The following is a 137049-nucleotide window of genomic DNA, read 5'->3' as shown; positions in this document are numbered from 1 at the left end:
CTGTGACCAATAGAATTACCCGGGATAAATACTCAACGAATACAAAACGTATCAGTGATTGAAGGCAATTTCCATTAGAAATTTAATGAAGCAGCTACAGTGTACTTAAACACAATGTACATCAATGATACAAGCATGACCATGGTTGGGTAGCCCTGACTTTATTATATCACATGCATGAAATCAGCTGTTTAATATGAAAGCCAGTAGTAGTGGATTTAAAAAAAAAAACCCGAAATTGTCAGATAAAGGTATGGATAGGTGTAAAATATAATATCGTAGTTGTAACGCTCACACGATTAGAAAAAAAATGTAAATGCAACACATGATTTCTAATTGCACTTTATCTAATTGCAGTAATCGTCATATCAAAGTTATGTTACACTGATGTGCATTCAATCAACTGACATGACTGAAGATAATATAAAATGAAATAAAAATATTGAATCCGCACACATCACTGTAAAAATGTTTACCTATATACTTTTTCTATAATGTATGAAGAGAATTCCTCAGTATCTCACGTAGGTAATACAAAGTAGCTTGCATAATTTCCCGTTTCCAATGACTACATAGAGATCCTGACATGGGTTAGTAAACAAATAATGCACCGGTGAGGGCGTTAATTGAGATTCAGTGCACTCGAGGGTACTCACAATGGTGTAAAATGCATGAGGTGCAGCCGAGTGTATGTTGTGTGACATTGTGAATACCCGAGAGGGACCTGCATCTCCACTAACGTCCCGAACTTATATACATAAAGGTACCTACATAAAAGTAAATATAGCAATATATTTTAAATTATAGTTGCACGATCGGACCACCAAAAGATATGATTCTTGAAAGTTTGGTGGCCTGACACCAATCTTAGCGGCTTCGGGCCACCGGGCCACCGGACCACCGCCAATGTCGAGCCCTGTATACACAATTCCGCGTGCTCCTGTGTTCGTATTAGATATGACTAAAAAATCCTGAAATCAAATATAAAACCTAAAATCGTATGTACTTTGAGCAATGCACGACATCAATTTAACAAACAACCAGCATAAGAATTACATATAATACATTGTGTAACGACTATTTCAGCAGATATCCACCAAGAGAATGATTCTACTATAGGTCCCTTATGCAATCTTTAGTTAGAAGTCAACCTTGCTCTAATTACAGTTTTCTCAAAAGATAGATTTCCCCCTTGGATGATAGTTATCCATGTTAAAACAACTTCATCCAATTAATAGGGGAACGTGCTTTTAGCCCACAGCTGCATTTTCCCTTTTTCATAGTTTATGGGTTTTCCAGTTTTCATAACAACGTCTTCATGACTCTACAAATCTGTACATTTTCATAGCAAACATTTGTTTGGGCTAATTTATACCGATAGAACTTGGAATCAGGAACAGATATCTGAGCCAGTCTAGTTCTCAACTGTAGCTACATATCATAACGTAAAAACCTTGATGTAAGATATCTGACCTTGGAGCTACTGGTACAATGTAGTATCTCCATGATCTTACCGTAATATATAATTTAGAGAAAACACAAAGTAACGTGCTAACATGAAGTAACACTCATCTTGATAACAATATTTATATTATATTGGATGGCTATGAATGGGATACCAGGGGATATTGCATGAGTTAGGGTCAATATTGCACGAATCGAAGATGAGTGCAATATTGACCCTAACGAGTGCAATATTCCCTGGTTTTCCATGAATCAAGGCCATCCAATATAATTATTATCATCTATACAATCAAGCAGAGCAAGCATAAACTGCACAAAATTACCCGGCTTCTACTCGTCTTTGAAATTGACTCGGCAGTCCCATCCCAGCGCTGAAAAGGGGAAGCCCCTAAAACTGCGTATGAAACAAACAACTAGCAAGATGTTTGCGCGCTTGTGAAAAATGTAACAAAATGACGCGCACTAGTAGCAAGCGTTTGCGCATTCAGCAAGCGCTCACGCAATAAACGAGACAGAATTGAATATCGTGTGATCTTGAACGGCAAGTTACAACGGTAGCCTATGGGGAATTAATACGTTGGTCTATGCGATTCGTTCAATAAGCTCTGATATTGAACGGTAAATTTGAGCGGACTACAATACGCGTTTTTAATGCACCGCTAAAACGTCCTATATAGATGATAATAAATTATTCATATATTGCATCCCTGTCGAATCGCCAACAAATGATTGTATGATTTTCATACAATCGTTAACCCATTTCCAACAAGAACCTCTGGAAACCCTATAAAAAGAATATGGACATCTCACAATTTCGTAAGGAATGGGTTAAGATACCCTGCATTAAATTTTGTCCCTGACCTTATGATATGAGGGAGCGGTACCCTAAAGAGAGACTATAGACTATAGCATACACGTATGTGCGAGGTGCACGTGTTCATATACTGTAACCATCTTGATACCCTGTACATTATTTTGTCGTTAACCTTGAGATGTAAGGATGCTTCAGTTACTTTGTATTTTTGCAAGATTTGACAAGTTTTGTTTGATTTTTTTGCTTTGTGTATAGTTTTTGCTTATCACATTAAGGATAACATACGTATTCGTTTTAAGAGCAAGGAGACGACGAGATACTACTACTACTACTACTACTACTACTAATCATAATAATAATGATGATGATGATAATGATGATAATAATAATTAGTATACTAATACTACTACTACTATATGTACTGCTACTAATGATAATAATAATAATTGTAATGATAATAATAACAATATCAATAATAATAATAATAATAATAATAATGATAATGACAATAACGATATCACAAAAGTCTTCTTTATATAGGGTAGCCTCTTCAGCGTTGCCAATGCTTTATACCACAGGGCCCTGCCATTATTTTTACTCTAGCTTTGCCAGGTGCCCGTTCATACACTTGGATCGAGAGGGACATGGTGGGTAAAAGTATCTCATCCAAGGACGTAGGCACTCGACGGGATTCGAACTCGGGGCCTTGGATGGAAAGTCCAGAGTCTTATCCGGCCGTTACGTCACAGCGCCCTCACACGGTGATGGTCTCTGTAGCAATCCTCTTCATTAACCAGCTAGAAGATAAGGTTCACATCGTCTTCAGCACGTCGCTCAGTCGAGCAGAATTTCTTCTTTACGCCGGTGGCAACAACCATAACGACCCAAACGAAGCACCCGGCCCATGAAAACACCTGCTCGGGAAAAGAATGCAAGAGTTTCACCTTGTGGGGGAAACAACCTCCCTAAAATGGTATTTCTCCTTCTTTTATGATTATCCATTATTGAAATCAATATTAACATACAAACGTGAGTAAAGAAAGCATGGTTTGAATGTAGTATTAATGAGCAATTACTTGATTTCAAAGAGATAAAGTACCAACCTTATCTAAAGTAAAATATTTGTAGCTCCAGATGTATTCAATCAAACTACGTATACTTCTCATAGTACAATTAAAAAAAAAGGAAACCAGTGATGTAACCATAATTGGTGGATAACAATTGACGGTACACAGGAGAGTAGTTAGAGTAAACTCTTTGTATCAACTACTGTGCGAGGAATATTGCGCGCAAGGGAAAGGTAACAAACCGTTTCGTCTTGACGTTGTTTGTATATTTGCATTTTGTTATTTTCGTTCTTTATTTTTCATTTATGTCTCTGATTTTTTTTTTTATTGTTTCGTGTTGATGACAGGTTGTTCATTAGTTTGCCTTCTTGCCTTTAAATATTTCGTCCACTTTCGACATGTGCGAGATAATACACAGTAGAAATACTTTCCTTCTTTTTCTATAACAATAATAATCGACAGTGCTTATTTAGCGCATAACACAAAGTGATAATGTCCCTATGCTCTATTCCATAGATTGCAGTAAGTCATTAAAAGGAGGGGAGAGGTTGGCAAGAGAAAGCGGGGTTTTTTTTTTCGTCTTTTTTATCGATAGTTTCGAGGCGACAAACCTACATTATCCAAATCAAGCTTGGTTTATGATGGCCGTCTTTTGTATATTGATAACAATAATAATACTGGCAATAAAGGAAATGGTAGGCGTGGATGTTTTCATCCTATTTCATTTAGTGTTGCAACAAGTTGCTTTGGATCTTTTTTTTTTCTTAGCAATAGCTCAAAGAATATAAATATGTTTATTCTAATGCTGAAATGATATTTCTAATAGATGATATACCTCTATATGTTTTCATAATTTGGGTTAAACCGAAAACTGCACTCAATGTTAAAAGTTACATTGATAGTAAAAGAACATTATGACCAGTAATAGATTCATTGAAAGTACACGTATTCGAAATAAGAACGTTCTGAGGTTGGAAGTTTACCAGTTTTCTTTTTCAATATAACAATAACAATGATGATGATAAGAATATTAATACTAATCGCAGTCATTCATGTGAATATTAGTCTAGCCAATAACACAGTCACTGAACAACTTTTCTACTCTTCCTTAAAATGTTCTCTGTATAAAATGGTATGAAATTATTCTTGTCAATATTTCCTTTAACCCCCCCCCCCATAATAATCAAGTAACTGTCGCTAAATCTTTTATTACTGCAAAACAATTTCATGGGGGATAAAATTTGTTTCCTTCTAAAACTATTTGAAGTTTTTAAAAATGGAAATAGACGGCAGATATCATACAGTGCATGCAGACGAGTGGCTGGGTTGATTATAGATCATGATCTCATTGTTATTATCTCACCTAATTTGCATATCATGTGACTGTAACCGATATCATTATTCTGGGAAAATGTATACAACACGAAGATTCCACAACTTTCTTTCCTTTTCGTACAAATTCTCGCTGCGAATGATATCCAGATATCGCAGATAACAAACATGAAATGGACATTCACCGATATAATCTTGTACTCTCTCTCCCTCTCTGTCAGTCTGTATCTTATAAACCTATAATCAGATAATCTTACCTCAGCGAGCAACAAATAATTGTAGAAACGCGACCCATCCAGATGTTGTTGTTTCCATCTGTAGTCGTTTTGCCAGGCTTTGCAACTGTCGATACAAAGAGATATCTGACTCTTTAGTTGTATTAATACATGACCGTGTACAAAACGTAGAAAAGACGTCTACTTACATATTTTACTTTGTCTATTTCATTTCTTTTATTTTCTATCTCAATCAAAATTTATCACAATCACAAACGCAACGCGATTGTATAAACAAAAAGTATATCAAATATTTACATCTGCATCAATTCGTGGATTGTTTATGATCAAGTAACAACCTGTGAATAAAATCATAACATTTAATAAGATTACGTTGTATTACATAATGGGTAGTTTATTAGGCTGTTGGAAAGGGAGGGGACTTCTAAAAAGTTTAGTTGCAGATCTGTCCTCTCCAAAAGTATTACCGTAGAGTGGCGTTGCTTGCCGGCAAAGGTTCACTGTACGCATTCAAAGATGAAGGGTTTAAGTGTGTGAAAGTGTACTGCAAACCTGGACATGCGCATTCGAGTTAACGTTTTGTTTGTTTTTAATCAAGGCCTCAAAAAACACAAACATAAAACATAACTGTAATACAAACAGGAGCCGGAGGTGCCAACGGGGTTAATTCAGCATTATTCAATTCAATTCAATTCAATTCATTTATTTCCATACTTCTCATTTATGGACATTATAACAGAAATCAAACAAGTTCTTTCACTTTGTAAACAATGTGCAAAACACAACAACATACATGGTGATAACAACAATATACAACAATATACAGCAATATACAACAATATACATGGTGATAACAATATACATGGTGATAACATTACTGATATGCCTTACTACAGTTATCGAACGTCCTAGAAAACTGATAATTCAGATGATTCCAAAACATACTAATAGTGTATGATATCACGTGGTATACAGGAACTTGCAGGACGGTGGCTTACTTGTCATGGGTTCTGAAGTCACCCATTAGTAGATCGTTGCAAAGATCTTTGAAGCCGGCAGTGAGAAGTGCTGCAGCGCCCCCAATCATCATTCCGAAGAGAGCGTAAACAATCATTTGGACGAAAGGCACAGCCCAACTGTCAAAGTAAGTGTAGGAGAACAATGATTATGAAATAGAGATTCAATGTAGAAAAAGTACTTTGTAACGAAACACAAATTGTCTTTCCAGGTTGTATTTACAAAGAAGCAAAAGCTGGTAGTAAACACGAGTAAAGACATCTAAATTACCATTTGATAGAAGTGGAGAGGAAGAATTTATAATCCAGAATTGGACTTTATCCCATCAGTAACTGAACCGCCCGAAACCGTCCGTTCGCTTTTTTTTTTGTTATAGTTTTATGCTCGACCATTTTTATTGTTTTCATATAGAATGTATGAAGAGCTTGCTTTGAAAAGGCGCTAAATCCATCAGTTTTCAATGGATTTAGCCCCTTTTGGAAGCAAGCTCTTCATATAATGAAGTAATTTGAAAGAAGTCAAAGGTGAACAAAAGTACGTCAAAATTACCTCTATGACACACCATTCTCTTGGCAAAGTATTAAGAGGCTTTCAAATAAACCTAACTTCTAATAGACAAAAATAAACATGCAATGAGGTATTTTGCATAATTTAGAAAGTTTTTGAAATGAGAGTAATATTGCTATATCTTCCAGGGAACAATAGGCTATGTACGGAATCTTCAATTGCTAAAGGGTTATAGTCTGCCGTGTTAAATAATCAACTGAATAATATCTGCCCCTCTTTGTGGTTTACAAAGGTCTAAATAATATCGACAGGTACTTGGTCCCTACTTGCAGCATGGGTACTTTTCAGAAGGCCCTTATCAACTTCAACTTTGTTTAATATCTCAAAGCGTTGCTCATAGTGTCACCAGAAACTCTGTTCCTGCTACATTCTCTATTGACAAAGTTGGCTAGTCTATAGTCTAAATTAATTTCCTTGTTTGAAAAGAGAACGAATCCCAACTATAATTTCAATAACACCAATTTAAGCGCAACCCTTTAGTAACCATTACTGACATGCCTGACTAGTCGCTTTGGCTACGATACCCCAGTCAATGCCAGTAGCATTCTAGTATACTTACAAAATATGCTTCCCTCGAATGCATTCTATCAAAACATAGATCCCGGCTATGGCGGCAACGATTGCTCCCACGCCCTGGTAAAAGATAAACAAGGAAGCTTGCATTTTAGAGAAATTAAAGACTGGTATAATTCAAATAGCTTTGTTTAATGATAATTACGGTGCTTGGATACACATTTTATGAACATTATGCCGAATACAACTTTAAAAGACCGGAGACAGGTAATGAATATGAAAATATGCATATGGATGAAAACTGCCAAGCGTATACCAAGATCGAAATATTTTCCTCGATTTTCTTTCGTTTCGTATCCGGGTTTTTTCTAATTCATTTCCTTACTCTCTTGAGCTTTCTGCCCACTATTTCAAAATGTAATCGATGTAGTTAGTTTCCCTAGATCGTAGTTTCCATTTCGTCTTTTGTCAGCCCTATAGTTTGAAATGCTTTTATGTTATCAACTTCTTCATAAGAAGTTGTATGATGTCCAATTTTACAGTTATATGGTAAGTATAGTACTCTCATTCACAAGAGATTTCATTCATGTGGTAATTCATCGGTTTCATACAGCTATTTCATACACGTGTGAATGTATTCATGACGAAAAAACAAACAAAACGAATTCAACCAAAATAAAAAATCCAACTTTCCCAGTGGAACGCTGTTGCTTCCACAATCCTAAATGTTGATGACTCTTGCAATGACACGCTACTTACACTAATGCCGATGATGTAGTTGCAGTTGGAGACATCGTTGAAAAATATGGCGAAGAAGTTCCAGTCTGGGACGGTCGGGAACAGAGGGCAATTCCCTCTGAAATCAGACTGGTCAAGAAATATTCAAAGAAGGAGAGAAAATTTACAGTTAGTATCAGTGCTGCACAGATGTGAAAGCACCATTTCAGTGAACATTTATCTTAGAGCAGGAATCTTAATGCCAGTAGGTATCTTACAAATTTGGTGCTACTGTCATCGAACAACACATTGTAATCCTTCCTCGTGGGAACAAGACTGCATGTTTCAACTTTTCCTATAGAATATGAATATAGTTGAGCTATTACGCAGAATACAAATAAGATTGAAGGGAAATCCACTCTATGTTCAAATTAATTTTAGCACATTGAGTAATATCAAATAATGTTCTTGTTGTTGTAGATTCTTCGAAGCCAGACAAATGATATAAACAAAGTTATGGAATTCTAAAATTTTACGTAGATTATTTCACAAAGTAGTGATTGATACGTTGCAACAGTATGCATGGGAGAGGAGACAACTTGTTACAGTAAAAATGATTTCATCACGACATCTAAGTCTCTGATTGGTTGATTAAGAACAGATGTCGGATGTCGTTGGTCTGTTTCTCCTAGAAACGTACTTTGCTAACAAATGTCTTAAAGACCGCACAAAACGTCATGCTAATCATCCATCAATGGCATAGTCAATACAATAGGATATATTTGTCTCATGTAATTCACCAATGTGTTTGCTACATCATTGCCAGTATGCTTCTTGGATGAAAACATGTGAAATAGTGGAATTCCGTAGTTTTCTTACTTTATACGGTTTTAATGAACACAAATATAAACCATCATGTTTGTTCTTCCTGACTTTAGCTTTTCAAATTATTAGCCCTAAAATTTCACAGATATACATAACAGATATAACTATTCAATAAACGCCCCTCTTATGGTTCGTTTTTCCTCCTCCACGCCCCCCCCCCCCCCTTCCTCTGCATGCAATCACGCAGAGCCCTTCTGTTAAGTGCCATTTTATCTTTTACGATTGCTTTAAACAAAATAAGTATCAATGGGGGCTTAAATAATGAACTCATGACGTCACAATGATTCCGCCTCTCCTTCTGTTTCCATTTCTGCCTATTTCATGTTAGGTCAAAGGTCTAAAGCATGCTACATTTAACCATCTCAATGGCTGAGGTGCCGAGATATAGAGCATGTTTCTCTGTTGCCGTTTCGTTGCTTATAAAAAGCAGTCACTTTGCTAGTCCAGAACGATTACAGGGTAACGTTTCTATAGTTACCCTGGCTGTACAGTGAGTTTTATGAGAGATCAAAGGTTATTTATGCCGACTATCGGATCGAGAACCACTACGGATGGATTCTCTGTGTCTACACCTTTCTATCCTTCCTGATGCCTGGCTTGAGGACTCTTTTGAAACTTAGAATGCAGGCCATGTCACTCGAGCTTCGCGAATCACACTCATGCATATCATAGTAGCGTCACCCCCACCCTCACCATGGTACAATGTTCAGAAGAACCTGTATTTGTACCGGTACTATTTTTTTTTTCCGGGGGGGGGGGGGGGGGGGGGGGGAGGCTGCATTGTTTATACGCATAGGCGCCAGTTATCAACGTACGACAAGAGTTGCTGTTGTAGGCTACGTCAAGCAGTAAACACTAAATTAGACTGCAGATAGGGTCAGAGTACACTTCTGGTCGCCTTGGTCTTCTTTATACGTGACTACGTCAATATCAATCATATCCCATATCCAGCGTGAAGCGAACTTCCGGTTGCTCTGATTTTCGTGGTTTCACGTCACACTTAAAGTATTGTAAGTTGATACACCTGCCCCGGCGACGGGGCTGGCAAGGTCAACGATATTAAAGGGAAACACTATTCTGTTTACAGTTGATAGTCATAAAAATGAGTAAAATCCACTGCAGACAGTTTCCGAAACAGCGTGCATACGGATGAGACACACATCATTAAATCGTAAAACATTTAGAACTTTGATATTTCTTAACTCTCTAAATCTTAATTGAATTTTCACCGTCTGCATGTTGATGTTCTTCTATTTATCAATGACTACATAATGAACACGGAGCGGAATATTGCATTTAAACTCACCTCCCATCCCCAACAAAAAAAAAAAACAAAACAAAACAAAACAAAAAACAAATATCGGCTGCCACCGTACACTTTCATTTCGTTCATCATCCCTACACAGTCTGTTTTGATAAAGCGTGTGTTTGACACGTTCGACGTACTCGTTTGTTACACACACTTACACACACAAGCAAACAACGAAACCAAAACCAAATGCGTACTGGGCTCATCCCTGAAGAATGGAAGAAAGCCTGTGTCACCCCCATACACAAAGGGGGCAACGCAGACGATACAAATAACTACAGACCCATATCAGTTATTTCTGTTGTAATGAAGGTCTTTGAAAGAGCTGTACACCTCCAGTTGACCGAGTATCTTGCGGCACATGAAATGCTGGCACCCGAACAATCAGGTTTTCGAAAAAATCATAGTGCAGACACTGTTCTAGCTTTTCTTACTGATCTATTGTATAAGAACATGGATGAACGTTTACTTACTGGAGGGGTGTTTTTAGACTTCCGAAAAGCATTTGATTCGGTAAACCATGAAATACTCCTACAGAAAATGACATCCTATGGAATAAAAGGTGTTGAACTCATATGGTTTACAAATTATATCTCAAACCGCCAGCAAAAAACAACAGTTGAGGATACTGCGTCAACTTGGGGTACAATACTGTCAGGGGTACCGCAGGGCTCAATCCTCGGACCCCTACTGTTCACCATAATGGTAAACGACTTACCCAGTGTCACTTTCAAGAGCAAGGTCATAATGTATGCTGACGATACTGTTTTAATATACAGTGCTAAGCATGTCGATGAACTTGAATTTCATCTAAATAAGGATTTAGATCTTGTTAACAACTGGGTACAAGAAAATGGCCTCACACTTAACCCTAGTAAGACACAATTTATGATTTTCGGAACGCCTCAAAAACTAGCTGCTATTCCAAATCCTGTCAACATAAAGCTGGAGAGCCACACACTCTCCCAAGTAAAGTCTTACAAATATCTTGGGGTACACTTAGACCCGGCTCTTAACTGGAAGGAACACGTATATCATACAAGTAAGAAAATAAGTTCCAGATTAAGTCTGATGAGTCGTCTGAAAAAATCCCTACCTCTGAATTCACTAAAACTTCTTGCAAACTCTTTAGTTCTCCCATTGTTTGACTACTGCAGCATCGCCTGGTCAAAATGTCCCTCTACTACGAAAGATATTATTGTGAGACAACACAAACGAATGGCCAGAATAGTCTTAGGGGTAGACACACGTACATCTACTGACTACGTACTAAGTCAACTAAACTGGACCACGATAGAGGATAGGTGGAAGCTTCAAAGGTGCAAACTGGTTTATAGGGCACTAAATGGGGACGCTCCAGAGTACCTGTCACTCTTGTTTCAGAAAGTTTGTAATACACACAACTACCAGACTAGATCAGCAGTCTCTGACGGGCTAATAGTAACTAGAGCTCGAACGAATGCTGGGAAACAGTCTTTTTCATACACCGGCGCACTCGAATGGAACACAGGAGCTTAACATCGTGTTACAGCAAGCGTTAGCACGTGTATAAGTTGCGGGACCTGAATTAATGCATAGATTGAAATAGCGAGACCCCGAGTATATGGTATATTTCCCTTTGCTTAACAAAAACGTTACGGGTAAACCCATCGAACCGATCGTATTCAAGCGGACTATCCCCAACCTGACAAACGTAAGGATGAACGCAAAGAAGATCCCACTCCCACTTCACTTTAACTACACCTTTTACATCGCTGATTAGCTGCACATCTTGGTAATAAAGAAGAACTTACCTTCACACCAATCACGAGTAGTGCTGTGGTCACAGAGAGTGTAATGCTCACAGCTAGCAGCACAAATTCTATCAAACGGCAGAGGTAGCCCCCGAGAACACCGATCGCCATGTTTTGTGATTGGTGGGAATTTCACCACTGATTGCAATTTTTCACCCGCGGTTCACCAGATTTCCAATTCTTGCTCAGTGAGTTGTCGCAGGCAGCCAATCGCACAAACGGCATGTCGACGCATGTCCCTGTGTGCCTGTGTAATTTGTGTCCGTTGTATTTTGATACATGTGGATGCATGAGTGTTATGCAGATTATAATATCAATAATCGTGGCAATATTCCAAAAGTCATGCAGTGCATATAATAGGGTGGGCGCATAACATTAATTTCAAGTCGTTTCCGCAACCTCAATGTTTGTGAGATTATCCAAGCAGAACGCTGCCTTGTTTGTTGCAAAGAAGGCTTTGCATGATTGAACATATTTTTTTAAGATACATAATAATGATCCAAAGTCTTTCGAGCTTATACAATGTATACCGGGTCCCTTCGACGTATTGATCAGTTTTTATAAACCGATGGGATGAGGTTCAGCTTTAAGTATAGAGAGTCTTCTTATGTTCGCTGAGGCAACATTACTCTTTTCCCCACAAACCATTTAAGTAGATCTTCATTAGATTTACTTTCAGTTCATTAATTGATCTCTACAATTTCTTTATGAAAACAAAAGAAAAATGCAAATATGTGGAACTATAAAGGTACAACTTGACTTGGGAAGGAAGTAAAGGTTTTTATTAATCAATGTCATATTTTCCCGGTACACGTGGTTCAGTGAGCAGTGTCCGGGCACTAGCATTGGTATTCTATATTTTTTTCCCAACCGGTGTATCTCAAAATAATTACATGTATATTGTTATAGAATAGTGTATCATTTACTCATTATTTATCTAGCGATCCACGTCCGACACGCTTTGCTTTTTAGTGGATCACTATTTTCCATAATCGAATTTATTTTCCGCTCACCCACGAAGTATTTATACAGTGTTTTTCCTAAATATTGTACATGTTATATGTTGTTCTATAATTTGTCTCGAACCTTTTGCAAACGTTTGAACAATATTATTTCATCACATGTATACTTTGTACTATGTTTTTTTGATTTTCGATGATTGGAAATAAACTATGATTGAATTGAATTGAATTGAATTGAATTGAAAAAAAAGTCGACTTATTTTCTATTGCGAAATATTCGATCAGGTTTGAAAACGTATAACAATGAATACGAATGAATGTGTACGAAATCAATATGCAGTTCAATTCTTTTCACTTTCAATCAAGTCATAGTTTATTTCCATCCGACCAAAAGGTTAAAGGGATGGTACAGTATTGGTGGAGGCGAAGATTAGGTTTTTAATTTCTTGTGAGATACCAAGAAACCACTTATGAAATAGAACAGAGCATACCATTCTAAGACGAATTCAAAGTTTATTTGATGAAAATCAGTTTTGGAATGGCTGAGACATCCAAAAATAAAGTTAAATAAAGTGATCATAATAAAAGGTGGGTCCCGCCTTTTACTACGATTGCTCTATTTTGGGTATCAAGGGCATTTCGAAACCAATTTCCATGTAATAAACGTTGAATTCCTCTTGAAATTACATGCTCTTTCACATTTCATAAGCGGTTTCTCATTATCTCACCCAGAAATGCTAGAAACCTGATGTTAGGTTTCAACCAAAGCTGTATGATCCCGTTAAACATAATAGAAAGCATAGTCTATTTCTATCATTTCCCAGTTCACCTGCTGACACGTTGATATGTTATTGTCATAACTTTTGGCAGTCATGGTGTAATGTTTGGAGTCCCTATATACACTGTAGTTAAGAAAGAGTTAAAGACAAGCAACGAGTCACAAGTAAGTTTTGCGTGTGATTTGGGTTTGATGTACGAGCGTTTCATTCACTGAGACCGAAACACAACCTCATGGTTCAATTTCAATTCAATTCAATTCAATTCAATTCAGTAGTTAATAGTGCGTTGTGCGTGGTCGTTGTTTCGATGACTTTTGTGCTGTGCTCCATGGTTTTATCAGTCTATTCTGTCTAGACTAGTTTCCTTTTCTTTCTCTCCTGCCGTACCTATGATACAATACCAACATTTCGCTCTACCCTCAAACAAACAAATAAACAAACAAACAAACAAACAGAAAAAGCATGAAGTTTATTCGACTGAATTCAAAGATACTCTCAAGTATTGTTTTATGGTTATTGGTTTTTCTTTAAATCTCCGGCATATGCTACTGACAAACGTCGTGAATATAGATCTACCTTCCAAACCATGTCCATTAACACCCCTCTTTTTTTCTTGCAAGTGTCTTGCATGAAATATCCAATTGTTGTTGCATATTATGTTGAAAACCTGCACATGAAATGGGGAATTGAATGTGAAATCACCATTGGGATACAGACCTCTATATTGATAAATTATGACGTATTTCGAAAGGCCTGAAATTACAGCTTTCACTGATGATTTACTGAGGGAGTCCTTTCTTCCAAAGAAACCAGACCTAAGGTTATTTTGCTAAAATACGATCATTAGAATTTCGCTATTGAACTGCTAAGGAAAGCTATCTTTGGGTTTCGGAGGAACAGAAATCGTCAGGGTTGTTATAGTACCTACAGTATATGAACTATACCGTATTATTCATAATCTCGCCATGCATGGGTAAGCAATCACAACTTGACGCGAATGAACAGCTGACCCGTTTCCTCTTTACACTCCTCTGCACCACATCAGTTTTGGTCAAATCAAACTGCAATTTTATACCTTAAACAAATAAAAGCTTGATCTCATTTGACGTTCATTGATATAGGAGCAATGGGCAATTATGGTGAAAACGGAACAACAAGGGCTCGGGCCACTTGAATAGGAGCCTCTGGGTTCTCATTCTGTCATTTTTGGGCAAGATGTTTCAAAATAAGGCACCACTTTAACAAGTACACACAGATGGAGACATGGCAATTTTTGGATAAAAATGAAAGCAAATTCACTCTCAAAGATCTTGTACTATGACGAAGTCAGCTTGGATAAGAATTAATTGAAACATTATTGTTATTATGAATATGCTTGTCCAAATTAGACATTGTTGTCATCAGTACCGATAGACGTAATGATCTCCTGACGAGTACAAAAGACATCCACAAAGTGTGTTTTGTTTGTTTCCACTGAGAAGACGGCTGGAAAGCCCATATTCAGCTGCAATAGCAGATCTTCCATGGGGTCCAGTTGGATGTAAGGCGGGACCACTTCACCTGGTTAAACACCCTGCTCTTTGCGGGATGAAGCGGGATCTTTCACGTGTATGAGTTGTGATTCTCTCACACACGGGACCTCCACATTTCCATGTCCTATCCCAGGGACAGAGTGTTTTCCCTCTTACTAGAGGAGACGACGGTATGATAACACACAACATCGATTGCTCAGTGGGACCCGGGAATCGAACCGGGGCCCTTAGGATCGTGAGGCAGACGCGCTACCGACTGAGCTAACTCACCGCCTAACTGAGCTAACTTATACCAAGAAAGTGACTCTTGCTCTAACGAATAATAGGCATAAATTATGCCATCGAGAGTTTCGTTGTATCATGTGCTGTATCTCCTGTCTTGCTTATTCACACTGTTCTATGACAGCTTCGTATTGATGACCTTGTCAAGGGCAGAAAAGGCATTTAGGAAATTGTGCATTTCCTCTGCTTTCTACACACGAAATAGACTGTTTTGTGTGTTTGTGTGTGATCGATTGTTTGTTTGTTAATTAGCTAGTTTTGATTTTTCCGAGGTATGTTCAGCTGATAAGATTTTAAGCGTTTTGTTTTGCAATTAACATTTTTGTGCTTCTGTTTGAAATGACATGACGTAAATTAAGCAATACAGGAATTTCTAGATTATTGTAACAGCTTGTTAAGATAATTGCACTCACATACTTCTACTACATGAGCAACATTCCTTATGTATATGTACACTACTTTGGGATCAACTTAGCTTCTTTTTCAGTTTTTTTTTTCCCTTTGCTCCTCGTTTATGCTCACTAGTCTGGTGTCCTTTTAAAAAGAAATTGTTCTAATTTAATACCACTAGGGGTTTTCTCTCTATTTTCGCGAGGAGACACAGCATTGTGAAATCGTATGACGTACGTAATATGAACGTGGAAATTGTAACCAATAATGTAATTGTTCTCGATTTACCGTCGAGATATTTATCATGACCTAGGATACTGCGGATAATTTCGTCCATCCGTCAATCTGTACACAGTACACATAATTCAGCTCACACTTCGAGTATAACCGCCTCCCTGCTGTAAATCTTCTTGACAAATTTGAATACGATTCTCGTGTATCTCGTGACTATAATATTGTACAGCAGCACACTCTTAATTCAGTGTGCGGGTTATAAGATCAAGGCTTTGAGGTTTTACGCTACCTGTAACTGCTCAATCTCGAGCTGCAGTGAAGGATGTGCGACAAGATCTAGTTACCCTGGTGGCTTTACGTCATCGATATACGCATGCGCTGTCGAATCCTTTCAACCTACAGAAATACACACATATATGGCTCACACCCATAAATATTTCCCCATAGGGATGTGTGTTAAAAATCAAATTTCAAAAAAAATTCTGTAAAATAGCTGGGAGAAATTAGGAATTTTAACTTCACTAACCTGGATAAGTGAGATATACCCTTTCATCCATCAAATTTTCGTGGTGGATTCTTCAGTCCAAATTCTGTCCAGGGGTCCGCAAAGCCAGACTACGAGTTCTTGTCACTCAAAAAATCACATATTTTCCTTACACGTACCCAATGAAACATAGTCCCCTCAAATTCCATCAGAAAAGCTTTCATCTTCCAACCAAAATGCAGTTTGTAGAGGAATTCATGCTTAATATCTACAGCTATTCAGATTTTTGCCAAACTACATCATTGATTTTTAATCAATATTTTCCTTCATTTATTTTGGTATCTTTGGTACGAATTTGTGAAGGAGTCTGGGACATTCCATTGTATTTACGGGTGTGAGCCCTAAAAGGCTCGAATTGGGTCTCAAAGTATAGCCAGCGCTCGCTCGTGATCTCCGCCATCTTGGCGAGTCCTCTGCTTGCTTTTTTGTTTGGTTTTTACTTGTGGATCAAACTATTCTCTCGGTCAAACGTCAGTTTTGAAGCATGGCCTTTCAGAGTTATCAAAATATCGGAATAGAAATTTACAGAGGCATGTGTGTAATTATGGTCAAGTCTCTTTGAGCAGGACTCACCAAGATGGCGGCGTGTGCACGCAAGTGGCTATAACGCTACGCTTGTGTTGTGAATGGGCTTGGGCATTCTATCTGTATAGTTCCGTGTTTCAACCACAGAACCATTTTTGAGTACCGTGGTTTCACCTGTTGGGCAGAGCACACAATCCACCATGACGGCGGGATATAGCGTGTCTCACACCCTATCTCAAGGGCCACACCAGTCTCTAAGGATCTCTAACTTTTAAAGTTTAAAATCACGATCATGGCGAGCCAATGACGACTTCAAAAACTTTACATAATTTGTTAACATTCATAATTATATTTTATGTATAGGCCTCCATAATATAAGAATAGTCAATTATATCCTAATTTGTAAGTCGAACAAAAAATACAAATAAATAAACTGACATGCGTACTACTATGAAAACTCTTTTCGTTTATTTGTATATGCCAGACCCGTCATCTACATTACATGTAGTTCAAATACATACGTTAATTGTATTCTGCTTTTGTTTTGCTTCACAATTCTTTGCCTCACTTATTTGAATTGAATTCGAAACAGTCAAATATATCAATAAAATTTATTTTAAAAAAGTAGAGGAATGATAATTGACCTTCTGCTAATACAGCACTCCCTTGCAATGGACATAAATTATGATATCACAATATGTAAACGATATCAGCGATATGTATGAAAGAAAATGGTGCAGAAACAAAGTTCAGAATGCAAAAAGTAGGTACATGTAGATTAATGAGCGCATATAAAGATAAAATAAGCATAAGAATGAAAAAAAGGAAACGAAAATTAAATTTGTTTGCTATAATACATTCTTCAAGTTTACAAGGATGACAAGAGATGCACAACAGATAGTTATCTCCGGTTATCTATAAAGGAATTATAATGTATCATACGCAGAGTGTGATCGCAATCCTCTTGTTAATTTTAGATATTTTAGAAACCAGCTAAAGTTAAAGGGACTGTACAGTACTGGTTGAGGTAGCAATTCAGGTTTTGAACATTCCTAAGTGAGATAATGAAAAGCCTCTTATGAAATATGAAAGAGCATGTAATTTTAAGAAGGATTCAACGTTTATTTGATGAAAATTGGTTTTCAAATGGCTGAGACATCCCAAAAAGTGCTAATAATTAAAGGTGACATGCCACAACTTTATTATGATCTCTTTGTTTCACCTTGTTTTTTGATATCTTCGCCATTTCAAAACCGATTTTCATCGAATAAACTTTTGATACCCCTTAGAACTGAATGCTCTTTGACATCTTCTAGAGTGGTTTCTGAATATCTCGCAAAAGCTAAATCTTCACCTCAACCAGAACTGTACACACCCTTTAATACAAAAAGTAAAAATAAAATATGATTATCAATCATAACATGAAGAGCATTCCTTTTTCATCGAACAAGTAACTTATAATTGGAAAGGGTTTGCTTCGCTCTATTTGATGATGTGTTAACTCTGTAATGCTTAAAAATGGCGCTTTAATCCATTTTGCTACTGAACTCCTGACAGTGGGTTACATGTTTACCGTAAGTTATGCGCACACTATTATATCTCTCTGAGTATAGCTCGCAGAACAATATCTTTTACATCTCTTGTGAGCTAGATCATTTCTTGAATGTTTGAATCGAACTTCGGGATCGTGTTAGATCATCAGATATTCTGTATTTACATGTCTATTTTATATTATATATTAGAATTTGACCTTATCAAAAGACAAAATCTATAGAAACAGTAAGTTATAAAGAATGGTAGAAATGATACATATCAGCTAATTAATATTCTTATCTATCAATCACTGTTCATTTCGAGTTCTTTCCCTGCTTTTTTTTATTCTTTCGTCAAAATGTCTACATTTGTTTTACCAAATGGTTGATAGGTTGATTGTGTCTTGAATTCATTGTACCCTTCAAGGAAACAGGTTAGCCCCATCAGTATTTAAGTGCTCTATTTCCCGAGGCTTTGCATATATACTTAGGGCATATACAATGATATAGATAATTAACGTCTCTATTACAAAGCATAATTCTAAAGTACTGTACTTCAAATGAACAAGTTAGTCATGTGCATCCCTAACTTACCAAAATTTCAGATGGCAGGCTTTAAGGCACACAGCTCCGCTTTGTCATTTAAATATGGGTTATATAGAGATAATATGCAGAGAGACTGGGATAAACGTTTCGTAATTAGCTCTGTGTACTTTTCTGAAAATGACCATCCTTTTTTTTCTCAGTTGCTTTTAGGCACTTCACTTGTTTCAAATAGATATAATGCATGATGTTTCCCGACAGTCACAACTTATTAAATTCATGTTCAAACAAAGAATGAATTTGCATAGACCACGTGATCAGAGAAGACTCTTAATCAGCAAGCGGAGAAGCATCAATTTCATATGCGTTGTATCCCGTAACAAAATATTCCTCTTATCACCTGGTTTTTATCAAACACTCTGTTATGTCTGTTGCCATGTTGCCAAGTGCAAGCACTGAGTACATAAGTATTCATCAATCACAGATGCTTATCTCAGCGAATCTAAATCAATATACCTGTTGTATATGAGAAATTGCCTTTTTTCTGCTCATGTTCAAAGTCGAACTATACGAAGTGGCTTATTGCTACATCTATTTCAAAGGCGCATGTGTCCGGATTTTGTTCGTTTAATCCTGATGAAAATGTAAAATGTAGCACTTTTTTTTTTTTTTTTTTTTGGGGGGGGGGGGGGGGGGCGGTGTGAAAGGCTCTACCAACGGAGGGGGTATTCTACTGTCATACTTCCCCCCCCCCCCCCTCCCCGTCGGTAAAATGAGCATGATGCTCGCGATTATATACATGTGTGTGTGTGTGTGTGTGTGTGCACTTGAGAAAGAGGAAGAGAAGGTGTGTGTATGTATGGGTGTGGGTGTATGTGTATAAGTGTGTTTGCACAAAACAGAAATCGCAAACTGAAAGAAGCAGGTGTAGTTACATCAGGGAGGTGGAACCACCTGGTTACATGTACAATCTAGAGTTGATGCCTTGCCCACTTCGCTTAATACTGTCCTCAGTATTTTAGTAAACAATGCGCTGAGTGTCATCGCCATCTTGTTCCACCTGAGGGAGACATCTCCATACAATCGCCGTTACCACTGCCAGAATGATCCACAGTACGGCGTTCAGCCACACGGTGATCTGAGTGAACAAAATCAGGACAAAAGAGGGCGAGCTTTTAACACTCGTTCTATTCAAGATTGGAAGATAACGTGAATGATGTCATAAATTTGAGTATTCATTCCGGTTATCATAATGATAACATGTACATAAATTTTATCAGTGTAATTATTCTTTCATGTCCTCATTATATTTTTCCCTTTACTCAACTGTATAAGTTCCTTTATAACGAATGGCTTCTCTTCCATGAGTTCTAACTTTAGGCCCTATGCAGTCGAAATCGGTATTTTTGTTGTTGTTGTTTTTATGAGAACTGATTGTAAAAAATTCTTACGACAGTCTCAGTTACTTCTAATGCCAGAAAGGGCCAACTTATTTTTAAGAGACAATTCGTTTATCAAAAGCTAGATGATAATATTCTTTTTCCAAAGGTATCATTATCAGAAGCTTCACTTACCTCTTGGTCAATGTAGGCCTACATAGCACCCCATGATAAAGACAAAAGATATGCAAGCCAATCTGTTTGTTATCTCTCAACAAAATTTTATCTTTATTTGGTTAATACTGCCAACAATATTCAGCTCTTACAACATTTTGTCATATTTTTTTCTTTATCTTCTTCTTTCAGACTGAACACGTATTATTTGAATATACGGAGTTTTTTTTTTTTAAACTAAACAATATCAAAGGCGCTCATACCTGTGCGATGAACAAGTAGTCATAGAAGTGAGAACCATTGTAGTTGAATAAATCCCATCCACATATTCTTGCCAATCAGAGCAGCTACACATAATGGAATATCAGATAGGGAAAAAAAAACCGAAACACTTCACACCCTGAACGTTTAGGGCTTAATGTCAGCTACTTCCATTCTTATAAAAGGCACAGGGACCCACATTCGGGAAGGTGGGTGGGGGGGGGGGGGGGGGTTGGAGGATTAATAAAGGTACCGGAAAAAATCGAATAAACGCAAGAAAAGCAACAGCAAAACATCTTACTATTCCTCCCCCGAGATTCGCCCCCACCAAATGGGGGGGGGGGGGGGGGAGAGGGGGAGGGGGAGGGGAGGGGGAGGGAAATTGCCCCTTCACCCAACCAACTAGCATCATACCCCCTCCTGCCACACACTGACACACACCACTACACCTAAAAAGGTTTGATGGTCACTGAGGCAAACGCAGTTGTAGGGATTATGTAAGTCCAACAAACGAACGAATGCGAGAACGTCTTTGACAATTGCAGCAACGGAACAGAAAAGGGAATAGACAAATACATAATCATAATTATATGAAAATGATATCTTCAAAAGACGGGATAATTTCCAGGTTAGACTTTAATATTCCAGATAGAAGCCTATCTGTTTATTCCAAGAATTTACATAATGGATATTCAAATGATAGTATTACGTAAATTGTATAAAATTAGCCTATAGTCTTGATAGTTTCTCAAACAGAAGTCAAATGCATTGTAGGCCTACTTACCGATATTCATTCGAGGCTTCATTGAGCCACTGAATTCCATACGTATACATTATTTTCTCAAGGGTTACTCTTACCTCAGAAAGAAAGTAGTCCGCTGTTCTCCAATCCGTCACAAAGCTGTTTGAAACCCATCGAGACGATAATGGCCGAGGCAGCGACGAGGAGCCCGGTGATAGCAAAGATCGATAGGGCCAAGAGCGGCAAGAAGGGATTTTCTCCTATTGACAAACACACACTTACATAGTAACCATGTATAGAAATTGATGTCGGGCTATGAATTCAGAAATATTAAATCTAGGGGCGCGATCTGGCCGCCAAGAAACTGTGAGTGCGTAGAACATCTTGGTGTATGTATAAGTCCACTAATGGTGATCTTAATCTCAATACGTGGTATTTGAAACACTTTATCATAACACAAACATTCACGTCCTTGGCGGTCCACAAAAAAAATATTGAAATCTGATGATTTTCGTAGCTCGAACGGGCAAAAAATCCCACAAAACAAAACAAAGCAAAACATGGTATGTGTTGCTAGTGAGCGTGTTTTTTTTTTTCTTTGTGTGTGTATTTTATTTGATCGGTATCTTCCTGGACTTCTCCAAGGCCTTCGACACTATAAATTATAATACATTGCTTTATAATTTGTCCCACTATGGTATACATGGGAAGGCCTTGGAGTGGTTCAGGAGTTATCTAACTGATCGCAAACAATATGTTTCTATAAACAATTATAACTCTGATATGAGAGAATTAAAGTGGCGCGCCACAAGGTAGTTTATTGGGTCACCTGTTGTTTATTGTTTATATTAATGATTTTTGTGCTTCCTCCCAAGTGTTATCATTCATACGCCGATGACTCAAATGTGTTTTTTCACATGAAGATCCAAATATTCTTAGGCACACGGTAAATTCTGAGATACAAAATTTACGTGATTGGATACGAGCTAATAAGCTGTCCCTGAATATCAATAAAACCAAGTATATGTTTTTCAGTAACACTCTTGGTAATTCAAATATGGATATTTATTTATTTTGATGATACTGTTTTGGAAAGTGTTACATACACAAAATTTCTTGGAATTACAGTAGATAATAAACTTTCTTGGAAATTTCACATAATGTTTGTAAAATTATTTCACCTAATATATAGGTGTTATTAATGGGCTTAAATTGTTTTTTTTTTCTTCCCAACACTCATTATTCATACTGTATTTGTCTTTGATACTACCTTATTTAAATTAAGGAATTTTAGCATGGGGAAACGCGCATCAAACATTATCAGATAGAGTTTTACTGTTACAAAAGAAGGCACTTCGAATCATTTGTAATGCCGCTAAGCTCCTTGCTCTCATACACCTTTTTTGTTTTTTAAAAATAAGATTTTGAAAAAAAAAAAGATTTTGAAAAAAAAAACAGATTTGATTTTATTTCATTTAGGACAATTTATGTATAGTTATAATAATAACTGTCTCCCGTTTATATTTGATTCCATGTTTTCTCGTAACCTGACATACCATAGTTACCCAATAAGACAGTCAAATGAATTTCATTTGTCCTTGCTTAGAACTGTGTTAGCTCAGCAGACATTTATTTATACAGGTCCAAGATTCTGGAACTCCCTTAGTCCAGACATAGAAAATGTTCCTTCATTGTATTCGTTTAAAAAAAGATTGAAATTATTCCTCCTTAAGTCTTATGATTTAACAGAAAGAAACTAAGTTTGTTTGTTTATCTTTTTTAAGCATGTAGGTTTTATTTTGTAAGCATTATGCTATTGATTCTTCTTTAGGCATGTTAGGTCGCATCTTTCGCGGCATTCCACATCACATCCCATGCTTATTCTATTGCGAATTTGTATACTTTTATACGTGCCTTCACAGAACAGATAACACATTCCGCTGTCAGTAATTCCATATATGTTACTTTCTCGGTCGCTTTCAACGCTCTACACTTCTAATATGGCTAATAGTCTCTGTTGGCATGATCTTTAATGTATCGATTGATCTAGGCTTTTTTGTTTTTAGTTGTCTCGTCTCTTTACTGCTATTTCTGTTTCCCCCCCCCCCTCTCTCTCTCTCTCCCTTTTCCACTTCTTTTCTCATTTCCCGCACACTTGTAGTTAAGTTATTCACCTATTTTTTCCCTGTGAGGTGCCCACATGGTTCAAGCACAGTCTTTTGAGTGGGTACCTCCACTTTTTTCGCAGAATGTATAAATATGTTTGTACCAAAAATGCCTCACTTTGTATGACTACTGACAAATGTTATTCTTTGCTATCTAATATAATGTATCATTCTTTCAAACGGATGTCGAATTTATACTTTTTGTACATTCTGTTGAAAGAAGTGAAAATAAAACCTTTGAATTTGAATGTGAAAAAGTGACACACCAAATAACATACTGTAGCTGAGGAGAAGGATTACTGAACTGTTACATTTTCATATGAAAATTAATACGTGTGCTTGCAAAATTGGCGAATATCCTCCTTTAACTCTTTCGTTCTAAGTATTCTTTTGATTAAAAAAAGGTAATGATTTAATATTTAGCTGATTTATTTTTTTTACAGTGACAACCAATACTTACAGCACAACTTTCTTTCGTATGAACCTGATAGTCAACACGACCATGGCCAGGACTGCATTTCCAGCTGTAACATACTGCAAAGAGTTTCACAAGAGTAATATTCATTGCAAAATGTTAAATTTCCGGGTGGTCGAAAGTCACAAAGGTAATAATCTTGTCCATGAATTAGCCAATTCTTGATCGCGTATGAAAGCATGTTTGTTTTTTTTTTAATCTTTGTGAACGGGATTTTCCTTACTTTATAATGATAGTGAATTAAACTTTCTCTGATAGTGGATACTCTCTCCAAATACAAAGTACATGAAATAAGACATTTTTTCCTCTCTCTCTCTCTTCCTCCCTTACTCATTATAATGTTACATTCCAAAATTTTGTTTGCTCATATTCAAAAAAGGAAAAGAAAATGGAATAGTGTCAAAACTTAATGAAATTTAGATTAGGTCATGCATTTTCTTCTTTCTGACAAATCGTTTTCTATGATGTCATAATAGTCAATATTGAATTTGAAGAATTAGAACGCATTGCATTTTCCAATGTCCTCTTTTATTCCGTGAAAGAAGGGCTTTAGAGGAAATCCCAACAGAAATTAGGAGAAAACTCCTTTGAAACATTTCAGCTAATATCACTTGGTATAATAAACACTATATGAGTCGTTTGTACATGGAGTATGCCATTTTAATTCACATCTCGATCTTCATTGCTGCAATTATTCTCAATTTAATTCGAAGGCAAATCGGGAATAATAATTTTCAATTATCTATTCACACTTCATTTCTTTCCAATATCAGGTGAAGTATATTGAACATGGATTTTTTTAGTCTGTGTCATGCATTGGTTCAGTGTCGAGTTGTTTATTGAATAAAATGCTCTTATTAGATAAATGTACATACAAAAATTCCTTCATTCATTCAAACGTCGGGAATGAAGACTAGCTGGCATATTGATCGTACTCACGTTCAATGCCAAGACGAACTTGCAGTTGATGACGTCATTTGCCTTGAAATTGAGGACGATGGCATTTGAAGTGATGGTCGGGAAAAGTGGGCAATCTCCATTAAAGTCGTGCTGTCGAGGAGCAAAACATAAGGGTTATTTGAAGTGCATTTCTGATTTAATTAAGTGATATTCGGCTTTCATAAAATTTCATCATGTAGGCCCTGTAATGCAATACCATTTCAATACAAAGTCATGCACTTGGTGTGATTATTATCTTCGTTTAATACTTTAATGCAGTCTCTCATGTTGCAATTCTATTAATAGACGCACAGACAAAGAACACTTGTGCATGTCTACACACGAGGTTTACTGTTAATGTCCAATAAATTTAAATATGCCACATCGACCTAGATGTTGTTGAACGTTATTACAATGATTGTGATTCATTAATTAGTGTGTTTAAATTGACCGGACTAACTAAAAGAGAGTGACATGTTCTTAACCTTGTGGCATCACTTTCATTGAAGGGGTGCATGTCACGAGTCTGACATCCACGAGTCATACAGCGTACGAGGTCGACACTATAGGTATAAAGAAGCCTAACACGAGTCCAACATACAGTACGCAAACAGGGCCCACGAGTCCGACACTCATTACATCACGGAGCTTAATGTAGGCCCTACGCAGTGTCGGTCTCGTTTGATCACGTATGAAAGCTATATGATATGTCATGTCTCGTGCCTATACTCACCACGAGAAGGCTAACGGTGATACCGGTAACCAGGGAGGCCCCAAGGGCTGCGAGAAGTAACAGGTTCTCTACCAGCAGAGTCACGCAGTTGCACAATGCCATGTTGAGGAAAATTTACTGTCCACAGAGAAACTCCAAATTAGGAACGATGACTGTTTAGGAAGGCTGCTTTATCATCGAGAAGTTCGATATACCATGCACGGAGAGCTCGGTTGTTGTTCATACAGAACGCTATAAATATGAAACTATATACGGCGAAACGAAGGCCATAGACATGTACGTTGATATGCATATTTTGCCAGTTTAGATAGTGCTTTGGACCTTGGTTTAAGTCTATATTAAATGGCATTCCGTCCTCTGATTTTATGACCTGCTTGCACCGGTATCCGACATTTATTGTCAATCTCACTGTCAATAACTTTTGTGCTTCTTCAATGTTTGTTAGACTGTCAAATACAAACCTTACTCCAACCCACCCATTAAGAACCCCTACATATTTTAGGGAAAGTTTGGTAGTTGAAAAGTTATATGATTGTCAGGATGATTGTCTAGAATCACCGTAATCCCACATCAAGTATATGCAACGGGTACAGCAGCCAATCAAGCTTGCTTTCATGCAAGCCCCGATATTTTCCTGGTTTTTATACGTAAACATTACCAAGATAATCTCCACTCGAAGTTTTGTTCAGTGATTTTTTTTTTCACTGCACTATGTATTTGTTACTTCACCAGACGGTCCGAATAATATCATTTTCCTTTGTTGTGGTCCACGTTAGCACAATTCGTTTGTATTACGACGGTCTGAAATGTGGAATGCGTTAAGTAATAATATCAAAAATGTCCCATTATTAGTTAATTAAAGGAAAATTGAAGTGGATATTTTTGCAATTGTATAGATAAAAATTTGAATGTAGGCGAGTAATTCTGGATTGTTATAATTAGTATTCATGAAGTTTTGTTCTTAAATCATGAAGCCATTGCCTGTTCCAGGCATCTGAACGACTCTGCCACATATTTTTCCTCTCTCTTTTCTTCTCCCTTTCTCCATTCTCAACATCTGTCCCGATTTTTGATGCATTGTTACGTTTTTAGTATTCTTGTGCGTACTTCTTATGGCTTCTTAGCTCATGTACTTGTGTTGTATATATCGTATTTGCTGAATGATTAATTTTTGTTAGCGTAGTCTCTGCTGGATTTGTACACTTTATTCAGTTGCGTCAGCCCCCTGAAAACAATACACATATAATTATGTAAACATAAATGTTTGATTTGGGAAAATTGTTTAAGTAGTATGATCTGGTCTTGGTGACCACAAATTCCTTTGTTTATTGTTGTTGTTGTTGTTTTGGGATATACAACATGTACATTGTTAATTATAACTGGTGGAACCCACAATCTACAAGCTTCTTCTTTTTTTTAAGTGAGTCCCCCATCTCCATCCGCCGATTAATTTATCACTAAAACGCCCACTTGTGCAATACCCATCAATAGTATAATGCACCCCCCTTTTTAATGATTACTTACTGTAAAACGTTTTCACGAATTGGAGGCGACGGCCTTTTTCGTGGCATGAAATTTTCGCGATTTGCCACCGGCGTTTAATGCATATAGTGTAGTCAAGAAATTTCGCGTGCGTTTTAATTTCGCGAATCTTGGCGCTCGCGAAATTCGCGAACTTAAAATGCATGCGAACATTCCTCGTTTTACAGTATGTTGACATTTCTTCACTTTCATGTACAATGTGTGCATAATGTTTTTGATTACGTTGAGACGGGGAAAAATTTGTATAAAGAAAGAATTTGAACTTGAGTTAGAGAGGGTATGTAATTAAAAAATAATATGTTTTGTGTATTTGTAAGACGAACAAAGTGCAGGTTTGTTTGTTTTATTTTCCTTCCAACATTTTCATACATAAATTTATACATAAATCAAGATTCTTTTCAGTAACATCACATGCAAATGAATCAGTATGCAGACTACAATATAAATCACTCGAAGAAGGAAAATATATGTGTAAACAATTCCATCAACAATATATACATAGTATTATCAAATTTCCAAATAATTACCTGAGAAATTATGCAGAAGGACTGCCACTACAAGCAGATTCTTGAGATTCTTGAACGCGTGGCAGCCCACAAAACCTAACTACATAATATACATACATTTGTATTTCATTTACCACAATGAGGAAATACTACTGAACAAGTAGTCTAACAAAAGCATTATCATGGAAACTTTTTTCGTTTATTTGTATCAATACCAGGCATTTCATCACGTATTACTTCAGACACATAATTGTGTAGGTTTTTTCCCTTGTTTTGTTTCAGAATCCTTTATCTCAGTTATTTGAATTCGAAACAGTTAAATATCAATATAATCCATTAAGAATTATAGGATTGTAGTTAGCCTATACCTGTAACATTCCCCTGTAAAGCACAAATCACAATAAATGATATTATGTATAAAAGAAAATAAAGCGGAAACAAAGCTCAGAATGCAGGAAATTGATTTTTTTTTTCTGGGAAAGCATGCTCTAAATGAAATGTATATATATATATATATATATATATACATATACATATACATACATACATATGTATATATATATATATATATATATATGTATATTATATATATAGTGCATGAGGCTGAATGCATTATTATATAAATAGTGCATGCTCTATGATGCACTATACTGGATTAGAGAACGACAAATACTAAATTATCCCTCGTGCAGTTCTATTCACCTCGGCCTGCGGCCTCGGTGAAACAAAACAGCACTCGGGATACTTTAGTATTTGGAGTTCTATAGTCCAGTACTGGTGCATCAATAGAACATGCACTAATTGTTATAGTAAAGAGGTCCCTCGATCTACATGTATTTCCGTAGGTCTAACACAATAGGCCCTAATTTAGATCTAACAAGACTCACCGTACCGCCGGCACTGCACTTGTTACACGCAGAGTTAACAACCGCAACCTACCGTACGTATTTGTTTACGTGCAAACTGTACACAGCGTGCGACGCTAGCTAGTACAGCCGTGTAAGCGTATTGCACTCACAGAGCAGACTCGGTTATAAACTCCTACATTCTGCGTCCAGGCGGCTGTACGCGCGCATGACGTTGAAATGCTTGGCCTTGTCTTACTACGTACGTCCATCGACCGCCTAGCTCCCTAGGCCTTGCGCGAATCTCTTCGTACATAAAGCGTAGGCACGCACTGTAAGCGTTCGGTATAGTGGCACTATACCGGAATTTTTGCACAATCACGTGATACTATCCAACCAATCACAACGCAAATTTCACTCTACCTATTTACTATTATACAAATGATGCACAGGATAGAGTGCGTTAGTGTAGGCGTAGTGCACTCGAGGGTATTTACAATTGTGAAACATGCACGAGGCGAAGCCGAGTGCATGTTGCACTACATTGTAAATACCCTCGAGTGCACTACGCCTACACTAACGCCACGAAATAATCCTGTGCATCATTTGTTTTATAAAATGGGTCGAAAATTCGAAAACTAACATCATTTTTCAGCGTTTTTCACGTACCTTTGTGGGTCAAGACGTCCTAAGATGTTCGTCCCAAACTTTTACGCACGTCGCACTCGCGGAAGTCCCGCACATACAGTACAGTGTGTATAAGTATAATGGGGGGTTGGGTTTCCGGACACCCGCATGAAAACTTACTTATTTTACATAGAATATGCACCCTTTACCTTAAAGACTTGATATAGACTCCTCATATAGGCCTACTAGACAACATACTCTGAAAACGGCGTGAGAATTAACCTGCTAAATCGTTGGATTTGCTCTTCAAAGTGACTCCATGTACGCGTCCGGTCCCATAACGCTTGGTCTACTGTACTGTACAAAGTGTATGTATGGTACAGTATACGTACGTACGCCACATATGTTATGCACAAGGGAAGACAGGCCGGCCGGCCGGCCGGCAGCCCGAACTAGAAGTTGTTTACAGGATTGACAGCGCGTACGCGTATGCATGCAATTCATCAAAGGAGCCGCCGCGCGCACAGACGATCGGCAATCTACCATAGGATTACAGGCAGTGCAGTTGTACTGAAGTAAAGGAAGGAGGTGTGTCTCATTTCAGCGCTTCCTATTGGCTACATTCTTGAACCCATTTTATAAAACAATATAAGCACCGACAAATTCTGAATTTGCCCCGAAGGCCAGTTATATTCAATGAGGCCGCAGGCCGAATTGAATATAATTGCCTGAGGGCAAATTCAGAATTTGGAGGTGCTTGGTACTTGTTATAGTGCAATAAGATGTCATGCACTATGTGATATATAAAATAGCATACATACCCAGGCAAGATAAGCCTAGATCATTTCTAACAGTTACACGTGTCTACACAAGCAATAATACCAGTTTCTTTGAACCTGTGTAGACAAAATCCTGAAGATCCAAATTCAACTATAGAGTCTAGGGTCTACGTGGTTATATCTAACGTTTTCTAGGCCCTACAATAGGTTAGGTCTAGGGCCCTAGGGGCCCTGGCCTAACGTTTTTATACTAGATCTACGTATTTGTACACTGTACTGTACGTCACTTTATATACGAGCGACAGAGCTAGTTAACACTTGACCCTACAATTATAGGTCTACCGTGGATCTAATAGTAACACTAACAGTAACACGTTAGACGCCCTACTTACTGCACTGTGGGTCCAGGACCAGACTAGATGATGTTTTGTAGGATTAGGGATCTACTGGATTTAAACACAAGGCTCGTGCCAGGCCCCATTGCTGCACATGCGGATTCCGAGAGTGTGTTGTGAATGTCGTAGTAAAGTTCATATCGTAGCGTGATCAAAGAGCGCTTAGCGTATACTGTACACACCACACGCTGCCCATTTCCACGGCGCACTTCCGCGTAGAATGTACGGAGAAAGCGGCACAAATCTTGGGTTGACTTGCTCAGTAATATCCGTCGGATTGATTCCTTTTTCAGAACAGTAGGAGTCCAAAATTCGTAGGGCGTATTTGATGGCATCCTTTGTGTCCTTATTGTCTAAGATACTGTTTATATAGATCAGTCTCTCTAAAAGTAGCGAACCTGTTCATTTCAGCTTCCATGTTTAAATCTACCGCTGAAAGTCTAGTCCCACACCGATAAGTTGCTGGCATAGCCAGCCTGCGAGAATTGAGAATAACGATAATATCGAGCAAAGCATATCGCGGTTGTGGCGCAATCGCGTTGATAAGGTGCGGGATTCAAGTACTCGATGATTAAAATGAGGGAGCAAAAACCGATATCAAATCGATAGTGGTTATCGTCGACAATCGTTATATTTTACGTGCACTATAACTTTTGTCATGCACTGCCGGCCTGCATCATAAGTATGTATGCTATTTTATATACATATATATTTATATATACGTCTGTGTGTTCATAATTTAGTGTACGTAGGTGTGGCATTATATGGGAGACATTATATTGTATATCTAATAACACTGTTTGACTGGTTTAAGACACATTTTGGTGTGATTTTATGTCAGAATTGTCTGGGGCAATTTATTCTTTGATATGGTCCCATGTTTCAGTTTCTTCCTTGCTTTTTCTTCTTAAACAAAGTTAAAACAACAGCAACAACATGTTTGGAAAGTTTGATCACAATCCGTGTTAAGTCCATTTTTGTCATTTTGAGATATTTGAGATAGATCTGCTAAAAAAGAGAAAATAAATGGAAAATCATAACTTCAAGGGTATGCTATTTATTGCGCAAGTAAGGTATAATTGGAAATGGGGGTTGTTTCATGATGGGCTAACATGTTTAAAATGGCACCTTTTTAAGGGATTGTATAGTTTTGGTTGAAACATAACTTCAGATTTCTAACATTTTTTTTTTGAGAAAATGAGGAACCTCTTATGAAATGTGAAAGAGCATGTAATTCTAAGAGGAACTCAATGTTTATTTGATACAAATTGTTTTGAAATGGCAGAGCGATCCTATTAAAAGGTGGGACCCACCTTTTAGTACGATTGCTTTGCTTTTACTGTGTTTTTGGATACCTCTGCCATTTCAAAACCGATTTCCATTAAACCAACTTCAATTTCCTTTTACAGTTGTATGGTTTTAAACATTTCATAAAGTAGTTTGGTTTCTACTCAAAAAGTTAATTGCCCAGTTCTCATTGCCACCAATACTAATCATCTGTTTAACCCATTTGCGATCAAATTGTTTATAGTGAGTTTCACGTTTATCCTAGTTTTTACTACCTTTTGAAAGTTATTAGCCTTACATCTTTCTCAGTACAATTCTCAGAACATTAGATGTTGTGTCTCTTGTGAACTAGAACATATCTCAAATGTTGGAATCGAGCTTCGGCATCCTGTTAGATCATTGAACAATCTGAAATATTAGCGAGGTGACCTACACATAAACACATAGATTAACATGTCTATTCATATATTCAAAGACAAAAATTTACACCACGTTTTCAAGAATGACAGAAACAATACAAGATTAATGAGATATGATATGATTATATTCATTTTGAGTTCTTCCGTTGCTTTCTCTGATTCTTTCTTCAAAATTTTCTTTTTGACTGAGTCATTGATCTATCCCCCCCCCCCCCCATTTAAACAGGTTGCCTTATCAGTATCCAAGTGTTGTATTTCCCGAGGCTTTGCATACTTAGGACATCTACGACGGTATTACACGTCACTATAACAAACCACGATGTTTTCCAAATTGCCATACTTCTAATTAACAGAATACAAGTCATTCTGCATCCGTAATTCATCAAGATGTCACGTCGAACGCCTTTATAGGGAGGTTGTTCCGCTTTGTCACTTTAATAATGTTTTCCAGAGATATTGGGGAGACTGTAATCAGCCATCTCGTAATTAAGTCATGTGCACATTTCGGAAAATGACCTTTTTATTTTCTCTGTCGGTTGGTCACTTCACTCGTAAGAAATATACAGTACAAAGCAACGGTTACAGCATAAGGTTACCCAACGTAACAATAATTGTGGAATTCATGTTCAAACAAAGAATGATTTTGCATAGACCGGGAAAGGCATCGCAATCAACAGTCGGAGAAGCATGAATTTCATATGCGTTGTGTGCAGTGACAAACTATTTCCATGATCACTAAATAATATAGGGTTTAATCAACACTTTGTTGCCATGCGTGTGGTTGCTGTCCGTGGATGTGCTGGCAAGCACTTGAATAATACATGAATAATCAATCACAGATGTTTATCTCATGGATAAACCAACGTGCCTCTTGTTTGATTAGTCCTAATGAAATGTAAAAATGTACGATTTTGGGAAAGCAGCTTCTTTTAATGAAGGGGTACGTAACTGTCAAATCACCCTCTCCCTTCCGCTGGCAAAATGAGCATGTATGATCGCGATTATATACGTGGGAGTGTGTGTGTGTGTGTGTGTGTGTGTGTGTGTGTGTTTGTGTGTGTTTGAGAAAGAGAGAGGGACGGTTAGTGTACTTGTTTGTGTTTGAGTAAGTGTATGTGTACTAATGTGTATTTGCACAAAACTGAGATCATATCCTAAAAGCAGTTGAAAATGGGCAACTACAGGCACTATATAGAGTAGAAACTCATCCTGGAAATTCTACTGTAATTGGTGTTAAATTTTTGATCTCAATACAAGATATTTACCTCCGAAGATTCCGGAGGTAAATATTGAGATCAAAAATTTGACACCAATTTCAACTGCAGGTACCATGGAGAGGCGATTTATTGCCATTGGTGCTAGTTAAACAAGGCCATGAATATCATCGTCCATCTGCGAGAGACATCTCCACGCAACCGCCATTACCACTGCAAGAGCGATCCACAGTCCGGCGTTCAGCCACACGGCGATCTGATTGAAAAAAAAAAAAAAAAAAAAAATATATATATATATATATATATATATATATATATATTATTATCATTATATGAATTGTCATTGTCGACCATGGGAAGACGAATGTATTCGTCGAAAATTTGGTCTGAATAGATAGCACTGTAAGATGGACTGTCAAAATGCATTACCACTCTACTTCGTCATCTTATATACATATATATATGAAGGGGTCGGTGCAATATAGTGCTAACCCACACTTTTGTCAAAATTGAGTTACATGCATTTTCAAAATTCTTATCCTTCACTCTAACCTCCGTGAAAATATCTTATTTGAATTCAACCAATAAGATGGTAAAAATGTATGCATTCATGTTTTATTAATGAACAATGTATGGACTTTCCAAACATTCAACAGCGATTATCTCAAAATGACTATTGTGTGGGTTAGCACTATATTGCACCGACCCCTTCATATATATATATATATATATATATATATATATATATATATATAGTTGAGACAATGTAGATAACAGAAGATGTCGCATGAAACCGGCAGAGTTGTGAAGCTTTCGACCGTGGTCTTCCTCAGCTTTAATATCTGCTAAGCAGACGTTTGAGTTGTCTGGATGTCTTGTGGCTGTATATATATGTATATATATATATATATATATATATATATATATATATATATAAATGTATATATATATATATATATATATATACATATATTAGGGCACTAGAGGGCAAACTTCCCCATTCTAGTACCTAATATTCCTGAGTTCCGTTTCATGAACACAATGAAGCCTTCACATTAAAGTCTTTAGATATCATAATGTAGCTATGTAGAGAAGTAAAATCCATTTCCCATTGGTGTGTCTTATGAGTGAAAAGTCTCTCTCAAGACTTTCATAAAACGGACTGGTAGGAAGTTGCCCTTACCTTTGTCATAAATTTAAACATTTTTAGTATGAGATTATTTTCGGCCAATGTAATGATGAACTGATGTAATGCCAATTTCACAATCACTTTTTGATCACACTAGATTTTTCCCTTTTTGTTCGACTGTAAAGGTTATTTATTACGAATTACTTCTATTCCATGTGTTCTAGGTTTATGCAATTTCTAAATGAGAGCAGATTTTAAACGCTTGCAGTGCAATACAATGCCTCCAAATGGAAAAGTAAATAAGCAAAAGTTTGATATTTCTGTCATTTTAGCTTGATTCAGGAAAAAATCATTCATCAAACTAAATTTTCTCAAATTGTAACAATCAAAGTTGATTAACGTGGTTCATTAATGTCAGAAACACCCCAAAAATGGAAAAGGTTTGCCTTTTACAAACGTATACGGCAGAGACAGGACAACACCCCCCCCCCCCGATTTTATGAAAATTGAGATGGTCATGATCATTCGAGAAGATTTAATCTTGCCTTTCCGACGATACCGCCAACAACACTTATAAACAAGGTCAAATCATTTGTTGATTTTGTTTCACACTCTAAGAGAAATTTATAGAGTTCTGAAACGTTTTGTATTTCTAAAAAGGCGCCCTTACCTGTGTGGTGAACAAGTAGTCATAGAAGTGCGACCCGTTGTAGTTACCCCAGCCAACAAATCCTTGCCAACTAGCGCAGCTAGACATTAGAGACATTGAGAGTGAGAGATTTATCTTAGTCTTTAGTGTGAATAGTACTTACACTAGAAGGTAAATGATTGCCACTCCCAAGGCAGAGAGGGAATGCAACCAGTGGTAGGGAGTTGGGGCTGAACACACACACACACACACACACACACACACACACACACACACATATATATATATATATATATATAATTATATATATAAATTTATTTAGAAGGAAATAAAACAAATAAAACAAATAAATGAACTATTCATTCAACAAATAGAAAAGAAATCGAAAAATGAAACACGAAAACCATGACATTTAGACGGTTCCACTCCGAGATTCTTTTCATCAACTGGGCATATGGGGGGGGGGGGGGCATTGACCCCATACCGAACCATGAGCATTACCCCCTCCTCCGTTGTCGCACCACCTAACCCTTAAAAAAATCTATAAAAAAACACAAAAAAGATACAAAGAATACACACACACACAAAATAAAACTGACAGTAGCGCAGTAAAAATTTATAAATAAGCTAACAAACAGTAATAGGCACATTGGTTTTAAGAGGACGTTTTACATGTAGCAGTGATACTTAAAGCAGAGGTTATATAAATTTGAAGAAATCTTCATAACCTCCTTGGCCATATTGACATGTTGAGCCATCATCACGCACGGGTCTATTTAGGGGTCGGACTTTGATTTTCCATTTATTTCTGTTTTAGTATTCTTATGTTGTTGTTTTTTTACTTTGAAATTCAAATTACATGATTATATTTGTGTAAACAACGTATTCACAACATCGTTCGCAGAAGGTCAAATGCATTCATTGGAGCTGAATTGAGTCACTGGATTTCATGTTTCTCCATTTCTTAAATACATTTATATTCTTACCTCCAGAAAGTATAGAATCCGCTATTCTCCAGTCCATCACAAAGCCGCTTGAAACCCAACGAGACGACAATGGCCGAGGCAGCGACGAGGAGCCCGGTGATAGCAAAGACCGAGAGGGCCACGAGCGGCATGAGGGATTTTTTCCTATTGACACACACACTTACATACTTATATCCTATATAAGCATACATGTGTATGTATACATTATACAAACATATTACATGCATTGCATACTAATGATATTCAGATTGAAAGACTTTCGTGGTCCATATATATATATGTATATGCATATATTATATACAATATATTGTCGGCCCCTGATACCAATTTTATCCATGTACTAGTATGTTTACATATCATTGATTAAAATGACAGCATAAAAAACAACATGAAGAGAAAGATTAAGCGTTACATTTTCGTATGAAACTCAATTTATGTGCTTGTTAAATTGCAAGTTAATCCACACCTAATCGAACAAAACGCGTTTACTACAGGTGTATGATATAATTTTGCTATTTTGGGCACAACACCTCCGTGACTCATTTCATTTGTTCATCACAACACATGTTGCTTACAACAGTTATTTTACATGTTAGTTGATGATGTGAACTAAGAGTGTAAATTTATCTCGGCTGTGAAACTTAACATTGACAACCAATATACTTACGGCACAACTGTCTTTCGTATGAACCTGATAGTCAACAGGACCATGGCCAACACTGCCATTCCAGCTGTAACATACTGCAAAATAGTTTCACAAGAGTTACACTTACTAGTACTGCAAATGTTTAGTTTCAGAAACCACATGTCGGATTTCACAAAGGTAGTATCAGAGTACTGATGTAGTCCATCGATTATGCGAAATCTTCATCGCGTACAAGTGCTTGAAACATTACAATCGCCAACATACACATAATAATGAACTTTCGCAGCTTTACATGCGCGCAATAATTTCATACATCTTTTATGAACAGTTATTAATTTGATTTGTGAATTAAGCTTTCTCTGGTAGTGAAGATTAATTTGCTCAAGATTCATGGTACATGTAATACGAATTCTCTCTCTCTCTCTCTCTCTCTCTCCTCCTTTATATCTTATGTTTCGAAAATTGTATTTTTATTTTTATTCAATATGTTTGGAAAAATATCAAAATTGAACGAAATTTTAGAGTCAAGTCACGCATTTCATTCTGTTTTAATTTCATTATTGCTTTTTGTTCGTAGCATCACACTATAATGAAAATATGAAGAGTTTGTTTGCAAAAACCGATAAGTCCATTTTTGAAGATTTTGAAGTACGGTCTCTGTCATAAAGTACAAAATAATACCTTTTAACTGATATATATTGGTCACTACATGAAAAGGTACATTTTTGAAGTTATGGTCAAAAGAAGCAACAATTTTCTTATTATTTTCTTTATTTTTCTTGACCTTTACTCGCAAACATCTCCATTTGGCAAATATGGACTTACCGGTTTTTGCGAACAAACTCTTCATATCTAGAAATTGAACATTCAGAACATGTTGTTGTTTTTGTATTGCGTGAAAGAAGGATTAAGAGGACATTCCGACAGAAACTGGAAGAAAACTTTTTGAAAACGTTCCAGCTATTATGGCTATGTATATCACTATATAGGTATTAACACAATATGATTTAGAGGAATGGTTGTGTCATCGTTTGTAAATGAATTGTGTCATTAAAATCATATTTTATCAACTTCCATTTCTATACAGTTAATTTCACATTCCTTTCAAATATATATATATAGATATATATATATATATATATATATATTTATATATATATATATATTTGGATATATATAGATATATATATATATATATATATATATATATTTATATATATATATTTGGATATATATATATATATATATATATATATTTGGATACGTATTATCTGTGCCATACATTGTGAAAGAGTCAAGTACTTCTATTATATTATCCGTTTATCAGACACTCCCACAGCAAGCCTTGTTCTTTCAAAAGTCTGGCAGGAGTGTCTGGGAAGACGACTGGTATATTGGTTGTACTCACATTCAATGCCATGACAAACTTGCAGTTGCTGACGTCATTTGCCGTAAAAATAAAGAAGAACGTATCAGTAGGGATGGTCGGGAAAAGTGGGCAATCCCCATCGAAGTCGCGCTGTCGAGGAGCAAAACATTAGAGTTATATGAACTGCGATTCTGATTTTAATTTCAGTGATTTTCAGCTTCTATGATCATCTTCATCTCCTAATGTAACATTACATGAGTTTCAATGTGAATAGTTCAAAAACTGTGTATCAGATAACACTGACATTGAAATGAAGAATTGCTGAATAGTGTACAATTTTGTTAGAGGTAATTCAAAAGTGAAACCATAAATCGTTTCATAAAATGTAAGACATATTTGTAATACCTAGTATGCACTTTGCATACTGTTTCTATTGTGCTTGGTTGACGTTGTTTGGTAAATCGAACTGTAAATGCCCTTGTGATTTAGAATAATGAGCAAAGTCGAATAAGAAGTTCTTGAACGTTAGTATAATGATTTAATGAATTAAAATACGCAGGACAAATAGAACGCATCATTAACCATATGGCATCACTTTTGTTGAAGGTGTTTCATTGGGATAGAAAGAACAGATAAGACCAATATTATGTATCTCTCTCTGTTCCAAGTCAATTGGTCGTCCTTCACGTAATTGAGATTAGTTAGAGAGTTATGGTTGAGCTAAGGAAAGTCAGCTGTGAAGGTATACCATTGTTGTCATCATTGTTTGGATCCTTCAGCCAGTACAGATAATCTTTTTTTGTTCTTTTTTTTTTGTTAAAAGCATACAATAAAATCCTCGTAGGATTTATGTTTCTCCAGAGAGCATGACGATTAGAGTTTGCCTTTTCTTTTCGTTCGCTGCGGATACAAAGCAATATGACCTGATAACACGTGATAATGATGCAAGTGTTGTAACAAATTACCAACCTAATGAAGTTAGCGGACATTATCATGTTTCTTTTGATGTGAACTTTTGGCAAATTGGTATTTTTTCTACCGTTCAGACTCTAGACTTCTTAATGAGTTTAGATAATAAATTTACGTCAAACTTCATTAAAGAAAACCTACCATAGGGACTGTAAGAAAACTAGTAATCAAAGAAACACAAGTTTAATGTGTGTGTGTGTGTGTGTGTGCGTGTGTGTGTGTGTTTGTGTGCGTGTGTGTGTGTTTTTAAAGGAAATCGGTTTTGAAGTTATCATGCAGCCTGGTCTTTAGCACATAGGGTGTTTAAACGCAATGCATTCATTTAAAATACCATAATAGTATCATCATGCACAAATAAAAAGCGTGTCGTATATCCTTACATTTTAGTTCTTGAAATTTGGACGTGAGGAAGTTGCAATAACCAATCTTTTCACAGATTTCTGGCCTATATGATTCATATTTCCCGAATTCCCTTTTCGGTTTTCCTCTGCCTTTATGTTGTTGCCTGTATGGCGAGGCCTACCATTAAGACGATTAATCACATAATAATCATTAACCCTCTGCATACCACTTTGATTTGCTAGCCATAGGATTGTGTGCGAAACTTGTGCACATTTACCTGGTATGGCATGGTATGGTATGGTATGGTATTTATTTCCATATAAAAACAATAAAAACGGGTGGATTTCCCATATTCAGCGTTGCCAACATGGCAACGCTGTTCTGCCATGGGGTCCACATACAATGAATACAATATACAGTTTAATGGACACGTACAAACTGAAACCAACGTTGATACAAACATGCAGTTGGAAACACATAAAGTAAAATGGGAGAGATGAAAAAAAACAACAACGGATAATGGAAAAATCTTAAAGGCAATTAGATAAAACAACGAACAAATCAAAACATGTTTAAATATAAAGTGGAGTGTTTGGAAATTAATCCTCAATCATATCTATGCAGGAAAAGAAAAAAAAACAGATTGTTTGAGATTCATACTATTCTCACAGAAAGGGTTAAAGACTGTTATTTGTCCTGTGTCCAATGTACTTGCCATGAGAAGAGTGACGGTGATAGCAACCGTCAGGGAAGCGCCAAAGGCTGCGAGTAGCAACAGGTTCTCTACCAGCAGGGTCACGCAGCTGCACAACGCCATGTTGAAGAAATTTTACAGTCCACAGATAATCTCTTAATTAGCCACGATGATTTATGAAAGGGAGGTGCGATACGTTATACATGGAGAGTAGTATGAACCTCAATAGTCATGTGTTAATGTTCATGCAGAACGCTATATCAAACTATGTACCGCCGAACGAAGGCCATAAGGCATCTACGTCAGTATTAATATTTTGCAAATTTGAATAGTGCTTTGGACCTTGGCCTAAGTCTACATGCTATTTTGCGTTCTCTCTTCTGATTTTATGACCTTCTTACCCCTGTATCTGATACCATATTAATGCAATATAAACATCTATGCTTTTTAGTGTTTGTTACACTGTCGAATAGGAATCCCAGCCCGACCCACCCCTTAGAAACCCCGACAAGGAAGTTTGGCAATTGAAAAGTTGTCTGATCGTCTATCCAATCACTGTAATCCTACATAATCAAGTAATGTAACGGGATCAGTACAGTCAAACAAGCTTTTTTTTTTTCTTATAGGCCCCAATGGTACCTCCGTCAACATAGCCAAGGAGGTTATGTTTTTGTCGGCGTGCGTTTGTATGTTTGTTTGTCTGTTTGTTTGTTTGTTTGTCTGTATGCAAAATAACCAAAACAATTGCACACGGATTCTGATCAAACTTGAAGGAAAAGATGAAAATGAGCTGCTTGGCAGAGGTCTGCGCTCTCAGAGTTCTTTTGTTTTTTCTTTGTATTCTTTAACAAACATTATACCCAGATAGACTCCACTCACAGTTTTGTTCGGTGCTTTTTTTTTCATTGTGTAATTGACAAAACGGAATGACAGCGAATTTCGCGAAATACTGATCTCGGTAGAATGTATATGTTTAGACCATAAGCCTCTAAGCTCGGAGAGTCATGAATTCGGATGAATGCAACGAAGAACAAGGTGATTCTTTGAAAATGCGTTCAGTATTATGTGGTAATAATTAAATTGATATTATCTAGCACAGTTTTTAGAGTCGCCTAAATCAATGTCGCGACGTGCTTTTTCATGGTATTTTTTTTTTGATTTTCTTTTAAACCGGAAACTGTACACGATTGTTACTATGCCACACTTGAGCGGAAGCGAGTTACTGAATATACCACTTACAAGTATAAGTCAGACAGCTATTTAGATCGGCTTGGGCTTAATGAGGGGATGAAGGGGCCGATGACGTCTGTAAAAGGGCATCCAATGTTTGCTTAATGTGTCGAAGCAAATGTAAACAGGAAAACAGTGTTCTTGCTCTGAGATTGAAGGCGATAAACCAACATCTTCTGTAAAGTTTTAACCTATGTTCTTAGAAAAGAGAAGGTATTTGTTATAGAATATGCAGTAGGCTGAAAATGTCGCAAGCATGTTTCATATTATTTCTTTAAAAGAGAACGGTCACTGATTCAACGCAGTGGGTGGGAAAAATGATGAAATATCAATTTGTATCATCTGTAGATGAGGCTTTCACCTGTGTTGGACTGTATTACCATCATTGATTTCATAGAGCATGATGCACATTGGAATGTCATGACGATACATTTGATTATAACTATTAAACAAAATTCTCGTCCGAGATAATGTTTAAAAAAAAAAGAGTCAATACAGAATGATGCACTATGACATGGCCCAAGTATCAACCTCTGAAACGATTTGTTTCCCAAGTCCATCCAGACTTGGCCACAAAGGAATGTGAGACGTAATCGTCCGATACACAGATGGGTTACTGTCTGTCGACGTCAATATACTTTATACGGACACTGTCCGTGACTCCTTTGATGTGTAAATCGCGCGCCCAGTAGCAAAACATACTTCCTAATCACCACAATATTGATTTTGTCCTCAGAGAGTATCCATGGTGATGAAGATACCAGATTGTTTCTGTGTAATGTTGCGGATCACAGAAGCAATTAGCCCATAAACACAAGATAACATGGAGGGCGAACGTCTCTTTACAGACGAGCAGGGGAGATTCGGTGAACATATAAAGCCAGGTTTCCTCGACCTTACATGAATTTATGATTCCTGATTTCGTGCAAGGAGGATCGTTACGCAGAGGCAACATACAGCAGGTAATTTTACTTTATTTCTTTCACTTTTCTCTTTTTCCCTGGTTTTTCAATTCACTCCATACCAGCTTACTTGCGTCATAAGTATCGTTTCCTTAATTGTGTAATCATTAGTGTTGGTGTTTCAATGCCCAATGCCTCATTGGTGTGCGAAGGGCTCGTTAGATCATTAGGGTTAGAAATCTTCATGATGTCAAATCAAATGTTTGTATCGATTATCTTTTACTTTGACAGTAAAAGAAAAAAATGGATCATTTCGTCCTGTATCTGTCTTGTGTAGAGTACTAGTATCTTGCCTTTTAACGTGACAATCCGCATATTGTAGTTAACTGCTTGATTAATAATGGGTCATTCATGTCGTAGATTATTCCCACTGTATAAAGATGAAAAACCCTTTGATGAATTTCTATCAAACTGAATTTATCTAAAATGATGTGCAAATTTAAAATCAGAAATTCAAATGCACTATATGTCACTTTATATTCGAGATGAAAGAGTGAATGTTCATGAAATTATGATTTACATGAATATATTATAACAGATAAATGCACCATTCTCTGGACTAGAATGACGTGACGTTTCATGTATGTGTCTTGATAACATACAAAGATTGATACAGATATACTTCACGTAGTCTTCACGTCTATTTCCAAATCATTCAGCTGAATTCTGATTTTTCGACAGATATGGCGCACCAAGCTCTTCGTTCCCTGAGTCTACTGGCAGTCGTTTGCGCGGCAACCGCATGTAAGCTATAAAAATCCAGCCAAAGAGAAGTGTTCAACCAAGAGCCAGGTTGAGGGATATAGCGGAAAATCGAATGATAAATCGAATATCGAATGTATTATATGAACATCCCACCAAGCGTCTAAATGTTCTTGTATCAAACAATCAATCTATCAAACAATCAATTAATCAATCAATGGTCAAACAATGATGCAATCAATTAATCTTTTTTGTGTGAACGCTGGACGAGATATCAATTTCTACTAGGGTTGACACATGGCTCACGTGGTAAGCGATATGAGTTGATATACAAATCATCGAATACAATTTCACACTAAGATAAGAGCATGGTAACTTTCAGGATTTGTAGCATTTAAAGCGCTATACAGTCAGATAATCAAGTATCATCACATTACCCCATAACAAAGTTTCCTGTTCTATAAATGCATATTTCAAATGGCTATTATTGTCTATTTACTCCCATCGAAATTGCATTTTGATACCTTCGTTTCTCTCATCTTGCTTTAGCATGATTGTCAATCTATCTTTCTCCCTGCATTATTGATTTTTTTTTACCTATCATAGTTTACTACATCTCATCGGCAAAATAACTCCCAAAACGTCCAGTTTCTATTGTCATATGATTTATCATGGCAATTGTTATACTAGTAATTCGCATCGTTATTTGTACTATCTGATGTTGGTCAGTCTACCATTTTGCTTCTTTTTTTTTACACTTATTATCATCACTAATTTCTATATCTACCGGTCTTCCCTTACCCCCTGCATGCATGTGACACCATGACTACTTCCATCTCCCCAGATGTTGCCTGCCCAGATGGCTGGACACAGCGCGGATTCTCCTGCTATTACCAGAGGGCATGTGACGTAACGTGGGACGATGCTGAGCGGGAATGCCTGGCTCTTGGAGCCCATCTCATCTCAATCGACAGCAGGGCCGAGTTCAACTTCATGAAGAACTTTGCAGAGCGGGAATCTGCGCCGGTGAGCGAAGCCTGGTTTAAAAGGTCCCTACAATCAAAATATTCTACTGAAGCCTTTTGATCTGTACATATATATTTACATAGAATTCGCAGACCTAATTTTCCTGGGACATCGAATGGACACTTGACCTACATGTAGCTCCTTGAAATGCCAGAGGAATGACATTAACATTATATTCTTCGGTTCTCTCGCCCAAAGATCAAGAAAATAAAGTTTGACAGTGAAAAATGCATTTTCTCAATTTTGTTCATCTAATGTTGTCCTTGTATTTATTTTTATGATCAATCTCAATATATTGCATTGTCATAATGGAAAAAGTTTACCATAGGCCGCAGTCTGATTTCATATTTGATGAATGTTACCATAATTAAAAGATGACACCCTCTACTACCTTGGAACAGTCAACTGATCTCGATCATATTACTATTTCCGATATCATTTCAATGAAAATATCTATAATTATCATTTCCAATATTGTTGGTTGTTGGTTATTCCGCTTGGAAGTAGATCGAACATTTCTGTCGCTATATCCATTCTAGTCACCATTGCAAGTATGACTTGCTTCTATTGACTCGTTCATATATTTTGTATGAAACGTCATGATGTATACTGCTTACAAATTGTTTTCGATATGATTTATTGAATACATACTTCATCATGATAATATTATGCATGTATCTCTTTTACCTCTTTGTTGGATGGAAATAAAAAGCAGAATTGCATTGAATGCATCGAATGGTTTTGTTGTATTTCTGAATGGTTTTATTATTATTGTGAAGTACTGGATCGGACTGAATGACAAGCACCACGAGGGACAGTGGTTCTTCACCGACATGAGGCGGCTGCGGCCGGAGCTGAACACACTGTGGAGTTCCGGGGAACCAAACAACAAAGGAGACGAGGACTGCGTGGTGTGGCCCTATGGCTCGGATGAGAAGTGGAATGATGCTGAGTGCTCCCAGAAGCATAGCTTCATTTGCGAGATTGAACATTTTGGTACAATTTCCTTGTCATCTCTCCATTATATTGTATCATGATTCATTGTAGTCTATTGAATAATGTTGTAACATAATAGTCGTGTTGTTTTGCAACGTATATTTTTCGTTCTTAAAGCGTCAAATCTCATCCATTAAAAAAAAGTTCATGTGACATCATACAATGTAGTTAGTTCTTAGCAATTATTGCAAGGAATCAATATTCGCGAGAAGCCAAAGTATAAATTATGTGTTATTATGTAATATAGCCTACTCAACGAGCGACAGCTTTATAGGTGGATGTTTTGCCCCCTCCAATTTCAATCTTTCCAATCTTTCCTTATACGCAGCAGCATCTTCAGTAGCATTATAATGCATCATTGATATCGCCGCCCATGAATCTAATATTTTCACAAATTTGTCAGCGATGCTGATAAAAACGGACCTTGAATTTAATTCATTTTTAGAGAACAAGAAATGACATGATATAGATTTTAGTAAGGTGAAGTTGAAGTAGGGTATATGTCTCACAAAATGTTTGTGTGTGCTTGTCAATTTTAATACTTTAAACGCGGACCAGCGAACCATTTATACGTAAAGTCACGTCACGCTTACAGTCTTCCCCTTCCATCGTACTGAATGACAGGCTGCCCGGACGGCTGGGCCGAATTCGGCGACTCCTGCTACCACGTCATCGACTCGCCCAAGATCCATCACTTCGACGCCCAGGTCAAGTGTCAGTCCATCCATCCCGACTGCAGCCTGGTCAAGGTGGACAACCATGACGAGCAGGTCTTCCTTTCCAATCTTCTCGGCGCCAGCTGCTCCGACTGGATCGGGCTCGTGGGAGAGGTATGACTGAACAACTTGGCTACACCTCAAAAAAAAAATGATCATAGAAAAAATAACAGCAGTCATAATAGGGATTTGTAGTTTCCTGAAGGTACGGTCAACGTCTCCAAAGTTGAAATAGCACAAGTCGAAAAACTGCCTAAGTCTAGGAATGATTATCCCTGGGAAGGATATAAACAGAATTATTATGCTAATTCTGTCGTGTAATTCGAAATTCTATGAGAGTGACTGTATGACGGATAGACTTCTTTGTTTAATACGACATTTGCTCATGCCACAGTTGCTCCTGTCTTATTCTCTCCGAGGACTTAGGGTTAGGGGTAGGTTTGTGATAGGGTGTTAGTTTTAGCTTCATTTTTCAGTTTCAGTTTCAGTAAGCTTTATTTCTCCACTTGTACATAACAGAAGATAAGTATGACAATAATCGAAAATATCATTCACAAGTCATGAAAATGCAAACAAAATGTCGCATTACAAATATATAATCATATGAAATTATACATAAATATCATTTCAGATCTTTAAGTGTACAGGTGGAAGAGACCGTTATCAATAAGAATGTGAGGATTAGGATTAGGGTTAGGGTTTTGTTTGTGGGTAGAATTTATGTGTGGCTGAGCGTAAAGATATTTCATTGGAAGCAATGTTTTGTCGTAGCAGCAAATGTAATGGAACCGTTCAATCTATGAGGTCTCTCTTGACCATGGCACTCAGGCCGTTACCTAACAAATATGGTGTGAATTGCATATGATGCAGAGAAATGCCATGACTTCTTTTTAATTAAATTGCAGTTAAATGAAAGACAGATATTATTCAGAGGGGTGAACGTTCAGGTGGAAGCAATGATTGTGGAAGCAATACATTAGCACTCGCGATCTTAACAAATGTATTCTGTAGAGGGAGACAAATTGAATAAACTCACACCTAAATCGCAGTTGTTGCGACGATGCGTTTTGGCATGATTTGCAATATCATTCTAACCAGTACTGTAAAAGTGGAAATTTTCGCGGTGTTGAAATTTTCGCGCATTTCGCGCAACCAGAAACTAGCGCGAAAATTAAATGTTCCTGTGCGTGATGTCTTGATTCCGCGGAATTAAAAACACGCGAAACTCTTCTTACCCGGCCAAGCGTGAAAAATTAGTCGCGCGAAAATATCCACTTTTACAGTATATCCAGAAGGGCCTCAGATATATTTTCAACTAATTTGTGATCAACAATGAGTAGACCCACATTCATTTTCACTTGAAACGAGTTTAGAAGTTCATTAGACAGGAATGAATGAATGAATGAATGAATGAATGAATGAATGAATGAATGAATGAATGAATGATTAATTATTGCACTTTGTTCTGATTTCCTAAATACAAACTGGATGACGATACACTCTCGCGAATAGTCTATTTCCACGTCCTTATTACCATATCTATGAAATACACTAACAAATTCTTAAAACGTTTGATTCTACCCTCCTAGCTCGATGGGTCAGCAGCAAGCAACGACATCCCACCGCGCAACTGGTACTTTACCGACGGCCAACCGATGGTGCACGACTTCTGGAAGCAGAACGAGCCGAATTACAACAAGGGCGACCACCGCGTCTGCACGCTGCAGAAAAACGACCAGGGCTGGAATGACTACGAGTGCGACAAGGACATGAGTTTCGTCTGCGAACTCAAGAAGCCCAACTTCTACTAGATTTCGGGGCTGAGAGGGTTAAGTTTAAAGAGGGTGGGTGAGATTGGATGTAGAGGGATTTAAGATTGCAATAGAAATTTCGATGAAATCTACTGACAATACCTTATAATATAGTACACATTTCAGACAGATGGTAACGAAAAGTTATTCCTTATGCATAAAACATTTTATGTTCTATGTAGATTATACATGCGTTTCAACTTTATTTTTAATTATTTTTTTCCGTTGTCATTATTTCATATCTCCTCTTTTGTTTGTGGTCAAAGTGGCAATAATCAGCTTTCGCTAACTGCGAAGAAGATGTGAAATTGGATGTGAGTGAATTCAATGTGATTAAAAATACAACGAGAAAGATAACAGTTCAGTTCGATTGCTTCAGAAGTCCTGTTTTACTTTCTAGAAATATGACCTTTGGTCAGAGAGATTCTACTTCTTTCCCAATTTCAACAATATACGTTGTTATAAAATTATCCTGCTTGTGTAACTACATTGTATATTCAACGGATCCATGCGAACAGCAATAAAGTTTACGACGAGATCAAAGTCAAAGAATGGACTGCGTACTCTGCAAAGCGTGGCGTGTCTAGAACGAAGATATGCTTGGATAACGTTAAGATGTTTGCAATTCTACATGATGCGTTACTTAAAATACATTCTATTACATTTTCCATAGCAAAATGAGTTACTGCGAAATTCACAGCTTAAGAAATAAAGTGGAGAATAATTTCCACTTCTCAACTTTCCCTATATTATCAGAAAAGATGCTAATTGTCTTTTATTTTCACATCGATGGAAGATAATAGTGACAATCATGACAGGAATATTATGGAGAGTCGCGCGGTGAGACATGTGGTGTGAGAAGATTTAAGAATATGACGTAATGGTGTGTGTGTGTGTGTGTGTGTGTGTACGCGCGCGTGTGTGTGTGTGTGTGTGTGTGTGTGACGTGTGAGTCTCCGTATAGGAGAGAGAGTGAGGGGGGGGGGGGGAGAGATATGCAAGAATATTTCTCACTCGTTTGTGATCCACCCTACCCCCTGCCACTATACTATACCACCGAATTCAACACAAATGTGGCATGCGAAAGAGTAACCGTGCAAGCAACAGCAAAATCAACATCTACTCAGTGGTGATTTACATTAATTAATTACATACATATTTGTAAAAAACAAAAAAATCAATAACATTTAATATGAAATTTGACGAGAAGAAAATGAATTAAAGACAAGTAAACTAAAGTATCTTTTTTTATCTCTTCTAGGAAGAGAAAGAGAAATATATCTCAACTGAAGTATGTCCTGCACTGTGGAAAAATGTCAAAGAAGTATTATAATGAATAATGACGTAGCAGAGTAACTCCACTTCTTCATATTTCGTTGTATTTAGCACGGTAAGATAACTGTGCTCTTTTAGCAGAAGCTAAAATAAATATTGTACCTTGGTTTGAAGCATTGGTCAGCGACATCGCGAAGCTTGTGTTTGAAGGGGGAAAAAAGTACAGAAATCCCCTCAATCAAAAGAAAGCTTGTAAAAGGAGCCACAAAACGCCAGAATCTGAGGGAAAGAGTGAAAATATTTATCAAGTTTTCTGATAACAATGCCACATGGGGCAAATACTAAGATTCCCTGACAAAAATGATTTAAAGTGATCTTTAAATATCACCATAAGAAAGACGTTATTTCCAAACGTGCTACTTCCAAACAAAACGTTACTTCCAAACGTGCTACTTCCAAACAAAACGGTACTTCCTAACCTTTCAAATAAATTCCCTAACTGTTACTTCCAGTCCTTACGTTACTTCCCAACCATTGCCAACCTTTCAAATAGATTCCAAAAACTGTTACTTCCAAACCTTACGTTACTTTAAAAACCTTTCAAATAAGACAAACTTAACTGAAACTGAACTGTTAACCATGCCATGATTCTTCACTACTCAGAATTTCATCATTGGTTTGGTTTACTTACATCTTCAATTTGCACCTGAATGAATAAAAAGCGCCACCACCGAACCAATTACAGACAGAATCAATAATGCTGCCGAGGTGTGACTGAGTGCGCCCCCTGTAGTCGAGGAGGGTCTTTCGTGTACTGATTAGATATAGACTTTGATCGCATGCAAAACGATTTCATTCTTGTCAACTTTAGATATTTGTGATTAAACATGCAAAAACAGAGGAAATGATAAGAACATATGGGATATTTTGATAATAACTCCAAGAATACTCCCTGTTTTGCGACAATTAAGTGAGGTACTATTGGAAAGGTTTTATAATGTATTTTTGCTCTATCTGATGATGGACTTTAATTTAAAAAAAAAAGAATTTAAGAATGGCGTCATGATGATCGTAACGGAGATTATGAGTTGAATAATGACCCATATGTGGATCATCACAATGATTATTATCATCAATAGAGTAAGTGTTGTAGAAATGATAACAATGTGCTTGATGTAATGACGGTAATACTGTCATTTCAGCAGCAAATGCGTTTATTATTTTCTTCATAAGTGCCGTTCGTATTAGTACTGATATCGTAACCGAGCCATCATAGAATTGCCATCACTGTGATATCACCATTTATTCCATAGCCATAACTTTTAAAGTATTCGCGTCATTGCTAATGAGATAGTATCACCTTCGTTATCAGTAACCCTCTGCGTGACACATGAATTTCTTACCCATAGGTCTGTGTGTGAAATAGGTACACATTTGACTCGCTGGCACAGAAAGGGTTAATGGCACTAAATACAGTAAGTAGGCTGAGATGGGGTTGCGTTAAAGAAAAAAAGCGTGTGTGAACGTGTTTTCATGAGTATGAAGTTGAAACAAAAAATGTAGATCGACAGCACTAAGCGATCAACACCGATGAAGAAAAAGAGAACAAACAACAACAACAACAAGAATAAAAAAGAGTTCGTATGACCTTATAACAAAGATGATTATCCATGCCAAATTGATTTAACACATAATCCATTCCGTTTTATTCGAACGCCAAATATCCAGTTTACGGGGACAACGTGTACAAGATGACTTGAAATGGTCGGATAGATAGCCGTTGAACTGTCAAATATTTGGGTTTGGAATAATCAGCCATACATTTCCTTTTATCACCAATCAGCGGCTCACCTTTGTACTTATGCAATGCATTCTGTTCTTGTTTTTGTTTCGTTCTCGAAATAATATCTATCTTTCACAAATTCCACGATCAATGGCGAGTTATGGAAAAGGAAAACTTAGGCAATAAGTACCGTTTCTCGCTCCAAAACAAAATAGAAAAAGAAAAGTTCAAACAATGATAATAGTATTACTCTGTGTACACGGTATAATTATGCTTTCGTTAACGGCTAACCGAAGGAAATCGGCAATGAAAATTTGACTCTCTTTCTCTTTCTCTCTCTCTGCGGAAGTAATGTGTGTAGTGACCTTAGAGATAATTCTTGCATTTTAAAATGGGAAAAACTATTTTTTTTTCTTCCTCTTATTCAAGGCAGATAATCCACACGGTCAACCTGATGATGTGCATTAAAGGGATTTTACGGCCGATGTATATAATTTCACATTATGTAATGCTTAAACTGATGTTGCCACATAAAGATTTGTAGAATTTATTGTGGTCCTTGAGCAGAGAAAACAATACTCTGACAAACCCAAAACACAATGCGCTGAACAAGGATGATGGCACAGCAGGCTCACATATTCCAATAATGTAGCAGCATAATTCCATTACAGTACTTCACCTTTGTAGAATGTATGCATGCTTTCTTCTTTTATTCTGCGTCCTTAAGCACCGAAATGTGTATTCTTATGTGAAGCTGCTACGTCATCATCCTCGTTCATTGTGATTTGTTGTGAATTTTGTACACATTCTTTTTCTTTATCCCAATCACCAAAGTCTGAAACTCTGCACCCAGTATAAGCAATCTATAAAATGTTCAAATGCAAAAGTCTGAAAATCATTTGGAAGTCTCTTTTAAGAAATAAAATGTCGGTCTGTTTTTGTTTAATCTATGCACTAAATTCAAATCAGAACTGCCCACCCTACACACTATTCTCCCCGGTTATCAAAAAAAAAAGAAGAAAAAATTATATCATCATTAACAATTTCCAAGTAAAAACTGAATGAAAAAGCAGTATTTGAAAAATTAATATCGATAGTTGTTAGTCGAGAACACGGAGAGACAGTTGAGTGATTACACTTTAAATGACAGTGCATAATGACGGTATCAATATTATTCCATGTGATAAACAACACCTACCATATAGGCAAACAGCATGGATTCTCATTGCGATAAAGATGTAAAAGTATTAGAACAATTGACAAATTATTTACAGGTTTCTTTAATGGCTCCGGTCATAGGTCGCGCTGTAGTTTGCATTATCGCAAGAAATGAATGTGAATGAAAAGTATGCTTGAGAAATATCACATGCATGCATAGGAGCGTCTTTTTTTATCACGGTTAAATCTCGTAGAGTTGTTTGTCTATAATGCATGAATGCTGCGTCACCTGTGATAAGTACGCCTCTTGTAAATACCAGCTGACTTTGGTCGTGAGGGCCTTACTATGGCAAGCAGACGACCCCAGTGTGAGAACAGACGGTTTGTATTCATACCAGCACGTAACGGGTCCAACTTGTACTAGACTGGAACAGGAGTTCATAGAGAGGGAACAATAAGTGCTACATTCGGGGACCTTCTTCGGGTACCAACTTGTGGACAAATGCCTGGATATAAAGCCAGCAGATTTTCTAGCTTTTTGATGAGATGTTGACAAGTGACAAGTGTAACAGGCCAAAGTCAGCTACAGACCTTAAGTCACATTAAAAACAACCGATGGGTAAGTTTTATCACATTTCAGTCCTGTGTAGTACCGGGCAGTGTGTTTGTGCATCTTACGCCAGTTATTAAACATAGCCGCAAACGCAAATATTGCTTTTGCTGCCTTTAGGATGCACCATGCATCCCTCTGATACCGATAAATATATTGTTAGGATAGTAAAATGTTCGTACTGTCCGCCTCTCTTGCTTTACCTTCTTTCTTCTCTTGCCCTTTTGTCCTTTCCCCTTTTCTGTAAAGGTCGACCATGTCAGAGTCTAAAACGTATAGTATTATGAGACCTACATGGGGGCCGAAAGAGCAATGCATTCATACGAATTTCCGTGACACTAGTGACATACATGTAGAGCATTTTTACTGTGACATCATTTTCACGTATTTTTAGACTCAACTTGGGTTTAAGATTGTGCAGTTAAAAACCCAAAATGGTTTGAATTGATGTATTTGTAGTACGATTTGTTTAACGTGGTTCATAATGAAGCAATGAATGCTTGTGAGCGAGCAACCACAGGACCGACAGCTTCATGTCTCCTCTGACGGACTAGGCAATGGCTATAATGTGCCTTGCCTTGGGTCGCTTCCAGGGGACTCGAACCACTGAACTCGGATTGACAGTCTGTTTTCTTATCCATCTAGCCACAAAGGCTCTCCTTATATGTAAATCTTATGATGTTTATAAGTTTTGATATTCAAAGCATTACCGCAATTGAATTATCCAACGATAGGTAACTTCATGTAAGAATTTTCCATTAAAAGTTGCCACGTTAAGTAGGTATCTCAGTGGAGTGGAGACTAGGTGGCAACCTGGTGACGACTCGAGTCGCGAGGTTGCGGAGAGGCGAAGTCCTCGAAGTCCCCGCGAAGTCCATGAGACGTCTCCGCGACGTTGAAGAGACTCAATTGAGACCTACCAGCGACAATGTGGAGATGTCGCGGAGACGTCACGGAGACGTCTCCACAACTGTGAAGATATCTTGGAGACACAGCGGCGACGTCCCGCGACTTTAGGGTAATGTTGTTACCTTTTTGGAGATGTTTCGGTCGTCGCCCTTGAGTCGCATTCTTGAGAACGCAAGTTGAGAACGCAAGACATTTCTTGGTCTGTAGAGGCTCACGAGTCTCGACGATTGATCAATATTGTGGCAGTCGCGGCGACATCTCCAGTAAGATAAGCCCTTTAGAAATCCCTGTTCTCTGAGGTTACAACCATGGTTACATAATACCACGAAGACCTTTTAAGATTGTTCTAATGTTGCCGTGCACAGAAAAGGGGAGGGCGCATTTATCGAGATCATGTTAAAAACTGCATTGATTGTGTGCTGCCAGAAAGCTCAATTAATCATGGAAGAGAATAAGTCCGTCTAGGTTGAAGAAGGCAGGAGGTTTGGACTGTCATTTTGTCTCCAACCCGCCCAATTCATCCGTTTCCTATTGTAGTTATACAGTGCATAAAAAAAAAACGGTAATCCAACTTTGGAGGGCTACAATAAACCATGTCTTGAATATGAAGAGAGAAAAATGGATAATGGTTTACCCTTTATGGAAAGGACCAAGTTATCGGACAGGTGGCCACGTTAAAGGTTATGGACCATGAAATGTTAGGAGAAACCCTAAACACGAACCTGCAGTCGTACAGGCTGGCCTATTTAGCCACTTTCAATGATCTCATCCAACTTTCAGATCTCATCCATGCAGTGAGACATGTATGCGTTGTTCCTTCACAATAACACGCAAAGTCTTTAAAGTTCATGCGCTCAGTCATGCATGACAATAATTTATGTCAACATAATTAGGTATCAATGGAAAGAAGAAGAGTTCCCCTTTCCTCACAACCAAAACTGCGCTCTCCATAGCTGACAATCATAAAATTGTACCCCTCCAAAGTTGGATTACCTTTTTTTTCATACACCCTGCATATGTCTGCATGTGAGTAAAGCGGGCATTTCGACTGTACATTTGCTTGTAGTCGTATAATACATTGTCCAACCTCTCATCAACCCATCCAAATGAGCTGGCTCTCATGTACATAGCCGCACTTTCGGTATAGTAAATATGTGATTCATCCGTCGAAATGAAGAGCTCTCTCTTACACCTCCATCCCACAAAGGGAAAGACGACTGAAGACCGTAAACATTGATTGATCTTTCAATGGACTTTCAATGATCTCGGAGGTCTTTTATGATTCTTGGGTGATCTTTAAGTGAATTTCGTGGTCTCCATAGTCTTCAATTGTTTTTTTAAACGGTTCAAGATAGTCTTTCAGCGATCTTTCATGAAAAGGGTCTTTCCATTGTCTTTCAGCAGTCTTTCAGCAATCTCTAAACCAGTTCTCGAAGGGTCTTGCTAGATTTTCGAGGATCTTTCAACAGTCTCTCAAGAATTGCCACTCTTTTGGTTAGAAGATCTTTGAGATATCATTGGTTGATTATTGAAAGACTAGTCTCGTAACAGAGTTTTTGATTGATCTCCCGGAGATCTCATGGAATATGCTAGATGATCTTTCAGTAATCTCTCAATAGTCTTATTGGTCTCTCGGTGAACGTACGGCAATCTTCAAGATCTTACAGAGATCTCTAAAAAAAATGCTGGAAAATTACTCTTCGGTCTTCCTATAATCTTTCAAGGGGTTTTAGAACTATTCCACATTGAGAAGATCTTTGACAGATCATTAAACGATCATTGACACATTAGTCTGTCAGAGATCTTGATTGATCTCCCGGAGATCTCATGGAATATGCTAGATGATCTTTCAGTGATCTCTCAATAGTCTTATTGGTCTCTCCGTGAACGTACGGCAATCTTCAAGATCTTACAGAGATCTCTAAAACAAATTCTGGGAAATTACTCTTCGGTCTTCCATTAACCTTTCAAGGGTTTTTAGAACCATTTCACATTGACAATATTTTTATCTGGTCATGGAGACTGCTGAGGGATTTTGCCAATATTGGGTCTCTCAGTGGTCTTTCAATAATCTTTGTAATGAAGATTTAATCTCACATGACCTGGAGACTACCCTGGCGACTTGGAAGGCATTTCATCACACATTTTGTTAGATATTTGTTTCTGTGACAAATTTGCTCTCAGCCAATCAGATGCAATGATATCAGAAGCTTAAAACAGTTCGTCAGAACAATGAAAATATCTGACCAAACGCTGATGAAAAGACCCCCTGGTGGTGACCTGATGGCTACTCGTGTCTCGCTGGCTGAGGAGACGTCTTCGCGTCTCTAGGAGACTAACCGGTCTCCAAAGAGTCGCGGGAAATTCTAACCTGTTCGATTTTATGGGGACCTGTTCCAGTCTCCAGCAGGTCTAGGAGATGTCATAGTGACGTAAAAGCTACACAAACAATTATCATCATAAAATCATTAAATTTACCATAATGTGATTATCTCATTATACATAGGTATGGAGTCGTGAAGGCCTTTTCGTGTATTTATGCCCGTGCTTCTTGCTGTTGTCTCTATTGCGCAGTAATATTGTGAAATATGTTTACTAGGAGAAACTGAATATACATGGAAGTGTGTGTGTGTGTGTGCGTGTGTGTGTGTGTGTTTGTGTGTGTGAATGGAGGGTCTTATGTGCGTGTAGAGGCCATCATCAAAGTCTAAAACATTTAGTATGATGAGAGGCTACAAGGAGACCGAAAGAGGATACATTTATACGAATTTCTCTTCGCCTGGCGATTCTTTTAATTGATCTCAGTCTAGAGCATTGTTTTGATTGTAATATCATTTTTCACATTTTGAACTCAGTTATTACTCACTCCCAAAGCAGACCTAAAGATTTTCTACTTATCACTCGTCAAGACCAATATCAGTTGAGGTGACCATCTTATGATTTGTTTCTCTCAATTGTGGTTGGTATCGATTGCAATTATTGAGTGCATATTATTTAAAAAAAAACAATAATTGCAACAATTGATTTATGAATACGATTCGACTGCAAACAAGAAGAAGAAGAAGACACGTTTGGCCAGTGAAATTATTTGGTACTACACGTACTTTGAAACAATGTGATAGCCTTTGATTGATTTCGTGGATTTGATGGTTAGACCTATACCCAGAAACTTGGGTTTAGGACTGTGCAGTCCAAACCCTGATATGGTTTGAATTGATTTATTTGTAATACGATTTGTTTTACGTGGCTGCTAATGAAGCATTAATTGCTTGTGAGCGACCAATCACAAGACCGGCAACTTTATGTCATAGTGTGCGTGCGTGGTGCTTGTCACGGAGTCTTCGGCTATTTGCGTAAAGTATGAGACAGATTTTATCACGTCCCTTTTCGCGTTTTCAGGTTAGTCTTACATTTGCAGCCTCTTATCGTGCTGCTTCCTTTGACCTTGACCTATTTGACCTTTAAACCCATTTCTCTCGGGAGTAGTATTCTCTATATAAATCAAAGATGTGGAAATTACCCTAGTCTCGGAGGATACGTACGGCTTAAGGTGACATAGCATTCGTGTCTGCCATCCTGGATATAAACGTTGGATTGATCAAACGTGCGCGCATCATTAATGTAAAGTGATTCCGGGCGCCACGCAGAACTCCTCTTGCCATGTATTAGACCGGTTTCACTCAAAGTGCATTAGTGATGATAATGTTTTTGGCGTGCTATCGAGCCACCCCTCCCCCACACCCTTTTTTGCTCTTGGCCTAAGGAAAAAGCAGCTTGACTCCCAAGCAAATTACGTCTTACGGAAAGCATGGTGCTCCCTTCTCTCTACAGACATTAACCCTCTCCCCCTTTGGGCTCAACTCTTAAGAAATGATCTAATATAGGACTCAATGTCATCCAAGAAACCGACAATCTCACCATACCGTCTAATCCGCTGCATCTTCACCCGACGAACTCACGCTGCCAATGCGCGTGTACCGGCAACATTACTGTACACCTACACCTGTCCTGGCATTGCTGTGCAAATGCTCACCGTTATCGCCTGATGATCATATGGTAAATCCACTGATCTTCAAAATTGTAGCCGTCTGCTTATTCTTTTGTCTATATATATTCCTTTATCAGAAGAGATATATCAAATATTTTCTTTTGTATGTCTTTCCATCTTATTGCATTTTGCTATGTACCGGCCGCAAATGGCTCCACATCTGTAAGTTTTTCCTTACAAGGATATGTGCGCAAAATATGATATCTAAGGACAATAAATTAGAGTGGTATAGGTATGGCTTTGGTTTCTATAAGTCTTTGTCGACTTAGGCTCTTCAATTACGAAGTGGAATGCAAGTTGGCATACTTCACATTGCGTACTACCAGCCTCTCATTACCTGAGATCGTGTTAACGACAACTTAAGACTCTGCAGCCAACAGGCTTTCTGTAGATGATATGAACTTACGTTTACCCGTAATACGGGTTTTTGGCGGGAATTTGTGTCAGGGTCAAAAAGGTCCAAGATATACTTACTAATTAGTTCCTTTTACGAGGTCCCGAGCCATTGCGGATTAGCAAGGAAAATGGGTTTTTGCCGACAATTGTTGAGGCATCGTGACTGCGAGGAAATGGGGCTCTCTCGTGTCATCATCACTTTCTAATGTTTAAGGAGTTTAGCTGGCGACGACAGAAACTCCCCTTGTTAAGCTGGGGGTACCTCTTTGAAGATGAACGACTTTTCATAGCGTCCTTGTAACTCCTTCGGGAGGTTGGAAATGTCTACACAAGAGATGAGACAAAGAGAAAAGATGCAGGACTGCAGAAGAGATATCGCCTTCAGGCATTTCTATGTTCGCTCGACGTCCTCATGCGCGGGTGCCTTTGGGACAGACTCAAACTGTTCGGTCACCTTTATCGCAGTGCGATATATAATGCGCTGTGCCTCGAGAAACGAGATTATCACATTATCGAATTAAACCAGTGGATGGCTTGCATATCGTGTGCACAAGTTGGCTGTGATATGTGCTGGATTGGGCAGATTATATCGGACTTGCAGGCCGACATTCATGTTTGCGGTAGATGCTGATGTGCCGAATGATGTCAGCGAAAATGTGTTCATCTATGTTACTCAGGTAGGTCACAGTATATGAGGAGCGAATGTGAAAATATTACTTTAGTGATTTATCGAATCATACACAGCACAGTTACCGTTTGAACGCCACTGCTATAACGAGAATGAGCTATCTTATTTATCGACAAATCTCTGGTGTCCCACGTATTGCTTTCCGCTACATTATTTTTTTTTCTTTTTTCTGGCGTATTCTTTTTCGGTTAGGAATAGAGTACAATCCCTTTGCCGCTGTCGGTAGATAATGCAGCATTTCGTTATCGTATAGTTCTGGATTCGCAAATCCAGTGAATTGTACATTCAACCGTGCAACCATACATCTTGCAATTAGACGTTTTTCGCCAAACGAATGGTGTATATCCACGTGAAGCTCTTGTCATTTTCGTGCTATCTCGTCATCTGTGGACCTCAAATCTGCTAATACTCCTTCGAACAATACCTAGTCTGATTTTGTTGTCATTATTTTGCGAGCAGTGTCAAACGACTTTGAATTGGAAACAACGTAAGACGCGAAGGTGTAATAAAACACAATCCTTGTAATAATATTTTTGACTATGAATGATATTGTAGTTACCATAGCAATGCTAAAAATACTCGCAGAAGATTGGCTGTTGCCCAGCTGTCATAATGGTGATGGTGACCTTAATTACTGTCAGCTGCAAAATATTACTTTGTTAGTTAGTTCCCTGGTCTCTTTGTGTTTGAACTGCCTTTGAGACTAGCTGTATATTTCCGCTTGTACTTCCAATAATGAGGAATAAGTATACTATTCCCAAATTTTACTATAACCTTCCAATAATCAATGTTAGTTCCAAAAATGTGTACAGGCCCTATTCCCTAATTGCCTGATTGTCTTGATTTCTTCTGTCATATAACTTTTAAACAGACTTTCAAATTTTCACTATAGTACTTCACTGATCTCTATGCTTCCATGGATGGGAAGTCTACATGTTAGGGGATTCTTGCCCCTTTAACTATTAAAGGACGCAATTCGGGCGCACAGTTTTTTTGGGGTTTTTTTCATCGAAAAAAAAAAAGCAAATTGGAAATACACCGCTTTGATCGTAACTGCCGTATTACCGGAGAAAAAGCAAATGAATCTGTGGAAATCCTCCACTCAGTTGGATAAATGTCACCTGAAAAAAAAAGTAGACAAAAAATTTGCAGCTGGGTCCATGCACAACAGCACTTGATTCTTTTTGACCAATTGTAATGCGATACCTTTAGGGTAATCCGATTTTAACCGGAGGTGTTTTCGCTTTGTTGTAATTTTGTCTTCAGAAATCAACGAGCTAATACCACACTAAAATATTCCACTACTAAATTTCACTGAAACTGAGACATTCCTTAAAATTGGCGCGTTTTTTTCTGTGGTTTATGAGACAGTAGGCAATTACTGAGACAATTGGAACCCCCTTCTAATGCTCTAAAAGACACGGGAATCAGAGACTTGGAAGTAAAGACAGAACTTACCTATTTTTTTTCCGTGTAGCGCACTCAACTATGTAAACTGTTGTCGTTATCGACGTATTTATGTGAATGTACATCACATCCGTGTGTATGTTTCAAAATGGATCATAATACAAAACCTGCTATTGTTGACTCTCAAATAGCAGATCCTGAGTTTGTTATGTTGGACAAGGTGTGTTTACCCTTTGATACAGGTGTAGCAATTGAGATCTGTGAGACGCTGGGTTGGATGAGGATAATTATAATGACCGAAACATTTTGGAGAGTATTCCTAACATTTAAAAGGCATGATATTCATTTCTCTCTGTATATATCTAAATATACTATCTACATTATTTATATCTATCTATTTGTCTTTATCATTGATATTGATAATTTGTCATTCATGTTGATATGATTGCAAATATCAAGGCCTTTCAGATATCTTGGAAAATAAGGCGGTTGATTACATATGAATAGAAAATGGGTCAATTATCCCGTGTGGCAACTTGAGAAAATACCCAGGGCTCTTATAACTGCTGAAGCACTGCAGTAAGTCTGCCGTAACTCGGGTGCTCCTGTTTCGAAGGGTCGCGACGCCACCTTCAACCGTGTGATGGTGTCCATCAGCTGGCCAACAGGCCTTAGACTCCCGACAGGCATCACACACTTGTGCCCCTCATTAGACTCAGATTACAGCATGATAAGTCCTCAGCAGTCTAGCATTAACCCCTCTGAGACCACCACTTGAATGTTGCTGGCGTCTTATGATATTGAATAATCACTAAAGGCAATGACGGAGTAAAAGTCCGAGCAGTTTACAGCCCGACGCATAAAATCTGGTTCTGCATGCAACCAATTCCATATCTACCATGTCTACACAGGATAAGAGAGTAGGCCCTACTTAGCAACGTTTAGACGACTATATAGATCAATATTCCTCTCTGTTTATCAATTCAATTTATTTATCGCGTCACCAGATTATGTCACTATTGTTTACGTTAGCAATAGATTTGTTTAGAGCATTTGTGCACATGTATGTTTTCGCTTTTATTTTTCTCTGCCCTGGAGTGTATGAATGGCGTCATTCAACATACATGATGTGTATCTGCTTTCTCCTATTGCCCCACTATATCGACCTCGATCACTATGCGGCGCATCAAATCAGCTCTGATAGGCGGTCTCTAAACGACTCTTACTTTTCATCATCGATTCGTCTCCATATCCACCCTTTCGTTGAATCATGATAATACGTTGGTATGTGTTGAACGGCTTGATGTCTTGGGGGAATGAGTTATGAATGAGTTAGTTTTGGCTCATGACAAATTAATTATGGCTACGATACTATTGCAGCTTCTACCCACTCTCCATTCCTCCTCCTCTACCCCTCCCTCTCCATCCCCACCCCCACTCCTCCCCCTTCCCTTTTGTCTGCTTTTGCTCCTACCCTCTGCCGTTATTCCTTGCCTAAACGCACTGTCTTGTCGACGCGAGAAATATCCATATGGCTTGAAAGACGAAAAGGCTCTGTATGATACGTGGTAGAAACTTTTGGCCTGCACATCACGGTAATCGGCGTTCGTCGTGTTTATGGCTCTTTTAAATATGGAAAGAGGGGAATCCCCTATGGAACGCCGGTGAAACTGATCAGAAGGGCAGGCACGAGGCGCTGCAACTGAATTATCATCAGGTTACAGAAATCCTCACCACTAGCTGTCTGCAGCGGCCTCTCCTATATGATGCAGCGCACGCATATCCAGCGATCCTTCCATGCTTCAGTATGCCCAAGGAGGTGCCTAGTACCTCCTTGGTATGCCAAACCTGTACCTCTTAAACCAGTTTATTGTGAGAGTGACAAAAATTTAGTCACGTAGGATCCGTGGAGTTACTGTCAGTAAAACATATGAGTTTAATGTTTGTAAGGGGGGTTGTCATCGAATTAAATGAAAAACAATTGATGTTGGATCACTCAAAGAATGAACGCCCTCCATGCTGAGGTCGCCATTCAAATCAAAGTCGGCTTATAATGGCGATTTCTCTCTTTTTATGTTTATTTCTCATTTTTACGTGACACAGAGTACAATTATTGTCACATCTGCGTAGCGAACCCGAGACAGGGGAGTCACATTTCCGTCGTAATCGGCGGCGTCGTCAGCAATTTGGTGTACTCTTTTGAACTTTCCACAGCTTTGAGATATAACCACAAAACTCATCACCTTTAGATGCCGGTAAAGTTTGAATATGGATGAAGTCCGATGTCAATGAAAAATGCTATCGAACTTATAAGCACTCAGTACTGTGGTGTACCCGTAATAACTTTCCATAAATTTGTGCTATGTCCACCAAACTCACACCAGAGGTACATAATATACGATGACGGTCAAGTTTGAATATGGGTGAAGTCGAACAAGTTCAAAAGTCAAAATATCGATGGACTTTCCCTGATAAGCACTGTATAATTCACATGAGTATAATTGTGGTGTACTCTTGACAACTTTCCACAGCTTTGAGCTATAACCACCAAATTCACGCCACAGGTACGTCCCCAAAGGATGCCGGTTAAATTCGAGTATTGGTGAAGTCGTAAATGTTCAAACGGGTTTAACGTCAATGAACTTACATTGAGAGACACTATAATCGACACGTGCCATATGCACGTGAGACATCACTTGGCGTTTACCTTGTTCTTGTTATGAGAACGAACGCGACACATATACAACGTGTGATTATACCCTATATACATTATTTGTATTACCGATGCATTATTTGATTTAACTGTGCATTGCATCAACTTTACTTAGGGAAAATACAGTTATATATCATAGTTAATTTTAGTTTAAATGAAAAGAAATCAAACACGTACGCTTCTTTAAGTTTTCGAAAAGTGTCTGGTTTGAGATGTGTAAGGGTCATCGGTAAAAATTGCCAAACAGGTTTCGGACTCTACGCCGCCTCATCCTTACTCCCATGCAAAGTGCATCCCATGCAATGGACGACATTCTTCTAATTTTGTTTGAACTCTACACACTCAGAGTAACCAGATTCTTCTGTGAGCGATGATGACCATGTTATTGATATACAATGTGTATCATCACAGTTTAGTATACTTATTATACGTGTACTTTGGTCACAGGCTTGTCGTTTATCTATTGGGAGCTGCGAGTCATAAATATGTCTTTGGACAGACTGACACAAACGCAGCGAAAACGGAAACTGACACAAAGATAAACATAGATACAAGCAAAGGTATTTTATTTCAAATATCTTGCAGGCGCGCCAAGAGATATCTTAGGTTTCTTTTTCTTTACGCTAATGTCGCCAAACCCTTCACCTTCAATAACACTGAGAGCTATATCAAATGTTAGCTGCCATCTACAACCACGGTGCCACTTTCCCGAACACTATACTTTGGATAACGGTTCGTGATTGAATAAACGTATACTACTTCGCTGAGGAGGTATAACTCGTTTTGAATTCCTTGATTCGATGTTAGGTATTGCAAACGGCAAGGCAGTTACCCATATTGCTGCTCTCTACTAAAATGACAGCCATGCAGTCAGCTATCAGGACGCAAAAGATGATTACAGAAATGATGTTGTTAGAGGAATACTCCCGTGTATATGGAATGACGTCGTTCACGGTGGGTGGGACGTTAAAGGGACTGTACAGTACTGGTTTAGGTGAGGATTCAGGTTTATAACATTCCTAGGTGAGATAATGAGAAACCTCATGAAATATGAAAGAGCATGTAATTCTAAGAAGGATTCAACATTTATTTGATGAAAATTTGTTTTTAAATGGCTGAGATATCAACAACAAAAAAGTGATAGTAATAAAAGGCGACAGGCCACGCCTTTTTATTAGGATCTCTTTGTTTCACCTTGTTCTTGGATATCTCAGCCATTTCAAAAACTATTTTCATCAAATAAACTTTTGATTCCCCTCAGAATTGCATGCTCTTTGACATCTCGTAGAGTGGTTTCTGAATATCTCGCAAAACGCTAAAAGCTAATTCCTCACCTCATCCAGAACTGTACAGTCCCTTAAACATAGCATCCTCCCTTTGGCGCTCAATTTAGGTTTGTATCTAGCATCGTAGAATCGTAATCTATGTCCCTTCATCTCTGTCTTTGCACTAGACAACACGGGAGTCACTATTGCCATGACTATACACATAGAGCCATACAAAAAAACAACAACAACAATTTCACCAATAAAATGTTGGGTGAAATATTTGTTTGAAATTACTGTTTGAATTGTGTGTTAGTTTTGTATTCTTTGTTGTTTGGCTGTATTATACGAAGGCGAATTCACCCATGACTGCTGCTACAAAATGAATTTACATTGGAATGGCTATGGGGTTTAGTACCACAAACTGCTCGGGAGCTGAATTTGGCTTATGACCCTTACGTTGAGCGACTTTCCGAGAGTAAAACGTAATCGACAGACCTATGTTATGCTCCGAGACGAAAGTTGCAATATTCCTCTTTAATATTTTGCGATATGACATTATCACATTTAGAGTTATGGGGGGGGGGTAGGAGCATGTCTTGAGGAGATTATTCACAAATTACAAGTTGTGGTTTGTAATGTCCCACAGTCATGACAGTGTCTGCTATGTATACATGATTAGTGACGGAAAATTCATGATTTTTTTTACGTCAACTGAAAAGACAATAAGTTGTCTACTTATTTCATTATTTATGATTTTGTTGATTTGATTTATTTCCGCATTCAATCCAATACAATTTGAATACAAATCTTAAAAGCACAAAGACAAAGAATAACAAGTGCATTGAATCAAAATCATGATATAACATTGCTCAAAATATATAGATAAACATAAGCAATTGTATTGAGCAGTATGACATGCAAAGATATAAAGTATTTTTCAGTAAATAATTGCAGAGAGAATTGAATGCAGGAGACAACCATTGTGAGCGATTAAGTTTAACTTATTTATTTCGACATAAAATAACTTATTCATTTATTTCGACAACCATACATCTTAGAAAATGGCAAGGGACTATAAAGAGAGAGGGGGTGGGGTAGATGAAAGAGAGAGGGTAAGAGTAGATGTGAATGTGTGGGTTTATATTCCGACTGTGATAGTAGGAGACATGGAGACGCAGAATGATCGAGTCAAGATAAGAAAAAAAAAAGGTTGATGGAAGAAAGAGAGTGAGTGGACCAATTGAATGTCGCGAGAGGTCACGGATTGAGAGAAAAATGATATAGCAATAACATCCCACCGCGGGGCGAGCTATTGAGAATGGCTATTGATAGAATGTTGTCTCCTCGAAATAATCGTTTGTGTCAGTAATAGATTTTCCTCCACAGCAACGTTTGTTTTTGTTGTTTTCCTTTCAGAAAGGTTGAATCATTCTAATAAAGACCACGATGAACTTTTCCTGCACAGAACGGGCAGCAGTACATGAGTGAATGGAAAAGAGGGAGGACATTCCATCAAACTTGCCAAATCATCTACATACATATGGGCCACGGATGTTATGCGCCTATAATTATTTTTGATAATTATTGAGAAAGTTTGCATGTGCTGGTATTACATATGGCACAAAACTGAAGACAAATTTATTGTGTGATGGTGGCTAATCAGTGCTACAACAGATCTTGTCTTACAAAGCACACTGATCCTGGTTGGCGAGCAAAGTTTGAGTCCCTTAATACTCTGAAACAGCGAAACTTGATAACTATGTAGGTTTCATCCAATTTTTTTGTAGCACATACAATGTATAAAAAAAACTTAACAATTTTCTGGAAGGATATAACACATGGGCATAATTAAACGCACACATACACACACACACACACACACACACACACACACACATGTAAGGAGGATCGACAAGGATTGACCTCTAGATGACATAACATAACGAATTATTCTGATGTATTTCATAACTATATAAAAAAGCAAGACCATGGCACAGATAAACAGGTAATCCATACGCCACACGAATTCATGTAGTCGCGCACAAGGGAGAAAATAAACATACATTCTCATATCACTGAAGTGTGGAAATATAGTATGCATTCCATTGATTATACCGATGTGGTGCTATCTAACCTACGATCTCACTTTTCTTATCAAATTGGACTCACAGTGTCCCCTCAATCACTCAAATATTGCCTACTTCAATATCAATCACTGGAATATTACCTTTCGGACTTTGATCAGTTGAATTCTGCACGATTACTGTGATTGGAGCAGTATTGAGTAGGCAAGTTTGCGTATCAGAGTGTAATTTCTTTTTTCCCCTTCTTTTTCGAATGTATACAAAGCTAACCCAGTGACCAGATAATATGTTATGGCACATATCAAACTATCACACTAGTAGCCAGGAGCATGTAGAGCCTCATAGTATAGGGACTTGAAATGATTGGAAAGGACGGACATGACAACAGCCAATTAGATTCCAGTAAATGTGCTTGTTGCCGTGGTAGTTACCATCGTTATAAGTCATTATCAAAGAATAGTTTTGTTTATCATTATTGCTCCCCAGCAGATTTCGGTCTACCGAATGATTGGCAAGGGAAGCATGAGACGGGGACAAAATAATGAAGATACGCATGTATACGTATTCATAGCATGTAACATCGATTTCGTTGCTAAAACCTCGCAATTGCCTTCATTCCAGGCGGAAGGAGCCTGTGAAGAAAGCCGAAAGGCGCTGTTTGTTCCCCTTTCATTGTCATTAACTGTCGTGTCATTCCCTACGTTATAATGCGTTCGTTTCTTTCGAATTATTGAGGGGGAAATAGTTCAGTGCTAAAACTAGGGACTTGGATCGACGACTACTATGCAGCTGCCGTTGGAGGCGTCTCTCATTTCTGTATTAACTTTTGCACCGCTCTATGACTCACCCTATTGTGTAATTCCTCCTTTCTATTTTTTTTTTCTGGAGCTTTGGAAATATTCTCCTTAGAATCTGAATTTTGAAGGAGTGCCCCAGAATGACTGGAAGGATTTTGATTTGCTTTGTGTTGTGTTGTGTTGTGTTTTTGATTGTCAAATACTGTGACCTGGTTCTTCGCGGATAAAACTTGTTTGCCCCCCCCCCCTTTTTTCTTTTTGTCCAGGACCTGAGTAACTGCAGTGGAAGTACGGTGCTTGTTGAATGGATGGGTTGAAGATTATTTGTTTTGTTTCGCAGAAACAATGCACAGATTATTTCTCTGCCTTCATGGTCATGATATAGGTGGCTTATCACTGCTCGAGGTTTTCGCATGTTTGGAGGAAAAACCTGAAGTAAAACCATCTGATATGTTTTTATATCTTTCGTAAGATATGTTAGTATTCACTATTTACGAAGGTAAGAAATCAACATTCTGTCTTCTTCTTTTTTTCTTTAAATGAGGGTTAAATCAGCAATATATGCTTAGCAGTTGAAAACAAAAAGAAAATACCGATTGCACGTTTTTCTTTGATGTGATTTGCATTACAAACCTCAGTCTGTAAGTTGCCAGAAAAGAAAGTTATTCAAAGGAGCGGGTGAAAAAAAATGCGTATAAAGTACGCTTGTGACGCGTGTAATGCGATTTCGTTGGTCGCAGAATCTAGCCCGGGGCGCAAAGGGGAAAGTAGGGTTGCCATATGGCAATTAACAGCCAGAGTTATTTCTAGAGATCATATTATTACATATTATCATATTTTTTTTTACATCACAACCCCCATCTCTGTTGTTGTTTTATTCTCTATACTGTGAAAGAGTTCAGCGTTTTTACTAAAATCGTTGTCTTTGAGCAGGTGAATGAACTGTACGATGGCACTACACGGTATCTAACATCTGTGACCTATTTAGGTGTATTAATATGTGAAACAACTTTAGTTACTAATGACTTATATACATGTATACGTATACGTATACAGAAAGAAAGAGTTACGTATACGTATACAGAAAGAAAGAGTTCTAATAGTAGTAGTAGTAACATGGTATTTAGTTTTAATGTTCCGCTTTTGCGTTTTACAGACAGCTACACTAAGTTTCAATTTATGTCACTCCAGTTTTTCCAAAGAAAAAGGCGAACTTTAAATTAACGTGATTGAAAGAAAGCAAAGGACGGCCTTCATGCCCTATGAGATGGTTGGTGAATGATGCCTGTATGTAGATATATGAACATGATGAAGCGGCTTGCTATCCTCGACTTACTTGCAGCGTCTGATGAACTACAACCCCACCCCCCCCCCCCCCTCCCTCAACCTCGGCAGTCCTGTGGTTGGGCAGCACGATTTCTGTGTCTCACGATTGATGTGATTTTTATTCATTTCTTAACACGGGACGACACTCCTATTATTGGGAGATCCGTACCTATGACTTGTTTGCTCTTTTGACTTCAATGGACAATAATATTGTTGACAGACGTTTCTGTGGTCATGTTTGACTTGGGCGCGAAAACTTCGACTTTAACACGTTTGTAGGACTTCAGGCTCTATGCAGGTGACCACAAGTCTTATGCCAACTCTCGACCGCCGATTTTATAAGAAAAGAGATGTCATTTGCATTTCAATAAATTGAACAGGAGTTCTTTCTTTCTCCCATTATAGTAACGTGACTAGGGTTTTTCACTTTCAGCGCGCAATTTCGATTGGTACAGTTTCGATTTCGTATATAGTTGAGAAAGAAATGGAGCTCACCTGGTTCGGTAATTAGACTTGATGTGGCCCCCACATATCTCTTGTATTCCTCTGTCTTCCCAGGGCATTTTGTGACAGACGAGTGGTTTGTTAAATGCTTGGTATATTCCCTAGGCTTCTTGCAAGTCATAGTTACACTCGCGGGGGAGTAACTCGATAGCTACATGTTACATTCTGTGGCATTCGTCGCATTCAGGGGTGCTGACGTTATTAGAGCTTACAAATGTTTTACATTTCTGGCTCGTACCTTTCCTTATAAAACCAGATTACCGAAGTGCAATTGCACTGACTGATTTTAGATTAGCAAAGCGTTCTTTACGTTATGACTTGAATTAAGGGGACATCCAACGAAGGTACAGGGAGTGGCTGATCATACGTGATTAAATAAGCCGTTGATGTGGCCTCTCTTTCGTGTTTGAAGTATTACATTGTCATGATAATGAGTTATGGAAATTCGAATTTAGCCCCCCCCCCCCACACACACACACAACACACAAACACACAAACGCACATATATCTAAAGTTATGCGATACAAGGTGACATTCAAATGCCAAAATGACATTTTTATTACACCTTAACTTGCCCTCCTATTGGCAAAGCAAAATTGTCATTCTCTTCACTTCACGTTCGTCAGTGTACACGCTGATTTGTTTCTGTCGTCATGCATCTTTCGCTTGATATCTTTACTGTTACAAGCTACTGCTTCTTTGAGTTACGTTCTCCTCAGGACAGGGCGTTCCTCAGTCTTTGGGTGCCTGTGGCACACCAAAATTTGTTGTCCCTACCCTTCGCCCTGGGTTCCACCCCTTAAAGAGTAAATCCACTCCAAAATACAAATCCACTCCAAAAGAAAGAGAAAATATGATAGAACGATACAAAAATGACAAAAATCTGACAAGAATTAAGGAAGATATGACATTTTTAATTTTCACATTTTTTTTCGGAAAACATTTCTTTACCAGTCCTTATGAATATTCAAATGAGCGAGTTGATGATGCTATACCTACACAATTTTTCATGAATGTTATGTATGAAATTGGGAAAATTGTGTTATGTTTAGCTAATACAAGTAAAAGCATGTTTTCATACCAAGATATCAGAGTTAACATTTTTTCTTTTTTATTTTGGGTGGTTTTAAGGCAAGTTTTTAAAATTGTACAGCTGAAATATGAGATTTTCGTCATTTCTGTACGTGAAGTGAATAAGAAATTGTCAGAGCATGACATCATCAACTTGCTCATTTGAATATTCATAAGGACTGGTCAAGAAATGTTTTCCGAAAAAAATGTGCAATTTCAAAATGTCATAATCTTCCTTATTCATTATCCGATTTTTGTCATTTTGCATCACTCTGATGGGATATTTTTCTCTTTCTTTTGAAGTTCATTTATTTTTGGGGTGGATTTCCTCTTTAAATAGGATCAGTTGTTCGTGTGTGCGTGACCGATGCCATTCATTTCGCGGGCGAAGTGCTCACTCAAAGTCACACTGAAGTGACGAACAAGAGAACCGATATTTGCCGTGAAGGTGTTTTGATTAAATAATGATTTTATGCGGCTTTCCCACGAATAACTTTAATAGGTACTCGATGAATGTGTTTCGACCCACGATCGACATTTCGAGTGTGGTACTTACAGGTTGCCGATGCTAAGATTTCTGAAGGAGCTCTTTCCAATTGATTCTGAAAGAAACATCCCACCTCGTGTTGTAATTACATTATATTAGAACGTTGAATTTATCATAGTTAGTGTTTTAACTGGGTAATTCAAATAAAGTAATATAAACAAGGTGTGTAGATATAGGAGGGGGGTCTCGTGCACTGGACGCTAACAGATTTGCGATATTCTAAACTTGCCTGACACTATCTAGATACCTTAACACGCGATATGAAATTCAGTGCCGCAAGTTTCGTTAAAAACAGAAAGCATTTTTCAAAGCTTTCTTGAAAAACCGTACTTCAAATTTTTTGAAGGTTTATCAAGTACAAAATCTCCCTCTTTTGTTGTCGTAGCCATCTTGGCATGCCATTCTGATTTCCACCACAGATTTTAATTATTCATGGATGACATTTAAACCAAAACACGTATTATCATTCAATAATCGATGGTATATTCCTGTTTGACGATGAAGCACCGAGATTAAATTTTCTTACGTCTTTATCGTCTTTTTTTTTTATTTCGATCACGATCACCCTGTACATAAATGTCTTCCTGAGAAAATGTATGATCTTACAAAGCAATTACACATGTAAGTGATTGAATTAAATTACACTGAATTTGATTGAATAGAATTGAATTGCATTGCATTGAATTGAGTTGAATTGAATTGAATTGAATTGAATTTAATTTAATTGAATTGAATTGAATTGAATTGAATTGAATTAAATTAAATTGAATGGTCGAATATTGTGACTCTCTTAGCTCTTCATTCAGTACTTCAGGCTTTGACAGTCTTTCAGGATATACGAGCTTCCATCAACGAAAAGCCCCTACCCAGCTGTAGGTCCTAAAAGTTCCTTCTTGAGAGTGATTTCGCTATGAAAACTATTAAATTTCGACGGACTAGATTGAGTGCATATTATTTTACTTCATACAAGTGCGAATTATGTTCTGTATTATTAGCTTAAATGTGATGGTGTCGCGCTAAAGCTTTGAGCAATGACCTCTGTTGGACACGATTTATGTGTATTGACGTGTTTTAATACAATCTTCCGATCACAATGAAACGTATTGATTGTTATGTGATATTGATTCGGCATTTGTTCTGGCAAGGTTTTGCAACCCCAAGTAATTACATTTTCCCCATAACTCAAAGAGTGGATCTGCTTTATAAAGATTTAGAGGCGTACGGGGGAGCTGGAGATGACAGGGTATTTCAGTTATGTGCAATAACACGTAAGATGTCAGTACATCATGATGACGAAACTGCGACACGTCTTGCAGTAAGAGTGCTTTGAATGTTGTGACCTTCTTGGACTTAAGCTTGAAAGCGGGTGGCACTGAGTACATTATAAAAGAAAATTGTATCATTTCGCTTCATTATTTTAGCTCACCTGAAGGGTCAGGTGAGCTATTGCGATCATTCATCGTGCGTCGTCCGTCGTCCGTTGTGCATCGTCCTTCGTGCGTCGTCCGTCGTGCATTGTCCGTCGTGCGTCGTGCGTAAACTGCTACATTTTCAGCTTCTTCTTGAAAACCCCATCACGGATTTTAACCAAACTTGGCATATAGCATGCCTAGGGTTATATAATCTCAATTCGTGTAAATGGGCACCGTGGATGCCTGGGGGTCCCAAATTAAGAAATCTTAAAAATCTTCTCTCTACGAACCAGAAGTGATAGAGATTAGTGGTATGAGTTAGTACATTGGTGACTGTAGTTTCAAGTGTCAAAAATGTTTACTGTATTTGTACAAATGGGCACCACTCCTCACTTGGGCGGGGGGGGGGGGGGGGGGGAGGTAGGAGGAACAGGGGGCCCAGAATCCCCAAATTTGAGAAGCTTTAAAAAATATATATCTTCTGTATGACCAGACATGCTCTTAGCCAGTACAATGTATCAGTGCATATACTAGGTGTTTCAAAAAACATTTCCCACTTTTGATTCTTAATAATTCATGAACTATATATCAGATAACACTGACATTGATATGAGTGATAGCTGAATACTGTACAATTTGGTTGAAGGTGGTTTAAATATGAAAGCATAAATCAGTTTCATGAAATCCATGATTAATTTCACAGTTAGGTTCCAGATTTTGCTCAATTTTCAACCCTCTGTACAAAATCTCACTTTGCACAGGGGTCAATGAGTGTGTATGGGAGTGTGTGGTTAACACCCTGACAATGGTCCTGAACAATGGCCAGGGTTTGAATGCTTCATTATTTATTCATGAGAAATTCCACTGTCACAACTAGTCTTTATTCAGCCTCTGGCAGTATCTGTGTAAAGTCAAACACCTGCCGTTACTGTCTTTGAGTCGCGACAGTGCTCTCCCTACTTCTGAAAAACGAAATTACAATGAATACCTTTTGTTCTATCGTAAACATGGTGACAGGAAGCAAAGAAAATCAATTAGAGTATACACTTGTGTATATGGAGCCTTAAACAAATCTACTGGTAAACAAATCGTCCCAATGATAAATGCTGCTGACCTCTTTACCAAGAATGATCTCTATTTATCGAAAAAGCGAAAATTTGTCAGACTATTTAATTAGTAGACAGTTGTATAGAAATGAGGAACTTCAGATCATTTATGCTTAATTATATCCCAAATTTAGTGATATGTGAAGCAAAATTTGAAAATGATTGCCAGCTGGAATGAAATGTGGTGTTTGCAAGCACATGGAAACATGTGCTTACTTTTTCCATGTGCATGCATTTTACCCTTTACCGTGCATGAATTCAGACTAGCAGTGCCCGGGGCAATCAACATGAATTATTGATTAAGCATTCATGTGCCAGGGAGCGCGAGACTGACGCCTAGTGAACAGGTGGTTCAGGCATGTCCATTGTTCAGGGCCATTGTCAGCACACACTCACATACACATCATTGGTTTCTGTGTAAAGTTCATTTTTGTACAGAGGGTTAAAATTTGACCAAAATCTGAAACCTTACTTCAAAATCAATCTTAGATTTAATGAAACTGATTTATGCTTTCACATTTAAATTACCTTCAACAAAATTGTACACTATTCAGCTATTACTCATATCAATGACAGTTTTATCGGATGAACAGTTTCAGAATTATTAATGATCAAAAGTGGGAAATGTTTTTTGAAACACCTAGTACTTTCAAGTTTATTAATGGCAGATCTGGGGTGGCTTCATGGGACAGGACCGAATTGGAAGCCAGTTTAAACATTTTGATCTGCTTTTTAAACGCATTGTCAAATCTTCTACAAACTTATTGCCAGTGTGCTGGGATACACAAACGAGAATCATGTCCCCCTGGTGCCCCCACGCCCTCCAAGTTTCTTATGTTCTGCAAGTGGAACATTATGTGGAAGGTGAACTTGCGATACTCGGGTGAACGAGAGACCCCGAGTCTCTTGTCTAATGCTGGTTTTGGTGTTCTTTTTAGAGAAGAGAAAATGGCGCGTACCTTATTATGTTCATAAATATGGTATGAGCTGTTTCTCTCACCGATACCAAGGCGTTTGATTTAGTGTATTGTTCAGGTGAGAACCCTTTGGCCCGAATTCACGAAGGTGGTACAATCTTTGTCCATGGTTTAAACCATGGACAAACGTATGGGGCGCCAAGTGTCGCATGGCCTATTTCGCTACGAAATCAGTCATTTCGTCGACGAAAAGATCATTTCGTTAATGAAATGGTCATCGGCGAAATGACTGATTTCGTAACGAAATAGGCCATGCGACACTTGGCGCCCCATACAAAACTACGGTCTTTGACAAAGATTGTACCACCTTTGTGAATTCGAGCCTTTACGTGTATACACGTGTTCTTTAAATCGAGGAGATAAACCTAGGTAGACTAAGAAAACTAATACAATTGTCATGATGCTTTCGTTGAAGTTATGTAATATGCTTCAACGCTCGAGAACCACCAACGTGTATCTTTATTGACCATTATACCACAGCGTGACTTTGTCACTGTATCGTAAGCTTTGACGGCTTGCTTCTCCACTTTGGGCTGAGTTTGATTACCTAGGGTCTACCTATCATGCAACTGCCAATTTCGACACTCGGTGTTTAATTAATCGGCGAGACAGTTAAATCGCTTTTGAAACTTGTCAAAGCACACCTCAGCAGATACAGCAAAATCAACGTAATTTTGGACGAACGAAAGTCGTCTATTTCTCGAATAATCCTATATTGGTTGTTTTGTTGGTCATTATTTGCTACTTCGCTGCCATTGAGGAGCACATGCTTCAATGAAAGATAATACAGCATTCGTTTCATATTTTCATTCTTTGTGTTCAACTTGTTCTACACTCATGCAAGAATCATATCCTCTATCATCTATTCACCAATTGCTCGCAAATCTTTTGTACCATTTTGCTCTACCGAGTTGGCGAACTTGAGTGATTAAGTACAGTTTATCGTAAAGAGAAGAGTTTTAAGAAATAAGCTCAGGATGTCGCGTGCAAGTTTTTTTTTTCTAATTACTGACGAGCTTTTATTTCTATCATGAGAATATCACCTTACGTACTATAATAGGCTCTTAAAAATATGTTAATCCCACTAAATTTATATACTGAATGCTACTGAACACATGGATTATTGTAAATGATTGTTATTTTTTTAAATCACAAATAAATGTAATTTCTAGACAGTGTTACGAGGTTGTTGACAGTCTTTTGACTCTTCCTATTTAATATTTCTCTCAAAATTTCATAAAAGTAGTTGCCTGCTATGATCTCTTTCCCAGGTATTAAAGGATTTTAAGTACATTCGAATGCCGAATCGTCCCTTTATTCATCGTTTTCTTATAACATTATAGAAATCTCTTGTCTACTTCGTTCAGAAGACCAAATAAGACGGCGTACGTGCTGTACGGCACATTGGTACATATGAGAGCGAACTCAATCTCACTTGGTACTATTGGGGATCGAAGGCTTACAATATTCGAGGACGATAAGTAGGAAAACTATTCACAGTGTCTACAATACTCCTTCTCATAAAAGAGGGTTTAGGAGAGGGGGAAAGTGGACATTGATGAGGGCGCAGGAGTAACGGGTGAAAAACTGAGCTATTTTTTGTTTGTTTGTTTATTTGTTTGTTTGTTTTTTATTGGGGGCAACTTAAAGTGGGTCAACACAACGCTCCCTGATGGTAGTTTCACAACTTGACACCTGGACAATTCATCATCTTCTTCCTCTTTCCCGTTCTCCCCTTCTGTTCTATTTTCTGCTCCCTCCTCCCCCATCTCATCATCTTAAGCCTCTCCCTCAGTGCCAACATCAATTGAATCATTATCATCTCCATCACCACTTCCATCACCGCAACCACTACCAACACCATCATCATCATCATCATCATCATCATTACCAACATCACCATCTGTACCGACCTTCATCATCATGGTCGTCAATGTACGCCACCTCATCTTTTTTTTATAATTTCTTTCCCTCTCGTCCAGTTTTTGTCAATTTTCATTTTTATCCTCTCTCTTCACCTTTCTTCCACAAATTCACTTGCCCCCTCTTTACAAGTTTCTCCTTCAATAACTTAAAGTAACCCCATCTAAGCTTTTGCTTACAGTGTTGTTGTTCCGACATATTTTTACCAAGAATGTTGTCAACATCTTTGTGTCGACACTTTCCCCGAATGGTCATTCAGCTTCACGAAAACCCTCAAGGAAAGTGGTGACGGGGATGCGGTGCAACTTGTGACGTCATAGAATCGGTTAGGCGACCAAGCGCGGCTGCATGCATTCTCGCTCAATCAAATCCAAATTTTCTGTCATCAGCATGACAAGCAAGATGATGTTTCAACTGCGAAGCACAATGTGTCGTTTATATACGTCATTGAAAGAAGCCGTGGTCTGGCGGATTGCGCTCTGCACTTTCAATAAGAAGGTCAAAGGCTCGAATGTTGCCAAGGCGCACGTGCCCTTCAGCAAAACACGTTATGCAGAACGATTCATTATACCCCAGATGTGTATTTGGTCACCCGGTGGGAATGGAAACGCTGCTGTCATATAATCATATAATTTTATGCCGGCAAAGTGGCAGCGGAGCTGATGGAATGTGGACCACAGGAAATGGAGGAGAGTGCACCGGGGGTGCTGGCTCGATTTCAATGGCTGGTCTTTAAATTCGTGTTGTTGCGGATTCCTAAAATACACAGTGTTATTGGTGAAGTCATTCGTAAATCTTCTATATAGTATCTTGTGATTTATTATTATTATTGCTATTACTATTATTATTATCATCATCATCATAATTGTAACAGGTTATTTTGTATGCTGGACAAATTGTGACGAATTTTTCAGGTTTGTGTTGATATTATGAATTCGACAACACAAGCTGCGTAAATGGTGAGATCGCTGTCATACAAAAAGCCCTTGAACAAATATTCAGAAGCACATGAAACCAAAACTACACACGCCAATATTTGTTTTAGCTGACTGCCCAGAAGATTTCAGTGTTTCTTTTTACAAAGCCACCTGCCTTGTGTGATTGATAAGCGAGAACGGTGCGAGGACTATCCTCTTCTCTACTCGACGCGAATCTTATCAACCTGTTTAACAATTAATTTCGGATTTCCGACGCTAAAGATAACGCAGGTTAGCATAAACACGCAGAAAGCACGAAGGAAACTGTATTAACACGGGCTGTAGACATCAAATGAGTTTAGTTAGTTTTGCGTCAAATATTCGCTCTCGGCGCCACTTCACAAAAAGACTTCCTCAAAAACCATCTTACCAAAAAACAAGAATCTGTATGGTTACTTACATATTACGTATCAACATATGTTGACAAGGGGACTTACCACTTTTTCTGAAAAGTAAACTCGTCTCATGCCACTTGAAATAATTATTTTTATGTCTTAATTGGTTTTCCGCACCACCGATACCACACTTCGTCAGCTAGAAGTAAACATGTGAAGACAACAATGGTGATACCACTGCATGTAGCTTGCCAGATCAAAGTTACTTCCGCATCTTTGAAAACAAATCTTTCAGTCATACAAGAGCATATCAATTTCCTTCATATCATCTGAAGCAGCATGCCATTATCACTGATTTCAAAGAGACTCGTGAGGCTGCGTATCCTGACGGGAAAGACTTGACAACCGTGCAAAAAAAAAAAAAATGAATTTAACGTAAAAATCAGAGGCCTTGATAACAATGCAGATAAGGACAGGCAGTGTGTGCAGGACATGTGTCGGTGTGTATGAACAACAACATATGAGTGATAAAAACAACAGCATAAAGATACTCAACCTTTCCTGCAAGTCTCTGGCACTTTCTTTTCTGTTTCCTAAATCACTTAAAAACTGTGTTCGGCAATCGACTTTAATGACTTTTTTTTTCATCTTGAATTTTATATGTCACATTTATATTTTCCTCTACGATTTCAATCGTATCAAAAATTTATCAGGTAATTCATGTTCCGGACGGAATCAGATTCCTGTTACATAATCAGCACTCTGTGTGTGTGTGTGTGTATGTGTGTGTGTGTGTGTGTGTGTGCGCGCGTTTGTGTATGTATGTATGTATGTATGTGTGTGCTTTTTTAATGTCACATTAATTTTGTGATACGACTGAATCAGAAGTTTAACAATTAAGCCGGATATCTGATAAGTGACCAACGTTCATGAACTTTCATTCATAGTGTAGAAGATCATAAATATTATGTTTACCTGAAATATTGAAGTGTCCTTATAGGTGCGTATCGGGATGTGAAAAAAAAAAGTGGACTTTGGTGTTCCGTATATTGTCATCAGTAGTAAATTATTATTGGCCCCATAATTTGATCAATGTGTTATGAAGACTGCTCTTTGACATGCAATATTTACAAAAACGCCTGTGACATTTAAAGAGTAAAACAAAGTCTTTTTATGTTTTCCGAGAAGTATTAAATCTAGAGGTTACTTGATCAGCGACTCGGATGAGGCTAGTGGAAAAAAAAGTATACAATTTTTTTTTCCCTTTCTGAACGACATATCAATTGAAAAAAAAAATATGAATCTCCATCTTGGAACCTCTGGTTATATGTGGATCTGCATTCCTCTCCTTTATAAAATGAAACACCCATTTCAATAGTTGTCAGTGTGGTTACGAAAGAAGGAAGACGTGACAGTACGTCAAAGCTTCAAATTGACTAAGAAAGGTTCGAGCTATAACTGCATGCTACTAACAAACCCTTACAACACTGAACGAGATCACAAACATTATCCGTCAGTCGGTATTCTCGTCAATGAGAATGATTTAGGTTTAAAAAAAAAATTGAAAACGAAGTCAAAGCTGATATCAAGCCAAACTTGATATAAGATTTATATACTTGATATAATATGCTTGCTGAATAGGTAATGTCATAATGATATACGAGGGCCAGGCATGCCAGGGGTATAGGGGCAGCGCATAGGGGGCTCTTGAACGACACCGCTAGAGGACCAATAGATTATGATTTATCAGCTATCTTAAGCTCATTTTCTCATTTTTTGGGCTAGTTTTCGGTCGCAGTGTAACTTTATTTGCAAAGCCCTGTGTTACCATTATTCTTCCATACGCGAGTATGAAGGCACAAAATGGTCGGGGGAAGGGGGAGGGGGCGGGGGGAGAAAAGGAGGAAGATATATATGTGTATAGCACAAGAAAGTTTCATGACAAACACTGACTCCAACAGTATTCTCCCCAATCACCGTTTTACCACCATCCTGACTACTCTCCAACGACGAGAGGCGAGAGCAATTTGGCGCCTCCAAGTACAAAAATACGACAGATGTGTCGCACCTCCAAGGAGTGTGATGTTGACCCGCGACCTGATTTTCTTCCCTGCTGAAATAGATTTTTGGCGAGTCGTTACGGGAGCTATAGGTGACGAAGGAGGAGATGATGAGGCTAAGAATGTATGTTCTTCCCGCTGAAAGCGCGCCGTCATTGCTAATTCTAAATTTTGCTTCCCTCAGTTCGTTTAATGTGAATATTAGGAGATCTCCTTAAGGGCAATTCCGCGGTTAGTAACGTTACATTTGAACAAATTCAGATATTTGTTTTTACTACTAAATTACCATTTATTCATTTCAAGTCAAAATTATGTCAAAAACACGTTCATCCTTCCCAGGTTTATGATACAGAAAAGAATGAATACAATCCATGAAATATTAGAATTGCTATGGCAACTTAAAGGGCAGGTTAGTAACGTTACGAAAAAAGGACATGACAAAAAAATCAATGTCTTGTAACAAAAAGTGTGCAAAAATTCAAGTCACTTCAAACAAAGTGTTGCATTAATTTTAATTATTGCATCATGACAAATGTTCACACAAATTTTTTTAGCAGTTCGACCAATTATTTTTTAGCTAGACCCCCAAAAGCATGGTTAGTAACGTTACGGTTAGTAACGTTACATTTGTCCGGAGTAATTCCGCAGGTCATTTCACCCTTTTGTAATTGACAAAATGTCACATGACTTCTGGAGTATTTAAATGTATTCATCTTTTACCCATTAGCAAAACTTTTAGGAAAAAATTTCAAAGGAACCCACGGTAATTTGCATTTAAGTGAATTTCAGCATCCCCAGTCCCACATGTACATTTTAAATGATGGTTTTAGATCTCGCGAAATCAAAAAATACGAAAAATAAAATCTACTGAATTTGAAAGACCTTAATGATTGGTGAACATCCATGGCATTAGTTGGTACCTAAATTAAAGAGTAAGATAAAGAGGCACATTTCTTTTATCCATGTCATGTCCACCTAACTGCGGAATTGCCCTTAAGCATATAAACTGCATAAGCATAATCATTTATGGTGACTTTTATGTTGGTCCCCGCTGCGTAAAACTATGGTACCATTAACAATTTTTGCTATCTCTGAGCAATCAATGGTAATTATGGTAACACTATTAATGGTGATACCATGGTAACACTATTCCATAGACAATCAAAGCGGATAAATCACTGACGCTTAGCATTGATAACAAAATTACTATTGATTATAAAGATACCATAATTTCATTGACCGGAGCCCTTATCTAATTGTCTTTTTCTCTCTTTACTAATGCGTATTCATGTTCACATACAGTCATGTATCGTAATTCTTGTTTTAGTCTTTTATCCAATAACTTTCCATCGTATCGTTTTCCACATTTCTCTCCTTCTCTATGACCTTCTTCTTGTGTCCTTTTCTGGCATGCCTTTTCTAATTCTTTCTTTTATTAGGCATTAAATCAATTTATGAAATAGAATTGCTAAACAATCGACGGCGATGGGATAGCCAGTGTGACACAATCAGTCCTTCGGTTAACCCCTCTTCCCGGTGTATTATTAATAGCTACTATGATAATCTTATCTCATGTTTGTGCCTCAGGAGTGAATACGTGCGGCTATTGTCGTTTCCCCCAGCCGGTGTTTCACAGCTCGCACGACCCAGAACTTCCCATCGGTAACCAGAGTAGGTTCTCTCCATTGAGGTACGTGTGAATCATGCCTCCTTCGTTCCCAGTGTATACTGACGAGATAGATTGATGTTGAATTTGGAATACACGTAGGATTATTGAGAATTTTCCTCCGATAACATAATAACGCAATGTTTGTGTTTTGTATGACTCTAGATCGAGATTATCCTTGCGAGAAGGATTTTCTTCTTTTTTTTTCTTTCCCCGACATCATTATGATATCCATCAGTGGAACTGCTTGTCTTGCAAGACATCATTGACAGCCGCAGCATAAATGCATGCCGACAGGATATTGTCGTCAAGAAGTAATGCATCAATTATGACTTCCTCTTTTTTTAGAACGCTTGGCATATTGACTGGGCAATGATTATAAACATTGGCATATTGACTGGATAATAATTATGTTATGCCTCAAAACTATACTGTCCGAGATGACTTAGAGCATTTTAAGTTGTGAGAACAGATTCTAATGAGGTTTTGCACCACAATAAACTATGATTGGAAATAAACTATGATTGAATTGAATAAAGGAAAAGATAATAAAGATAACAAAGATTTTATTCTCAGTATAAATTGCCATATGATTAAATCATAGTAGACTGTGACAAATATGAATCAATATTTTATCATCAAATTACAGATGTCCGTACGTCTTTCTCTTTACCTGTGGAGTTTTTCGACGCACATTGAGTATGGAATGTGAGAAATTTCCTTTGTTTTAACCAAGTTGGAATAGCTGTCAGCCATCTTTCCATGTTGTTGTTGTTCTTGTTGTTGTTGTTATTATTATCATGTGGTAGTGATTTTTGCTGTTGACGTTGTTGTTGTTGTTGGTGGTGGTGGTGATGGTGGTATTAAGGGTTTTTTTTTCTTCTTTTACTGCAAGCGTTTAGCATCATAGCACCGAGCATGATGTATTCGACGCTCTGTGCCAATGTTGAGAGGATAACTGCTCTTACTGGGTTAATAGATAGCGTGTTAACTGGTACACAGACCTCTTCATAGCACGTGTTCATCCCTTGTCCCTTTCCCGTGTAAATATCGGTACTGAGAAGGGTCGTTCACGAACAATTGTCTCTACAAAAGCCTTTCTTTCCGGTGATCGAGCATATTTGTTTTCTTGAGCGGTCTATACACCGCGCAACACTGCTGGCGAGAGACGGGCAAGAAAGAGAAAGGTCTCTTGGGTTAGGAGGGCGAAACCCTCCTAAATCTCGCCCCACAGTGCCTCGAACGGTTGATTTTGTTTCTGATTTCCTATTCGACGACCGAGAACTTTCCTCAAATCTTTCTTCAAACACGTTGACTGCCTATTCATCTTCAATAATACTCGTGCTCTATTTAAACTTGCGCGTTATGAACACTACCCACCCCCCCCCCCCCTTTCCAATTTTAGGCTCTCGCCTATGCTCACTCACGTTATAAATCGTTGCATTGTAACGATTGACGTATATTGTTAATCCCTAAAGTTAATGGAAAACTATTCTAGAGACGAGATTGATATCAATTGCGCGAGAGAGTTAGAGAGATAGCCTTGAGGTAATACAATACAGAAAAATATTTGATTTATACTTAGTTTTCATTTCCGATGGAGGTCTTTGGTATGCAAACTCTGTTTCATTAGTATAATTTTACACTTCACAACAAGGACAGTAATGATAGAGTTAACTGAACAAATGGGCCTACATTGTGAATAAGTAGGAGAAAAAAAAAACTTATTAATTCCCTTTTGGAAGGCTCAAGGAAGAACGTAATAAAAGAGGACGGCAAGAGCCGTGCTGTGTGTTTTCAATTACATTGGTGGAAAGCCCGCTAAAAAAAAAATGTACTCTCGCAGCCTGAATGAAGGCTACGTGGGCGATCTCATGCATGGCACAGTGTACTGAAATGCCCCAGTCTATCAGTCAAAGATATCACAGCGAGACCAAACCGCGTCAGGACCGTGTGAACTGCTGTGTGGTTTATACTCAGGAAATCCATTTTTGATATACTCAAGTGCTGTTTTCTGTACGCGAACAAGCAACCAAGAAAGAAACAGTGAGTATGCTTACACATTTTTCTTTAAGATGATGTCAGTGTGTGACTGTTACGTCACAGCTCCTTTAAAACCTGAATACAGTGAATAAAGACAAACGTTCACGATTTCTGCCTGTTCTTAAAAAGCACTTAATGTTCGTTGACTATCTACCATTCGGAATACTCACATAGTTTGTGTCATGAATAATCACCCACTTGCGATTGTGTAATGTCTACATTACTTGGAGTACTTTTCACTGTGACATTGTGGTTTTTAATAACGCGAATTTTAAACACTATAAGTTGTCCATGATCTGTTGATTGTAATGTAGAAATGGCAGTTGGCATGCATTGCTTTTAATCGCGGTAAGCGCTGGGTGAACTTTGAAGTGAGGCAATATATATAAACATGGGTGGTGATATTGTACATTATGGGACACTGGTGATTTCCTTAGAGAAGGAAGCTATAAGCCTGTCAAAACATCTGAAACTAAAACCTCAAAGTAATTACTCAAACAGGGGTTCATAGAACAGCGATCAAGTATTTTGCCCAACGTTACATATACACAGCAAAACTTATTACATATAGCATGTGTATATAATATATGTATATATATATGTATATATATATATATATATATATATATATATATATATATATATATATATCTGTCAGAGCTTTCTCTGTTATGTTTTTTTATTTTTTTTTGAAGACCCAGATTGTTGGAGTTACAGGTCAAATCATTGACATTGCTCTTGCATGAATGATCATCGCCACTTCAAAACGATATATCATTTTTACATTGAACTAGTACATGTAATTTGCAGAACATTCAACCCCTCCCACGCATTATTGGCCTAGGGTGTAATGCCGAGGATCTATCAAAATGTTTGTCCTTACAGTTCCATTTTTGTTAGTTTTGTTTGGTTGATTGGATATCTTTAATAGGCCACTCCTACTCCTCTCTTATCAGAGAGAATTGAGTTTTGTCATGTTCCGTGAACATGCCTCCCAAATCCAGACAATTCAGGCTAGATGGATGATTTGTTCTGTTTTGCAAATCTACTCGTATACAAATTGGACAACCACTGTCCTTTACGGGAGAAAACCAGCAGTGTGTCGACATATGTATGTATATATACATATATATATATATATATATAAACGAGTGACAGAGAAGGGCGAGAAAGTGTATTGCAGTAAAATTCATTGTTGGAAGTGTGATTACTGTTAATTGGTGAAGAAATGCTGATGCTTGAGTAAAAGTGGGGTTTTCTTTTTTTCGTATTCGTCTGAAACCTTCAAACTGTGATGTGCTCAATTCAAACATGGCTGGATGTACACTGCAATGTATACGGTTCAGATTTCACGGACTTTGCTCTTCATGCCTCCCTGCCCCCCCCCCCCCCCCCCCCCCATACATCGTTAACAGGGCCCAGTCACATTAATGATAATTCGCGTAATCAAACATGTCACATTAGACAGTGTTTTAGTATGGTGATTAAGTCCCCTCCGCAGGTGGTAGAGAAAATAAACGCGGTGATGTATTCAGATTAAATCAGTCATGAGCAAAGGTTGGAAACAATATCAAACACTGACGTTGGTATCATGTTTCAACACCTCACTACCGTATGAAAAGTCTACAGATCTGCCTCAGAGATCGAATTCCAAAATTCGTAGTCTTATTATCGATAGGAGAATGATAACATACGCACGCACGTGATTTTTTTTTTTTATGTGGTATATTCTACAAAGGTTGATTCAATGACGCTAATAGCCGACAGCAATGTCCAGGTATAGACGTACGACTGTAACTTTAATTGATAACCATGATACAGTGTGCACTGTTAATCATGCGTGGCGTGTCATAATACATCGTCCCTCGAACCAGCGCCACCCTTCCGAGACGCCCGCTGGCTGTTCCGCTACCAATGTTCCTTCATCACCTTCTGTTTAACTTGGAGGACTTCACGTTGGTCAGACGCCATATACAGCTGATTGATCAGTAACCTCAAACGTACTAATGACAATACTTCACAACATTTATATAGCGCGTTATTACATAAAATGTCTCTAAGCGCTATGGGAAAAAGAAAATAGAAAGGGAAGAAGAGGAAAGAAAAGAGAGAAAGAAGAAGAAGGTACAGTTTCAGAGACGGTATAAGACATTAGACACAGTCATAATACTACTCAATAAACAAATACGTGTTTAACATGGATTTAAATTTGTCTACTGAGTCTGTTTGTTTTAAGCATTCAGGTAAACTGTTCCAGAGTTGAGGCGATGCTGACTGAAATGATCGTGAACCATAAGATTGTGTATTGACAGGAGGAGGTATTAAAAGTGATTTGTTGTTAATCTTCTATAACGCATTATAAATGGCCACAAACGGCTTTAACCCGAGGATGTACTTCTCAATGCAACTTCGTTTAAAGTTCACAATCTTTAAGGGAAAATGGGCGTCGTTTTCTCTTAGACAATTAAAGAGAAATTAAAGGGTTATAGAGTGTATGTATACTATCATAACAGTTCCGCTATATAGACGTAGCGATGTAAAGCGCCGTGAAACAACGCAGTAGTTCGTGAGAGTGCTACACAAATGTAATCATTGTAATTTTAATTTTGATTAGACTGCACAAGTTATGAAGTACATGGAAATTACATATAGTATTATGTGGATGTATTCGTGTGTGTGAAATCTGAAAATTGTTGCAGGGAAAAAATTTGAATATGCCTCGAAATTGATCAATGGAGAGATGCATTATCAAATTGATGGCAGTAGGTCGCAATTTCGTTTATCATGTGTTTATGTGTCAAAGGTTGTTCAAAGAGAATGCACATGATGAATGGGGTGAGTATGTAAAGTTAGCATAAAGTTTGGTTATGGTTTCTATCTGCAGACGTTATTAATGACCATTAAACTGGTAAAGGAGCCACTCTCGTCAGCTGGGTTAGATGTGTACTTGCATAATCAATCACCCGTCATCCCTGTCTTTCTACCACTTCAGTATGTCACGGTCTTGAGTACGCTCATGACAATAAGCCAGTTCACGGATGTGCAAAATAAAGGTCATTTGAGACTGTTGTGTGAATTTGCCATTGACTTCAAAACGGAAATAGTACTCATGCAAACTCTATCGTTTATGTATGTTGAATGTTCAGTTATGTGTTTCACACTTGTTGGAACGAACATGCGAAAGTGATTCATCAATATGTTTAACAAGAAAAAAAATCTATGTATTTTCTCTTTATGGTGATTATTAAGGTATAATATGAAAATTTCATCGCAAGACCTTTTCGTGTTTGGTATATACGCCTGTGGTGTGGGAGTCATTTTAGACAATATACTCACTGTGAACCGGCTTATTACATAATAGTTATCTCTGTCACTGGAATCAACCCTCAAAAGTACCACTTCCACTCGCTGAGAGATTATTCCAGGGATGACACTATCAATCTACGAAGAGCATGCGCCATCATTAATGCAGCCACAATATTCAGCTTCAAATACGTGCACCTTGGAGCTACAAATCCATACGCCGTATGTTATAGTAAAACGTCATGGTGTGGATAGATCAAAGCGCAAGTCAGCACTATGTTCCAGTTGACTACTCGTATCATACACTCAGAAAAAAAAAGGAAGTCAACACTTTTCGACCTCATATTTTTCATAGAAGAGTTTGATGAAAATCAATGTATCATATACCATATTAAAAGTAAATTTACTGTCAACCTTGTAGGTCAATATGAATGGAAACTTCACTCGTGAGTGAACATATCTATTTTCCTCCTTTAAGGCACCAAGTAAAAATTGCACAAATTGACATATTGTCTTTCATTTGCAAATGCCCTTCAAGATAACAATAATAACAGAAGACTAATTAAACACAATGAGAGACATGAATGAAACAGCCAAAATAAGTTTTCGTTCTGTTTATCTCTTTATAATCTCAAACAAAATCATAGTGGGAAACTAGAAGGGGAAATAAGAATTTTCTGTCAACTCAAACCTCAAATAAGATAGGGAGTAAGGGCACAAAGATGATTAAATTACCAGAATATCTTTATTCTATTCTTTAATTCAGTAATTTAAGAATTCATGAGACATATTAATGAACCAACTATCATTTACAATTTTCCTAATTTGATAAATCAATTCAAAGTCCTACCATTTTTTAATATTACTTTGAATTTGGATTTGAATGAAGATTCTTCATTTTCCTTCATTATTTTTCGCCTTTATTGATTTTTTGGGCTTCAAAGAATATTATAGAGATCACAGGTTTACTTTTGCAACTTAATTCGGTTTTTTTTAGTGTTAAAATATAAAGGTGTTCACTCATGCGTAAAGTTTTTCTTTTCATGACCTACCAGGTTGATAGCCAGTTAAATTACCTTTCATATCATACACTGTCATATGATATTCATTCTATTTATAATTAACTTTTAGCCAAACATCTGTAAGAAATACAAATTTGAAAAAGTGTATATTTTTTTCCTTTTTTTGCCGAGTGTGCATAAAATAATGTATAGATGACTAGTTTTGATATGTTGTCACACAAATTAGAGAAATCAGACATAAGCGATTGATATCCAACGATCATATTATGTTATTACCTCAGAATTCTCTATGTAAAAAACAATTATTATGAATTGTTTGTATGTGAAAAAAGGAGAACAGAAAAGAAATTAAGCAAGAGCGATCTAACTTTTTCAAATATCTGTGATAATGTATTTCCATCTGACAATGTCTGAAAAGATAACTAGTTTGTCAATAGTTCGATTTTCGTCAATAGAGTCAATATTTGATATTTCTTTTTTTATTCTTTTTTGTCACCTAATAAAATGTTGAAGGCGACAAATCTTTGTACATTCTATGCGTGAGACATTTTGGCCATATCTCTCTCTCTCTCCCTCTCCCTCCCTCTCTCTTTCTCTCTCTTTATCATTTTTTTTTTCTATCTGCCTTATTGTCAGCAAACTAATATTGGCTGAGAACAGGACCTGGCTGAGAACAGGACCATCCTTCGATCACCTTTGGTCTGGTTAAACTTTATTTGATCATGCAAAGCACTGAGTGTCCTGCGGAGTAGTCGATATAACGTCATGTTGTACCCCGTGTATAGATCGGGAGCAGCGGCAGCTCACACTTTAAAGTCCAAACAGTGGACGAGCTAATATTTAGATGTCGCTTCGTTTTGAGAGGGAAAGACAATTCATGTTTCACATCTCGGTTGCGATGACATTGAGTTGGAGAGATGGGCATGATTTTAAGCTGTATTTGTTCAAGAGATTTTGAATGTTGTGCTACGGATGAAAGAAAGATAACCTCGCCAGCTTGCGGTGAACAGGCTCGCCTTGCGTCGCACGTGCGTGTATTGTTCAAACCGGACTGGACCGTTCGTCCGTGAGAAGTGCTAATAGCAACTTTATAATGTCCTATTTAGAAACAAAGTTTTTTGTTCATTATGAAGTTGATTTTGGATGATTTTTTGCCAGGGACGTGTATTCACATGTGTGTGTTTAATGGAGTGTATACACTATGTCCGTCTGTCTCTCCGTCTGCTAATTAACCCATAATGACGTCATCTCTACGTCCTCTACTCTACCACGCCTATCAACCCTGATTATGTTTCCTTAACAAGTGAGTCATGTAGCCTACAGAAACGCGGAAGGGGTGGGGGATTTTAGTCAGATAATATACCAACTGCCTTTTTTAATATTGTCCCCTTTTCCTGCTCGATCTAAACCAAAAAGATATCCCCTTATACAGTAATCTGCGCGTCGAGTTGTGGAACTTGGCCAATGTTGGCCTCGTCTTGTAAGTTTTCCACACTAAGAGCTCAGAGACTACCTATCATGCAACAGCTACGTAACTAGCCATTATCTGTCGGAATTCGAGCTGTTGCTATGGGGTAACAGCGATCACATTGTTATTGCGAGTTTGCTTATTTCGTGAAACAAGATCCTGGTGTCTTCACTGAGCGCGTTAGCCATTGATAGTGATAATACTTTCTTGCAATTAAGTCATCATACCAACATTTTCACGATATTGTGTCCATGGATATGTGTAATATCATTTTGATATTGTTGTTGTGGTGTTTTCCTTTTTTTAAAATGATGTTCCTCGCATGTCGGATTAGTTTACTAGGTAATTTGTTGGTATTCACATTTAATACATCACGTACATAGGGTCAAATTATTTTCCGTTGTCACATAACATGCCGACATAGCAATTTCAACATAAAGTTGTATTGTATCGTATTGTATTTACTGCGATAGAAGGTCAGTAGACTGTCGTATGGGCCAATGATATTACTGTTACAAAACGTTCAATATCAATGAATGTAACCAATAATTCCTATAGCTCCTTCAAACATCAATAGAAATTGTGTTGTGTTCATGCTTCACTACTATAGAGACTTATAGACCCACATCAGCAAAATTATTCGAAATATGGAAATGAAATATTATTTCTGGAACAAAATGCTTTACAAGAATTCAGCGAATCACGGTTGCCTTGTTTAGCTCAATGGACATATATGTGTATATTTCTGCCATGTCCGACAACCCTGCCCTATTGTCTAATTATCTTATTAAATGACCTTTCAAGAGCAGTTTATCTCACAAACGTGTGAACTCTTGTCAGATAAATTCTTTTGAAAGTCGACGTACTACGTCACTCCCTTTGCCAACATTACATTACAAAAAGGGCACGCTCTGCGCTATAAAAAAAAAAACAACAACAGCAAGTGACGCAGCAAAACAACAGCGTTTAGCAGATCCTAACTATAAAAAAAAGAAGAAGAAGAAGAAGAAAGAAAAAAAAGATATGTAGCTCATGCACAATATGAATCACCTACTTTTAGAAAATAATAATATCAAACTACAGCCTGTTCACAGAGTTTTATCATTAATTTCAATTGAGTGTGACCATATGGAAGAACAGTCGTACTTTGCAAATACGGCTCAACGGCCGGACAATTCCCCGTTTCTTCGTACTGTGATGTATTTTCTATATTTTTATTTCTAAAGACAAAAACAACAATAACAACAATTAAGGAAAAATTATTTTGAGCGCAAGCACACGCACATAAAACAATACACTATGTGTATTGTTTCATCACATAGTTATAGAGTGAAATATTCTGAAATACATGAAACCTATAATCCCAAATAATTCAATGAAGTAACGTGACAAAATTTTAGAAAAGAAAATTATTATGGAAGTATCGAAATGTGTGAGGATTCCAAGTTATAATATACATCTAATCACCTGGCCCTGAAATGCACCGTGAGAACTTATGTTATCTTTTTCCTCTGTGAATAGCGACCTTCGCCATCATTGACAAAATGCGAGATATGACGGCATTTTTGCAGGGCCGCGAGACAAAAAACAAAAACAAAAACCAAAAACAATAAGGATTGGTTAAATACCTGCGATCATGCTTGGTTCAGACAAATCTGTTACATGATACAGCCTCATGGGTTTCCCATACACCCCCGTTTATACCACACGATACATATAGGAATACTTACTGCGACCGTGGTACGAATTATTCATGTAAACAAAGAGAAAACTAGATAGCTTGGTCATAAACGCATCGACTCCATTGTCAATATGCGTTGTGGTTATCGGAGTGCACTTAATCACCCCCCCCCCCCCCCCCAAAAAAAAGGAGCTAGAGTCAGAAGACCAGCCAAGCACCGGAAGTGGTCAATCGGAAATGTTATAGCATCCAATGACAATCTCCCTAGTTCTATCGAGGACTCATGCAAATGGCGCGAGCCAGAGCTAACGCTAAAAGCTTCGAAAGATCAAGAGCCACTCATGTGGAAATTATTTAAGAAACTTATCCTCTGACTGAGGACGTAGACAATAAAAGATGAGTGTTTTGTGTTTGTGGTTTCCTCTCTGGTCCTTGTGGAGATAAATCCAAAGTTTAGGGGCTCTGAGGCTTCAACCCCCCTCCCTCACACCCCTCCTCTTCGGTGAGGGGGGGGGGGAGACTCACTTTAACAAATCAAGATCAAGTTAGATGAAAATCCGTCATAGATTTGTCAAGAAGATGCAGTAAATCTAGACAATCCCCCTCCCCTCCGTCACCCCCCCCCCCCCCCCCCGGACCTGGGCACCCCTGAATCCGCCATAATCAAACATGCAATTTCAGTCTTGAATCTCTTCATAGCAGAGGCTTCAACTCCCCCCTCCCCGAAAGGGGGCTAGGGAGGGGGAGTTGAAGTCCCCCCCCCCCACATGGCTCCCGTGCCCTGCATCCCTGGATCTGCCATTAAACTTGAACTACTTTCATCAATGATAACACCAAACTAGCTCTATCTTATTTGGTTATAGAATATTAGAAGAATTTTGATTAAGCCGTAGTAGACTTTGAGGTCCTTTTGTTGGGGGGGGGGTGACTAATATAAACAAATTGAGATCCCATTGCCATAATGGTGCTACCTGCCAATTTTGTTGAGAGTAGATCTGTCAAGGATCATATTAAGAAAATATAAATGGTGGAGGTTCATGCGCAGTTTTGACATGGAGTTTATCTACCATCTTAATACACAGTATCGCTAAAGTGAATGATTTGCACATTTCTCGGCGGTGTTAGCACATTTCCCGGCAAAATTGAACTTTTGCACATTTCCCGACGTCATGTTTGCACGTTTCGCGTTGATGACTCCCGTCGTTTGCACATTTCCCGGCTCCACAGTCCTTACGCTGCATTTTTTCTGCATTTTTTTCTGCATTTTGTCTTTATTTTTGCGGCATTCATTACCAAATTCGAGAGTAAGAATCTTGAAAAGAGATCACTTTGATTAAAAAATTATAATTATATGTCTAGTGAAAATTTGTCCAAAAATTAAAATGAAAGAGGATATTCGTATACCAGGTATAAAGACTGTATCCTTCATAAATTGGATATAGAAAAGAACAGTTTGTTTGTCTGGCTGCATCGCAAAGGTAGAACAATCAATGAATAAGTTTGAAAATTTTAAACGCAATATCTGAAGAAACGGCTACCCTTAGGACAAAATAACTTTACAGTATGGAAAAACAGAATAATTTGATAACGATGAATCTGAAATGGACAATCCATCCATTCAATGATCTTTCCTTGATTGGTGTATTCCATTCCTTTGTGTATCTTTTAATGTAAAATGGAGAATAAGCAAACAAACAACAAATATGATAATAACAGTTCATCTAGGAGCAGGACAAAAAGTTTCTGTCGTCCTACCGTTAGGTGAACCTCACAGTGTGAAATCTAATTCAGAAGTACGTCCATAGTCCGAATTCGTTCATTATTACCAATTTCCGAGAACAACATTAATTTTGCCATGAATCCTTCAGTCTAATAATATTTTTATACCTCATCCTGCAAGAGAATATCGACACAGTAAGATAAACATTAAAGAAAAATCAATGCACGTAAGAAGTGTAGGGATGTTACAGCACGGACTAAAGGGGGATTCCCCAAGCATGCCAAGAATGATTTGAGTACAACAAATGCAGAACGGTCAGTGATTTAAAAACTAATAAAAGAAATGAAACAATCCGTTTTTGGTAACTTTTATTCAAGTTTTGAACAGTACATGGAGGCTCTTCGACAATTTTGTAATGTCAGAGCAACAGAATGATGTAATGGATATGAAAAGAATTTCACAAATCTCGATTTTACAAAATGAAGATCACAAATTCCCTTGCCTGTTGAAGGAGCTTGGTCGGTTGGTTTTTTTTTTTTCAAACCCTGTAATAAAGGCAAAGCCCAATCACGTGCTCCATTTCATTTCATACCTGATTTTTTTTATGCAAATAGTGATTAACTAAGCATAAACAAGAAAAATACCAAGCACCTTGTGTGGAATTGAATTGAATTGAATTGAATTAAATTGAAATGAATTAAATTGAATTGAATTGAATTGAATTTCATGAAAGTAAAAAGATGTAACATTCATACACTGCTTTCTATATGATTTAAACCCCATTAAACTTCATCAATATTTCCGATCATTTCTGTTAGAAATCTGGGTTCATCCTCTTCTCGTAATTATATAATTCTTTTGCGAATGGCACGCTCCAGTTTCCATCCAAGAGAAAAAGTTATACACGTTTTTTGTTTTTGTTTTTGTTTTTTGTACCCCTTTATCTAAACTTTTAAACCGCAGTTACACATGTCTTTACTGCACCATGTTGTACTGGTAAAGATGACGACTTTTAGCTCCGTGCTTCTCGTACTTCAGCCTTTCCACTACACTGTCATTCAAGAAGAGTTAAAGGGACTGTACAGTACTGGTTGAGGGGAGGACTCAGGTTTATAACATTCCTAAGTGAGATAATGAGAAACCTCTAATGAAATATGAAAGAGCATGTAATTTTAAGGAGGATTCAATGTTTATTCGATGAAAATTGGTTTTCAAATGGCCGAGATGTAAAAAAAGCGATAATGATAAAAGGCGACAGGCCACGCCTTTTATTTGGATCTCTTGGTTTCACCTTGTTTTTTTTTTCATATCTCAGTCATTTCAAAACCGATTTTCTTCAAAGAAACTTTTGATTTCCCTTAGAATTATATAATATATGCTCTTTGACATCTCATAGAGTGGTTTCTGAATATCTCGCGAAGCATTACAAGCTATATCCTCACCTCAACCAGAACTGTACAGTCCCTGTAAGTTGATTGCCTGCATGGGAGAGAGAGAGAGAGGGGGGGGGGGGGGGGAGTGAGAGGGAGGGAGGTGAAACGAAGGAGATGGAGAAACGTACTCCACTCTATTACATTCTGTTCTTCCTCTCCCTTGGATTCGATTGAAGCGGGAAGAAAATATTCCTCGGTTTTTCGCGCGATTTTGTACGCACTTGCCTTCCTTCACCCGTTCAGAGATCTGTTTGATTCCACATATCGAAACCTTCAGGGGGCCCCATGTCATTCTAGCTCTCAGACATTTGATCATAATCGGGGGGTGCCCTGTCGTGAAAACTGGAAGAAAAAGGGGAAGAAGAAAAAAAATGAAAGGGGGAAAAATTCCACCTCGGGATATGATAAAAGTGCCCGCTTTATTGTGATTCTTGAAAGAGAGGAAGAAAAACAACATCGTGAACATGCAAAACTTACTCGTTTGAGATCGCACGACCTCCAGTTTTTTGGTCCGGAGAAGAAGTGGCGCCCTCTATGTTGGTTTACTCGTAGTTTACACTCGTCATCACTATCAATAACAATTTCAGCAAGAAACAATAGAAAACGTTAAACTATCAACCGTATCTGTAGATTTGAGGGTAAAAATTTGTCTGACGTTGCACAGTTGACGAATATCCAGCTCGTAGATAGTTCAAATTTGCATTTTTTTTTCAATGTGCGTTTATTTCCTTGTCGTTTAATTTATTGTAAAAAACACTCTCCATGATGTTCTGCCAAACGCGGGCTTAGCAAGATTTAAAAAAGTTTTTTTTTTCTTAAAACTTCAAAGTGGTATAGCAAGCGTGTTAAATGGAAATTTATTTCTCATGAAATCTTGTTATACTTACTTGTTTCTGATTCCGCTGTTAGAATTATCCCACATTGCCACCAGTTTCCTGCCCTCCCGACTACCCCCTATAAAGGTGCTACAAAGCAAATAAACAAACAGCAACAACAAGTATAACAATTTGGCTAGGATGTGCTTTCACCGTGTCCACACTTCGCTCTAGTGTCTAAGTTATACCTGAAATTAACAGTCATAGTCATTAATGCATAGCTTGATTAGCAATTTATGGTACTTCATGGGGAGCTAATTACATCTGAAGCACTTGGAACAGAATTCGTCAGTTTCAATTTTCAAAGGCTATGGTAAATAGGTGAGGGAGGGTTAAGGACAAACGAAAACATGATAATAGATACTTTGCCTAACCATAAGTGTGATGAACCTTCGAAATGTGGAAGTCATGTTGAAACCGAAAAAAAAAAATACAAATTCATGTGTTACAAACGCATCTTGACATTGGTTGCAATTGGCGCACATAGCATTTACTTGCTTTTTTGCTCAAGCGACGGGGAAAAAATGAAAGAAAGAAAAAAAAAAGAAAATGAACGGGGAAAAGGACTTGGTCAGGTCATACGATTAGGAGTAAAAGGGCAATAGTGGAGAGTTTGCGTGCAAATTCACACGATCCAATAACAAGGACTTTGCCAATCTAAACAAGAGTGAATAATGGAAAGTACCCGGCTCTTGAATTTTTTTTCGCCTGAGAATTATCGGAAACTCGAAACGGAGTCTCGGAAAAAGTTCTTTTTCCCCTCTCTTCTTCGGGAAAAATGTTAGAAAAAAAGGAAAAACTGCTTTCAGTATTTTCCCTTCTGTTATCCTGTTTTCAGGCGTCAAGTCTCTTGCGGGTTTCTCCAAATAGCGTTCGGAATTGGCCAGTCGTTTTCCACGAGTAATGTTTGGTTGGGTTTTCAGGCATTGTACGGCCCAAATGTTGTTGGAGAACGTCGAGGGAATTCAAACGAACACGGGGAAAGTCCTTGACGGCGTAAAACATGAAACTTTAAAAAAGAAGCTACGAACAACACACAAAAAAAAAGGAAAGAAGTTCATATCCCCTTCTCGTAAGAGGGCAAGCGCTCGTGGCAGTTTGTGAAAAACGTGACAAATCATTGCATGTTTTCCTTAAGCGTTACTCTTAAGGATGCCATTATTGCCATAGTAACTTTTTGTGAGTTTATTCAATTTATGTTACTTTGGTAACTGGTTAACTATTATCATACTAATCTTATACTTATTCTTATTCTCTGTCTTCATACTATAAGTTTTCAAAGAGGCGGGTTTTTGTTCCATCCCCTCATCACTACATCCAATATTAAAAACATTCGGCACATTATGATACATCTAACAGATGAATCGTAGTGTTAAAGTTCAAATCAAATCAATGTAAGAATAGAATAACAATTATCTCCAGCAGTCCCAGAATCACATATCTAAATAATGTAAGTTTCTCCAACCACCTTGTACCCATTCCCTCCTCTTTAGCCGTTGATTAGATAAACCTCCTCATGACCCATTTTGTCCTTCCCAGTGAGAAGCTGACGGGTTGTGTTTCCCGCCGATGGTGCGTGAACTTCTGAGCTCGCAGAAGTGCATGTTTCCTTATTTTGAGCCAGAGGAGCGAAGCACCTGCGTGCTCCAAAGGGTCACCTTCGACTGCTTTCCCCCCACACCAGATTCCAGTTCCCCCCTCGTCCCCCTTGGGCGAGAGGTTGCCGTCATCTTTTGGGCAGGTGGTATCGTGGGCGTTATGCGATTCAGCTGCTGTAAGTGGGGATAATAACAGGACGTTTTCCATCTCATGCTCGTGTTCATACGTGTGAGTTATGTCGGCGTTTTCTTTACTTTTCTTCCCCTTTTACCCATCTTTACCTTCTTTTCCTTCTCTTTTCCGTGCTTCCATGATCTTCTTGCTCACTTGTAGGGCATTGCTAGAATTCTTTACAAACTCTTTCCTATTTAATTTCATAATCATCATTTCCCCCTAACCATATTAACTTGATTCCCTAACACTGATTTCACCATATATCAGATTATGATTGTTCAACTTTATCATTTTGTTCGTATAATCTTTTCATATGTGAAGAGTTCTCTTCAAAATTTACCCTAGCAGAATGGAGGTACATGTACCTAACTCTCGAAAAAAGAGTGCGAATATTAGCCTACATCGTACGTAGATGTGAACTGCAGTGTATTTCAAAAGAGATGACTGAATTCGGGTGTCTGCCTGAAATGATGAAGCCCCCATCCATTTCAAGCTTAATCGCTTACGATGGTGGTCTCCTGCATTCAGTGATCTGTCTTATTTACTGAAAAATATTGTACATTTTATTTTATGTTTTTGTGTATGTACACTGCTCAATGCAATCACCTTTGTGTATCTATTTGTGTACTGTTATCGATTTATTTCACTGCACTTGCTATTCTTTGTCTTTGTACTTTTGAAATTCATATTCAAATTGTATCTGATTGAATGCAGAAATAAATCAAATCAAAACAAATAAAAAATAAAAAATGATTGAATTCTGCGTTTATAGCTCATGAATAAAGTCATTTGATTCCGGTAGTCTTGAATTTGAACGTTTCAGTTATTCTATATTCATATAGAATGTCGTTAGTTTCTTTGTTTATTGATGCATTTTGTTTCATATTTTACCCTCTTGTTGCTTACATACATATTCTTCTGCAATGTGATATTTTCCTTTTAAAATACAACATTTTACTTTGTCTTTACTGACATCAGTATGCAAGCTCCACGATTTTATTTTGTATTTTTCATGTGATGCTATGATTAACTAGGTTAGGGTTATCACTGAGAACTTAGAATGGTTGTTCTGTCTTTTTGCTATCTATAGTTCCAAACTTTTATCAAGGTCTTTAATGTTCTTTCACCTAAACTTACTCTCTCGTAGATCCATCGCGCTATGACGTAAATGATACTTTTCCAAGAAAGTTAAGACCAAGAGATATACACACTGCGTTTCGATAAACATTACGAGAAAAATAATAATAAGAGGAGGGTACTGGTGTAGGTACACTCAATAATTTGATTATCTGATCGAGATTGCGCGGGTACCACCTGCCTTGATGCCAGCAATCAATTAATTTTGATATCACTCTACGCACGACATCCTTATTCTCAACAGTCGCAATTATTATTACTCAAGGCTGATTAGGTATTGCGGAACTCAAGGATTTCTTGAAATTTCGCACCTAATTAATCGCTTACTGAAGTTCATTGCAAAGACCATTAAGGATATACGCAGACGGTGAATTTGCTGACATGAATGTGATGACAGTGGCGAATTTCTTGTTTCATCATTGATATGTACAGTTCTCTGATGTTCTTTTTTTTTTTTTTTTTTTTTTTTTGCTTGCATCCCTAGCCACCCAATGATCTTTTTCCCGAAAGGATTTTTTTTTTTGGTGTGCGTGTGTGTGTGTGTGTATTTGCAAAGCAAATGTTTAATGTGGACGCAAGAGGGCGTTATCTGCTCATTTCAGTGCCAGGCCATGCACGTATGTTGTGTTCTATAAGCTGTCCAAGGTCTGTGGTGTGTCAAATACATACTGCACCCCTATAAGATAGATCTCTGTAATTATGTGAAACACTTTAATATGAAATGCAATAATTTCAAGAATGTCTGGTGATTTTGAAACAAACTGCAAATTACACTCGAACAAATTTTGTTCGTATACTTTCATATCACACGTTATTGTTACAAGTCTTTATCTTCGGATATCGACGAATAACTTAACCGTAGAGGATCATGATATCTTATTTAGTTGACTGTTACTTTGCACTAAACGGCAATAATACTGACACCGACCAACAACATTCAGACACGAGACAATTACACTATACGGCTTGTACTATTCAGTGTATGGGACTGTGTGTATGAGTGTTCTCGATGAGGACTTTTATGTGCCAAGGTTACCCAGGATCATTGTTAATTCATTTGAAATTTGTAAAGACAAATTTTGGCACACATATGTTGGTTTAAGAGTATCGAGGATTTGACCGTTAGCACTGTTACCCAATCATTGTTTTCACTCGTATGAAGATCTGCAATATGTATTTCCCCCTTCAGAATCCCTTTTTTTCATCATTTTGATGAAATTAATGTTCCTACTCATTTCCAATCCCTAATGTGCAGCCATTTATTACGTATAGCACAACGAAATAATTGATTGAGATTATCACACAATCGTACTTAGTAAATAGGGAAATTTATATCTTATTTTTCCAGTATTTCATTTCATTTATTTCATTCTTTCTTTCTTTTCGGCAAACATAACACAAAATGAATCAGAAGATATAACATAGGCATGTATTCGACTTTACATGGTATATAATGGTTAACAATATAAGGTATAAATGGTTAACAGTATAAAGGTGGTCTTCAATTAAAATTTGACATAAACATGAATGGCTGTATCTAACAAAGCTGATATCTCACGTGAAATCATGAGCACAGAGCTTGGCTGTTGTTGTTTTGGTAACATTTCACCTACACAGATAAACTTGGAATTAATGATTTGAATGCATATGTTGCTCCATCTAGTTCGTAATATAATGTCCGTCAGTGTCTGTATTATCATTGATGATGTTAAAGCAGTTTTTTCCCCTCTGGATCATTAAACTTGAAAAAAACATTAAAGGAGATAATTTTAACATCATATGGCTTCACGGAGGAGTGTTTTTCTCACTTTCTGTATGCAGATTATTCCTGTGTCGACGGAGAAATTACAAGGAATCGTGACTTTTGAAAACAATCCGCGCATCCTGGAAAGGGAAGCCCTTCGCGTTCTCTATAATTGCGTCATCAGAAGAAATGAGCGATTTCTCCATCCATCTATGATGAGTACCCAGACTTTGGGGAAGACCTCGTCAAGCAATGGCTGAGGGAGGCAGCAGGACAGTGCTATCGTCATCGTCGTCGCCATCAGATGTGCGCAAGCGCAGCCCCGCGATCCCGTCCGTGCGCGTCGAGCAACCGGACGACGCTGACGATGAAGAGCAGCAGTACGCAGACGACACGCACGCCGCCAGTCCGGAAAGCGCGGGTTCTGACGAGGCGCCGAAAAGGAATAGCGCCGCCAACCGATGGCTGATCGTGCGGTCGCATTTTCACAAAGAGGCGGATGGCGGCTCGGTGTCACCTGTCGGAGGTACGGGTAGTCCCTCGGAGGGGCCCACTGATCCAAGGAGTTTGATCGCGCTCATTCAAACGGGGTCGTCGGTGCAGAGCTACACGCGACTCAAGAGGCAGCTGAAACGTTGCGATCGCCAGTGGGTGCTCCGATTTCTGGAACTTCGCGGATTGGAATTACTCTACTTGTCCCTGCAACGGCTTAGCGCTCCTGGTCCGGGCCGCCCCGGCCGACGATCGCCCCGGCTTGCGGATGCCTTCGCGCAGATAGAGTGTGTTGCCTGCTTCAAGGCCGTGATGGATTCTCAGGCAGGATTGGAATATATTATTGAGGATACCGAATTCACTCGCAAATTGGCCAATGGTGAGTTTTCACTCAGAATTCTATTGCATGTTTACTAAATGCGAATACCATGCGTTTAGATTCTAGAGAGTAAATTGCGAAGGTTTGTAACACTTTTGGCGCTTTGAATTGGTAATAATTGTGTAAAAGCACAAAACAAGTAGATTTTTTTTTTTCTACAAGATCATTCTGGCTTACATAAGAGTAATAACAATGATAGAAACAGAATACATGCAATAGAAATATTTGATGATAAGTCACACTGTTTAATGACGAACACCTCAAACTAAACTTTGGGAAAAAAGATAAGGAGCTAATAATAAAGTGAAGTTAACAAAATACATGAATAGTCAAATTTGTTCACGCAACACTGCTTGGCAAAATTTGCGAGCATTTTGTCGTTTTCCCCTGAAAGCAAGAATCTAACGGTCGCTGCAAGAATTAGAGAAAAAAGGAGAAGAAAGAGAGAAAACTCGTTGTTTTTGTTTGTCGGTGTTGGTCTATTGTCTTGGCATTCTGGTTTGCTGTTCATGGCCTTGGTCCATGGCGCCAAGAGTGTCGGAACAACAGTTTACGAGTGAACATGAACACAAAGAGGGAGCACAGTGAATCACGAAAGGCAAAAAGCATTCCACAACAGTAATTTTTAGCTTCATATAGAACAAATAAAGACGTATTTAGTGTGCTAAGGCATACTGGTATGTGCACTGTTTTCCATTGTTCTTGATTAAACAACAGCAAGATATCGAAGGCCGTTTCTTCATCATCTTCCAGGTCTGATTAAAAGTAAATACTCAGTGCCTCGCTACCACTGAAAAAAAAGTGGGGTGCACAAGTTTTCCTTTTATATTTTCACCACCATTGTGCCCTTTCTATATATTCCCCATACTTTTGTTTTCTGTATTCATGTAGTGTGGAAGTCAAATGTGTGTGCAACGGATGAAGCCCAACACTGCTTTCTAATACGATTGGATTTTGGATAGACCTATAAATAGACAGTCTATTCTTTTGCTCGCTCATTAGCGCGACTATCAAAGCTCGGTTGTGGCACAACTACGGGTATACCGGCAGCTGTGTCTCCGACGCGGTGTTGTGGACACCAATGCCACGACAACAAAGTATATGGCTTCGTGCACGCATACAAGTGCAAGAGCGGATGACATCTCAAAATCTGCAGACCATATAAATGTACATGAAACCAAAACACACACACACATACACATACATGTATATCAGCTATAAGAATTGATTCAGAAAAGATTCGTTTCTTTCTTGAATGAATTTAAAAAAATGACAGCATGTGACGATGAACTAACGTGTTGCACACGACATCTTGCAACACTGTGTTTGTTCCGGAAAAGACGTTTTCTGAATGCAGACAGATCATCACAGCGCAGGCACAATTAAAGAATAGTGCATTCTATGTGAAGATCGAAATAATAACAGTGTGACCCATGTATTTGTCTGTAAACATGGAGATAACGCTACGTCATGGATGACGTCACTTAGCTTGTTAAAGAGCAGTCAGGAGTGACGCAGAGAGAGAATCAGATAGAAATACAGAAGTACACAAAAAGGCAAAAATATTTTTAACTAAAGGCACGCAAAAAAGTTCAAATCTCCGCCGAGGCCATTGTAAGGCTGCTCACGCCATCGAATCATGCAGGCATCCTTATAATCACCCAAAACCCTGGATCTGGATCCAGATCTAGATCCAGATCACCAACGCAAACTATCTTTCATCGCCTTCTACCACAACGGACCTACTTCTCCTGAAAATTTCCTCATAACTTTTTGAGTAACATTAATGACATACAGACAGATCAACAAACAAACAGCCTCCTGAAAAAAACATAGCATCATTGGTAGAGGTAACAATAATAAATGTAGAAACCGGATTCAGATTAGTTAATTTCGACGCAGAACTTATCCATACCACACTAAAGTAGAAAACAAACTTCCCCTTTTGTGGGTTACATGTATAACTAATACCGTAGTCAGTGGAAACGAGATATAAAATGCATATTGTTGATTGTCAGGTAAAGATGAATGGGGGTAAAGTAGGGTAGTGTCGGATGGGGGAGTGACTAGGAGGTGGGGGCGGTGGAGGGGGTGTCAAGGGGAGGCATTGCCTTTGTGAATATTGATGTTTGTACCCAGGTCGTGTTTATCTCTCGGAATGATGCCATTTTGACACGTCGCGCAGCGATTCGAATCACACATGACTGGATTCGAAAAGGGAAGTATCTGTCGATAATCACTTGTTTGCAGGGCTCGCAAACATCAATACGCCTGCATGTAGTTCATTTCACAAAATAGCAATGCATAAAAGGACAGAAATATTGATATGAAAGCGCCCAGAACAAGTACTTCTGCCCTTATAGCAGAGGAAACGACATTACAATGCCCAAGTCTTTCAGTTGCTACCTATAACATTACTGGGCAAGGGACCTGAACATCACTTAGCTTTGAAAGTGGAATACTGAGGGTTTTCATGTGTCTGTATGAGTGAAAGGTGGGTGGTCCATGTCTCATAAGTTGGCGCAGTCACCCAATCGCATGAGTAAACATACATTCCTACCCACCCTGAAAGTTTGTGTTAAATCGCTGGTAACTTTGCACCATAGACCATCATACCTGTACGTGTGCATCTGCGACAAGGTGATGGTCTCTTCTCTCTATTTCTCCACCTAACCCCCCCCCCCCCCTCCCCACCCCCACCTCCAGCCGGGCGACATAACTCTTCATCCACCTGTTTACTTACTCATGTAGTTGATCATATTTGATCATAATTCTTTTATTACAGTCATAATTCTTTATATCCATATTTCTGTACCCGTATTTGCAAATACTATTAATGTCGACCTCATATAATTCCATCTCCGTAGCCCGTCTGGCTGCCACCCATCTCGCTGTGTCTGTTCCTTGCTCATCTCTATACCTATCCTCTCACCCTCTCCCTACCCCCCTCCCCCCCCCCCCCGCCACCCCTCTCTCATCATCGGCTCCCCCTCTCTTTCTATCTTTAACACTTTCTTACTTCGAATTCTATCCTCATTGTGCGTCGATTATTGCAATTGATAAACCTATATACCATTCTCATTCGATTCATCCTCCTTTCCCTATGTCGCATGATCGAAGCAGGATTTTTCTGCTAGATACACCTTAGTTACAGATGCCTTCCTCTGTATAACCCAGGTTTTCAGCAATTTCCAACAAATAACCCTTATCATTGCTTGACTTTCATGCTTTTTTATCCTTGCTCCCGTCGAAATGATATTCATCTCCTTTAATTTCTCTTCAGCAGTTCCACGTAAGCTCCGCTTTTCCGTGATGTAACTATATATGTACTCATATATTTCGTGAAAATATTTATGACACCAGTCAAAACACACTGCTCTATAAAGCCGTCTGTCTGTCGTCAAAACAACTACATTAAATAAACACATGAACTAACATAAATGCACATATGTTTTTCTCTTTTAGGTGGAGTTTAAAGTCTTCTTCTTCTTCTTCTTCTTCCATGTAAAGTGGAGATAGTATCATATTTCAGTTTTTGGAATTTTGTCGAATTGCGTGTGTGATGCTGTTGAGAGACCCTTCGATGCACAGTGTAGTGTAGTGTAGTTCTCTGCAGGGAGGTGAAGTTCTCTGTAATCTCATGTCCCCGTTTCATGTGCATGGATATGGCTTCTGTGCCGTCACGGACAATTACGTTTTCATTTCAGGGTCAAGAAACAACTTTACGCGCGGATAATCTGTTCATTACCATGGCCTTGTGAGTGGTTTTAAGGAAGTACTATAGCAGCAGACGGGATGTGGTAACAAACGTTATCTCATAACTGTCGAAAAAAAGGCGTAAACACTCCTGAGAAGACTACGTTTCATATTCAGGCATTTCGCAGAAGAGATTACAAAAGAAATCCATGGGTCTTTATTAAATCCCTTCCCCAAGTCTCTTCCTCTCTTCCTTTCTCTTTATGAGGTGCTTTTTTTTTCTGTACCCTTTACTTCATTCAACTTTGAGATGGCAAACTTCGTAACTCCGTTGTTATGAGATATTACAAATAGTCATCTGGCATCGTTCCCTCTGCGACCGTCATACACACACACACACACACACACACACACACACACACACACACACACACACACACGCATACACACACATACAAAAAAATCGATAACTGTGAAGTAGCTGTTAATTATAGAGGATCGACTTTTGTATCCTCTTACCTTATCATGCACGATTCTTCCGGTTCGCTATGGCAGTTCGTTACTTAAATGACTTAGGCCTCATTGGATTTAGAGTAAAAGTGCACTTTGGATTTTATCAAGTTCTTTAATCTGTGTCTTTGTACAAGGCCAAGAGGGACTTATCTTTTCCTTTTACTTTGGTAACACCCTTTGATGTTATACCACAACAATAATGCAGTTTGACGTTTAGGTGTATTCTGTACCCCCCCCCCCCCTCCCCCACGAATGTTTTCTATCTTTTCTTTCTTTTCGTTAGTTTTGTTTTTTTTTTTATAATCGTCAATTATCCGCTTTTTATCGAGACATAAATCCTCAAGGTTGTGCATTAAAAACTAAAGTGCTGTCGATTAATCATGTTTTTTTTCCCATCCACTTATAAATTCAAATACATCGGTTCCTTCCTTTAATAATGCTCTTACATCATGTGCCCGCAGAGATCTACATGTACCTTTACATTGCTTGATCATCTGAGTGTGTTTAATGCTGAATACTGGTTGGGATGAAAACCCATAAATACATGCCATAATTTTGATTTTCGGTACAGCTTGGTATCAAATGACAAATGCCGCTTTTTCCTCTCTCCTTCCCCCTTCCATTCGTTTTCATGTTTCTTTTTTTTTAAAGATATCATACAATAGAATAGGTTGTTAAAAGTGGGAGTAAAATAGTCGAACTCTGGAGAAAGTCATCACATGACTTAAAGCCACGATTTAACATCGGAAGCAGCGATTAGAAAAATGTTCAAATCATCACATTTGATGCATTATTATGTAGGCGTATAGTTCAGTTGTATCATAAAACACTCTACCGCACAAATATGACGCAAATATAAGGAAATATCACTAATTTTTTCAATAAACCATAACTGCAGACAGTGTATTTTAGAGGCGGTTTTAATAAAACTGTTCACATTTTGTGCATTTAACAATAATTAACATTGATTATGACTTGGCAAAGCCAAGACGGAGCATAATGAAAATATCAGTGTATTGACCCCTTATAGAATGTTGGCCACTTGTAATGTGTGTGTGTGCCCTCGCCGTGGTCTATCAGAATTTCGACCAATAGCTTTTACTCTCTGTGTAACTACAAAAATAGCCCTGAGACTATCAAGCCCGATTTGCTCATCAAATTTCAAGTGAAAGTAATTCGATATTCCACCGGATTGAAGTTGAATGCCTTTGTCCTTGCTCATCTTAGAGCAGATTTGAAGATTTTATGACTGGCGCGACTGAAAGAAAAAAAAAATCGAATACACAACTTGTGTACACCGAATATAAACGGAACACAAGGCAGGTGACACGAGAACGGTGCGTTGATGAATAATGAACTATTCAAGTTGGTTACACTTTTTTTGTAATCGATTCCTGAACAAAGACATCTCTGTCGGGGGGGGGGGGGTTAGGTAGTAGAGGTCAAGTTTATCGGAGAAAGTGTGATGACCTGGCCCTTCGCTTCCAAGTGAAAATTTCATGGAAGTGTATAGGCAAGAGTGTAAGAGAAGGAAAGAAAGAAAGAAAGAAAGAAAGAAAGAAGAAATATAGAGGCCTACACACACACATCCACACACACACACAGACAAGCAGAGGGAGAGACAGAACGGCAAGAGAAAAGGGAGGAGGAGGAGGAGGAGGAGGAGGAGGAGGAGGACGGGGAAGATATCAAGAGAGCCGTGCTTGTATTTGCATGACCCCCCTGTACCCAAGGGGTCAGGGAAACCCCTGGAGGGTGAGATCCGTCACCCTAATACTTCCGAGCTGACAGGTGCCGGAACAAGTCAAAATTTGGGGCTTGGACCACAATAGGGGGGCAACTAACCCTTGGAGGCGTGGTAGCTCTCTTTCTGTTGTATTCCATCGGGGTTTTTTTTTCTCTCTCTCTCTTTCTTGTCTTTTTTTCCCATTATTTCGCCACATTTTACAAAAACACATAAGTTCTACAGACAAAATTTTCTTTTCATATTTTTGATGTCAGCCTCACGCTTGTGCCAAAGGTGCGGAAGTAAATTGAAGAACAACAATGAAAACGATCAAGACAGGGTATGATCATCGTCATTTTTAGAGGGGGAAATTATTGCCAAGCAAAGCCGAGATGACAGTTTAAAAGTAATAGAAAAGTACAACGGGCAAAGAAACCGCGGTCGCTTTCAGGAAACGAACGTAGAATCAAAGAATGCAAATTGTTGTTACAAATGAAAACGTCAATAATGTTTCATTTCAAGGCACCAGCTATATTATGTACGTATCAACAGATCTAAACACGAGTGAATGTTTTATGTGTATGTTTCTGTAAATACTCATGTAGCGATCCATTCACTGTTGTTTTCATATTTGTGTATTTTGTAATAAACAATCAAACAAACGAATATTGATAAACTATAACGAAGTTAGTCAATAGGCCTGTCATTCATTTACGGGTAATGAAAATATAGTTCTCTAACTAATTGTATAAAATATAAGGAGTGAAGATCCCCAATTAATAATACGGAAAACGGTTTACTAGTTGAAGGTACAGAAACGATTAAAAAACACTACACTAAACAGAATTGACACAGAAGAGTTAGTTAAATGCTGAGAACACAACGGTAACCATGGGAAATTGGTTAAATGAAGCAAGGGGGTTGAGATTTATTCTTATCCGTGTATGAAGTGATGTGTGAATTAGTTAATATATTCGTCTATTCGAAGAATATTATGTATGTAAATATTTTCATACACATATACACACTATGTGTATGGGGTTTTTTTTTGTGTGTGTAATGTGCAGATATGCATAATATATGTACTTATCGATAGTATTCGTTCAATTTAATATAAATTCTGTATTTCCATCGAACAAAAGGCAATACATACAAAATATAGAAATAAAGAAAAAAGTATGAAAAGCTATAAAGTAGTGTAAAAAATGTATTTACGAATGAATGTATAGAATAAACGAAACAATGCATACTTTAGAAGAATGACAGTGAAGAACTAGATAAAACGATAGAAAAAAGTGATCCACAATAAAAAAAAAGCAGAGCTTGTGAGAAGTAGATAACTCGATAAACAGTATGCAAATACCATATTCATCAAAAATTTATCTGTTTGGCAAGAGCATTTGTTAGCTGCTTGTTAAAAGCATATTGTCAACAGCACTTGAACAGTACAGAAAAAATACAAACATGAATTTTGCGCCACAGACATTGTTCATTGAGCCATGTGTACCAGAAAAAAAATTGGTAACAAGAAATGATACAATAAGTAGATACACACACACAGTTAGCCATGCAAAAAAAAAAGAAACAAAAAAAGCCTAATGCGCATATGAACAAAAGATGCAATATTGTACCATATAGTGGTATAATGTGTCATATGAAAAGTCATTAAGAGACTCGAACTCGTAAATGGGATCTAAGTAGAGGTAAGTCAATGTGTGGACATATATATGCAAGTCATGGTAGATTAGCTTGAAAGCAGAATTTGCCATTAAACCTCTAAAGTTTGATCGTTCTGCTTCGTTGTCCCCAAATCGAGATTGGAGCTGATTACCCGTTAATTAGTAACCTAATCAATTCTAGATCACGCCTTTGCCAAGATCCGCCGCTCAAAACACCATGCACTCGAAAGTACACACAACGTATAATAATGAGTAGATGTTGTGGGGTCGGTTGGTTATGGTCTCGGTTCACTGGCTAGTTACATCTTACCCCCGTCTTACGTATGATACGGTAACTGCACTCCGACAATCGCGGAATGGCATCGCACGGTGTCCGCAGTATACGTCACCTGCACCGAGTCCCCTCCGTTGTACAGGTGTGATGAGCACTGTATTTGTTTTCCGAGTATGCAAACTGTTTACATGCCAACTCTATGATCGTCTTTCCGAAGCGAGCGAGAGATTTGCTTGTAAAGTGCACCGCAAAGGCTAACATCTTCAAGACGAAACAATTTTCCTATGTACGCCTTCTTTTCATCTTTTGTCTCTGCTTTGGCTCTGTTTTGTTTTATTTTGCTTTTGTGTTGTTGTTTTTTTCATCACTATAAGAACCTATATCCAAGAGTCTATGTTTGGGACAGGAAATCATAACAATACACACGATAGGAAATGCAACAAAGTGCGCTATTGGATGAACGAATAGAGAGATCAAGCGGATGAGCGATAAGTTATCAAATTTCAAGAGTAACTGCCGATACGGATGGATATTGATTACGGGGGTATTGAAGGCTATGATAGGCTATTAAATTCGGCCAAGTGTTAATGATGTTGTCAATCGATGCAGCAATCAGCTAGGTTCTGAAGTTAATTGCTGGCGATTCGTTTGCTATGTGATAAAGCGGTTGAATTTATGGGTCAATATTGTCAATACGCGAGCGGTAGTTTCAGATAAGCTTTGATTTATACCATCGTAACACCCTTGGCCAAGTATCTTTGTATTGCTAAGATACATACGGTAAGTTTTTTGTCTGCTCCCTTTTGAGTATAACCAGATGACATATATACATACATACATACATACATACATACATACATACATACATACATAAAGAATATCAGAATTGTCCCAATTTCTTCATGTAATCAGCAGGGATTCCACGAAGGGAAAATGATGATGCAGATAAGATGTAGGGCCAACTTTTCATGAGAGTCTCTTATACAAACTCCTTGAACAAACTTTGTCACTACAGGAATCTATTGTAGCATTATGTCTCGAGTGAGGTGGACCCCACTTGCTGGTTCCACTCGAGAAAGACAAAGGTAGACTTCAGCGAAGCGTTTGCAGCTCCTCTTAACTTGTCCTTATGACAAGGCTCTGCTATGATCATAATAGCAAGAGAGAGAGGGGAGTGTGTGTGTGTGTGTGTGTGTAGTACATGTGTGTGTTTGTTTGTGTGTGTGACATAGAGAAAGAGGGGGAAGAGAATGGGAGAAGGCGTGAGAAAAGACTCATCTGCTTGTTTGGCTATCTGTCATTTGCGCTTGCAAGCGTCTCTCCGTCAGTTGCATTGGTTTCCTCTCTTCTTCATCTCTCCCCCTCTTTCCTGTCTCCTCTTCCCCCATCTCTCTCTCTCTCTCTCTCTCTCTCTCTCTCTCTTTCTTTTTCTAAAGCACTCACACTTATATGCACACACACCCTCTATCCTGCTTTATCTATCTATCTATCTATCTCTCTTTATTTTTAGATATTTATCTACTTATATTTCTGTCAATATATCGACATTTTGTCACTATCCAACTGTACATCTATCTATCAATCAATCAATCAATCAATCTATCTATCTATCTATCTATCTTTCTTTCTATCTATCTATTTATCTATCTGTCCAGCTATGTAATCATCTATCTATGTATCTATCTATCAATCTGTCTTTGAAATATCTCTTTCCAAGCTCCGCAATAGGGTTATTCCATCTTGGTATAGTGCTATATAATATGTATCAATCGCTAAATATTTGTTTTTCTATTTTAGTCTTCACTTCTCTCCGTTCTTTCACTCCGTCTGCTCGTTACATTCTTTGTGGACATAAAAGATTAGAGGAAAATAGGCCATGTTCGATTTGAGTGATGACAAAAGTCTTGACAGGGATAGTGACACCAAAAAAAAGGGGGAGGACCCACACGTCCAAGTTATGTAGCAACCAGTTGTTGACGAATAAACGTTCTCAATCAACCCATCCCCCATCTACCCTCGCCCACTCACACCCACACCCCAACGCACACGCAAGCACGCCACAAAAGAGACGCAATAAGTAACCTGTTCCTTTTTTTTTCGCCTTTGCCCAATGTGAGGAAGGAGTGCGTACAAAATATAAAGTGATAAATATGATTATGACGAAATGATGTAAACAGAGAAAATCGATAAGCATTTCATTAATACACTTAACTCGGCGATCGTGTTATGTTGCTCTTAACATTTCGTTCATCATCCGAGTTGATATTTTGTTTACTGGTAATGTCAAAATAGTAGATTATCAGCATTGTTGCTTTCATGCTCAAAAGAAGATGTCACTTGATTGCGCTAAAGTTTCAAGGTTATCTTTACGAGGAACAACACAGTTTATTGATCCTTATCTTATGGTGCCATTGCCTGCCATATATCAACATATGCGGTGGTGACTGTCAGTTACGATCCTGTATACTAATGATATATTCAGTACAGTGTATTGACATTAGACCTAACATGAGTCGAAAGGAAACGATGTTGAATAGTTTTGCCCAGAGGGTATATAGTAAAGGATCATGAGGGGGACTGGTACTTTCATTTGGAACATTAGCAACGGTTGCCAAAACAATTGGAACTATATAGATAAATCAATGTTTACTTTTTTGCAGGCCCCACTTTACCGGGGCATTTCGGCCCTACAGCCAGCTCACCGACCTTTGAGTCTCTACATTTGACAAGGGAGACCTTTTCATACACATGGATTCACAATCTACCCCTTTCCCTCAAGCCTATACACACACTCACACATGTACACAATACACCGATTTATATCTGTTTGGTCGTTTGTATGTTCGGAATCAGCTTGAATGGCGAGCACAGTGGATTTCTATGTTTCGCGCTGTAAATACGTGAAGGTTGACACACATGGATTTAAAAAAGACTCCATGTGATCAGTAAAGCTTACCTTCAAACAAAGGTTTAAGTGTATCGGATCTGTTCTGCAAACCCTCCCAATTCCGTCTAAACTAAATCACAGAAAGAAATCAGAAAAGCTTGTGTGAAAACTCAGGATCAAACGTATCTAAAAGTTCGGCTCTGTGATACGGAAATATCAATGAATTTATCATTCATATTCTTCTATGTTTTAAAATGAACCAGTGCCTTTTTGATCTCTAATAAATGTTATCGTGACTTGTTTGTGAAAATGTGAGTTACACTGTATCTGAAGCCACCCTTTGCCACGAGAAGTGCATTTCTTCACAACTTGGATCTGATGGCTATCATAATATCTTCCTCGTCTTTTCTCAAATCTTAATTTTCAGTGCAGGCACATGACTTATTGATTGCAGTGTCTATACTGTGGCATGTTTGATCGCAGACGTGTCAACCCTGAAATCAACCCTGTTTTTATATACCTTATACTCTTTTTCTTTCTATTAAAGGTACGGCGGAATTAGTCATCGGAAGTGATTAGTGGATAAATAACGAATATACTATTTGCATTTATCAACGCAATCAATCTTTGTCGACATGGGAGCCCGGCTACACCTTTTGCCTTATGGTAGACTGGAAATGGGGATCATGAGCTGTGAGATGAAATTCCAGAGCTTATTTTCTTATATATACAAATATTACACATGCATGTATATATTGAATATCCCATCCCCCTCCCCACCAAAAAAAAAAAAAATACACCTGGTTGTCTATGGTCGTATACGTACAATATCCGTCAAACCTTCCAAACAACACATAATATCCATCATTCCTTCGAAATACTTTCTCATGGGGTAGCATGTGCGAATATTCTACGAAAAGTCGACTTACTAAACAACATAAACAATAATACTAAAGACGTGCCTTCATTTCTCACTCAGTGGTATGATCTCACCGAACTCTCACCCACGGATGAAGTTTTGTACAAACTTTCCCCTCATACACGGTGTGAGCTGTGGAATAGAGAGCTGTATAGAGCAAGTATAGCCGTCTTTCGAGCCCACTGAACAGTGAATTATGTGTATGGCAGAGACACGGCAGAACTTAACATGAGCCTCTTGTGCACGAGAGCGTTTGTAAGGATTGCCAAGTGAAAGCCTGGCCCAAATCTCATCGGATTAACCGACAAGGTTCTTCAAGAATGGGCAGAGAATAAAATAGCGAGGTATAGAAAAGAAGGAGGAGAGAGTGAGAGAGTAGAATGATACCTAACAAAAGTATGAAAGTCTGACGGTGGCACAAAGTTCTTATCCGTGTCGTCCTAAGTCCTCGCTAGTCTGTTTTCGTCATTGTTCCTTCTAAAGCTCTTCAGTAATTGTCCTCGGATTTGTCTTAAGGCAGCCCCATGCATTTATTTTTTCTTCCCTTTGCCCACTTTCTCTCATCTTGAACAGCTATTGGACTATGTGGTCTCGTTCACATCTTATCTCGACCTTAACCCGAAAACCCGCAACCTCTTAATTCTCATCCAAACGTGATAATGTTTGCGGTTCAAACGTGAGGGGTTTCCATAATCATGGCGTTCTATTTCTTCTTCTTCTTTTCCCCCTACCTATACTCCTAAGCTTTCTTTTTCTGTCACAAGTTTTCTCTTTCTGTCTTCGGGTATCTGTTTGTGTTACTTTCAGCAAACATATCTTGTGAGAGCGATTGAAACCCTGCATGGTTGGTAATGACTACTGGAGAAAAGGAGAATCGAAACTCTCATAATGTTATCATTATGACCAGACGTCTTGCAACAAAAAGCGTCGCAAGCATTCCTGGGCATTTCTGGACATGATGGAGGTTGTCAATATCACAAACATGTCTACGAGAATATTAAGCACAGCACCCTCATCACCAAAATTATTGTTAAAGACGAAAGAAAACTTTAATGAATCATTCTCTCAATATCGGGTGATACCAAAAGAGGAAAATCCAGGAGTGAATTGAAACATTTACAACCCTGATGCTTTTTAAGAATGATATTTGTCTGCCATTGAAAATTTTGGATAGATATTGAGTGGAATGCACATAAATCATTACTTTCCCCACATAAATCAGATAGTATGTTAAGGCCGAAAATCGGGAGGGAGGGGACCTATTACTGTACCTTTTACTATAACATTTTTTGCCAGTATAATACACAATTTATTTGAAAAGTTTTTCAACAAACTCTCAGAAATCAATGCTCTCTTTAATCAGAAGTGCTATTTGTTGCAGCACTTTCTGTGACATCCGTGTACGGGTTCTGTTTCTTACATCGCTCCTTGAAATAAAGACCATCAGAGCATGACGTCACCCCTGTAATTTTGAATTATTGTTAGCAGTCGAGCATATTGGTCGTCTTCTACTCTTCTTTTTCATCTTCGTCACCAACATCTTCTTCATCATCATCATCTTCTTCTTTATCATCTTCTTCGTCGTCTTCTTCTATTCTTCCTCCTCTTCTCCTTCTGCATGCCTCCTCATCTCCTCCTTTTTCTTCCTTCCTTCTTCTCCTTCCCCTGCCTCTTATTCTTTCTGCCCCTCCTCCTCTACTTCCTTTTTTGAATGAAGGAAGGAGTGAAATTCACGTCATGCTTTTTCTGTTTTATGCGATAGTGTCTTCTTCTGACAATCGTCGGCATCGAAATCGCTCCGCGAACGGATGCATGGGAAAGCATGAAGGCAGATATGAGAATGTTTGCTGTGAATGAATGAATGAAGGCTGGTCCTTCAGGACACAATACGTTATAATATGACAAAGGAGTCGAGGAACAGTAGCAGTGTTTATTCCAGACCAATCTGTCGTTAACTGTGAAGCCTCACAATCTCATGGCTCGACTTTGGGTTGCCGTCAGTCATCACTCTTTTTAGCACCAGCAAACAATATCAGGGGATGCACAGCAATAAGTCAACGGAGGAAGATGTCCTGTAGCCGTGCTTTACCCAGAAGACCAACTTTTAGACCCATTTTGTGAAAGTCGTATAGCCCTAAGCTCCCAAATCCAGCCACCAATTTTGTTTGTCGTCTGTTGTTCAAATGAAGGCTTCATCCGTAGCTTCCTGTTTTAGAATGAGAAATGAAAAAGCCCATTTTAGCCCATTGTCTGAACTATCTACCAAACTACTTTGAGCGAATCTTCGGTCTGAACTGGTATCTAGGGAGCTTGCTTGTTATTTTCCAGCTTGATGTCGCTTGACCATCCTGTGGAAAGCTGCCTGCTTTGGATCAAACACCCCAATACGATAAGCCCGTTTTCGTTACCATCAATGAGCTTTACTCACGTATTTCACTTGACTATTAGCATGGAGTACTCATTGGTAAATCTGGAACAAGCGGTTGTCATTGTGATATTATATTCCTTTACATTTGGAACTAATTAGAACTAATCAGAACATCAAACTGCCGTTCTCCTAGGTATGACCACAGGCAGCATTCCAAATTTAAGAATTGATTCAGAACTAGAATTTTCGATACTCCTATGGGCCCCATTCTGCTTTGATCATATTCCAACATTGGCTAAAGTGTGGCGCGTATGAAATTCATCATGAGGCAAACGGGCTGGAAATTTTGGAGGTGTACAATAGCTTACTACCATATCAAAAGCAAATGGAAGATATTGTATGGAGCATGGGGCGCTATTGGTGACAGCCTTATGTTTTCTCTTCAGACCAAGCCCCCTAAGGAGAGGCGTCAGTGATTAGGGGTAAATTTGACCGCACATCTACCCAGTATCCCGCTGGGAGCCTACGCCATATCGCTCTTGCCAGTGGATCCCGTCAGAATGCATATAGCAAGGCATATCTAAAGGGAGATGATTAATCGAGCTTCGATCTGTTTGGTCTTCTTTCATTTTGGGGGTGGGGGAGGGGAGGGAGAACTATCAGAAGAAGATGGGTCCAAATTCGGTCGTCGCAACCTTGCGCAATGCCATGCGAACGACATGGGGTCCTATAGCAGAAGTGCGTGTTAACTCTCGTGCAGAAATGAGATGCTGTACTCTCATCCTAACCAAGTGCAAGTCTTTCGGGATATCTATTCACTCGTGCAATTTCCCAGAACACGGAATTTGACTCATCCTAATCATCTTTGTCAAGAAAAAGAAAATCTCATCTTGTATGGACGATTCAGGTATGATATTTTTCTCAGTAAGCGATACTATATACGACCCGCTAGACGTTGAATTCGCCCGCTGGTGTAATGTGTCTCCATCTATTCCTTGCAAGTAATACCGGGTAAGAAAAGCATTGATTGCTAACGCTGCAAGTAACCTTCAGACTCACACTCTCAGTTTACAATGAGGACAGGGAGTTGTGGGTATTTGCTCTCCTACTATTGCCCTGAAACTCAATGCCATTGCCGTCTCCCGAAAAGGCCCAGAACATGAATTTTAAAACATTTATTGCCGTATCAAGTTCAAGGAAGCATGGCAACATGTTTTTTTCCTCTTTTGTTTTTCTTCTTATGAGGCTAAAAGAAAAATGTATGTGAGTATCATTGTTTATACCATTCGTCGTCGTTGCATCATGAGCCATGTACCAGTACAATTTACAGCACTTTTATCGCGGAAAAACAAAATGATATTGATGCCAAAATACTTGTATAATGTAGTGTGACTCATCGTGACCTTTCTTAAGGTGAAATCAATTTCGTGCTTAAGTGAACTAAACTGATAATTATGAAGAGTAAAGTCAGGCAAATCGAACCCTTTATAGTTTCAGTGAAATCACTGAAAATATGGATTTTAATCTTTTCACAGTACAGTGATAATTCCACAAAAGCTAAAGGTTTAAGGATTAAGTTTACATCTCCTTCTGAAAAAAAATAAAATCGCTCGGCATTGACCAGCAAAAATACCTTCATCGATTTCAAAATGATATAAATGAAATCATACTATTCTCATCACATCACTCTAGACTTTTAAAATCTCAAGAATGAAAACGGATTAAGAGGGTTACATTTACTGAATTATTAACGAAAATATTTCCTACCAAAACGTTTAATGCTTAAGTTTGCTTTTCTTTGTTTCCGACCGTAATACCTTTATACACAGTCCGAGCAATGCAAATTCGCTAAAGTGCATGTAAGCCGACATACATTTCTGCATCACGTTTAGCAGCCAAGGTCGTGTTTTCTTTGATATTCATGATGGCAACGGAATTATACACACCTCAGTGGTGTCCTTTAAAGTTTTACCCGGCTGCCTTCTGAAAAGAAAAAGGGTAATCTAGCCCCACATCCGCTGACAGGCTCGCTCTCTTCCGACCCGAGTCGTTCTCCATCGTTAGTCCGCGGAGGTAAACAAGATCAATGTTTCTATTTTCACTTTGCTTGGTGGCAACGGGACAACCAGAAGTTCACCTCGGAATCTCATAAACTATACTTAAAGGGGGTGACGATACCTAATGTTCTTTCTGCATTTTGTCAAGTCAAACTTAGAAATGGGAAAGACCGATGTGAAGCCTACATATATTTACAACCACTAGGTCGGCTGGGAGAAGAAAGTCGCTGGTCATTGTTGTCAATTTTCGAGTATTATCTCGAGACATATTTCTTTCTCACATTTCGTCACTTCGTGTCACATACACAGTGACATTCCAATCACAAGCTCCCAGTCTCGAATATCCATTGCTCACCACCAATGACCACAATGTTCCCTTAAAGGTAGGGAATCCCATTTGCATGCCTTAAATGAAGAGTTGTATAAATACAGTGGTATGTTGAAGAGAGTATCATTTTAGAAACTCCCATAAAGTATTGAAAGTGGAAGGTAACATTTAGTACATTTTTGTGACCGTTAGATTTTGAATTGAATTTTTTTCGGGGCTCACCGTAAATTCCAGTACATTACTAGGCTACCTTTGCAGACCCATGCACTGCATGTGTGTCCATCATGTATATTTTGTGAAGAAAGTTCATCAACACTTACAAACATTTCTATATACATTCTTGCCACACACTCTATATGTTATTACATCAGCTCTTGTACTTTTAGATTTGTGTTTATAGATAACAAATACAGAAGACTGCAACAAAAAGGCTTGAGGTGGCTGACACACAGAACTACTGAGTAGTTGAGTTTTGTGCATTATTCAAATTTTAGATAACTGTTGACTTCCAAATTTCTAAGCAGTGGCCTAAGCAAGTCCCCTGAGGTTCATATTAAATGTTTTGCTGCATTTTGGGAGGTCTGTAAAAGGTATCCCCTACCTTTAACACTATTTCTTGAATATGCAGTAATATTCTAGTCATGCTCTTATATTTGTTATTGCTTTGGATGCCAACCTGTGTTGTGTAAATCACTTGTGTATGATTTTGCCATGCTTCGTCAGTCGACGAGGGTGAAGACACGTCATTTTAGTTGTTTTTCTTTTTCTGTGAAATATTTTCCCCTAAAAATATCTCGGGACAAAATAAACAAATGACTCTATCATGCCTCAGAAGGGACAAGCAGGTCCATAATGCGTATACCAGCAATGCATCTACCGCATGATTAGATACTTAATTAACTGGCTGGCACTGTCGAACATCATTATTCAGACCTCTTTTTTTTTCTCACGTTTCGCAAAACATCCGATCTTTTGACTGCACGACCAGCGCCCTTTCGTACATGTTAAAGATGATGAGTAGCGCGGCGGTCAAAAATACACAGAGGGAACGCCTCATTTGCTACACGCTACTAGCTAGGTGATTATGGAATAGCTCTATGCTGTATGGTGTGTTTGATTGCCCGTTAACTGTTTTCATTAACAATAAACAGAAAAACCCTCCCATTTTGAGGAGGAGATTATTGCAGAATATATGACCATTGTCCTTCGAGAGGAAATGGATGAAAGGGCCAGGTCTGGAAGCGAGCGATTGATTTCCACCTTACGCCAGCATTGCGCCTCTCACAGTTGGATTTGAGGTTGGCGAGATAAGAAGTCGGCAGTGGAGTGCAGTTTTTCAAGCAGGACGAGTCTGTGGGTGGATATTAGGTCTGCCGGCGTTTGTCTGTATGTTTTTAATCGTCTGTCTGTAAGCAATATTACTCCAAAGAAAATATTGAATGGAATTTGATGTATTGGTCCTTTGTGTCACATGGAACACGTGCGCAGTACTGCGGACATTTGCGCTTTTCCAGTACTTCTAATTTCATTATGCGCCTTGCTGTCGCATCTTTTAATGACGTCACATTCTAAGCGATGGATCATTACCCATCTGGAATTGTTTACCTGAGTAGATCGCTCACAGCACAGTACTACCTGCCAACTATGCTCAAAGTTAAACGATTAGCACTCGTTAATTGTGATAGCATTGACGATAATAGGAGAAGGGCCCAATCCAGATGTATGTAGAAGTCTGACCACACCATTGTTGACTGCACCTAGATAAAAATAGATATTACCTTGAAGAAAGTTTGAGTTTAAAACACAATAACTAATGACGATGATGATGATGATGATAATGATAATAATAATAATAATAATAATAATAATAATAATAATAATAATGATAATAATGATAATAATAATGGTAGTAATAATAATGATAATAATAATAATGATAATAATAATAATAATAATAATAATAATAATAGTAATAATAATGATAATAATAAGTACAACGATTGTAGATGCGCCATCAATCTAGTAGCCTATTCTAAAGCGCAGAGGGACATGTAACGCAAATAACATACATTGTACAGTTGTACATGAAACTGTATAGAACTATAGAGGAAGAGATAGAAGCACATAAATCCATAAATTTATTAAATCCATCCTGTATGATTCAAAGAAAACCATCGTAAACTCTCCGCATTTGTGCACGCGAGCCTAATGATATATAACAATCGAAATCATTAAAAAATTATGATCCTGATCTTTTTCGAGGCCGTGAAAAATATTATGCACTTACTAATTATTATGAACTATACAATGACACTGGCTCTGGCTCTATTATACGACTTCGACTGCAATTTCCCATAGAAAACCCCGTGAAATACGAAATTTTATAAGGTTTTTCTCGGAACAGAAAGACCGCAAGGACGAAATGGATTCATACGATTTTGAGAATCAAGGTCTTCGTGACTATATTGATAACGATCTCCTCCACGTGTAACTTCAAATACGTCCTATTATACAGGTAATGCTATTCATTCCTCTGAGTTATACCCAGCTTGTGCAGTTGCATATGGGCTGCCCAGCCATCTTCTCGGATGGGAAATAGTTGGAAATGAAACGAAAATAATATCACTTATGTTGATAAGAACGTTGTTGTAGATTTGTCGTAACTATATAACTTGTACAAGTAGAGGAATCAAACAACAATCTGAAAACTGACTGAAGCTGAACTATTTGCTATCCAGATGACCTAGACATTGATAGAGTCAGAATTTAATCGTCAGAAGTAACCGGTACGAATCGCGTGCGGTATCGTACTGGTGTCTTCATCATCGAATTTGCAGAAGGTGATTGTAAATGTTTACGCATGTCTGCAGCGGAATGTCAAAAAGGAAACTCCAGAACTTTCAAAAACTTTCCTTATATTCTGATGCAAAGTCAGACTGGTGTACCAAAAAAAAATGTGTGTGAAAATTAGGATGAAGTGAAAGCAAAACAAATGACTTGTTCCACAGGCAAAAAAAAAGGTGAAAATACGTGGGACGTACCTCACGCGTACCACTTGTAAACCAACGAAAATATTGCAGCTGTAACATTCCGCCCTCTCATCATTAAAAAAGAAAAAGAAAAAGAAATCACATTGAATTTTGAAAGAGTGTGTCACGACATCATTTGACTATTACCCAATAGGAACAGAATGACTAGGTCCGGGAGTCATAGGAAAATAGAGACTGTCTTACATACCAGCATCTGATCGCGTTCTCTTTCAATAAATTACGGAAGTACAATGATTTACCTTGAAGGCCTATGAGTAATTGTGATTTTATAAGAAAATATGCTCTTCTTTGCTATTCTTTCCACAGTCTTTACGTTTTCTGTTGCGCACAATATTGTGATTTTGAAATGATACTGATAACGGCGGCCCGTGAAGCACGTTTAGTTCCCAAAAACTTGGCCAATACGAAGAGTGGAAATTAAGCTTTGCCGTTTTTCTCAACGACCTTTGAACCTATAAATGTTATTCTTACAGACGTAGAAAAAAAGACATGGACATGGACCACTCTTTCCATTAACATAAGGCCAGAGCTCAAAGAGAGTCCCTATTGGTAAGCACAAATTGAAGTTGCCGATATGGGCGCGAGAGAGATCGCAAACGGCAGTTTCCTCTGCTCAACCGAACGTTACGCTCAATGACAAATGGCCAATATAAATATTTTCTTTTCTATTATACTCCCAACTTCCACAAAATGTCACCGGGTCCTGGTGAATGTCTTCACTCCGCGGAACAAAAGCGCGCGTTGGAGCTGATGCCGGTTATTTCTTATGTATACCTGAGTCACAGACTATGACTAATTGTTCTCTATTTCAGCTAAAATCAATTATAGAACGGACAGGGATACAATGGAAGTTTCAGCTATGAAAATGAGAGGGAAAAATCTCGTTGGTCAGCAGTATACCCACTGTATTTCTTTGTCACTCGGTGATTTTCAATTGTGGGACATTTACCCTTCAAAATTGCACAAAAGAAGGGATCAAACCCCGCCTCCTTGGTAGAGAATGAATAAAAGCAAAAAATAAGAGGAGAAAAAAGGACGTAGGAAGAAACGGCATTACTCAAAGTGTCAAATGATATTAATCTTTCTCTAGACCATGGCAATGAAACCATACTTGTTCTGCTTGATTTTTCATCGGCATTCGACACCATCAGGCATGATGTTTTACTGCACAGGCTGCAACACAAGTTTGGTATCACATCTCTTGCTTATAAATGGTTTGAATCATACTTGAAGCAGAGAAGGCAGACAGTTGTAATAGAGAAGTTAGAATCCTCTGCTCATGTATTAGATATCGGTGTCCCCCAGGGCTCTGTGGTTGGCCCAGTGTTGTTTACCATGTATTCTTCTCCTTTACACGATATTATCATGTCCAACCGAATGTCAGGGATGTGTTATGCTGATGACACTCAGATATACATTTCATTTCAACCTTGTAACATGCAGGATGCAATCTCTCGAGTAGAATGTTGTATCAGAGAGATTAAACTATGGTCAATCCAAAATGGTCTTAAACTGAATGATGAAAAAACTGAGATCTTACACCTTACATCTCGATTTCGCAGAAGAATGGAACTTCCTGCTATAAAGATTGACAGTACTTCCATTGTACCTGGTAAAACAGCCAAAAACCTTGGTGTGATATTCGATCAGAATATGGTCATGGACAAATTTGTTTCAGAGAAATGTAAATCAGCATCCTTCGCTTTATATAAGCTTGGAAAAGTTCGTCAGTTTTTGGATGTTAAGACCACTAAGAAGCTTGTTCAGGCTTTTGTTATATGTCATTTAGACTATTGTCACAGTTTGTTGTATAATATCTCTGACTCACAGTTACATAAACTCCAGGCAATTCATAATGCAGCTGCAAGATTGATCACCCGCACAAAGAAGAATTCTCACATAACCCCCATTTTGAAACAGCTCCATTGGCTTCCTGTTCAGTCACGTATAGTTTTCAAGATACTGTTACTGACTTATCAGTGCCGCCATTCAATGGCACCAGAATATCTCAGTAAGTTCTTGGTCAGGTACGCTCCCTCTCGTAATTTAAGATCAACTCAGAAAAATTTTCTCCAATGTCCTATTATCACAACAAAGTTTTATGGTGAGCGATCTTTTGCCCATGCTGCTCCCACACTGTGGAACGCTGTTCCGTGTTATATAAAAGAAGCTACCACAGTGTTAAAGTTTAAAATTGCTCTCAAGACATTTCTGTTCAAAAAGTATTATGAATGAGTTTGGTTCTGCATTTATGGTACACATATTGTACACTGCATTTCTTCTTTCTACTTCATCCCTCTCCTTAAAGCGCATAGAGACACCACGGTAGTGATATGCGCTAATAAGCACTGTGTTATATATATATATAATCAAATTCAGGCAAGGCTGATTAATCTAAATCTAGCCTTTCTATGACCATGATTTTTTTCAATGAACTGAATAGGTAATCCTGATGAGTGGATATGTGTGTATATGTGCTTCAAAGCCAATGGTTATCACTGATGGTGGGACGTTTGCTTTTTTCCTTATAATTTATGGACCAATTTTCCTCGTTAACAAGACGGACTCTGGTGCGTTTATGATTTTTTTTTCTCCGTTTGAAGTGTTAGGTTGTTAAGTCTTTTCACCGGAATGGGCTATGATAAATAAAGATCATCCCCTGAGAATTTCATGTAGTACGATAAATGCTACTGGAATCGCTTCTTCGCTATACAGACGTACAATTAACGTAAAAAACGTACAAATTTGAGAAAATACACACACAAGGCTAATCGTCAACGTTGCTATGTCAGATGTGCATGCAAGGACCAGCCGTATAAATGGCTGGATCTTTACCGGATATATCAAGATTCTGGCTGATCTCATATCGGCAAGGGATATGGCTGTATCCAAGGAGGTATAGTGTGCGACACCTCCTTGGTTGTAACGCTTGATGAGCTTTGAACGCACACTGGTCGATAAGTCGGTGGCTACTTTACTTTCTTCCCCAATAATCCTTTCAAAGATTTATAAAAAAGAAAGAAGCTTAGGACCACTTTCCCTCTCCTCCGTAAAATTCAATTCCTGGTGGGCTATTCAGCAGACAGAGTCAATGTTTGGAAAGCTGCCCCTAAGCCCTTTCCCTATACACCCACTTAAACTTCGAACGTTAGACGTTTTTGGCTGCGAATGAATGAGTAGACACTGGTAGAGTCGCCGAACTTTCGCCGATGACCGAGACATTGAAAGTGTCAAAGGATAGCGGGGACTTAAGTCAAGAGTGAAACTGTTGAAAGTTGGAGGAGATTAGTTTTGCCTTGGAAATGACTCAAACACAGTCCACTGCGAGTGCTCGCGTTTTATCTCATCGATCAAAGTTTCTCCCCTCCCTCCCCTCCTCTCCCTTGCAATTGTGTCTAAATGTTGATCACAAATCTTTACGTGTCTGTTATTTCTTTTATTCCAACCACGTCGATCAGGCATTTTCATTGTGTTGAGCAACGGAGCAGTACATTGAACTGCCCAAAGCTGATGATGAATAGGGAAGTACTTAAACATCGGTCTTAGGGTATTACGTCATAAAAAAGGACATGTGTACACACTGCGTTGAATAAACGGTGACCTACATGTGTGTAAAAGATAAGAACAAAGAGCTAGGAATATATAGGCTGAACATTTAAGCCCTCTCTTCTATCTTTTTTTTCCCTTTTTTAATAAAGTGACAATGAATAATCGATTGGTTGGCAAACTCTTGGGGCAGTGGATCCTCCACACTGCGTTTGTTTTTCACACCAATGAGTCAGGGTGTAAATGAAAAGTACATAGGGGCACATAATGCGTGCTCTTTTCGAGGGTCTATGCCCGTGTTTGATCTCACATGGGGGTAGGATTCGATGGGCGTTGCCCATCAAATAGCCCCCCTCAGGGACCACAGGATGGTTGTAGTTGTTTTATCATTTCTTCTTTTAAAACAGTTGTAACACACACGCTTTGAAGAGCTATAATATGTTCTATTCTCTAGCTTTGGGAGGTCATGTTTTATCAAGGAATGATATAGAAGACGCACACATGCACGATAGTCAAGTTTCTATTCATTCTTACATTTGTGTGACAGCAGTGTGAGGTGTGAGTGTGTACTCAAATACCGTGGCAATGAGGATTATCTAGCTGTGTCGAAAAAGCAGTTAATCTACTTCTCGTATGTTATTGCGCTTCGTGTTCCCAATGTGTAATTTAGTCTGACTGTGTATGCAAACGATGAGGGAGCAATTGTGATCTTTGCTTCCCTCACATCATAACTAGATAACGACTGCCTACATGTGATACGTGTGAATTTGTCCAAGCACGTAACATGAAATGGGGAAAGGTGGTAACCCGAGGGAATAAATAGTAAAAGAAAGACAGTGATAGGCTGGTATTGTTTGGGTACAATGATAACCTTTATTTAAAAAAAAACCATCCAATGCGGAATTGTTTTGGGTATTCTGGGCTCGTTAAATCTTCATAATATAGAAGACGTTGAAGCAGTCGTATTGAATCATTTACAGAAATAAAGAAAGGTGAGTGTTGGAGAGCTGACCCGGAGAACAAGCTTAACGATACTATGACCAATGAGTTTATTATGATACCGAACACGACACGTGGCCATGTCTTCATCTAACATTTGATACTCCCCCAATAACAAACAGAAATCTCATACAAATTCCACAAACTAAAGCTGGTCAGAAGATCTTGCGTTGCTGTCAAAGAAAAAAAAAACACAAAAGTTGTTCAAAAGAGAGAAAAAATCCAATACAGCTCTAATACCCAATTCTTTTCATAAAGTTTCAATTGTTGCCAGACGTATTCGTTACGCCCGTCTGGCGACTCTTGCATAAAAGCCATGGAAACGAAGTAAATAGAAGTTAGACGCCACGAATGCCATTTGACCCTCGAGGTCGCCTTTTGCGGTTCAACGGGCGTCACCAAATTTTGGCCTCTTGTCATGATCTTATGCAGTCCCTTCACATTCGTGTGTGTGTGTGTGTGTGTGTGTGTGTGTGTGTGTGTGTGTGTGTATGCGTGTGGTAGCGAGGATTCAATATATAAAATGAGATGGAAGAAATTTAATCTTCACCAGTCATACTCTACCGCGTCTCAACAGAAATTGAAAGTGGAATTCAATACCATAAATATCTGATTAGTTCACAATTATACTTTGTAATTCAATAGGTTAAATTATGTTAGTTTGTAATTACATGGACTACACAATATTTTGTAGAAGTGGATTTTGAACAGAGCCAAAAGAAAGAGCTGAAGGTGAAGAATTGTGTGCACTTGGATGATTGGCTTACCTTTCCAATCTCGACAGCTCTGAACACAATAAAGTCACAAGTAAGAGCATGTTTTATGTCTATTTAAACTGATCCTACATTTGTATTGTTGGCATTTGTTATCAGCCATGATTCATCATTCTAAATACACGTAACATCCAGGGACTATACTATCTGTGACGTACGTAATCCTTCATTTTAAGATGTTAAATCCCCAATGTAGTCTGATGTTCCTGTTGGACTTTAGACGTTAAGAACACTGGGCTCGTCTTCTTGTTTGCAATGCTTCTCTGTCTCCAACAATCATGTGAATCGTCGGACAATGTAATCTTATTTTGCGGGAGCGATAATGATAGCTTCCTATTCTTTTATAAACGCTTGATAGGCTGAGGGAAATCATCCATTTTGTTTACTACATAAACCGTATACATGTATGGGTGGTCTCGTGACACGAAAATAGACAAGACAAACAGCCCGCCAAATGCATTCGACATACCACGCTGTCTTGAAGTTTTCAATACCGTCTGAGAGTGAATCACACAAACAAACTTGCAAGCAGGAAGGACGAAAGCAATTTGATAAAAATCGCCACTAGTCATTAACGGGGATAACAATGAAAATTACAGACTAAGGGTCACTGAAATTGGGGCGATGAAGAAACGCCGTGAAAAGATGTGATGTTTGAGAAGGATACATAAACTTTCAGTATGAGGTTTGACAAACCTGTGAAATGAAGATATAACGACCCTTTCGGAGTGGTGTGTATTGCTCGATATCATTAGTAGAGTTTTTCGTTCTCACACCTTCTCTGTCCTATTTCTTTCTCCCTCATACACACACACATACACACACACACACACACACACACACACACACACACACACAAAGATATACGAACACAAACGCATCGGCTTTTCTTCTCTTTTTATCCCCGCACCGCACAAGAAAAAAAAGCAGTCATTCCACCCCAATTGTTTACACCACGTGATCGTCAGTAAGATTTGATACGTTGCTTCTTCCAAAAGGGCCAAACTAGGGACAATAATTTCAATGTGTGATTGCCAGACGATCTCCTGAACTATGTCGAATGAGAACCAGCTGAGAACCAACTCAAACTGGACCAAAGTACTCTGGTATAATTATGTCTGATGTGAAATTTCACACATACGCAAAATACATTACATATACAGTAAACAAACAAACAAACGAACAATTAAGAACATGATGCAGGTTTATTTTGTTCTAATAAAGTGTAACGTACAAGAGATTTGTCTCCTGACTTAGTAGAGTTCTCTCTGCGGGTTTACCAATTCAATGTATCCCCGTAGTGTCAACGTCCTTTGTTTCAAAAATGTCTCCAGACTGCCTGGACGTATTGAATTTTAGTCAGCCTCATTAACCCTATAGGACCTTTTCCCCTCTTTCTCTTTTTTTCCTTGACACTTTTTTTTTTCTTGAGGGCACTCATCTTGAAAAAATAATAATCTCCCTTCTCTTCCCAGTGCCTTCAACGGAGAAACAGTCTTCCGTTAAATTACGGAATGTCACGCGCGGAAAGCTACGCATTCCAGTTTCCGTCCCGACTTGGGAGGAGAAGAAGGGTCATTGACCAGCTCCCATCAGAGCACTGCCGACTAAGAAGCGCCATATTCCTTAAGATCACATCTTGTGTCGTCACAAGAAGTTTTGTTCTGTGACGTAGAATTTGATTCTGCAAGTCAAACATTTCTGGGCTGCTGGTCCTAATGTGCAAGTATACCCTATTGTTTCTCAAGTCCAAGACTCAAGTGCTGCTGTTCTTCTTGCTTTGAGCTTTTCTGACTAGCCATCTGGCAGCGGGGCAACGTTGACGATCTCTCTTGCCCGTTCGATCATTCCCACTTAACACTGAAAATGCAGCTGAGCCCTCCTCAATCGATGGTCCCCATTGTACGTCAAGATTGACAAGCCTAAAATACGTCTAATGATTATTAAACGGCGTCCATCTTGGAGTGGCCATGATTCAATGGATTCTCCGAAGTGTGTCCGACATCTTCAGCGAGCAATCCAAGCGATGCCAAACGGAAACAGTGACCTAGATCGATTGATTTGAGTCTAGATCAATGCTCGATCTCTTGCCGTGTTGGGCTCTGATGATGGCCCTTATAAAGATTCATATAAAGACAAAATTCTTACATGATATTCCCCAAAAAAAGTGTGTGTTTCTTTGCTTCTTTCGTGTCTTGTTGGAGTGTATTGCAACTGAATCGACGAAAATAAACACCGGTTATTATGTACCGGGTATTAGTTTAGATTCGCTCAAACTAATAATTGTTAATAAAATGCATCTAGAACATCGCTGAGAATTGATGTGAACTATTGCAATGACTAAACTGAGGGAAGTGCATAGTATATAGACAATAAGTATATAAGGCACTGATCGACAGGGGTGAGCAGCGACACCAACGACAGTGTATTTTACACTAAACTTTGATGTCTGATATCCGTCTTTGAGAACTCAATGACGAAATCATGACACTGCTTAGTCCAGTGCTCGCGGTAAAGATGCAGGGTTAGACAGAAAAGTGCGTAAAAAAAGGCTGTATTTTTCTGGCACCTGTATTATTATGATTACATCATAGTCCTTACCCCCCCCCCCCCCCCCCCCCAATGTTTAGAACAAAAGTAGAATTCTTTACGTTGATACAGTTTGTAGTGATTATTAAAAAAAACCACCTTTGTTTTTTGGGACAATGTTACACAATAAGAGACGTTCGAGAGTACAATCAAATTTTAGCAGTTTGCGCTGGAGTTGTCATCTACTTCTCAGTCACCAAACCGCTCATGTCTCATACTAGATGAACATGCGATGTGTGTGCATATGACTTATGTATGTGTGTGTGGAGGTGGGGTTCAACATTTTTCCGAGCTTCAAGATTCTCTCCCTTTTCGACTGGCCTGTTTTGTCAAATTTATAAAGCTTGCTGATTATTACTCGTACTTGGGCTGGTATCGTTCGCCTGCTTTCCATTGAAGGTAGAACACATCAGTAGGGGGAGGGGGGTTAGTGTCCAGTAACGATTGTCTGTTATACGTTGGGCACATTTCTTTTATATTGTGGGCAATACAGCTAGGAATGATGTTCAGGTGGTACCGTGTTTGTTCTAGGGCTATTTCTCACACAAGAAACAAAAGGCAGCTATTTTTGGATCATCTAATACCTTCCTGCGATATCATGAGTGTCATTTCAGTCCACTTACAAAAAGCGCGGGATAATGTGTTTCTGTTGTTGTGGTGGTTTTTTTTTCTGTTTCTTTGGCCCAGTTGCCGTCCGGAGTGCACGTGAAAGCAACAACAAACATCTGTGTAGTTTCGCGAATAAACACGAAGCAGTCGTGACAACAATGGTGATGTCGTTGTATCTGGGGTGCGTCAGAGCTTTCATTTGTGCTTTGCTGGCCACCAAAGACACAACGCGTTAACGCCGTACTCCCGCCGTAGCCCAGTCTTCTTGTCACCTTTTTATCGGATGCTGATGAAATAAGCCCTCTAAGTAGACTATCCGATTGTTATTTGTTACCATTAACCACTGCATCACACGTGTTTTAGATAAAAGTAGGCAATTTTCCCCCTTCTTTTTCCGCAAATCTCTTATCTCCTCAACACAAAGCTCTGGAATGCTAACTTATAATTGTCCTCCTCATCTCTTCCGATAATACATCATCGATTCCCTACGACCGAGTCCAATTGGCGATATTTCAGTCTCCTACTTTGATCGTAGACGAGCGATCGGAATTCCTTTTATTTCTTCGGTCGCGTGTTGAGGAGGAGTTATCGATCTCACACCAATAAAGCCGTATTTACCCAAACTATTGTGTCAACCGTGAGAGCGTAAGGACATTGATCAATAACGCTTGTTACTAGCTGCGACAACGATATCATTCTGTGCAGCTAATGAGTTGATATGTGCATTTTTCCGTCCTTGGCGATGGCTTTGTGTAAAATATGTTCAGTCAACTTTTAACAGCTCCATAACTTGTAGCGCGGTTGACTTTGAAACTCCATAATGGGAATAAAGTATGATGGCATCGATCGAGTCTTTGGACCAGTGATTTCTGTCCCATACGAAATGTAAGGGACATTTAGTGCTCAAGACTATTATGAAGTACTGACCAGCTGACCTTAGGTATTTCTGTCGCATACATGTAGAATGTCTGACGTGAATAAGACTTCCAATAAGTATCTATTTACAAAGTTTCGCAGCAACCAAGAGTGACCTCTATTCTTCCGCCCATACATGCGTTGCAGCCAACATGCAATAACACCTTTCTTAGACCTTCCGCCTCCGTCTGAGAATTCACCATAAATATAGGAACGCACAGAGTCAAAATGACCTGAAATCTTTAGCAGGGTTACATGCAACCAGGTGGGTAATCACCTATTCAACAGAAATATTCTGTGTCATTTCGAAAATGAGAAACGTGCATTGGCGGTTCCCAAGGGGGCCACATGTTTCGTTTGCCGTTTGTCGTCTGCTAATTGAAACTGTTGTCACTGTATTCCCAGGCGGCTTAGCTGATAAAAGGGCGCGAAATTGCCGATTGGTATCAGGGTACGATAGTTCATTGGACTACTGATAAACAATCCTGTGTCCATTCTTCCCAGACAGAAAATTCACCCTCCTAAATACTGGCACTCCCGTGTTCCTGATGCATACAAACCCCATTTTAGCAAGCCCATTAATAATGTAGTAAACATCCTAATAAATCAAAGGTGATGATGATTATTATTTTCTTTTTTTTATAGAGTAACCAGTCACCACCCCTACAGACGCACATACACTTGAAAGTCCTTTGGTCCCTTTCTTTGCCCCTGTCGTGACTTTATCGTAACATCGTGCAAAAAGCAACAACAACAACAACAACAACAACAACAACAAATAATCACCAATATAAAGAATATAAGGATTGCATTCATGACCAGGGAATTGTGAAATGACACAAAACCAAAATCTGTAAGCCAATTCCAGATTTTAACATTATATAGATACTCAGGTTTGCCTGAAAGTGTATATGCTCACAGTTACGGCTTCATATACTAGTATCACACTGGAACTGCATGGTATTCCTAACACATATTGGCTAATCTTGTCTAGATGCACGAGATGCTAATTGCAATAAACAGAAATGTTTTGATGTCTTCCACCACACGTTCTTCGTGTGATTGTGCATTTTGCTGAGTAGTTCTCATCGATTGCACATCAAATATGATATGCTTTCGATTCCAGCTGTATGGATTCGGTCTCATGCCCACGCCTTTAGTTTAACGAGTAATGCTAGAGTACTCTAGTTGCACATTTTAACACGTTCCCTACGGGATTATTACAATCATCATAACATTCTGCGATGAACATACCATGACAAAATGCTAACAGTTTTCTCCCCGAAACACCCGTTCTTGTTGTTTTCACCGGAAAGTTAATGCTTATGCGTCTAGTTTCATTTCATGCCTTCAAAGTAATGGGCAAGAATTTTCATTTTCATTCAGTATTCTCTGTTACGTACAGCCATATGACGTCTCTGCAGAAAGGGGGTTATGTATATTAGCTGATGGTAAGGATGATCACACAAAAGAGAAAAGAAATACATCCATCAAGACAAGTTATTTCGAGCGCATTAACGACCTTTCCATGATTTTAACCGAAACAACGCATGAATATAGAGATATTACTATTAATTCGAATTCATTCATTGTATTTACTACCAAATAGCATGCCATGATAACGAGTAGCAGTATACAGACGCTGTTATCTAGGTCGCTTATTTCACCGTTTCGTGAAAATAGTCAAACATTCGGTCACTCTTTGTGCTGGCCAGTCTCTGTTGAATTTCCCACGCGCATTGGGACGTCATCAGGCGCTATTTGTTCTATAAAATCAACACGCTGGTCAACAGTACCCGAATACGTCTCGCCAGATGACGAAACTTGCGCATATTCCACACGTACTACAAAGCTTTAAATTCAAACTCAGTGCCTATAGACATTTAACGTAATCTGATTTTCAACGATGGCAGGTCATTCTTCGTGTGTCTTTGTAAAGGGTTCGGACTTCGTCTTCCAACATAAAAAGTAGCAGAGTCGGCCCTATATTATTCAAGACGTCTAAAGTGTCCCTTCAGGAGACGAAACTAGTTTTGCAATAGTATTACCAAAAATAGCTTGTTTTATGTATTTTTCAAAGAGGAACAATCATCTCATTGTTGAAGTGAATTAAGTTACGTTTTTGGGAAGAGATACACGAAACATAGAAAATAAAAGAATGTGTAATAATACCAAAGTTGTCTGTATGAGTGGATAAGTACCACTCGCAAACACATGCAAACACATTACTGTACATGTATGTTCATTCTGTGTCTTTCATAATTATTATACGCAGTGCCCATTTCTCCTTCCTTGCATATCAAATTCTTTTGTTGATTTTTTTAAACACAAGTCAATTTATGAATGGTCTTGTGTGATGCCAGAATATGAATACATACACGGAAATGTTTTTAAAAATATGTAGCAAGATGTATATTACAATGGCAATCTTTGAAACCGTTGACAAAGTTTTATTCGTCACTTGAAAAACTTTAGGAATAATTAGCCATTTCCTTTACGAAACTAAAATTAGTCAGTCACAAAGCCATGCAATTGCCCGTAGATACCACACAGAATGGGAATAAAACTTTTATCTCGATAGAAGAGAAGGGCTTACAACATTTGTTTTGGGTCAGCATTACATTAGTTTGCTCATTCTGCCCCACGTATCGCTTCAGTGTACTATTTGTAAGCTTTTGGGGGGCATAAAAAGAAGACTGCTAACACATTTGGCCTTTTAGAGGAAATTGAGCATGAAATGAGTGAAAAGGGGCTTAAAACACACTGCACAGTTTCGGATATTCAAGAAAAGAACAATCTTTTGTTTCGCTTTCGTAGATTATGCAGAATCATGAAATGGCTGTATGTGAACAAGAAAAAAAAATCATAATACGTGTACTGTTCGAGAAATATTCATGATACGTGTACTGTTCGAGAAATATTCATAATACGTGCACTGTTCGATTAATGACTCTAATCTAGGCAAAGCTCAAACCTCCCTTGTCCCACTTCATTACCTTCACTGGACTGTCTGTTTGTTCTTTCCCTTTCTCGCCTGAACAAACTCTTCACATGCTGACATCAATATTCATGCAGTGCATTTGGTCATGAACAGCGGTTTAAAGTCGTCCTTTTCTCTTCGAGGCAGCCAAGAGTTTCAACATCTAAAAATAAAGACATTATACGGTATAGCATCATACAAATTTTTTTTATTACTTACGGAATGTAATTGGCATTTTTCTGAATACACGATAAATCTGCATTGACAATAAGTATCACTCGAAAGAAAACCACTATACTGGGGCCCGTTGCATAAAAGTTACAATTATGGTAACTTTGCCATCCAATGGTAACTACCATGGCAACAATACTCAGCAGCTAATCACAATTAAGAATTCCATGGAAGTTACCATTGGATGGCAAAGATACCATAATAGTAACTTTTATGCAACGGGCCCAGAAGACAGGTCCCAGTTGCGGAAAACGATGGAAAAAAAAATAAAACAAAAAATCACAGAATGAAGTTTAATGTAACAATTCATTTAAACTATTCATTATCACGAATCCATGCAATACAATAGAAAGCAGACATTATTATCCTTCATCACAATCAAACGGTATCTTAATTTAGTATATCAGTATAATCATATATAATGATAATGTCCATTCTCAACCAGCCTTTGTAAGTAAGCCGGTTATTGCTATTATTAGAAATAAATGGCTGTCTATAGAACTACCTGATATCAAAAAGACAAAAAAAAGTTGTTATTTTGTCATGAAAAGAACGTAAATGGGCATCAAAAATCAAAATTTCTTTTTCATTTAGACAGAAATTAGGTCCTTTAGAATCTGATCCCTTCGCTGCGTATTGCTGTATGTTCCTCTTTGCGATAAGATCGCAAGGCCTCGGGGTTGTTACGGCAACAAAACGCTAAATTTGTCATTGTGAGTCCCAGGAAATTAGATTAATTTGTTACATTCAAACCAAGATGGTCATTTTCGTGAATTTGCTGAAAGAAAAAAGGAGAAAGAACTGTATCTAAAGTTCATCGTAATTTTCAGTCACGCCAACTTGCTTTTGTATATGTATTTCTTTTTTTATTTCTCTCAAGAGGAAGGTTAACAATTTGGGGTGTGAAAACGCCAGCGGTCAAAATACATGTGATTGACTATCATTATTCCACAATGCATTCAACCTGTTCAGTCGGAATGGTTGCGTGCTTGCCTATGTGTGCGTCTATGTGTGTGTGAGTGTGTGTGTGTGTGTACATTTACCTCAATCATATCAGTCCCGCAGCTGTTGTGTGTTGTAGTGATGCCTTGCAAGTCATATGTCAACAATGCTGGGGGATATTTTCGGAAAAAAATAGAAAAAGAACTGACGAACCATTTTGCTACTGGGGTTGATGAAGAATTTTTTAACCTGTGTAATGACTTGGCTTGTAAACGCATGAGATTTATGGGAACGAACGTTTAGGTTATAAAGCAATATTCCTGTTCGAATTTCTCGCGATGTGAAAATAAGAAGACATTGAAAGCATTTGATTTTATTTTAAAGCTTTGAATCAAAATACTGAGGTTATTAACATAGATCAGGAATGTGTTCATATCGTCATTTGATAGCGCGTCTGAAATGCAGTTTCACATCGCACTAGTTTGAAGTATGAACGATGAATGGAGCATGATGGAGAACATAGTGAGTGCTTTAAAGGCAACTTGATCAGTGGTTTTCTTTCACTAACCTCCCAATTTTTCGAATGTTTCTTATCTTTTCCTTCCACGCCTTTAGCCCTGGACACCGAAAATGCACCGGTCAAGAAACAGGTGTACGAGCTCCTATCCGCCCTCTGCATGTACTCGGCGGACGGTTACTCGCGGGCCATCGATGCGCTGGAGCACTACAAGGTAAGTCAATCACAAATTTTTGCGGAAACAGTTCGTTTCGAGTTGTATGCGAGACCAATTACAGTTACATACACTTAGCCTCCGAATCAAATCGTGATATAAAAACAACATCAACAAAAACTCGTATGCAGCGACACGCTCGATTCTAATTTTAACATGCGGCATGTATTGTGTAGGTGTGTGTGCGTAGGTATATGACTTTCTCGGGGTGTGTGTGTGTGTATATGTGTGTATCTATTTATCTGTGTGTGTCTTATTACTTTTAATAAATGTGTATTCTGCTTGACTAGCATTGCAGCAATGTGTCGGATTGTTCCATAAACACACAGAGTAAAAAGTAAGTAATTCCATCACTCCGTAAAACAAAACAAAAAAAAAATGCGAGAGGAAACTTATTGTCTGATGACGATGCAATAACATGTCTACAACCCAAGACAATGAAAAGGCGTAGAGGGAGAAAAGGATCATGTTCCATCATAAAGAGAAAGGCAGTCAGCTATATCTCTTTCTCCTAGTAACGAATATTATGGCTTCCACTACGTGACATTCACAAACTGCGGGCAATGACATTTCATTTACACTCATTTTAAGGTTCGGATTCACGGTCACGATATTTGTGTTTTTGCAAAAATATGAGGACTTCATGTCGACCTCTTCAACCCTTTACTATGTTGTTGCTCTCACAGTGACCCTCTACGCAAAGCAGACGTGTACGCCATTTTTACAACAATGTTTCAATGAGTTAAGCATTACTCGTGTAATGTTTCCATATAAAGTGAATGAGTTTTGGCTCAAAATCACGTGATGACGTAAAATCATTACAATGATGTGAATGAGTCAGTGTGAAAACTCGTTAAAAAAAGAAACTTTAAAGAAAAGTATATTCTGGCAGGTATCAGTGAAGAAAGAGTGCATGGGTATATCTTTTGAAATGTTATTGTTAGCCTGCCAACTATTGGCCCATTCTGTTTCATGCATAAATTGAATACCTTGACATATATTTCTGATGAGTGAGGTCATTACGCGCCCAAGTAGGTGAACGGCTTTATCGACACCTCTCAGGGATAACAATAACAGCAAAAATAACACCAGAAACAACAAACAACAACAAGAGTTTCTGTTTCATGTTGGCACTTAAGGCGCATAAAGTCCCCTTGGTCGACCGAGGACATGCAAAACACAATACTGCCAAGCCCTGAAATGCCAAACCGATGACTTCGATGCTGATGAACAATTACTTTTCGCCATCATAGAAAGTGATCTCTTCGACATTCTTTGATAGAGAAAGACTCTTGGCTTTTTAAGCAGACATTTAAAAAAGTGGCAGTTATGTTCTGTTGTGATGCTCTTTCCACTTGATATAAAAGCGAAAGTGCTATACCTGATGTGTGTGTAAAGAAAACCCAGTCCCCAGCGGCCTTTCTGTAGGATCTTCATCAGGCTGACGTAAGTGACTTAGTAACTATTAAGCGACTATAAAGTGACTTAAATGACTATGAAGACCAATCGACTATAGAATCAGTTTCACACAGTTACTCAGTATATCTTACAACACTTGTTTTAGAGCAAGGTTGTGTGGCCATATACGAACCTTGCTTCGTGTTCTTTACATGTCTCACCATCACTAGATGAAGAACGGACTAGACTTCCGATCTTTTCACCGATTGTCACAGTCCCAGCGAGTTTTCCTCAACTACTTTTGAAGGATAATCTATGAGGCCAGATTTACTTTTGGCCAATTAACTTAGTTAAACATTGATTCATCGTATCTGACCTCCTAAATTGGCCACGCATGCTTTGGAAATGCTCTTTTGATCGTCTGCTCAAAGGGGGCGGTAATGGTGCTCGTTAAATCTATGATTGTAAGGAGTAAAATAACAAGTCGACCTTCCCATGAGCCAATATTATGACTCATCATGTCTCTTTCTTTCTCCTGGACTCTTTAACGCCACCATAGAAGCCTCATGCCTGACCACTTTGTCACCATCATAAAGGCGCATCAGCCTTAAATCACGAGTCTAGTTGACCGGAAAGATTAAGAATTAATCCCCGCTGGTCATAACTTTGGACGTGCATTGTCCGAACTCCTTGTACCCTCCCAGAGTCCACTAGTGACCTGAGAGGGTGCGATTTTAAGTACAAAAAATACAGGTCGTTCCCTTGAGATGCAATTGGCCATAGCTAGAGCTTATTGTTCAGTGTTCCACCAATGTAGGTGGGATGCTCCAATATCCAAGGGACAGCATGATGTTACCCTGGAGTTTTCCTTTCGCCATGAAACAACTCCGCTATAAACACAATAGTTAATGTGAGGAACTTGCTTTAGCACCCATATGTGGGCATTCACAGCAAACAAACGAATGCTCACACGCAGGATGGTCCACAACTTAAAATTTGAGCATGTTGCAAGCTCAGAATATGAGAATTTGGCAGAAATTGTATTGCGCGGAGCGCACATCACGAGCACATAGTAAGCAATATTTTGCAGCTTGTCTCTTCTTGTGCTGCTTACATTCGATGTTCTCTCTCGTGTTTTGTACACAAATATCTAAGTACCAGGTAGTTTGATGTTTCTTATGTTTTGCACATGTTTTCACATTTTGTTTGAATACATTTCATTTTGAGCTTGTTGCAAATTATTGAGGATGTTGCACAAGAATTTGAGCATGTTGCAGCGACATGCTGAAACTCCTCATGGACCACCCTGGTCACACGCATGAAAGACACGCAATGTTAGCTAAATTATAAATTCTTAGTGTAGGGGGAATGGAAACTGCGTGAAAGCCTTTGTTTGACTAAAGATTACATGACTGTTTCGACGTAGGCGCCAAAACATTGATAAGGATGAAAGGGTACAAAATTACAAAGTCTATTATTCATCGAAAATTCACCCAACCCCCCTTTCTGTCTCTGTTATTACATGTATGTATGTATGTATGTATGTATGTATGTATGTTTCTAGGATGTATGTAGGCACTTATGTGTATATTGATTATATATGTCTACACTACTTTATATACATCACTATATACCAATTGCAGGTGGCATGCATAAATGCGAAAGAAAGGAATCGTCCACTGCTACTGAAGACGTAAACATTTTTTTCTCATTTTGCTCATGTAACTGTAGCTAGAGTTAGATCAAAGAGACCACACTGTTTTGTAACCTTCTTATAGAGCTTTAGTAATAATACGATAATGCGCTCTCCCACCGACGAAACTTCGCCAAAGGAGCTCCGCTCGCAGAAAGCCTCTTTGAGAAAGTGTCCTAACTCCATGCGAGAAGAAACCTTCCAAAGTCTTGCTTAGTTTCCAATCATTAAAAAAAACCTCAACTCGTTTGATAACCGACGGCCCATTTCATTTCAAACTCTACGCCTCC

The 137049-nt window shown here is 38.3% G+C and overlaps 3 protein-coding genes across 3 annotated transcripts; 2 read left to right on the top strand and 1 right to left on the bottom strand.

Moving 5' to 3' along the window:
* Positions 1–33646: 33646 nt before the first annotated feature.
* Positions 33647–40518, bottom strand: LOC139737473 (uncharacterized). The gene is made up of 6 exons (XM_071648148.1): positions 40325–40518; positions 38338–38448; positions 36951–37024; positions 36284–36427; positions 35319–35397; positions 33647–33775 (listed from the first exon to the last, which is right to left on the bottom strand). Exons 1-6 carry the CDS (start codon positions 40424–40426, stop codon positions 33668–33670), a joined length of 618 nt encoding a protein of 205 aa, XP_071504249.1. The 5' UTR covers positions 40427–40518; the 3' UTR covers positions 33647–33667.
* Positions 40519–43178: 2660 nt separating this feature from the next.
* LOC139737445 (C-type mannose receptor 2-like) lies at positions 43179–47746 on the top strand. Its single transcript, XM_071648121.1, has 5 exons — positions 43179–43239; positions 44042–44223; positions 45003–45219; positions 45844–46049; positions 47525–47746. Exons 1-5 carry the CDS (start codon positions 43179–43181, stop codon positions 47744–47746), a joined length of 888 nt encoding a protein of 295 aa, XP_071504222.1.
* A 4629-nt stretch (positions 47747–52375) lies between these two features.
* Positions 52376–134107, top strand: LOC139737472 (inverted formin-2-like). Its single transcript, XM_071648147.1, has 4 exons — positions 52376–52581; positions 80708–80810; positions 99063–99856; positions 133553–134107. Exons 3-4 carry the CDS (start codon positions 99238–99240, stop codon positions 133744–133746), a joined length of 813 nt encoding a protein of 270 aa, XP_071504248.1. The 5' UTR covers positions 52376–52581; positions 80708–80810; positions 99063–99237; the 3' UTR covers positions 133747–134107.
* The last annotated feature ends 2942 nt before the right edge of the window (positions 134108–137049 follow it).

Source organism: Diadema antillarum, unplaced genomic scaffold, assembly GCF_040938485.1.
Source record: "Diadema antillarum isolate AM-2024a unplaced genomic scaffold, OU_Dant_1.0 seq00000693_RagTag, whole genome shotgun sequence".
Lineage (NCBI taxonomy): Eukaryota > Metazoa > Echinodermata > Echinoidea > Diadematoida > Diadematidae > Diadema > Diadema antillarum.
Note: the sequence above shows the minus strand (reverse complement) of the source record. Positions and strands in the feature narration are given on the sequence as shown.

What these genes read in the sequence shown, in the direction of transcription:
- LOC139737473 (XM_071648148.1), bottom strand. Translation starts at nt 40,426, where the DNA reads ATGGCGTTGTGCAGCTGCGTGACCCTGCTGGTAGAGAACCTGTTGCTA. An exon ending in TCACCGTCACTCTTCTCATG is followed by an intron (nt 38,449 to 40,324) that starts GCAAGTACATTG and finishes GCTCCTCGACAG; the next exon opens with CGCGACTTCGATGGGGATTG. An exon ending in AGTTTGTCATGGCATTGAAT is followed by an intron (nt 37,025 to 38,337) that starts GTGAGTACAACC and finishes ACTATTTTGCAG; the next exon opens with TATGTTACAGCTGGAATGGC.
- LOC139737445 (XM_071648121.1), top strand. Translation starts at nt 43,179, where the DNA reads ATGGCGCACCAAGCTCTTCGTTCCCTGAGTCTACTGGCAGTCGTTTGC. An exon ending in TTGCGAGATTGAACATTTTG is followed by an intron (nt 45,220 to 45,843) that starts GTACAATTTCCT and finishes ACTGAATGACAG; the next exon opens with GCTGCCCGGACGGCTGGGCC. An exon ending in GGATCGGGCTCGTGGGAGAG is followed by an intron (nt 46,050 to 47,524) that starts GTATGACTGAAC and finishes CTACCCTCCTAG; the next exon opens with CTCGATGGGTCAGCAGCAAG.
- LOC139737472 (XM_071648147.1), top strand. Translation starts at nt 99,238, where the DNA reads ATGGCTGAGGGAGGCAGCAGGACAGTGCTATCGTCATCGTCGTCGCCA. An exon ending in CACTCGCAAATTGGCCAATG is followed by an intron (nt 99,857 to 133,552) that starts GTGAGTTTTCAC and finishes CCACGCCTTTAG; the next exon opens with CCCTGGACACCGAAAATGCA.